The sequence below is a fragment of the Scardinius erythrophthalmus genome, assembly GCF_964197995.2.
Source record: "Scardinius erythrophthalmus genome assembly, chromosome: 6".
Taxonomy (NCBI): Eukaryota; Metazoa; Chordata; class Actinopteri; order Cypriniformes; family Leuciscidae; genus Scardinius; species Scardinius erythrophthalmus.
Genome location: NC_138226.1, coordinates 7,488,418 through 7,625,876, shown reverse-complemented (window position 1 = coordinate 7,625,876; position 137,459 = coordinate 7,488,418). Strand labels below are relative to the sequence as shown.

General features: G+C 36.8%; 7 protein-coding genes across 15 annotated transcripts; 3 read left to right on the top strand and 4 right to left on the bottom strand.

Annotated features, from left to right (window-relative positions):
- Positions 1 to 29,018: 29,018 nt before the first annotated feature.
- Positions 29,019 to 31,098, bottom strand: dusp19a (dual specificity phosphatase 19a; the record flags this gene model as incomplete). Its single annotated transcript, XM_081367691.1, has 4 exons — positions 29,019 to 29,237; positions 30,023 to 30,175; positions 30,291 to 30,337; positions 30,876 to 31,098. The coding sequence occupies 4 exons, from the start codon at positions 31,096 to 31,098 to the stop codon at positions 29,019 to 29,021; spliced, it is 642 nt and encodes a 213-aa protein (XP_081223817.1).
- A 2,797-nt stretch (positions 31,099 to 33,895) lies between these two features.
- On the top strand, positions 33,896 to 88,029 carry nckap1 (NCK-associated protein 1). 8 transcript variants are annotated; one of them, XM_081369355.1, is made up of 30 exons: positions 33,896 to 34,235; positions 46,389 to 46,499; positions 52,951 to 53,037; positions 53,613 to 53,669; positions 53,775 to 53,917; positions 54,040 to 54,130; positions 54,261 to 54,398; positions 55,964 to 56,012; positions 56,614 to 56,770; positions 56,952 to 57,008; positions 57,169 to 57,372; positions 57,799 to 57,931; positions 58,286 to 58,367; positions 58,883 to 58,941; positions 62,456 to 62,601; positions 63,225 to 63,357; positions 67,784 to 67,903; positions 71,119 to 71,258; positions 71,699 to 71,830; positions 73,372 to 73,590; positions 75,237 to 75,367; positions 75,517 to 75,614; positions 78,214 to 78,307; positions 79,085 to 79,167; positions 80,375 to 80,455; positions 80,527 to 80,620; positions 85,013 to 85,129; positions 85,280 to 85,389; positions 85,534 to 85,623; positions 87,076 to 88,029. In XM_081369355.1, exons 1-30 carry the CDS (start codon positions 34,128 to 34,130, stop codon positions 87,190 to 87,192), a joined length of 3,381 nt encoding a protein of 1,126 aa, XP_081225481.1. In that variant the 5' UTR covers positions 33,896 to 34,127; the 3' UTR covers positions 87,193 to 88,029. The 8 variants fall into 8 exon arrangements, with proteins under 8 accessions (XP_081225481.1, XP_081225477.1, XP_081225479.1 ...); XM_081369351.1 differs by having other exon boundaries at positions 63,225 to 63,429; XM_081369353.1 differs by having other exon boundaries at positions 62,456 to 62,625.
- A 1,635-nt stretch (positions 88,030 to 89,664) lies between these two features.
- frzb (frizzled related protein) lies at positions 89,665 to 93,964 on the top strand. The gene is made up of 7 exons (XM_081367760.1): positions 89,665 to 90,484; positions 90,995 to 91,033; positions 91,187 to 91,243; positions 91,404 to 91,469; positions 91,657 to 91,861; positions 91,939 to 92,002; positions 92,958 to 93,964. Exons 1-7 carry the CDS (start codon positions 90,028 to 90,030, stop codon positions 93,030 to 93,032), a joined length of 963 nt encoding a protein of 320 aa, XP_081223886.1. The 5' UTR covers positions 89,665 to 90,027; the 3' UTR covers positions 93,033 to 93,964.
- Positions 93,965 to 105,227: 11,263 nt separating this feature from the next.
- On the bottom strand, positions 105,228 to 119,486 carry dnajc10 (DnaJ (Hsp40) homolog, subfamily C, member 10). The gene is made up of 23 exons (XM_081368796.1): positions 119,342 to 119,486; positions 118,340 to 118,627; positions 118,092 to 118,257; positions 117,913 to 117,963; positions 117,192 to 117,274; positions 116,951 to 117,082; positions 116,778 to 116,871; positions 115,243 to 115,320; positions 115,111 to 115,154; positions 114,853 to 114,984; positions 114,227 to 114,316; positions 113,855 to 113,965; positions 113,222 to 113,336; positions 111,962 to 112,089; positions 111,615 to 111,731; positions 110,827 to 110,928; positions 110,568 to 110,723; positions 108,782 to 108,915; positions 108,645 to 108,698; positions 108,130 to 108,277; positions 107,448 to 107,570; positions 107,237 to 107,347; positions 105,228 to 106,481 (listed from the first exon to the last, which is right to left on the bottom strand). The coding sequence occupies exons 2-23, from the start codon at positions 118,535 to 118,537 to the stop codon at positions 106,470 to 106,472; spliced, it is 2,379 nt and encodes a 792-aa protein (XP_081224922.1). The 5' UTR covers positions 118,538 to 118,627; positions 119,342 to 119,486; the 3' UTR covers positions 105,228 to 106,469.
- A 1,330-nt stretch (positions 119,487 to 120,816) lies between these two features.
- On the bottom strand, positions 120,817 to 124,558 carry LOC308692627 (spermine oxidase-like). Of its 2 annotated transcripts, none has more exons than XM_081368798.1 (4): positions 124,528 to 124,558; positions 122,392 to 123,599; positions 122,111 to 122,294; positions 120,817 to 121,479 (listed from the first exon to the last, which is right to left on the bottom strand). In XM_081368798.1, exons 2-4 carry the CDS (start codon positions 123,579 to 123,581, stop codon positions 121,360 to 121,362), a joined length of 1,494 nt encoding a protein of 497 aa, XP_081224924.1. In that variant the 5' UTR covers positions 123,582 to 123,599; positions 124,528 to 124,558; the 3' UTR covers positions 120,817 to 121,359. The 2 variants fall into 2 exon arrangements, with proteins under 2 accessions (XP_081224924.1, XP_081224923.1); XM_081368797.1 differs by lacking the exon at positions 124,528 to 124,558 and adding an exon at positions 124,097 to 124,131.
- A 3,624-nt stretch (positions 124,559 to 128,182) lies between these two features.
- On the top strand, positions 128,183 to 132,369 carry LOC308692975 (inactive all-trans-retinol 13,14-reductase-like). Its single transcript, XM_081369646.1, has 11 exons — positions 128,183 to 128,553; positions 128,649 to 128,831; positions 128,932 to 129,173; positions 129,253 to 129,448; positions 129,878 to 130,075; positions 130,233 to 130,352; positions 130,476 to 130,614; positions 130,690 to 130,799; positions 130,884 to 131,047; positions 131,135 to 131,291; positions 131,419 to 132,369. The coding sequence occupies exons 1-11, from the start codon at positions 128,394 to 128,396 to the stop codon at positions 131,562 to 131,564; spliced, it is 1,815 nt and encodes a 604-aa protein (XP_081225772.1). The 5' UTR covers positions 128,183 to 128,393; the 3' UTR covers positions 131,565 to 132,369.
- A 1,782-nt stretch (positions 132,370 to 134,151) lies between these two features.
- LOC308692267 (spermine oxidase-like) lies at positions 134,152 to 136,079 on the bottom strand (the record flags this gene model as incomplete). The annotated part of the gene is made up of 3 exons (XM_081368108.1): positions 134,152 to 134,271; positions 134,618 to 134,801; positions 134,899 to 136,079. 3 exons carry the CDS (start codon positions 136,077 to 136,079, stop codon positions 134,152 to 134,154), a joined length of 1,485 nt encoding a protein of 494 aa, XP_081224234.1.
- Positions 136,080 to 137,459: the final 1,380 nt, after the last annotated feature.

Here is a 137,459-nt window from a genome sequence, read left to right as displayed (position 1 = left end):
AATTAGTTTTTAGCTCATCATAACTCACACAGCTTGTGTGAGAAGTTAAAATTAAAGGCAATAATTCAAACCGTGATCAGAAGGTATTTAAAAGCTCTCCAACAAGACTTCTGCTCATTTCCTCGTTGCCGGTGGAGAAATATGACGATTTGCCGTTCTATTAGAATTAGAATGTATAATTGTCATGCTGAAGTTTCTAATTATTACCCTCCATTGGCATTTAGATGTGGACTTCATCAATCTCCCAGAAAATTATTTCAGACACACTCTCAAGGTTCAGTGTGCCTAAAGCTCCAGATAAGAGAAATTAATTCTACTAAACTTTGTATCACTGTGGAGTACCTTTCCTTTTCTCCATTTAGTAATTGTACAAAAACAGCTAAAGGACAAATTCACTAAACCATTGCAGCCCGTGGTATTGTGACAAACACACACACACACACGTTTGGCTTTTCCATAGACATAATGATTTTTATATTGTAAAAACTGTATATTCTATTCCCTACCCCTAAACCTACCCATCACAGACAAATGTAAGCATTTTTACATTTGCAAAAAATATATCACTTAGTATGATTTATAAGCTGTTTTCATCACGGGGACCAAAAATGTCCATCTTTGTGGGGATAGTGTAGGGCAGGGATGCCCAACCCTGCTCCTGCCGATCGACTGTCCTTTACAGTTCATCTCCAACCCTAATCAAACACACCTGCCTTTAATTTTAATGTGATCCTGAAGACCTTAATTGGTTGCTTCAGGTGTGTTTGATTAGGGTTGGAGATAAACTTTGCAGGACAGTCGATCGGCAGGAGCAGGGTTGGGCACCCCTGGTGTAGGGTTTACCAGCCCACGCATGCGCGCGCACACACACACACACACACACACACACACACACACACACACACACACACACACAAATGTAGGGTTTCATGTTTTATGGGGACTTTCCATAGACATAATGATTTCTTTATTGTACAAACTGTATATTATATCCCCTAACCCCAAAAATACCACTTAACAAAACCCACACAGAAAACGTTCTGCCTTTTTACATTTTCAAAAAAACATCACTTGATATAATTTAGAAGCTCTTTTCCTTAATGGGGAAAAAAATTAATCAAAATTTCAGAATCAAAATTTCTGGTATTACTATCTTTGTGGTGACATTTTGTCCCCATAACATAGGGAAAACCTGACTACACACACTGTTTTTTAAATCACAAACCAGCCATAATCCAGTTTAACCAGATGCTAAATTAAAGGGGACTTATTATGCAAAATTAAATTTTACATGGTGTTTGAACATAAATGTGTGTCGGCAGTGTGTTCACAACCATCCTTGGCCTTATAATGGTAAAAATCCACCCACTCCTGTTTGCAGTTCCCGATCAGTGGCTCACGTTCAACGTTATGTTGACGTGACGACTTAACTGGGATCACTTCAGGGAGCCCTATCATCTTCGAGTGTCTACAGAATGAGCCAATGAATGTTAGCGTGCCCCGCAGCGCGGGTATAAACACGGAAGTGGGCGCACGTACCTTTGTTTCTCACTGAGGAGCCGAGTGGTTTCACTTGATTTCACGAGTGCTGCAATAGAGACTCTGCAAGGTTGGAAATCAAGAACTCTGTTCCAGAGTTGGCGCGACGGTGCGATCAGTGGTGGCCGCGAGCATTACAGCTCACAAACTGCTGTTTTCACAGCATCACATTTCTGTGTGTATCAGTTTCGGTGGGAGTTCCATTGAGTGTGTAACACCTCGTTACACCTTGGCTATCCCTGGGTGCCTCAGCACTGATAGAGTTTTTCTTTTTTCTTTCTTATTTTCTACTAAAAGAGCATCACAGACGTGACACTGTGTCCTTTTTTAGGATGTCAGTCCGCCTGGCGTTTCTGCATGCGGTCGTTCCCTGGCGCCAGCAGACGGCCACAATAGCTGCCGCTCATGTTTGGGCATTCAGCACGCTGAGGCTGCTTTTGTGAATAGTTCATGTTCTCATTGCGGGAACATGACTATGGCTGCGTTAAGATCAAGACTCGCTTACCTCAAGGGAGGTGCAGTCCCCTCGCCTATGCACCGTTCTAGTGTCTATTCTGGTCCCCAGAATAGAGTTACTTTGGTGTGTAGTAAGGTTGATCTGAAGATTACGGTGAGGGCTTCCCCGCCGAGCCAGTCTCCGTGGGCCCCTCTCGCCTCTCAAACACAGCATCCGGTGGAGCCTCCAAAGGAGCGCTCGTTCCTTTGTCGTCTCCTTTCGGGCTCCAGCTGATGACCAGATGTCAGTCGCAGCATCGGAGGGGGGGCTTCAGTCCTCTGGAGATGAAGATATCGGCTGCGTTACCCCCTTCTGGGAGTGCAACATCGCCCAAGTCTGATCCAGAATGGGCGGCTATGCTTTCCCGGGCCTCTGAGAAGGTCAGGCTTGTGTGGAACCCTCCACCACGTCCCGAACCCTCCCGGTTGGACGATTGGTTTCTCGGTGCCATTCTTCCTGGAGGTGCATGAGGAGCTCACTAGGACGTGGACTGCGCCGTATAGTGCCAGAAGCCGTCCTAGTGGGTCCTCCCTCCTCACCACCCTTGATGGCGGAGCAGCTAAGGAGTATGAGGATATCCCGCCAGTGGAGCGTGCCATCGCGATGCAACTGTGTCTGGCATCCAGTGCCTCTTGGTGGGGTAATCCTCGCCTCCCGTCCAGGGCCTGTAAGTTTTCGTCCGGTCAAATGGCAAAGCCTTACAGAGCCTGGGCTGCTTCCGCTCTCCATGCCATGGCGCTCCTGCAGGTCCACCAGGCCCAGGCGCTCATGGACATACACTAGGGTGGTTCTGACCCAAAGCTACTCCGGGAGTTCCGTGCAGCAACCGACCTCGCCCTCCAGGCAATGAAGAAAACTGCCGGTTCACCCGTCGCGCAAGCTCTTAACAGTCAAAGTAGGTCTCGGGTAGATGGCCAGCTCACTGCGTGTGCGACAGGCAAACATCTGAAAAGCTATTTCTCTTTTTACAATCTAGATAATAAAACACCGCATTCTGTTGACAGCGATACAACACAGCTGTAACGTATAGTAACTTGGACTTGGAACTATACTCTAATTACCATTTTGAAAATTATAACGCATTACATTACTCCGTTTCAAAAAAGAAATCAAATTACAGTAACGCGTTACTAAGTAATGCATTACTGCCCAACACTGCTGCTCTTAAATAACTTTTGTAGCTTTAATAAGAATACATTTCTTACTTGAATGCTGCTGTTAAATGCTCTGGCGAGGAGATATACATGGCGGACTGTGTACAGCTCACTCAGGGCGGGGTCTATGCTAATAAGGCGGAGTCCATCAGCAGTCGAAGGCGGGGCCAAAGCAATGTGACATCACATTGCTGGAAACTGCAAACAGATTATTCTGAGTCACTGCTTATGTTTTATGGGGATTAAAAAAAGGAGTGGGTGGATTTTTACCATTATAGGGTGATTGAGTACACACACTGCTGACACATTTATGTTCAAACAACATGTAAATGTTTTGCATAATAGGTCTCCTTTACAGTACAGCATACTGCGACAGTCTACTGCATCCCCCACAATTGTGCGCTTAGGACTGCGAGACTGGGAATTTGCACGCAAATTGTGTTTAGTATAGATTTTAAGGGTCTATTACCTTATGTGCATATTTCCTTTACTGAAACAGGCGCTAAAACTATGCAGACATTGCTTTCAAATAAATGTTGCTATCAGCAAGAACTTTTTATTAATGAATTCCCCTCTAATTACGCTTGAAGCGTTTTTTTTTTTTTTTGGCAGTTTTTTTTTAAGGAAGAACAAACAAAAAAAACAGGAAAGTGAAAGAGAGAAGACAAAGACAAGCGTGAGAATGTGGTAGCATGTGTGACTAAATATGGTGAGAGAGAGCAGTTGGGTGGACACGACAATTACGGCCTAATTTATGATTCAGTGTCAGTGAAATTGGGTTTTACAGGTTGCCATAGAGATACATTCTGAAAAATCCCTGCAAAGCTATTCATCCATAATATCAAATGTTATTGCCCACAATTTCTCTTCAGTGGAGGCTGATGCACACCACTGATCAGAAGAGCGGAAGATTTGCATATGTAAACAATAACATGGGTCCATCCTAAATAGCCTACATGCACAAGTGTTGTCGATGTGTGTGTTTGGGCATTTTTTGAGGGGTATATGTGGCAGCATACGAGCGGCAGGTGTGACCGTGATCGCCTCGATTAAAATTTCACTTCTCGTTTGCAGAAACAACTGTGTCCAAGTAAGCTTTTGCAGCTGAGGTCAATGGCTTGACATCTCACAGGAAAACTGTACTGAAGCCTGCAGGTGATAAAAACATACTGCAAAACCTCATTTATAAAATGGATAGTTTCTCTAAACTGTCACTGATGTTCAAAGTAGAGATGTGACGGTGATAATATTCTCCCACCGGTTAATCGACTTGTGACAACACCGGTATTACCGGTTTCATCGTGGGGGTGGGGGGTGTTAGAGTGATGTCATTTTTTTTTTTTTTTTTTTTTTTTACATGGCGTCAATTCATAATTCGTATTGAGTTTGATTGACATGCGATCTAACCAATCAAATTCCACCATTTTTGTGCGATAAAGCAGTCAGAAGAGTTATTGATTAACTTCGGTGGATTTGAACTTGGCTTTAACTGAGGCAATCTGTCACGACACATTAAAGAGCCAAAAAACGGTAGGCCTATTTTATATTTGTTTGACTGACCAAATTTGAAAGTTGAGACTTTGTTTCATATTATTACCTGCTCGGTCCTGTCTTTCAGCGCGTTGTCCGTGTCCTCTATTTTTCACTGCTTGAGATCATGTTGAGAACAATAACGCCCTATTTGAGGGTATAGGGCGTGATTTCGGATTCAACCACAGTGTTTGAATGGTGGGTTCGTTATTATTCTTGAAAAACGCATGTTATTATTTCAGCACTTCGCGAATGGACAGCGACTCTTAAGTATCACGAACGCGTTCTCGCGCATTCATGTTAAGTGTATTTTTGGGAAACGCGCGTAGAATTGCGGCGTGTGATGAGCGTAACCTTGCACATAGAGAACGCTCTTAAGATCAAAGATACATCGTTATCGGGAAACCCGGCCCTGGTCTCCGCACTAGCCTAACTGAAAACTATGAAAGCCGTGTGACCGGCCAACCGGTAAAAATAAAAAAAAATAAAAAAATACATTAAAGAAACTATTCCCTCTGATTTTGTTTCATTAATAAAGTTTGACTAATCGTAGCAGTCTCACATTCGTTTAGAGCTCGTGTGAATTGCACGTATAAAATGAAGTTAACGAACAACCTCGTTCCATCAGGAAACGCCACATGAATTTCACTGCGCTTTATGAAGAGTTTTTATTTTGCGTGAAGAAGCCGTTCGCCGGAGATGTGTTAAAAGATTAATTCATGCACACAAGAGAGTGTATTCATGATTATTAGGCTACCGTTATACTAATCCTCCTGGCGCGGGGTCTGAGTGAGTAATTTACCTTTGTTCTTTGATTAACATTAATGACACTCCATCTGACACCGTCCCATTTTCTCACAAATTTCTACATTCATTTATGATATTATTTAAATCATTTGCTCTTATGAGGACACTCGACGAAACGGACATTTTGGCATAATTTGTGTGTGTTATGTTTTGTTCAAGGCCGAAAAGAGAACTCGATACTGACGCGCGTCTTTGTGTGTGTGTGTGTGTGTGTGTGTGTGTGTGTGTGCGCGCGCGCGTGTGTGTGTAATAGGGAGGACTTACAGCGCGGTCTCTTGTTTTGTCGCGCTTGAATGGTTGAGCGTGATCATACAACGCTAGTCAACTGGTGACAGAAAATACGGATACTGCGTAATTGCTTTAAAAAATTTTTTTTTTTGCGGTGCTGCGGTGGGCAAGTGATGAAACCGGTGTTGCGACTGAACACCGTGTAACACCGGTAACACCGACTATCGCGCCAAGCCTAGTTCAAAGCCATTTTAAAAATACACATGTGGCCACATATTCTGTCAATAGAATGGCAACTTTAAACAGCCTAATGGTAGGCTAATTAAATGTATTACTTGGTGGGAAAATTTTTATTATTATTATTAAATGTAAATATGTATTAAAGACTTGTATTATGCTGTTTACTAAAAAGCAACAAGGGCCATTTTTTCAGTGACTCTTCCTGCAGGTTACATTGTTATGCCAGTGGGTAGCAACAAATGATTACCTTAATAAGTGTGTCATTCAATCATTCATTCAACCGATTTGTTAAAAAAAAAGGCTAGTTCAGGAAACGAACTAAGTGAGTGGCTTAATCAAAATCACACACTTCTAGTTCTAGTTCACAAACTCACTTCGATTCAATTTCAATTCACAATCTTGTGATTTGATTCAATATGGATTAATTTGGATATATATCAGGTACAGTACATGGCAAATTTTCTCAAGGAAAAAAAATCTAACTAATGCACACTGTAAACCCTAATGTTGTCTTTACTTAAACAATCAAGTGTACTTGACTAAACATTACTTAAAATTTTGCATTTTGGTCCTGTCACTCAAAAATATAAGTTCAAATAACTTGTTTACCTTCAAAATACATAAACTTAAGATTTCAAGTGCTGTGAGCTCAAAATCATGATTAATCCTTACAAAAGGTCATTTTCACAAATGTTGTTTTCTTGACATGATAATACATTCATACATGCTTTCTTCAAGGAGTGCAATGAGTCGTTCTTATTTTGACAGAAAACATTTCATTATTTTACAATTATTGATCGTAATGGAAATTGATTTTTATAAAAAAAAAACTAAACTAAAAAAAACCCTGATACTTTAAACTTGATAAATAAACTTTAATACCCAAATACAAGTGTTTTTGTAATACTGGGGGTTGCAGTTTTCACTCAGTAGCCTTTTAATACAAGCTCATACATTTGTAACAGGCACGTGCACATATGCCACATGCCAAAATGCATGAAAAAGTTCCTCACAGCCACCGTCCAAGTCTCATTAAAAATATACAAAATAAGAGAAATACAGAGCGACGACACATTATGTTTAACGTTAAATCAAATTAATTTCAAATCGGTCTAATTAAAATGTCCCTCTCTGGTCTTCCTTTGATGCGATTGGCCACGCAAGCAGTTCTGCCTGGCAACAAGATAACTAATGCACTGATTGGTGGATTACAAAATTGGGGATTTTCGCATCTGTTGCTTACTGACACCAGTGCAAATTTTCAAGACGGTTACGGGAGTTTTTCTTTGTGCACCATTCTCGGTAAGTACAATTATTAAGCTATAAAGTTATTTTGTGTGACTTTTTAAAAATGAAATATGTTTATTTAAATCCTTGCACGGTTCTATAATAAAAGAGAACGCAGCCATAACTTTTATTACAATATATCTGGTCAAACTTTGCCAACATAGCTGCTAACGTTTACGCGTTAACGATAACTGCGATATTATGCTCTTTATTTTATTAGTAATAATTAGTTAAATATAAACTTAATCTTTGTGTAATCGTGTATTTCTCGGCAAAAGAACATGGCAGCTAAGTTCCTTGAGACCAGTTAACGTTAGTGATGTTTTTTTCTGGTCAAACTTTGACAACCTCGACATTAATTAACGATATTTTCTTCATGATTTTGTGATGGTATGATTATTGAAATGTCAACAGCTTATTTCTTTACCTGTGAGATACATATTTGATTATCTTTTTTTCTGTGCAAGAAAGAACATGGCAGCTAGGCTACTGCTTAGACCATATGGGTTATTTTTCCCGGGCAAACTTTGTTAGTTTCACCAGTAATTGATAATATTTTCATGATACATTTCTGATTGATTAATTTGTGAGCAAGTGATGTGATGCTACAGTTCTCCAAATCTTTTCAGATGAAAAAAAAAAAAAAAAAAAACTGCCCAAGTCTTCAAAATTAATAAACTTCATGTATACTGCATAATTACAAAAAAAGTATTGTCTTTGCTGGAAACATTTATATTTTCATAAAGTCAAATGCATACTTGTCCATTTAATTTGGGATTAGGGTTAGTGATTTGTGTTTTTAATAAATCTAGTGCACGTTCTGATAAACATGCATTGATAAACATTTGATTCCTGATAGCAATAATCTATTTATGCCTGTTTTTTCACTAGGTGTCTGATCATCGCAATTCCATCCTTGATGTGCCAGTGGGCATCTTATTTGAGGACACTGAACTACAGCCCCCCAATTCCTTGCATTTAACTACTACGATTGGGATAATACTTGAAGGTCAAGTGTTGATGGAAAAAATGCAGGACCTCCCACAGGCTATGTGTCTCCTCTTCGGTTCTGATCTACGCACTAGACCTGAATTACCCAAAATCACTTGGCAACATGTTTGATTTCATCCAGCGTACGTGCTAATGTCAATGGGACAGAATTCTCCCAAGCCTAAATTGCAGTCTCTGGCAAACCAGCTTTTTGTTTAAAAAAGCATCACTGTGAGACTTTAACACCACTGTGAGAATGTTCTTCAAATGATTTGTAAGAAATAATATGGTATATCGTTACCATTGTTACTACCTCTTCAGTTTGTGACCCAGAAAATGTTTAAAAAAAGCCACTGTGAGACTTTAATATCGCTGACAATGTTTTGTTTTTTCCCCTCAATTTACTCCATTATCCATTTATGAAGGAAAAAATGGTTTAAATTGTTAAATGCTCAAAATTCTATAATTAATGTGCAGTAGTTAATTTAGTATTTTTTCACCATTGTTGCTACCTCTAGAGTGTGTCTGACAATATGTCAATTACAGTATAGTTTGTACTGTATAATAATTTTGTGCAAATTTGGTCATTACATTAACACAAATGTGAGACTTAAGTGTAATGTTTAAGTGATCAGAGTTGTACAATTGATGTAAGTTCACTACTTAATGTTGCACATTGTTGCCATCTTTAGAGTTATGCACAGGGTGTGACTCATTTCCATCTGACATTTTGGTCAATAAAGACTCAAAGGTTCAATATGTTGTTCATTGTTTTATTTAAGTGTAGTGTGCACAAAGCTTACAGTCAAAAATAATAACTTTAATTATTATTAATTAAATAACTAAATTTAATTTTCAGTTAAATTTTCTTGTTGAGTTTACTTAAATATACAAGTACACTTGAAATTAACACTAAGTTAAGTGAACTTTATTGTTTAAGTACATTAAATAATCGTCAAGTTTGGTGAACTAAACAATTCAAGTCAAGTCTACATAAGCACCAAGTTAAGTAAACTTAAATATGCACGTTTTGGGAGAGCCCATTACTCAATTAAATTGAGGGAACGAGTTTACTCAAATCAATTGAGTTCAATCAACTTATTAGGGTTTTCAGTGCAGTAAACTATATAGGGAGTCCATTGGTACTACATTTCTATAATATTGAAGGTTAAAATTAACTGATTTGTATGCACTTCTACAAGGAACTTTTTATAATAATAAAGTTATAATACTAACTTTAAAATAGATAATTATGCTTTTACTCTAATTAGCTTTTTGAAATATAAACATGTAAATGGTAAATGCCTGCATTAAATATTGAAGAGACGTAAAAAATATATATAATGAATATGGATATAATAACAGTATTTAGCTAAATGCTTCTCTCTAGAAGTTTTCTGGGTGACTAACAAGTTTTTTCTGACGTAAATGTCTTTATTTTGTTGACATAATTGTGGGGAGGTTAAAAAAATTAAAAAGTAGTTTTTAATTTTAGATGCATCCAAAAACTCTGACTTTTATAAAGTTTATAAAGAGACTGGTAATAATCTAATATAAACTATTTCTATCTTCCTCTTCCTTTCTAATAAGTCTTTACGGCTTACATTCATACTACACACATTCATACTATATACTGTCGAACGTACTTTTAGCACGCAAAGTAAGTAATTATTCAAAATAAGTACCTACTCAATAGAGTATGCGATTTTGGACACAGCCTTTCACTTTAAACACGTTATCATTCCATGAGGCCATGGGAGAGGATTTGTGAATGGCAGTAAAACGCCACAACTGATGCTGGTAGGTCACATTGTAACATATCATCTTGAATTCCAAAAGATAGATCGAAATCATTGTAAAGAGGTAGGGTACCATCCGTTCAGTTTTTGCAGTGATTATATTTAAGTGCCAAACAAGTAACATCAAAAGTATTCACCCTCCACGCAAACACATACCATATTTACATATCAGTTCATTCATTTGTATGACAGAAAAACCTGCGTTTCCAACACAGCTTGTCACAAGTCCAGCTTTCTCAAAGCCAATGATGTCACAATGATTTCAGTCAATAAACATCCACAGGAAGTTCCACAGGTTTAAGCAATTCGAAGACGACAAACTCAGTCAATTATCCATTGATAATTCCCATGCGCATTAAGCAGTCGAACTTAGCATAAAACAGTCCAATAGAGAAACTTGTCTCAAGACTTATTTAGCATGTGCTCAATTAGAACATAAGGGCTAACCCTAACCTAACCCTAACCCTAACCCTAACCCTGAGCTACAGCTCACATCCATTTTTTTTGTCACCTCTCCCTTAACTTCACTTCTTCTCTGCTCATATCCGCATCCTCCCCCCTCAGAACTGTGGACATCGCCCCCTAGAGTAGCGGAAAAGCACTAGTAACAGTGAATGCAAACTTGAACTGTTACACTCCCACCCCTTTAGGAGAAGGCTGGACAGTCCCATAAAAGGGTTTCAACTTTTCAACATGATATGTGTCAATATTACCAGGATCGTTGAGCAATTTTACCTTATATTTCACCCTGTTAACCTGTGCCACGATTTCAGCAGGGCCTTGACATTTGGCCCTATCCAACACCAGATACACGGATGTCCCCCACCTTGTGAAGATGTCTTTGATTAAGATGTTGGCTATAAAAGGGGTCTTTGCCGATCTCATCGAGAACACTTCTACCCACTGCAGAAAGTCAACTACCACCAATAAGTACTCATTCAATCGGGTGCTTTTGGGGAATGGCCCCATCAAGTCGATCCCTAGTATGTAACCTGGTTCAACCACTGGTGTAGACTGTAGTCGACCTGCAAGCTTGGTAATGCAAGGTTTATACTGTTGGCATACTTGAAATTCCTTACATATCCTCCAGACATCTTTACAAATCTCAGTCCAGTATGTTACTTCCAATAGCCTCCTCAATCTCTTCATACGTCCAAGATGACCACTTAATGGGTTGGCGTGTGCGTATTGCAAACCCTGTTCACGAAACTTGGTTGGCATGACAACCTGCAAATTCTGGCCTCCGTTCATGTCCATAGTACTTCTGAAAAGGTAGGCATTTAGGTTAACATAATTTACTCGGCTAGGAGATTTCGCATCACCCCACAGTGGCTGGAGAGTAGCATCTTTCTTTTGTTCACAGCCAATATCTTCCCAGCTCACCAGTAAGTCATAGGGTACACTGTTTGCATGAGATAAAGCTATAGTGCCTTGACTTTCTTCCTCCACTCCCCTTGACAACGTATCTGGAACCAGATTACATTGGCCTTTTCGATACTTTACAATAAACTCAAAGCTCTGCAGTCTGATCGCCCATCTTGTGAGACGGGAAGAAGGTTGGGGGGGGATTAAAAACCCAGGTCAGGGCAGAATGGTCACTACCTCAAAACGACAACCCTCTAGGTACTCACGGCACGCCATTTCTCCATTGCCCACACGACTGCCATGCACTCTTTCTCTGCTGCAGAATAATGCTCTTCAGCCCCTTGCAAAAGCCTCGAAGCATATGCAACTACATTCTCCCCTTGCTTCGTCTCTTGAGTAAGCACAACTCTAAGTCCTACATTACTAGCATCAGTCTGCAGCTTCTTTAAGGGTTTTAAAGGCGTGCTGACATTCGGCCATCCATTCCCACCTAGCACCTTTTTTCTTCAGAGCGTGAAGAGATGCAGCTTGCTCAGAATAATGTGAAATAAAGCGATGATACCATCCTGTTAGTCCTAGAAAGCGCTGGACTTCTTTCGCTGACTTAGGAACAGGGAAGTTTTTTATGGCTTCAACCTTCATAGGTTCTGTCCTCACTCCTCCTTCTGATACAACATGCCCAAGGAAAGTCAAGGATTTTTGCAGAAGATTACACTTCTATAAATTCAGTGTCAGACCTGCAGTCTCCAGCTCAGCAAGCAATCGACGAAGATGCCCAAAATGTTCCTGAACACTGGAGGAATAGACCACAATATTGTCGATATAGACAAAGCAAAACTTGCCAATGAAGTCTCGCAGAATAGAATTCATCAGTCGTTGAAAAGTGGCTGTGGCATGTTTCAAACTGAAAGGTAGACGTAAAAATTCATATTGGGTCACAAAAAAAAAAAAAAATTTGGTCACAAAAGCAGTTTTAGCAATGCTGGCCTCATCCATACCTACTTGCCAATAGCCACTTCTTAAATCCAACGTACTGAAAGCGGTAGCCCCATACAGAGAAGTGAGAATATCATGTACTTGTGGCATAGGAAAGCCATCAAGGGACGTCTTTGTAGAACCTAAAACGGTTACAACATGATAATGACAACATAGCAAGTTTTGTACGTCTGGATCACATTCATGCTATATACATTCATACTCTACAAAAGTGGTTGCTAAGTAATTACTTATTCAAAATAAGTACCTACTCATGAGAGTATGTTATTTCAGACATAGCCAGTGCTTTTATGAGTGAGTCATTGAATCATTCACTCAAACGATCTGTTCAGAAACGCTTCATTCAGGAATGAAACAACCTATTGTGTGTTGTTTACAGAGACAAACTATTTTCAAACTATTTACGTTAAAGCTAACTGGCAAGAATGTAAAGAAATGTAATGTCAATATTAGTTTATAATATTCCTTAACTAACTTTACATCTCTTTACATCTTAGTGCTGCACCAGGCATATTTCTGTCTGTACAAATTAACCATGTGCTGCTAATTTTTTTTAAAGATAATTATTATTAAATTATATTGTAATAAAGCAAGGTATGTGAGTGTGAGGTGTGAATTTGATATTATTACTATTTCATTCTGTTTTCTAAAGACTGGCCAATTACAGCATTTTAAATAAAATGTTTTTCATGTTTATATGTACATTTTAAACACTTATTTTAGCTTTAATTTAATGACTATTAAAACAACATGCTGTCTTTATAATATCATGTTATATATATTTTGCACAGTAGAATGACATATATAGCTAGAAAGGAGATCCTTCACATGGGGATAATCATATCTGAAGTTCCTTGGCATCAAAAATTCTGAAAACACCCATAAATGAAAATTCACTAGAAATCCTGCCCTTCATCGTAACTCTCAAATCTCATTTGTGTACACTATAAAAAAACACTGGGTTAAAACAACACAATATGGGTTGTTTTCAACCCAAGGGCTGGGTAAATATAGGACAGAACACATGTTGGGTTAATTTTACCCAGCAAATTGGGTTGTTTCAATCATATTTTACAGTATAGTATATTTTATATCATTTTTAATACATATTGCCAACATTTAAGCTAGTTTACCAAATATTAGAAGTAAAAATTAAACATTTAGAAGTAATTCAAGTGTAATCGACCAGTCTCTGTTGTCCCGTTCAGATATTCACAATTTTGACGGAGCTGCACTGCTCTATCCTAAAGAGGTCGCAAAAAGCCCACGGAAAAATAACTCAATCCCTGGGTTGTAATGTCTGACCCAAGATCTGGTTAACACAAAAACTACCCAAATACTGAAAAAATAACCCCCAAAAATGACCTTAATAAAGGCTCAACAGACAATGTGCTCCTAAGCAGAGAAATCTATAAGGGGCTTGTGCTTAAAAAGACACTGTATAAAAGTAAATGACGTACACATTCCAGAAAAAGTGTCTCCTTATCATTCTCTGAAAGAGAACATTCAATAATTCATTGATGGAATGAAAGGAATTCAGAAATGTTCATGCACTTTTTCATGAAACGTCAGCCATCAGTCGGACTGCGAGCTCATTTCCTGCAGTTCCCAGCCTGGGTGATTTGAGGTGTGTGAGTCTCTCTGCTACGGCCAGATGGTTACACTTCAGTGGATTAGATAGAAACATCACGCCTGTTACTCACAGTATGACTCCATTCAGTACAGATGCTATAGAGAAATTTCTTAACTAAAATTTCTGGGTGAATTCATGGATTGATGTATGTTTTTCAACATTGATAATAATAAGAACTATTAATAATTGAGAACCAATACTATTGGTCATAATTGAGCAGTAAATCAGCATATTAGAATGATTTCTGAATGATCATGTGCCTCACATTAATAAATAAAATTTTCAAATAGAAAGTATATTAAAATTCTTGAAAGGACTGCCTGTGAAGTGTATCTTTTTGCTACCCACTAATAGAGTAATGTTAGGTAAAATGTATAAACCTGAAAATAATCATTTTCAATTCAGTTCTACATGTGTTTGTATAGTACAGAGCACCGCACATGACATGCAGGGGAAATAATTTTTATATCACGGTTACGAATTAACAATTTGTTCCCACAACTTAAAAATACATCAGCCCATTTTATTAATTTGTTCCCTCGTTTTAAGTAAATTGTGCTCGATATAATAATAAATTCCCTCGGTTTACTACATCGTGGCCATGTTGTATCCAGACAACAATAATAATCGTTCCGTTGTTTAAGTTAGATCAACACGAGGGAACGAATTAGTTTAACATGGCCACGATTTACTAAAACGAGGGAACAAATTTTTATTTCAATAAAAAAGCATGATTCTTAAATCATGCAACATTTCAATGTGGTGGTCGCATTTTCTTTTCGAAAATATGTACAGATCTAGTTATCTTTATTAAAAAAAATAACTAAATAAATCTTTCCTCTATTTCCTCAGGGTCAAAATTCTTCCAAAGACATTGTAAAACACCCTCAGGAGTAGATTACACTATTCTCTGTAGATGTCATGTCCAATGCCCTGTCAGTAATACAAAGGTCATTCTTATAAGTTCTTATATAAATCCTTTCTGTAGGCCTTTGTGTGTTTGAGTGTGTGTGTGTGTGTGTGTGTGTGTGTGTGTGTGTGTGTGTGTGTGTGTGTGTGTGTGTGTGTGTACGTGTGTGTGTGTGTGTGTGTGTGTGTGTGTGTGTGTGTGTGTGTGTGTGTGTGTGTGTGTGTGTGTGTCTAGCTGCTGTGGCATGTGTTAATGGCCATCATTAGCACCACATAGTGAAGCTACAGGGAACAGGACAGTCGCAACAGGACTGTAATCTGTAAACACAGAAAGACATGACACAGACTCAGACCAAAAATGCTGTTAAACACTGAAGACCTCAAAGGACCCTTGATTGATGGAGACCAGGTTCTCTTTGTTAATAGAACAGGACTGGAATATAATTGTCTAAATATACTACACCTTGTCAAATGTCTGATTAATAGCATCCGCTCTCAAATTGAAGCTAAACTACATTTCTGCTGAAAGTATCTATCAGAGAAGTTATAGGTCTTGAATAAAATATGACACATTAGGGATGTAATACCTCACTTCTGCCAGTGCAAAAATAGAGCTCTAATTGGAAAGCTCATCTATTGTCATTATAATCATGGGCCTCATTGCTCACTGACACAGACTCAAAGTCATGTGACAAACTCTGGCACTAGACATCTATGCATCCGCCTGGCCTGACGGACAATGCTCAGCCAGCTTAGTTTGTGTGGTTGCTGGAGTGTTTCAAGGAGGTTGCTAAGGTGTTGCTATGCTGTTGCATAGAGAAGGTATGCTTGAATGGTTTATAAGTTGCTAAAATGTTCAGGGTTACTATTAGGACACGGATGGGTGGATGGATGGATGGATGGATGGATGGATGGATAGATGTTGATTTGTTAGTTGCTCTTACTAAAAATAAATAAATAATAAATAAATAAAACATGCAAACTGATTGTCTTAAAAAAAAACCGAAATAAACATGTTTACTTGGATCAATTAATGTAGAAACTCCATTCTCCTTTAACTATTTCTTGTTTATTACCACTTATTTTAGTCTAATGATACAAACTTTCACTTCATGGCCAAATAAAAATCATTACAATCACTGGATATTCATGTTGCTTAATTTTATATTGACAGCAAAGTTATTCTGAATATTTTGAATATATACTATAGTTAATTGTAATTATTCAATATATAGACTAGTCCTAATTAGCACATTCATATAAGTCACTCTGGCAAGAAAGCTTAACAGAAATATTAAACAGAAATCTATTTATCATGAAAGAGAAATATGACAACAGTTTCAAATTGTTTTAGAAGAAAAAAATGCACGAGCCTGGACCAAGTGTGTCTGAATTACATAAAAATTAAGCATTGCATAACCATTACATAACTATTTTTAAATGCTGGCAAGACTTATTGCGACAAAAGGCATGAATCATGCTTACACACCTGTGATTAAACATTGAAAGCTGCATGCAAGTGCTGCACTCAAAAGAAAATGCTGTTTTTTAACTTTGAATATCTGAGACTGACACCTGGCATTTGGAGGCAGATATTAATCAACTCACAGAGTGTTTCATTATACCTCAGCGGTTCATTGAGGAAATAAATCCGGATTTACACACGCTACAATGAGCCCAATTTCCTCTTCCTGAAAGGATAAATCATCCTCATATGGATAGGCAGCCTGTATGTTGTTGATTGGGCTTCACCTTGTGCTATCATTCCTGTCTGTCTATTTTTCTATTGTTGGACGGATGGACCTTAGCCTTAATCCATTTCTATGTTTAAAAAAATCTTTGATCTTACATCACACATCCTTCAAGGAAAACATTACAACAAAAGTCTGGAAAAGGGAGGAAAAACAATAAGATCAATTTAATGAATGCATTATCACGGATCATCTCAAGGTGAGTAGATGCTCCTCTCTTGATTTAATAGGCTCAAATGTCAAATGCTATATCTAGCATGATTCGTGAGTAACAATCACACTCCCATCTTTAGAGCAATGACAGACTATACACTGATGAAAGGGGGATGGATCTGACCTGGCCCAAAGCCTAGAGCTGCTCTCATGGTGGCCAGTAAGTTGTTTGACAGATAAATATAGGGTTAGCTCAGCCATTTAATCATTTCTGTATTTCTTTCCGTTTCCAAAACACTTAAGAGTTCACAACAACTGTAACAATGACGATAAAGATATAATTCTAAATATCATTAAATAAAAAAGAAAAGCTGTCCACACCACACCACACCACAACTATAACGATAACAACACAGTCGAATGATATTGGCCAAATCACTGTCAGGACGATTTTTTCCAGCTGATGAATTATAAAAACATTGACAGCCAATCAGAATCCATCACGCTTTAAAAAGGTGGAGAATTTAAACCAGCAGACAACAAAAATAATAATGCACACTAATAATAAACAGAATAATGGTATGCTCTGTGGATGCTAGTAGTTATCATTATAGTTACCTTTCTTGGTGAAAAATGAAAAATGCTGAAATAAAATAAACTTTAACTTATATAAAAAATATAAAAATATAAAAACTTAAAGTTTATTTTATTTCAGGTAACAAAAGATTTTTGGGGTTTAAGTTTTAGTTAAAGGGTTAGTTCACCCAAAAAATGAAAATTCTGTTATTAATTACTCACCCTCACGTCGTTCCAAACCCGTATGACTTTCGTTCATATTCAGAACACAAATGAGAGCTTTCTGTCCCTCCATTGACAGCTAAGCAACTACCACTTTGACGCTTAAAAATGTTCATAAAGAGATCATAAAACTAATCCATATGAATTAGCGGTTTAGTCTAAATTTTCTGAAGAGACTCGGTCGCTTTTTATGATGAACAGATTTAATTTAGGCTTTTATTCACATATAAACATTCATCAACACACACATCAGTTGTGGTAAACGGAAGCTCAAGCATGTTCGCTTGACGTGCGAGAACCAATGAGGTTAATTCTGTTGTTACACAGCACGTTTCAGCTTCTTTAAGAACCAATGAGGTTCATTCTCGTGTTAAGCAGCACGTTTCAGCTTTTGCAAGAACCAATGAGGTTCATCATTCTCGTGAGGGTGAGTTATTAATTACAGTATTTTCATTTTTGGGTGAACTAACCCTTTGACTATAAAAAAAACTGCAAATAATATGCATTCTGTGTGAATTGTGCTCACTGAATTGGATGCGCTGCAGGCGCTATTTTAGCACACCTAACTGACTAAAAGATGTAGCGTATGTCTCTGTGACAGCTTTAGACTCTGTAAACGGCAAATAATAACCACTTAACCTTTTAAGACAATCAGAAATGCTCTCTTGCTCACTGACTTTTACATGTTCCGATTTGCTGACATGGCATCATGTCTCTGGAGGGCAGGGTTTTGTTAATAGGGCATGTAATTGAAGCAATTTGAGTGGTATAATAAATGGGTAAATTAGTGCTGGAAGTTAGCAAAACGGCTGAAAATGTCCACTATAGTGGCAACAAATTTGACTGTTTTCAGATATGCCATCTTTGTCCTATTGTATGGTCAAACATGTAGTCCCACCCTAATCTTACATTGTTGGTTGAGCCAACCGTTGCTGTTGTGTCCATCCAAGTTGGGTAAACACATACTATATGCAAAGAAAATTGCAGGGTTTTCTAGATCCTTCTTCTATTATTCATTATATGTTTTTCAAACAATAATTTTCCAACACTTTGAGTTTTTCAGCAGACTCGGCACTGCATCATCATTACCCTTACATTTATGTGGGAACATTCTTCAAACAAAGCATCACTCTTCACATAAGCCTTACTGATAATACTGCTAATACTTTTCAGATGCATCGCATTTTTCAAAACACTAAGATGGCCTTTTATTTCTTGCACTCTCTCAGGAATTGTATGGGTAAAGGGAGCCCTCTAGTGACAACAATCTCATCTTGTAATGTAAATATGCCATTGTGAGATTTTTATTTAAATGTAGTTCAAGTGCTAGGCCTATTGTTTTTAAACTATGGGAGTAACTGTAATTATGTGCAATGGGTAAATAATTATATGGTAGATTAAACAGAAAAAAGAGGCAACAAGTAATTGCTAAATATTCATTATTTAAATGGAATTTTATGTATGACACCTTTTTTCTAGTGACTGAAAAAAAATATTATATCATAGTATATTATTAAAATATATTATATTAAATATATTAAGTTATATTATATTATACTATATTGTGAGGTTTTATCTGTGCCTATATTTCTGGAAGCAGGTCACATCCTTTCAGGGGGTCATTCCAGGATCTGAGCGTCTGAATGCACTCAATGGCAGGCAGGCAAAAAGCTGGTTAAGATGTAGAGACCTTGTGATTTCTTAGGACACATATTTCAGTGATATCTGTCAGGTTGTTTGGATAGTTCATGCGTGCTATTCCAAATAATTCACTCGCAACCCCTTTAAAGTGTCCCATTTAGCTATTTTAAAAGTTCCTAATTTAGTTTTTGGAGGTCTCCTACAATAGGTTTATATGCATGCATCCTAGGTCAAAAAACACTTAAAAAAATAAAAAAATTCTCATACTATATACACTCACCTAAAGGATAATTAGGAACACCTGTTCAATTTCTCATTAATGCAATTATCTAATCAACCAATCACATGGCAGTTGCTTCAATGCATTTAGGGGTGTGGTCCTGGTCAAGACAATCTCCTGAACTCCAAACTGAATGTCAGAATGGGAAAGAAAGGTGATTTAAGCAATTTTTAGCGTGGCATGGTTGTTGGTGCCAGATGGGCCGGTCTGAGTATTTCACAATCTGCTCAGTTACTGGGATTTTTACACACAACCATTTCTAGGGTTTACAAAGAATGGTGTGAAAAGGGAAAAGCATCCAGTATGCGGCAGTCCTGTGGGCGAAAATGCCTTGTTGATGCTAGAGGTCAGAGGAGAATGGGCCGACTGATTCAAGCTGATAGAAGAGCAACTTTGACAGAAATAACCACTCGTTACAACCGAGGTATGCAGCAAAGCATTTGTGAAGCCACAACACGCACAACCTTGAGGCGGATGGGCTACAACAACAGCAGAAGACCCCACCGGGTACCACTCATCTCCACTACAAATAGGAAAAAGAGGCTACAATTTGCACGAGCTCACCAAAATTGGACAGTTGAAGACTGGAAAAATGTTGCCTGGTCTGATGAGTCTCGATTTCTGTTGAGACATTCAGATGGTAGAGTCAGAATTTGGCGTAAACAGAATGAGAACATGGATCCATCATGCCTTGTTACCACTGTGCAGGCTGGTGGTGGTGGTGTAATGGTGTGGGGGATGTTTTCTTGGCACACTTTAGGCCCCTTAGTGCCAATTGGGCATTGTTTAAATGCCACGGCCTACCTGAGCATTGTTTCTGACCATGTCCATCCCTTTATGACCACCATGTACCCATCCTCTGATGGCCACTTCCAGCAGGATAATGCACCATGTCACAAAGCTCGAATCATTTCAAGTTGGTTTCTTGAACATGAAAATGAGTTCACTGTACTAAAATGGCCCCCACAGTCACCAGATCTCAACCCAATAGAGCATCTTTGGGACGTTGTGGAACGGGAGCTTCGTGCCCTGGATGTGCATCCCACAAATCTCCATCAACTGCAAGATGCTATCCTATCAATATGGGCCAACATTTCTAAAGAATGCTTTCAGCACCTTGTTGAATCAATGCCACGTAGAATTAAGGCAGTTCTGAAGGCGAAAGGGGGTCAAACACAGTATTAGTATGGTGTTCCTAATAATCCTTTAGGTGAGTGTATATTGCACCTCTTTTCTCACAGTGTCTGAAACTGTTCGATAAAGGATCCGCACCCTCTAAACCCCTCTTCTGTGAGCCTATACTCTGCTCTGATTGGTCAGACGGCCCAGTCTGTTGTGACTGGCCTAATACAGTGTGTGTCAGAAACTAAATGCCCATTACCATATCTGAATTTTAGCTCTGGAGGCTTCCTCTGCACTTGTATACATGGTAAAACAGTAACGATTGCATCGGTTTTACCACATCAATTCAAGCACGAGACCTCCTCCTTTGGAAGAGCATGAAAAGTGGATTTGCTTTCGCAGTGCAGAAAACAGCATCTTCTCGAAATGTCGACAACACAAACCAAACACTTCCAGGCCTCTACTACAACTGCACTGTTTGAGGGTGAGTCAGAATAGACATTGAACGTGTGTAGCCAATGAAGACCATAGGCAACCATTATGCAAAATTGCTACAAACCTACGTAGGTTCGAGCAGGATGTAAAGCTAGCTAGAGAAGTCTCACAATAAACAAATCTAGCATCCATTTATGTATTACTGTAAGGCTAAACAACATGGTGGCGATTCTGGCGAATCACAATTACACTGACTATTTTGCAAGGACACTTTTTATCATAACAAGTGACGCCGTGTCTACACCGGATACGACTTATACACGGTGTGAGGCGGTAGATGATTCTCAGTATATGTCTGTCACTTTCCACAGCTCAGTTTGTTTCTTAAAGTGGCCTTTTCACAAAGTCTTGATTTTGTTTTTGGGGTGTACTAGAATATGTTTTCATGCTTTATTTTTCAAAAAACACATTTTATACATTATTACAGCACCTCTCTCCCCAGTCTGGCTCAAACACGCCGATATCGATGAAGATACGAATCCTTCCGAAATATGAAATGTGCTGTGATTGGTTTACAGGCCCATTGAGCTGTGATTGGCAGAGCTTAGCGCATGTTTGGGAAATGTCCCACCCCTATGTAACTGCAAGCTCTTCTCTAGTGTAAATATTGAGGATTGCATCAATTTCAAACCAATTCAAACCAGTGAAGAACGGATTTCATCACAGACTTTTCAAGCACGTTTCAGAGTGGTATGTTTTTTTGTAATTATCTTATACATTATAGATACAATGTTATCCACCATTTAATCGTGATATTTGTTGAAAAACTAAGGTAATACAAACAAAATCACAAAACCATGGTTAATTTTCCTAAGGAGCAGTGAGCAGTCTTACAAAAGCAAGAACTAACAAAACAAGCTGTTCTCAATAAAATGTGCAGTGCACAGATAGTGCAAAGTTGGGGTTATAATGTTCAGGAACAGTGTTTAAGTTTTAACCACTCTAAGTTCGTCAGCCTTAGGAAGGTCAAACAAATGAGTTTTTGGAAATGTTGTGGAAAAAGACAGTGTCTCTTTTAACATAGCGACAACAGTTTTTATCATTCAAATGAGTATCATTGTGATTTAATAAGATCCGGAAAAATCGCGTTGTAGTCCAAACAAGCCATTCGTTGTAGTTCTTGAAAAGGGGATTATGTTGAATAAAATATCTCCCTTTGGGGTGGAGCTCCCTTTGAGCTTTGTAACCTTGCAGACCTTTTTTATGCTCAAACAGCAACATTACACACTAACTAAAGCTGAAAAAGTGGGAAAGCATAATAGGGCCCCTTTAATATAATGTGCATGTTTATCAGACATGAACATGCAAATTCGTCTAATGAAACTGCCCTGGCCATGCTCAAGGTCATCTAATTATCAGCAACAATGAATTGAACAGGAAATAGTCTTTGCATTTCCACTAAATCAACACTCCTATTCTCCCAGGTTGACAGTGCAAGCACGTCACAGGAAATTTCTTTAGCTGGTCCAGCGACAGAGTATTAAATCTTAACTGATATGCAACAGCAAGCCTGAGTCTCAAATGGACGGAAGGCATTTGGAAACCTTCTTCATTACATAGGAACACTCGTCTTCAGACACATTTGACAAGGCAAGGGCGAGTCATTACTACAGGAACTCAAAGACTTAATTATGGGCTTTAAAATATAGATCACTACACCAATTAACACAACCAGTGGCGTAACTTAACCTCATTTCTTCTTATGCAGTTGCGGAGGGAAAACTTGTTTTGGCTGGTGGCGCCATATGACCTGAGATAAATGCTCTGCAGATCATAAATTAAAGATATAGTTAAGGGGCTATATGTAAGAATTTTCATGTATTAATCGCTTTTTTGTTGCCAATGTGTGAACAGCTTGTAAAGAAACATGAAAAACGAGACCTTCTCCAACTTCCTAGGTCCTGTCTACGAAAGCGTGTAGACTTATTTTTAAGTGAAGGACTCGGGACATTTCTGCCAGAAAAAAATCAAAAGGATGTGATGTTTACGTTCGCTCCTGAGAGCCTCTTTTCCGTTCAAAGACACATGAAATGAATGCTTATACAATGTTTAGGATAACTCCGAAAGAGTCATGCACAGAAAAGGGATTAATTCAAACTATAGTCTTGCATAGCCAGATCTATATAGTCCGTAGTCTCAAATATACTCCGGTGAAGAGTTGGTGATGATTTCTTAACTGCTGCTTTCTCACCGCTGTCTTTTTTGTTGTGTGTTTATTTTGTTATTGAGATATTTATTTACATATTCTTCTATACATCACTTTCAGCAGCGCTTTCTATAAACTTCTTTTTACTTCTAAGCAAAGAATGAGAAATACATTTGCCATGAGTATATCGATGCATTAAATCACGTTCCGTCTCTTGTACGGTATGTGTGCACGAGTGCGAGAACGAGCAGTAAGTTGCTGGCTGCAGTTCACCTAATGGCCACTGGTGTCGCTAATAACAAGGGTTTCTGAATTCTACATATAGCCCCTAAAATGTGCAATATTGAATTTGAAAATACTTTTTGTGAGCTCCACTTATATGGATAACAGTAGATTTGTGTGCAAGTTACTAGGGGTCAAAAAAACACTGGGAACAAAGAACGCTGCCAGCACTTATGCTAATCTAACCACCAACAGCTCTTCAGTGTGATTGTGAAATAAAGAGGCTGAATTCATTCCTCTTAATTGCTCTTCATTTGGCCATAAGACAAAATCTTTAATTGCTTTCCTCACAGCCATCCAGCACGGTTGGCAACCAAAACAACGGCGAGCAAATTAGCCCCCAATCGCAGCATCCCAATCGACGCAGCAGAGAGGCCTCGTAATGAATTCCACCGGCTTTGTTCTGCCCACTCAACCCCTTTACGTCCAAGAGGCTTGAAATAAAATAGTAAGATTCAAATCATTATAATGCATTCTCTAAAGAAACAAGACCTCCGATGACACTCTATTTAATACTGTACAGGGGTTGCCATGACAAAGACAGCAGTGAAATACTGGCCATGTCATGTCATTCTTGGAAGTGCATTAATATTCATATTGCTCACCTAGTGTTTTGCGTGAGTGGCCCATGTGGCCACATCACATGTATATATTATGAAACCTGTTCAACATAAAGTTTGAGTACATGTACTGTATGTTACACATTATAAATAAAATTAACTTGTTGAACAAGAACAATAAATTGGTCAAAAATGTATCTCTGCTGGAACACTAGTCTATAATATCTTATATCAACCATTTTTACATTTTCTAATAAAGTGACCAACTGTACCTTTTAAAGGCTAATTTGAAACTGAACTAATATTGGTTCCCAAGCCAACAGGTCATTTTGAGGATGCATGCAAAACTATGACACATTCTGCCATAAATTTCCACCAAAACAACTGTATCTGTATGTTTTCCACTTTTACTATTTTGGTAATTTTGTCTAAAAATGTGCTTGGAACAGATAACATTGTAAATATTGAATTCGGCTTTTACTGAAGAAATCCCTGGTGATAGATGAGGTCTAAAGGAAAGCCCTCATATCTGGCAAAATATCACACATGATGCTTATTCAGTGAATTTCAGAGGGGTCAAATTTTAAAAGGAATTCCTGTAAGTAATTTTCCTGTCAGTTAGCTAACTCAATCTGAGGTTTTAAAGTCGACATGAAACAGAAGTTGTGATAGTGTTTTCTTCCCTATTGTGACTTATATCTGAGTGAAACAACAGCTGCAACCGCAATCGCATACTTCCCTACTATATAGCAGGCGAAAAACATTTCGTGACAAAAGAAGTATGTCAACTCAGTACTCATAAAAGAAGGCAAAAAGTACCCAGATGACCTACTTCTTCAGGCGAGATTCTGTAGTGTGCATAAAATGGACACTTCGCAATCCCAATGGAGAGGATTTGTGAATGACAGTAAAGCAACCTAACTGACACTGGTTGGTCACATGATAATGACAACATGGCGAATGTAGTATGTCTGGATTACACACACTCGTACTATACAGAACGTACTTTTTTAGCGGTCGTGTAAGTAAGTAGGCCTACTTATTCAAAATAAGTACCTACTCAAGAGAGTATGCGATTTTGGATGCTGCCAGCTTCTTGAACAGGAAAAAAAAACAGGGCGGGACTTGATTTTGTCCATTGGGAATCGATTGGATTGTTGGATGGTTGTTGTTTGCTATTGGTTGATCTCATGTGAGTGACAGGTTGTCCCGCCCTAGAGCCAGTAAACACATCATCAGAGTAGAGTTGGTAAAGTTATTATGATAAAAGATTATGAGGGCACGTGGCACATGCTCATGAATAAATAATTTATAATAAATAGGCTACTGCAATATTCCATTAAAAAAAATAGGAATTGTCAAATTTGACTTCATTGTGACTTAATGTTTCTTAATGAGTAAACTAATGATTTCTGTTATATTTTTGTGTTGTGTACATCTATAATAACAATATGAATTATTACTACTTAAGATATTTTGTCGATGTTTTGTTGCAACTAACGTTGCCATACTTTAGTACTCCCTTGAGGGAATTAAAACTCGAACCTCATAAGTGACAAATCCCCTGTAATTAATTGTGAATTAATTATTGTCTGATGTAAAAACATAGCTTTGATATAACTGTCACTAAAAATTAAGCTGTAACCAAATGCCTGACATCATTTTACCCGCCTTGAAAGTTAACAAACAAAACCGTCATTGGACCATGTTGAACTTTTCCTCAGCACGGACAGAGTTGAAAACAGCAATGAAACTCTCATCACTTGCCTCCCTCAGTGATGACAGACTCCCTCTGAACTTCCCGGCTGACCTTCTGAACTGAATTTTTAATGACCCGAGTCTGGCTCTTGCTCGGGTCCCGGTTCGCTCTGCCGTCATCGGACTCTATGGGCTTCACGGTCACAATGTTTCTCCTGGAGAGCTTGGATGAGAAAGTGCCCATGTGGAAAAGCAAATCCCCGAGTTTATCAACAACATAGGAGATAGAGCTGAAGTGACGACAACTGCACAAAGAGTTTCCCTATGTTTTCGAGATAAGTCATCTCAGTTCACTCGTAATATTCTCATGTAGGCAGGCAGCAAGCACGCCCTCACCCTGCCAAAATATGTATTTCTATCACTAACACAGAGGGCGCTACAACCCCGCCTGTTCTGAGTGGAGACCTTTTATAAACAAAACCGTTTCAAACACTATTTCGAGCAGAAGCAGATTCATTTGAAGCAAGTTAGTCTCTTTATCTATTATAATTTTTTTTTTTTACAAATATCTAAATAACACTTACCTTTGATAAGTTAAAAAGCAATTCCAAACATGTTTCCATTCAATAGGCTATGTTATGTTTATGAGGCCAGTGTAGTTTATAGATTGAATTACATTTAATTTGACTGAAATGTAAATCTAGTTAAAGGCACTGACAAAAACATAGTTTGTAAAAAAATAAATATACAGAAATGTAAAGTATCTTAATATACATATTTTATTCAGTATAATCCATTCCACATATTCATACTTTAACGTCAAAAACAGACTTGGTCTACACCACAAAATCCAAGAAGTTCTAAAAAAAAAATATATATATATATATATATATATATATATATATATATATGATGACAAATTACTATCTTCAGAAAATCACAACAGGTTTAAACAAGTATTTTAAGATAAAAAAAACTATATTACTATGTAATCTATGGACAAAAACATCAAAATATATAGGCCTAATGAAAATTACAAAATTACAAAAGAAAACTGAACTTAGATTTGATGTAACAGGAATACTTCTTCAACTCGTCCCTTTCTTCTGGTTGATATTTAAGTTACTTTATTGCACAAATATAGCTTAACATCCCAGACGCAATCCAAGGAAGTTAAATGCCTAGTACTATCAAAGACAAAGTTAATGAGTATAAGAAGCTGGTTTAAGAGCAGAATGTTATTCTTTATTTTATTTTTTTAACTGAATTGGATCTAGCCATTTTACTAAACAGATGAAAAGGCTAAATGTGAGCTGTGACCACAAGATGTCACTATCAGATTCTAAACACCTGATGAATTTAGCGGAACAGGATGATAACTGCATTGAAATGATACACTCTGTTTTGCTGATTTATTATAATAAGAAATGTATACCCCATAGAAGCTACTAAAATGGGTGTATGGGTGTGAATGGCCTTTAAATGTGAATTCCTGAAATTGAACTGTAAATGAATTTAAAGAATGACAAATAATACAGTGTATTGGAAATGGGAACTAATGCAATCTCATCTGTTATTGTAGTGAATTTCTTTTTACTGCAGTTCAGTAAATTCCTCTTCCTGTCATTTAATTCAAATTCCAACTCATGACCTAAAAGCCAATGATGTACTCTAAAAACTGTCTGTAATAGGACACAATGTATATACTGTATTAATATGAAGGAGTGTTTTATCTGTATGCTGAATTATGCACTGCATTGCATTATGTTTTAGGGTTAACATACATGTCTGTAAAATGAATGGATAATGTCCTGACAGAAAATTTAGAGTGTGTTGCTGTAATGCCTGTGGCTGTAGCCTACTCACTTGTCCATTTAGTCATATTCCCAGCTAACAATAAAATGTTCTAAGAATGTATTGCTAATGTTCCCATAAAGTTATGACAACATTATTTCTGACTGTTCTCTGAACATTTGTATGTTGATTTTTAAAAAATAATAATAAAAAAAAATGTGGTTATGCGAACATCAAGGGAACATTCCATTTTGCAAACATTATGGGATTGTTACAATTGAATGTTCTCTGAACATTCTGAAACAAGTAGTAACAGTTAAAAATGTAAGACAAATGTCCAACTAACATTTTAGAAAAAAAAAAAAATGTGTTTCATGAATGATTTATAGATAATGTTTTTGTGCTAACATTTTAAGAACATTATTAAAGACCAGATAACTCTGAATGAATGTTCTATTAATGTTACTGGAAGAACATTTGTTCATAACTTTGAGAGAACTTTGCCAGAACACTCTGAGAATGTTCCCTGTTAGCTGGTTTAGCACCTATAAGACAATTCCAAAGTGTTAAATCAAAGTCATATATAAGACTGCAATGGAAGCACTGGTGGCTTTAAAAGAGCAGTTCACCCAAAAATCTATATTCTGCCTTTATTTACTCACCCTCATATCATATATTAGGGTTTTTTTTGGGGGGGGGGGTTAACAAAAAAGACAACAACAAAAAACTCGAAGTAATGCATATTACTCATGTGCTATATTCTAAGCTTTGTGTGAGGAACAGACTGAAATTTAAGTTATTTACCAAACTTGCCTTGAAAATCTTACTTGACAGCCATGGGCCCTATTCACTTTGAGGAAAAGAGCAGCTTAGACATTTCTATATATATATGTTCTACAGAAGAAAGAAAGTGGTCACACTTTATATTAGGTGTCTTTAACTACTATTATACTTCCATCAAAAAAATAATTCCAATCTACCTATTGTGTTTATGTTGTATTGCAAAAACGATACGGGCAAGGTAAGGGACAGGTTTGGTGGTATGGGTAGGTTTGAGGTAGAGGAAGGGTCAACATTGTAATTGTTGATGTAATTATATGCAGGTTTTTATAAAATGCAAGTACAATGTAAAAACATGTATGCACTTAATAAGTGCATTGTATATAATGTTAGTACATAGTAGTTAAAGACACCTAATATAAAGTGGGACCAAGAAAGTCCTAAAGCTTAAAAAAAGATGTGAGGATGAGAAAATGAGGGCAGAATTTTAATTATGAGGTGAATTATCCCTTTAACATTGAGTGGATGCAGCCATAGTATAATGTTCAATCATGACCCAAACCATTTGCTTGTGTAGCGTCTTGTGGTCTGAAGTTTTTCAGCTGTTCCATGAAACCTGGATTTGGACAAGAGGCCGGTCGAGCAGATTTCACCAGTGCAAACGTGTCACCAAATGCCTGATTTTCCTTCAACATCAGATATCCAATGACAACTGAGACAGAACGTGAAACTCCGGAATTGCAGTGGACAAGTACAACTCCTTTCTGGAGAGAGAAAACAACTGTTCAGTCAAACAGAAGGAAAATAAATGGTTTCCAGAAGCTACTAGAATCCCTCTATGGAGGCATTTAATTTCACATCATTACATACTCCATTATAAAGCATGTAATTAATCCTATGCTAATTGCAAGGAATTACAAAATTGCAAGTTACGGGTGAGAGAACCACATTCCGTCGAGTTGAGAAGAACATCAATTGATTAACTGAGCCGTTGTTTCCCTTTGCATCATAGACGACATAGTAAATTAGGTGGCGGGAGGTGCTACGCTCATTTTACAAAGGAATGGAAACTTATTTCCAGCAGCCATTGTAATCATAAACCTTAGTGAATTTGAATCATGAGGCAGTGTCAGGTTAAGGGTGACTGGCGACACTATTTAGTAAAGAGGTTGTATGACAAACAATGGCCCGTTAGTGATATGATCTTTCTACAACTTGCTGAATAATGCATTGTGAAAACTCAGCATCCATTATTCAGCACTCCGCATGGTCACCTAGAATAAGAGAGTTAGCCATTGGATGACCGATGCAGTATCACATAGGCCAGGCGCTAAAGCCCAACACTCAGGAAATTACACTGAGAGAATGAAATATCCATATTTTAATGTTGCCAGACCTCCATACATTGGTGTTACATAATGCAAAATGCAAGGATTTGAGCAAAAACTAATGATTTTGTGCAAAAGCATTCTTGGAAATATTAACCAAATGTATATTTTATATGTGTATAGAATTATGACTATGCAAAGAAACAAAAGGCAAATGTTACCTCAGCTTTAGCCTGGTCTATAAACTGTGCACACTCCTTGATATATGATATGATATTAGTGTCAGGCAGATCCATTATGCTCAGTGTCTTATAGATGAACAAGTCAGGGAAGGCATTTTCCACACCATACGCAACATTTAATATATGTGTGACCTGAAATCAATGGAAACACATTATACGTCATCAAGTAAAGTTACATTATAAATTATAATAAAATGCAGTAATAACAATAAACTCAAGTAAATAAGAAATCAGTCAAGCACATTACCTTATATTTCCTCAAAGTGCCAAAGTCATGAGCGGCATCTTGTGACCCTGTGAAATAAACGTAATTAAAAATCATTCATTACTATTAGGATATATCAAAATTGCTAATACTTTAGTCATTATAAGTGTCCTTGTTACATATGTTACATGTATTTACCATAGTAATAACAGTAAATCAATTACATGCAACTAACCCTCAACCAAACCCTAATCCTACCCTAACCCTAGTAAGTACATGTTGTTAATTAATATTACTCAGTACTTAAATATATAATTACACTGTATGACACCTTAAAATAAAGTGTAACCTAAAAATCTAGAATATATTACATTATTAGAATAATTTGTAATAACGTTTTTTTATCATTTATAGGCTTTTATCATTTTACTTTATATATAACCTGAAATATTTACATTTAATGCATTCATTACGTACACAATGTACAACATTAAAATGATACAATACAAAGTTTTTAATCATATAATTATATTCATAACATTTTATAATGACTAAAACAAGCCGTCACGTGAGGTTTTACGTATTTTTGTTACAGTGTCAAATGAAAAGATCGACTCGCCTACTCACCAAGCAACATATATGGTTTAATATATCCAACCTGAAGATCCCAGTTATTATCCTGAACGTAACCACATGCCGTTTCAGGCTGTGCTGTTTCCTCAACCACCTGTACAGTGGAACCTCTCCATGTCTCAATAATCCGCCTGCCGCTCAAAGTCGTTACTCTGGTGCATTGTTTTCGCAATTTAGTTTTGGAGAAGGATTTTATTTCTTGTGCAAGCGACTGCATCACATTTGCGGCGAGGATGTCCCAAGCAGAAATGTAAAGGCTCCTAATCTTAGTTTGTGCTGCGAGACTGTGCTTTGCTCCCTCCCTAGTTAATGAATGCCCGTCTAAATTTCTGTGACCTTGATACTACCTGAAAACTGAGAAGATTCATTAGCGCGCCTCAGCATAATTACCTGGGGAAGATCAAAACAACAGTGACACCTAAAGGAGAGAAATATAACTGCGTATGTTTGCCTGTTCCCAATGCGCAAATGATTCACGTATTTTCAGGGCAGGCAACTTTCTAAAATAATTTATAATGTCAGCAATTTTCTGGTGGTTTACGTTCGTCTCGCGCGAACGTATTTGTAACGTACACTGCAATTATTAGGATATCTAATAATCCTATCTAATAATCCTAAAGAGTTCTATGTATATATATACGATTTTTGCCATATATTTGTGAAAATTTAAAGTGATGTTAAATAACAACAGTAGCCTACGTGTGTTTTGTCAATAACCACTCGATTTGTCAGTGACCCATGTAGCCATTCATGTAGCTGTAGCAAATTACAAACAATTTAGGCTACTTTTTTTGTTTAGTGAAAACTGGTTTGAAAACGCTGTTGAAGCTATAGGCCTAGGCTACCTATGTAAAAAAAAAAAAAAAAAAAAAAAAAAAAAATTGGCTAGGCTATATATATTTTAATACAAATCGTTAGCCTCGTAGCATAATTGCCTATTTTTTATATATATATATAACTTAGGCAATTATGCTACGAGGCTAACGAAATGAATAAATTAGGCTAATGAATGAATGAATGACAGATTGATGCGGGCGCTTTCAAATCACTGCTTCATGAAGCTTCGAAACCTTTGTGAATAATTTGTTTCGAATCATTGGTTCGGAGCGCGTATTGATCAAATTCAAGTGGTTACTCACTGCAGACTGCAGTGCAGAGTCAAACGACGACCAGCTCCTCCTCTCTCCAATGGGGTGGGATTAGTCCAGCTCCTCCTCTCTGGAGCTCTAAGGGAGTGGAGGGATAGAGTTGTGGGTAGGGTTAGGGTGTGGTTGGATATTCTAGCTCCACCCATTAGGCCCAAATTACAATCACTCCTCCTCGCTGGAGCTAGTAATGCTTCATTGTTTAAAAAAAATAGTGCATTTTAATAAACATGCGTAGGCCATATAATGAAAATTGAGAGTGATAGCGTAATTGTTTCTAATTGGCCTAAAACCCAAAACCTGCCCAAAACATATGGCTACAGGTAAAACGGACACTACAAAATTAGGCTACAAGAACAAATTATGCAGAGACTTCATATTAAAGGCTATTCAATTATTTGTAATTACATTTAGTAGATTACACTTAGCCTACTCAAAAAGTTTATATATAAGTAAGTATATATAATATTTATGGCTTCAGATGATTTGCACAACTTTGACCCGCATATTTCTCCACAGTGCGATGTTTCGAGCACTTTGAATTTAAATCTTTAGCGGAACTGGTTCAGTTTATTCAGAGTCTCACATCACTAATAACAGCATTTCTGAATCTTCAGTTATTCAACTCTAGGCCTGGTTTCACAGAGAGGGTTTTTTCCCACATTAATTTCCCACATGTCTGGTACAATTATGTGGTTTTGTTTTATTAATAGCCTACAGTATATACTTTTTTCTGGATATACCCCGAAAGAATGGAAGTGAAATGTGACAACATGCCCCATAGGTGGGGTACATTGTAACATGTGAGGGGCACATTGTAACATGACATATGGCAGCTTAAAATGTTATCTGATCTAATAAAAAAAATATACAAAACAAACTAAAATATTTTCTAAATAAAATACAATTAAAAAACTTTTTCATATAAAATAATGGCAATTTTTAATAATTAAATATAAACTCATTTTTGAGTTTTGACTACGAACACAGGAAAACGCAGCTATACAACATAATTCAAAACAAAGAAATAATTAGTAATTTCTGAACATTGACTCTCAGTCTTAATTCACTATTTTCTCACGTTTTCTCAATAAAATTAATAAAACTATAGAATATAATAGCATATTTATAGGGGCACATTGTAACACAGTGTTACAACATGCACCCACCTGCACAGCTGGGATTTAAACCCAGTGTCTTCTGCTAGTTAGCAAAGCATTAAAGAGCTATCTCAACTGTTAAATAACATATTGGAGATTAAAATAATATCAGATTTGTCTAATTTTAAATAAACACAAAAAATAGAGATGAAAAATTAACTTAAGTAAGAAATGTACTTTTGCTATGGTTTAATAAATGTCTATGGATATCTTCCAAAAAAAAAAAAAAATTTGGTGCAATTTTTTCTCTATATAGTGTTGATATGGCAACTAGTAAATACACCAAGTTTCGTCATCCTAGCATGTGTGGAAGTATTTAAAACAAGTGTGCTACAACTAGCCCCGTGTTACGTTGTGCCCCGCGCTCCACTAGCTTTTATATAAATGTGTCTTAGAAAAAAAAAACATTACTGGTGTGCATCTTGAGACAAAGCAATGGCACTGACATGTGTCAGTGCAAGTTGCTTTCAGTTAAAACAGCTCAAAAATGCATTTGGGGGGGGGGGGGGGTATTTTATCTTGGTTTATTATCTAAAAAATGTATGATGCGTTAAATTATGTTTTTTATTTTTTTTCTTGAAAATATTGGAAAACTGCTTGTATGTGCATATGTGTATATACATTTTAAGCTTAAAACTACAAAACCCACAGAAAATAATTCAGACAAAAACATTTTTGCAACAACTATCATCAGCATGATGGGGGCGGCGGTCCTGCGGAGTGCTCCGGTCACGTGACGCAGTGACGTTGCCGGAAGCAGCCTCGTTCTGGCCGTCAGGGCAACACCTAGAAAAAAAATACATCCCGACGACGCGCCTGAAGCCCGTAATATGGGCGAATTTTAACACTAAAAACCAACTCGTTTTGGCACTTTACCCTTTAACACTACAAGAGGAATCCGTTCGGTTGAGATTTAGCTCGTTTTAACGGTCGTTTGAGCCATGTCTCGGAGCGCGCTGCAGCCGAGCCAGCAGAAGCTGGCGGAGAAACTGACGATCCTCAACGACCGCGGCATCGGGATGCTCACGCGCATCTACAACATAAAGAAGGTGAGAATAAGCGCTTCATGCATGTGTGTAGCAGAGGACTGCAGTAAACCCATACAAATACACAACCACATACACACACACGGGGTTGATGTGGCCAGGCCCTGATTGAGTGAGTGAGTGAGTAAGTGTGTGCGTGCGTGTGTATGCGCGCGACACAGCCATAAATCAGTGTTTACGTTGTATAGTGCATCCATGTCTCATTTGATTGAGATTTAGTACAGGTTAGTGAATTTCTAGGGGGTCGATCTAACCTATAAAAATAACGATGATTATAATGTTGAGATTAGGATCATGAGGGTGGCTAATGTCCTAGTTTTACACCCCCTTCCATCTTAAAGCAGATATCATGCTCGCATATCTATACTGGCACTGTATACTCAGGGTTAAGGGCACAAAGCTGTGATTGAGAGGGCCTGTGAACATTGTGTGTCCAGACTAGAACCTCATCGTGACCCAGCTTTTAAAGCACTGATAATGACCCATCTATAGAAGAGGATAATCCAATCCTGGCATCACAGCCCTGAAAGCTGTAGTTTCTACAAAGATCTAATTGTGGGTAGTTGGTAGCAGCTTGGCAGTCCTGGTCAATTTGAATCTTCCAGTCTGATATCTCACTGGGTGTGTTGAAATTATCTCATCCAAGCCCTCTCAGTCGTTCATCTGTCATACCTAAAGTCCAGAGCATGTTTGACAGATGTCAGATCTGGAGGATTCTGAAGTGGTGGTTTGACAGTTGTGTCTTGCAGTATTGATCTTTCATAATTTCCCTTTATCAAAAGGTGGATTTAATTGTAAAAGTAGTTGTTTGATTTTGCTGAGCTGTAATTAGAAATAATTGATCTGTGATTTAAAAATCAGAGGCACAAACTGGTTATGCCTAGTATCTTGGGATTTGAGCTGCACGATTGTGGATAAATTGAGAATCTTTTTTGTTGTTGTTTTTTTAAATAGAGATCAAGATTCTGAATAGACATCTAAACAAAATAACATGTTATTTACCAGAGGTTCTGACAAAATGACATATTTGGGTAAATATCACAGAACCACTCAAGAACATGTCTGGGTCACATTTCACCCTAAAATCAAAAGGATATTTTGCTTAAAAATCTTTTGCATTGTGACATTTATTTTCATGGCAATTAAGCAGTAAATGCGTATATAAATGGGTCAAAAGTGGTTGAATAAAAATATTCCACTTTTGACTAGTGATGCTCCGATCAGGATTATTTACAGTAATGATGTAGATTGTTGTTTTAATTGAGAATCAAATAAATAATCAGATTAAGCACAACAAATATTAATTTTACAATGAGCCTTTTAATAGGCCTTTAAAAACAGGGCTTATGCAAAACATTATCCATATTAGGATTCTCTGGCTTATTAAAGACAGAGCCTACAAGACTTAATGTCAAACTGAACATAATTACAACTGAACATGTTTCTTGATACCGCGTAATATCTCCACACTGACATGACTGCGGCACTGAAGTCTGGCGTCATCAATCTGAGATCGTTTGGTGAGATCTGCCTATTTTAGTGACTCCTCGTCAAGTAATAGAATGTGATTATCGGCTGATACCGATCTGCGGCAAATCAATCGGAGCATCCCTACTTTTGACCGACAATTAGGTCTCGGCTTGTTATTAATATGTTACCAACAAGCCAACCCATTTATATGTATAATTTAAATGATTCATACATAATGAAAGCATTGTTTAAATTATTTAATTCTGATTTAAAATATATATTACAGTGTCTTTAATTGTAACATTGTTTCATAACTAGGTTAGATTTTAGTGACAAGCAATTTGTGATTTTGTGAAAAAATTTGATTGTGCTTATTTAAAGTCCTCCTGTAGTCAATAATTTAACTCATCTTTGGTCACCAAAATGACATATTTAAATGTTTTTTTCCTGTGAACATTTTTTATTCATGCCTTAAAATAGCTTGAATGTAACCACACCCTTACTTCATTTAGTATACGCGGACCATTAATATGCAAATTAGCCCCGCCTCCATTCAATCACATCAGCTCAGAAATCTACTCGGTCATCTCAAGTCGATGTATCAGAATGGTAATGCGTTTTATTATGTATCGCTCTCTACAACGTCGGACACATAACGGTAGTTAATATGATTAGCCTTTTGCTTGACTATGTTGTCAAACAGCTAATAATGTTGATAATGTTACACAAACCATGTTTTCATTCACCATCTCAGAGTCAAATCAGCAACCTTAAAACGCTTTGAACAACTTAGAAAGCCAGTGGAGAAGGGCATAGGCTATAGTTCATCGTAATATACATCATGTACATAATTCACCCGCTATATTGTTAAATGCTTGATTTTTCATATCAACAGTTAAACATATACCGGGATAACCTGGCTTCTCCTGAGACTCCCCTGCTTCACAGCATAGTTAATTTGCTAAAGCCAGCCGGCACGTTGACGTGATTGGTTACGAGGTAGTTTGTGACGTCAGAAACACCAGCGATTTCAAACCGTCTTTTTTCACTGCAGTTTTAGGGAGAAAATACTCAGGACTTGTGACTTTGCACATGGTTTGTCTTAAAGCATATTAAAAACACCATAAACAACATTTAAAAACTTGTTTTTTACCACAGGGGGACTTTAACATAATATTCACTGGGGGGAAAAATCTATGAAAAAAAACACAGACAATAGATTTTGACAGATAACATGTCTGCTAAACAAACAAACTGATGCTGATAATCTGAATAAGGCCAAATTATTCATTTGTCTGGCTGGTATATTGGCCTATCACAAAAAAAAAATCCTTCCAGGAACTAAACCTTACAGGGAAGTGCTTAAATGTCATGAAATAATGTTCTTTATTTTTAGGTATACAACATATTTTTTCTCTTATTGTTGGTTTGAAATGTGAGCTGGACATGTTTTCATGAGATCCTCCCATATTACACTTTCAGCAATCAGGGCTTGAAATATCTTGAATCGTGCTAGCATCACACACAAAGTAAAGCCTGTCAATTCTAGTCGGTTCTTTCAAAATAAATGATTTCTTACCCTTTGCCAATAAAGCCACTTCTAAGGTTTTTGAGAAAGGCTTGGCATTGATGCTAGCCGTAATGGCAGCAGTCCAGATCACAGCAGAAAGTGGGCTAGTGGAGGACCATCGGCGTTAGCATTTTTTCCTCCCTCTGGCTGTGAACTCGCTCAGATATGTGATGTGAATTCATCAGTGTGTGTGATGCCCGTTTAGAGCGCAAGAAGGTCTCTGGAGTGCCGCCTGTCTCTCCATGCCCACTGATGTCACTCTTGTGTATGTCTGACCTCGCTCATTCAGACAAGTCGGGGGTCAACCCAATATTAGTCATATTCTGTCATATTCTTGTGTACCCCCATACACCATATCCATTCGGAATACAACACAGTTGAGTGCACTGTGGGAAACGTGACTGTACCAGTTCAGTGTTATTGCCCATTATTTCATATAGCATTTTTTTTCCGTCAAATTTAGTTGAGGGATTGCTTTTCCACAGGACTAGAAATTGGAATACATGCTTTTGGTAGTCCTGTTGCCTAGCAACTGGCAGGCATTGCATTGAGTGCTGTAAGATCTATGTTGCGTTCTGGTGGGTACAGAGAGGGAGTTAAGATTTTAGATGGCATTTGATGCTGGTTTGATTCTGAATTCCTGAAACTGACATTCAGTTGTTCTTTTCTGCTTGTAATGTTTACTATCTAAGCGAATAGGATTTGATGCTTGTTTTTCATATAAGTTTAAACCTTAAGTAGACATCTTTCCTGTGCTTGTGCAATTTAAGCATAGAATGATAACTGACACTGACTTTGTTTTAAACACAAGTTGTGCTAAATGCAGTTTGGAATTTGTTGGATTTAGCTGCCAGTAGCGTATAGGTTGGTAGCAAAACTGTGTCACAGGAAATGACTTCCATGGAAACAGCCTCAGGAAGTGCGCTCTTATCTCACAGTGTTTAGCTCGACATGAAATCCTCAGAGACCCCTTTTTCACCAAAATAGTGCTGGTGCCAAAGCCATTACCCAAACCAGTAGCAATTCTGTGCACTTCCACCGAAAGCAGGACAAATGGGTTCCACTGCAGGAATATAACCTACATAGTTTTCAAAATGTTAACCACTAGCTCAACCAGACTTAAATCCAACAACCAGCTAGTCGATTAGTGAGGTTGACTTGTTAATCTAGATTTTTTTTTTTTTTCATCTGTAGATATTATACACACAAAAGATAAATATCTTTTGCATCCTACCAAAAGTTTTACATGTTTTATTTGGCATGTGAATTTAAAAATAATAATAATTCTTAAGACCCCATGCTTTCTTTTCCTTTAGGCTACATAAGGGCTGGGCATTGACACAAATTCAGTTTTGGTTCACAAACATGTGATTTAATTCTGATTTTGAATCCATTCACTTCAATATCGATTCATTTGGATATAAATCAGGTACACTACATGTCAATTAAATCTCTGAACTAATGCAGTAAATATACAGGAAACCCTGTCAATTGGTACTTTACTATAATATTGAAGGTTTAAATTAGCTAATTATTTATATATCAGATTTAAATTACACAGTTTTTATTATTATAATTATGATATAATAATAACTTTTTAATGACATAAATGTTTTTTTAATACATTTTCATGGCTAATTCCAAATCTGGTTGCTGATTTTTCTTTTTTTCTTTAAGTAAATTTATTTGTTGTTTATTTGCTCTATTAAAGGCCAAACTGGCCTTTCACAAAAACATCTATAACCATTTGAAATTAAAGGCAACCAATGCATTCATGATCCAAACTAAAGCACTATTCAGACAGGACTAGTTTTTCGACAGTAGGTGGCGCTTATGGAACAGCAGAGATATAGCGTTGTCTTGGTTCCCGCTGTAACCAAAGCAGCGCTGCACTTATAGAGGTAAGAGGAAAAGCACGACTCTGTTCTCCTCTTTGGGTCCGTCTTTGGTGTGTCTCGTCTCTGTTATCTGCCAAAATAAAACTAAAAACCAGTTCAGATTTATTGCCAGTCGACCGGTGCATCTTTAAAATATAGCCTAAACATTTAAATTGAGGCTGCATAACTTGTTTTCATGATGGATTTATTCAAAAGTTCAAGAAAAATTTAACAACAGGTAAAGTAAAAATATAAACGAGTAAGTATATTTATCAAAATGCACCTTTCGAGTTTTTCTAGCTGAATTTGAATGCTGAAACTTAGCTCATATCAAAAGTATCAAAGCACAAAGCTTATTGCAAGTTAGGTAATGGATGGATGGCGCGCTTCAAATAAGATTTTTAAGAATCAGTATTGTTTAATCAAAATGAGAATCGATTAAAATCAAGAAATCAGTATTTTCAACCCTTTCCTACTTAATGTTGTATTCTGTGTAGCTGTATTGGCACCAACATCATTTTAGTGGAAAAGGGGTAAGAAACAATATAAAGTTACACCCTCTTTAAAGCTACTTCTCTTGAAATAACAGTTTAACTGAGTTCAAATGATCAAGCACATTTATGCCTTGTTTCCACCAAGTGGTACAGTACAGTACAGTACACAATGTTTGCCATTTCCATTGTCAAAAGTTGTGAATGTTACCCTAATTCCGAACCGTACCACTTTTTTGGGACCCTTCCGTTGGGGTACCAAGCACAGTAGTCCGGTAGTAAAAGGTGGAGCTAGACTCACTGCTGAACGTTGATTGGTTGACAGAGAATCGTCACTTGCGCGTGCCACAAGGGGAATGACACATGCCGACAAGCAAGAACAAGATTTCTTCTTCACGCAAGAATTACATTGATCGCTACTTTCCGGCATACACCACGCCTATCATGGGTGCTGTTGGTGGTGGAAACTCAAGCCGTATCAGGGTGTACCTTCCCGAATTGTACTGAACTGTACTGTACTTTCCTGTACTGCTCTGTGGAAACGAGGCATTAGTGCACTATTCGATGAAGTGCTATTAGGGCTGGGTAAAAAATCTCGTTTTTACGAACCGATATCGATTAGTAAATCCCAAGAATCGATTAGGCTAGTCATCCTGTTTTCAGCTGATGTATGAATGGGACATTGTAGTGCGCATCCCATCTAATAAATCACATTATTACATGGCTTGGTTGAATTCTAATGTAGAATGCGGCCTGTTATTTCTTGATAAAAGTATAACACACCGTTGCAATAAAAAACAGAGCGTTGCTATGGGCGCAGGATTCTAACCGTAGAGATGGAATGGACTATTTTCTTTAGCGGAAGCAATACAATAGTTTTTAAATCAATAAACTCCTTTTTAAATCAATATTTTGTGTCAAATTATTGATTTATTTGGTAGGTAGCCATGTAATAAGCGGGATAATGTAGAGCGAGGTGGTTGTTATAGCGAATACAACCCCGACAGGCTGATTCAAGACCCCTCCGCGAGCCTGTCGGGGTTGTATTCGCTATAACAACTGCCTCGCTCTACATTATCCCTTACATAATCCTTGTGTTTTGTTACTATTGATATAAAACAAACTCTCAGATTTCAAATTGCGTCCATTTACTTATGAAATTCAAAAACATAAATACCGTTTGGCGCTGTGGCGTGAGATCGCTCTGGCGCAGCTCAGCTCATGAGAAGCAGCAGCGCGGAGCGCACATGATCTTCTCTTCCGCCTTAATACCAGTTACCGCGCGAAATAAACATGAATGTGCATCGGAAAGTGTGTTAAAAGATAGAGTACAACTTATCGAGATCTGTATCGTCACATGGAATCGCTCAATCAGTGTTTCAACCGTGGAAAGACGTCAGTAAAACAGCTTGTAATTAATGTCATGTAGCGTCACATTTATCTCAGAAAAACCATATCCAGTGACCATAAACTCGTTAGTCAGCTAGAAAAATTAACTCTAGAGAGGAGCATTTTGCTATGCACCATATTACATATTCATTATAATTTTTAATGTTCTTCAATATTTAATGCATGTTTGAATAAATCAGTTTTTTTGACAGCCACCATTTAAATGTTTATATTTCATATTACTGTATTTTTATAAAAATATATAAGTGTAATTTAAGTGTTTGTATACAAATCAGTTAATTTTTACCTTCAATATCATAGGCTAATGAAGCCTAGTAGGCTACAACTGACTCCCATAGTTTACAGCATTAGTTAAGAGATTTGTTTTCCTTGAGAAAATTTGCCATGTATTGTACCTGATATCCAAAGTAATCAATATTGAATTGAAATCGAATCGAATTGCAAGCTTGTGAATCAAAGTCAAATCGAATTGTGAAATTTGTGTCAATACCCAGCCTTAAGTGCTATACCATCTCGTATTCTTACCTGATATTACTTCTGATTGAAATGACATGAATAGTCAAAGTTCAGTCTGAGATCAGTGGTCAGCTCTTTGCTTTTATAATTCTGTGCATGAGATGATTTGATGCAAGTGAGCAGATAATAATGACCTTTTTGTTTGTTTGTTTGTCTGTTTTGTTTGTTTGCGCGCTCTATGTTTGCAGTGTGATTCTGTTCGTCATTCTTTAAGTTCAGATCTGTTTTCAGTCATTTTGTGAACATGTTGACCTTGGTTCCCTTTTACTTGCATGGATTATGTTTCTTTGACTAATCACAAACTTCCTAGTCTTTTCTTGAACATGGACGTGAATTCTGAACTCAGCCCACAGTGTTCCTGCTCCCGGAGGAGTGAATTCTGCATGGTGTCAATGTTAGCTCTGGGAACGACTGCACTGTGTGACCCAACTGACCCCTTGCGTCCCTCCTTAGGACCCGAAACAACACACTAACTGGAACGACTTACATTTAGTTCCCAAAGCTAATTTGTTTTGAAGTGAACATGCATGGTAGACATTGGAACCTGTGTTTATGTGTAATTTTCTCTCTTTCTGTTACAATGCTTCCCCCAGCAAGGACAAGTTTGGAAGGTTTGCACAGCTTTTCACCTTCCTAAAATCTCAGTTTCCCCCCCTTCCCCCTGCTCTCAGTCTCATGTCCCATGATCTTTCTGTACGCAACTCACAAAAAAAGGCCCTTCCCAAACTGTAGCACCAGCAGGACTCTTCTGTTTAAGCTTTCTTTAAACAGATTTATTTCTGTTTCTTCAGCGGAGTGATTTTGATTTGTTGTTTTGCGAACCTAAATTTATGGCAGTCTTACAGATGTTGAGTGGTTAGAGCTGGGCGGTAAACAAAAATCTAATAATTCTCAATTAGATCTTAATATTTTTAGCTGCATTTTGACACGTCTATATTTATGGATGTGTTCTGAAATGGCTTAAAAAGTTTTGTGAGCAGAGGAGCCATCATTTTGACAGCCATTCACTTCATAGATTCAACATTTTATTGCAATTAGTAAAATACATATTTAAAATTTTTTTGTTCTATACTGGAGACTAAAATCAATAGTATTTGTAAATGTCAAGTCAGTTAATGTTTATTCATATTTGTACTTTACATTTTTATGTTATGATCAGTGTTGGGTAAGTAATTAACTACTAGCTGATTATGTTTTCAACCGTGTAATTAGATTACTGTACTAATTACTCTCTCTAAAATGTATTGCATTACTAAATCTCATTTCAACCTCAACCAGTTGAACAATACAAGGATAGACATGAAACTGCTCTTTTAATTCTTTCAAATAAAAAAATATAAAATTGCATAAATTATTTTTGAAATGACCAAAGTATTTAAAAATGAGGTTACATTTAAAACATACATTTTGACTTTAGACTTTAAATTTTTATGTTAAATCCACTATTGTTTTACATAGAATTGTTATATAGCCTATGCGGTATTTAATGCAATTACATCAGAAGAAACTGTAATTAAAAATTAAGAGTAATCCCTTAGTTTATTTTCTCAAGGGGAAAGTTACACCCAGCACTGTTTATGATGCACAAATTTCTTTAGGCATCATAATATACAATATAAAATATTGATACATTGTGCTTTAGATGATTGGTAAACGAAAAGTTTGAATAGATAGTCGGTCGCTCTTTAAGAAACTGTGCTCTAAAAAGTAGTAAATCTTTGCTGTTTTCTAGCACTATCCATTCAATTTAGCATATTTGACAGCAAAAGTAATGTGCCGAATCCAATCAAATCAAATAAAAAAAATCACTAATATAGGCCGATTCACGAATATCGCCCAGCCAAGTATGTTACAATCCTTTGCTTACATTTGTTAGGGTAATAAATATTATTAATGCATGAGGCTTATTTTAATTTTCCATTTTTTCCCTTATTTGTTTGTTTTATTTTTACCATCCTCTTTATTTTCAGCAAGTTTGCTTTTAACTGCAAAGCACAAGTTGGATGTCAGTAGTCTGATAAACAAAGAAGAACAAAACCAGCCACAGCCAGCCATTTTTGAAGCATAGTATAGATTCTCTGTGGGTTTATTTATTTACTCCTCTGTGATTGGCTGTGTTAAATTATCAGTGGGCACAGGAGTAATTTAGCTAATGTAAATTTAATGTTAGTGTGCTTCGAGCTGATTGCCGGTTTGCATCATTTCCAGGGCCTGCGTGTAACTCCCGTCAGTTTGCTAGCCATGCGGTGTCTTTTTTTTGGGAACGACCTAATGGGCTTTGTATAAAAACACATGTTGTCTTACAGCACCCAGAGCCTCTGTGTGTTGCCGTGCACACTGGAATGGTCTTGAGGTTTGATGCTGTGTTAGCTGTAGGTGCATGTAAAGCATCATGTAACGTGTCATGTGACCATATACACTGCCCTGCCTCAGCTGCACGTCCACTGACGCGTTCCAGCTCCTTCACTCTGTAAGACACTCACCTCTTACAGAACAGCCAGCCAATCAGACTCACTGTCCAGCAAACCCACCATCTCTCTCTCTCTCTCTCTCTCTCTCTCTCTCTCTCTCTCTCTCTCTCTCTCTCTCTCTCTCTCTCTCTCTCTCTCTCTCTCTCTCTCTCTCTCTCTCTCTCTCTCTCTCTCTCTCTCTCTCTCTCTCTCTCTCTCTCTCTCTCTCTCTCTCTCTCTCTCTCTCTCTCTCTCTCTCTCTCTCTCTCTCTCTCTCTCTCTCTTTCTCTCTCTCTCTAGGACTGTTTCTGATCATACACTGCTGTCTGTGTTCCACTAACTGCTCTCCAACTTCTCACGCAGCACCTTGTCCATTTGAAGAGCATTTTCAATTCTGTCCTCTCTCTTTTCCCCTTTTCCCTTTTTTGTTGATTAGGGTTGGGAATCCAGAACCGGTATAAATAAAAAGTATTTGTTTAAATTTTTTAAAACAAAACTGGAACAATGTACTAAAGTACAGTGCCATGAAAAAAAAAAAAATATATATATATATATATATATATATATATTATTGACCTAATTTTTTATTTTTTTTTTGGTCTTTATTGAATGTGATGAGAGAGACTATGCTCAATGAAATAATACGATACAAAAAAAAATTGCTGTTTGAGCTGTGCGCGCTGAAGCTGAATGAACACCGGTAAACTGAAGCACTTTGCTAGCGGGTTATTTAACTCAACGAAAACGCATCCTATATGAGATTAAGTAAGGGATAATGTACATCCAGCTGGTGGTTCTCTCAAAATAACCCCTGACAGGATGATGAGGACCCCGACGCGAAGCCGTGTAATAAGCCAAATCTCGCTTATTACTCGGCTACTTGCCACATGAGTAAATAATTAGACACGAAATATTTGATCTGAGTTGAAATATTTTATTAGGTCTTTAAACGCAAAGCTGCAAAACAGTTGCAGCATGGCAAGTTCAAACTAAACGGACATTTAAAAGATACGGTATACAGTCATTCATATCACTTATTACACAGCATTTCACCACATAAATAATTATGGGGATAAGATATGTATTGATTTCAGATTAAACAGATCGTACCTGTTTGTATCTCATAATCCAACAGTGTACAAAACAATAGTCAAAAAAATAGCAGCAGCTGCGTTTTTATGAAACTAGAGAGCGAGTCCACGATACTGGATAGCATAATTCAATAACTGTACACAAAATATTGATTCGACTGAGTTTTAATATTTTATTAGCTCACCAAACGCAAAACTTCCACGAAGAAAACCCGTTCCTAGCAGGCGTATAGCACTGCTGACTTTAGTGACCCGGATGAGCCTGCGTTATCTGTTTTGAGCGGATGTTAGCTGGGAATAATTTACCGCTGGATGGCGCTATATTGACCAATCAGAATCAAGTATTCCACAGAGCCGTGTAATAATCAGATATATACAAAATAAACATTAATATTACAAATTATCTGCACAAAATGACACAAATGTACAAGTGAACTTGAACTAAGTTACGGCTATTCAGAATGTGTGACTCGTGTTGTGGACACGCTCTTCCTGGAGCAACATGCATAAACAAGGCAACTAAGCTCAAATAATTCATGTTTTATTACTATATTTTTCTCTTTATAATGTTATGTAATATGACAGTTCCAGTCACAGTTAATATTAGTCATGCATTGCAGTTTGAGCTGACCATCGGCGCATTTTAATACTTCATCAATTCTTAACCAAATGCATTCTATATAAGATAATCATAGGCCTACAGAAAATAAACACAATATTACAGCTTACATTTGCACATAACAACAAGGCTGCGAATGCACATGCAAACGTGTAGTCATGAAGGTGTAACTTTAGCCTTTTAACGTAAAATGGTCTCTGACGATCGGTAAGTTTTATCAATGAAATTACTATCGACAATTAATCGATCGTCGATTAAGCAAGATTAGCATCCCTAATAGTAAGTAAATATAATATAGTGAATCAATTATTTTGTGCTTCCTAAAAGGTTCTAAGAATCATTATAAAACTGAAATAACGAAGTTCCTTACGATTCCCATTCCAACCTTCCATTCTTTCTGTCCTTTATTCTCTTTCAGTCTCTTCAACATTCTGGCCTTTTCTCTTTTCTTTTTCTTTTTTCCATCCACTGCATTTTCTAACTGTGATCAAATCCCTGCACTTTACCTCACTGTTCTTCCTCTCTGATCTGTCTCAAACGGTTTGAATCTTTGTTTCATGATCAGTGGATCATCAGTTAGTTTTCTGCACATGTTCACAGTGGTGCTGTTCAAGCTGTTGCACTTTTAGCAGTGATGTTTTTTTTTTCCCTGTTCATTGTAGGCCTGTGGAGATCCCAAGGCAAAGCCTTCCTACCTAATTGACAAAAACCTGGAGTCAGCCGTGAAATTCATCGTAAGAAAATTCCCAGCCGTTGAGACGCGTAACAACAACGTAAGTTTCACATTATGAATTGTAATGACTGAGTGAATGTTATGATGTTGATGCTGATATAATGTTTTACTCATCTAATGGACTATAATTCCAATGTTTGATGTATTAAAAGTGCTGCAAGTGGTTTTGCTTTTTGTTGTTGTTGTGGTGTTTTTTTTGCCCAAACCATTTACAACAGCTTTAATCAGGCAAGATATTTGTCGAGAGATAATACTGCATGTTTTCTCCTGTTTCCAGTGGTGCATCAGTAAATGAGGTTTTGATAACCATGTTTACCAAGGAACATCCCAGTGTTTCAGCTATCAGCGAAAAGTTTTTTTCCCCCTCCATAATTTCTGTCATTATATCAGAATATACCCCTCTATTTAAATCTGGTGCCATGGCCCGGATCACATCAGCTATTGTGCAGGACCCTGTAAGGGGTTCTTTAATGGCATTAAACTCTGATTTTTGATTATAGAAGTACATATTTACTGTATCTGATGTTAGTGTTTGTTCAACAGCAAACTAGTTCCTTTCTATTAATGGTTCTCAACTCACCATGTGTTTATTTTTTAACATTTAATGTAAATTAGAGCTGGATTATTTTAATATATCATATTTGTAAAATATATAAATGTAATTAATAGTAATTCGATTTCCTAGTATTTATGTATGTATTTATGTGTATATATATATAACTTTAATGCTCTGCCATGACGCTTTAAGCTTGATGTCGACTAGTCGCTGATCATGGCCTACAGAGGGTGCAACAGGATAAGAAATCTTTGAAGTCCACTTTTACGCTCTGTTTCCAACAGTTAAAATGATAAATAAATGCATACTCAGAGATCTGGATGCGCAAAATTTATCGGGTGAATTCATGTTTTACACAGCTTATTGTACAGGTAAGTTAATCACATTCTAAACTAATGCACTCCTGCATTGTTACACACACATACAGACAGTAGCTCACATATAACAAGCAGATTACGTGCACATAGAAACATTCAGTAGCGCAGAAACGTATTGTCAACACTGTTCTGTGATTTACGAATTAAATAGCTTAGAAACTGAAAAGTACTATTAGTAGAGAGATGCTGCATAGACAGGTAGAATTAATTCACATACATTCGCTCTCTCACTAATGCATTTATATAAATGTAATCTTTACTGTGCTACTTTATCTGTATCTGATTTAGAACGAGCAGAAATTTGTGAGAAATATAACGACAAAAGACAAAAGAAGTGATAAAAATAAGCTGTTATGTAGGAGCGATAGCCTTGTGGGCAGCGCTGTGTCATATGCCATAGCTGTGCACAAGGCAACCTTGAGGTTCTGGCTTATTTGTACATTAATGACGTCATCAGCGACTAGTCAACGTTGACTCAACTGTAATCACATAAATGCCGATTTAAATAAAATCCCTAATAAATATATAATTAAATTACTTCTAAATCATCCTGCTCTCCCCTGAGGCTGCCAAGTGAGCCCCGGCCCCCTGGTTGAGAACTGCTGTTGTATATATTGACTATTGATCTTTTAGCAAATATACAGCTTTGAAAACATTTTCTGAGCTGATATTAAGTGGAGATGGTGCTGTAGTAGTGAAATAAATGCTCAATATTTTGTTTTCTGTGTTACCATCATATCCCCTCCAACACCACAGTCACCAAGCCCAGTCCTTTCTTTAATGCCTTGTTGCCATTGCCACAACCCTGAACATCTCTGAAGCATGTTTACCATGCTTGATTGATGGGTTCCCTTCATTCCTCAACCATCAGAGAGTGATTCAAACATTACTCCTTATGGTCGTGGAATATGGAGGTTTAGTTTGAGGTCATTGTAAAAACACTATGTTTTGTCATGCAGCCCAATTTTTTTTTTTTTTTTCAAAGGCTTGATGTAGTGTCAGCTTTATTAAGTCATCGAACATGAGGTGATGTCCTCATGAGAGGGGCTTTCCCAGATCTGTCTTTCTTTCCAGGAACCTTTGGCCACCCTTAACTTGACCACAACACCACAAATATGATTTATTCTTACTGTTGAATCATTTTTGTGTGGATCAATCCATATAACCCAGAGAGGAGATACACTCACCAGTTCTGTGTTGGTGTTTATCAGATCAGGAAATGACATCCGTTCAGCCCGTGTTGCTTTAGGAATGTAGGTGTGTCGTAGTTTCACACCTCTACTGGTTTTGGTCCTGCATTTCTGCTATTACAATCTCTGATCTCTGTGCACAGCTCTAATGACCACTTTGGGGTGTAAAATAAAATACATTTTTACCCTTGGTTATTTGTCTCAAATACCCCTTTTCCACCAACAAGATCCTGGTGTCAGAGCCAGTGTGTATTCTGACACCGTTCTGCTCATTGGAAAATTTGCTACTTTAACCCTGATGATCTTGACCACTAATGTTAGAACATAGGGAGTGGGATAATAATAGGTACTATTTTTAAAGCACGAAACAAAACTAGACCACTCGTATTATAATCCACAAAGTTGCCAACATTGAAATCACCCAATTGTTGCTTCTTGATGCACATTCAGTTGAAAAATGTAAACTTTAATTCAAAAATCATTTGTGTGAATTGAGTGCTAATAAATAGCCTATGTTTTATATTTACATAACTTCTGATGCTAAATCAAAGCATGTGATGGTAAAGACCGATCAGATACATTATAGATTGACACTCAAGTAAATGGAAATTAGTGCTTGTCCTGAGTGCAAGCTCTTTACAGCCAGCACAATTTTGGAGGAAAAGAGGTAAAGATGACATTTAGCCTGGATTTTTGTTTATAAGCCGGAAGGTAAAGATGTTTTGGGGAAAACAGGAAAATCATCAGCATCATGACATCGATAATTTAATTTATTTAATGGGATTGTCTCATAACAAATTAACCAAACTCTTTTTCATGTGTGTTATTAAATATTTTTTTTAGATATATGCATTTCATGTCAAATGTGTTTTGTGTTCATTTTCTTCATTTTGGTCCCACTGTTAATAACCAACCACCATGTCCTTTTGAAGTGTTGTATATTTCAGATGCTTCTTTGCCTTCTACTTTGTGTTAAAGATGTTTAACTGCTTCTCGCAATGATGTGGAGCTGTGTCATGTTTAACTGTGTTTGAGTTGCCTTTTAGTGTTGTTTTATATTTCCTTTTTTGTTTTTTGCATTTTTTGCATGCTTAACATGGCTATTTTCTGGATTATTCTTTTGGTAAGTTTGGACTCCATGTGGAGTCCTATTTGCTTTATTTAGTTCCTGCTCTTATGTATATGTAGTTTAACATTTCAGTTGTACTCACATGTATATGTCAGTATTTCAGTAACCTACATGGACAAAAGGAATCTCAGATGTGCCCTTCAAATAACTCTTAAAATTCAAAGCCTGTGAATGTTCAATTGGAGTAGCTGTGATGTAATATTTGACTACTAATTGGGATGTGCTCTGAGCTTCCTTTCAGTCTGTTACTGCATGGTTACATGCTTTCTTCAGTATATTTATCCACTCTATTAAAAAATATATGTATAATGAGGTTGAGCCCATTGTGCACAGCATCACATTTGCCCCAACACACTTTCATTTGAAAAGAGCGGAGATGGTGATCAGGAAATGTTTTGAACTTCAAACTATGCCATTTTTTAAAAAGATGTATCTTTGATATACAGTTCACTTGGTTTTGTGAAAGAATCTCATGAAACCTGCAAGAACATGTCCTGGTTGTAGTACCCCAGAATAAAAATAAATAAATACATAATAATAATAATATATTGGATTAAAGGAAATAAAGCCTATTTTTGTTTTGTAATATTATTTTCATGACAAGGACTTTTTCCACCAATCCTCATGAATGTAATCCAATAATATTGTCTGTGGGAGGGAGAGACGGGTACACAATGGTACACTAATTAAATTATATTATTTGTTCTACTGGGTTTATTTGAATTGATAAAGAGTTATTAAGCATTATAACAAATAATTGAATTGAAATGTTTTATAGGTAATACAAATAATCTACTTAATAATGGGAAGTCTTTAATATAGAAGTCTAAGTAAAAAAGTGAAAGAAAATACCCATTTCTGATCAAGTAAAAATATTGTGTAGTCCTAAAAATAGGCTTCATTTTCTTTATGCAGATTCAAATTTCCTCTCTTTTTTTATCTTTTGATTTTGAAGTAAAATGTGGCCTAAACATGTTTTTGTAAGATCCTACATTTTATCACAGTTTAATCTCCCTCTCTGCTGTTTTTCATGACATCATGTCTACCTCATATAGGTCTACAGTATTAAATATCAGACAAATTTTTTGATCTTGTGGAATTATATACTTTAGTAGGATATGAGGGGAATATAAAGTATGTAAGGTGGGGATGGTGTGGTTTGATGGAATTTGTGTTTTCTGCCTATACGTAGTTTCTCTGATAATGGGCTTTATGGGTATCTTCAGTGCATCATTAACTCTGTTAGCTCTAACCTGGTTTTCTGGAAATCCTGATAGATAATAAGGATTTTGTCACTAACTTGATTCTAGAGCACATTTGCACTACCCGTCGCTCTAGGTAAAACTGCTGAAGTGACAAAAGTCTTCTCAAAGCATGCAGTTTTTCCATTAAGTCGTATTTTAATTGAATTTTTGCTCTTTTGAACAAGTATGCAATATTATCCAGACTTAACTAAAAGACAATTATATTAGCGGCACATCATGAATGAACTCTAATATAGGTGTGCATGCCTGAAATGAGGTCAGAATACTTCCCAGGTGCAGTGGTAATGCATTTTTGCTCTAGAGTTGCAAATACTGTAAAGACAACCAAAGGGTAAAGGCCTGTGCGTGTCAGGACTTGATGCAGGGTTCATTCACTAGTTTGACTGTCAAAAATAAAAACTGAGAAATGCTCTCTTTGACCGTGCTCAACAATAAGGATTCTTTTCTGCGACACTGGTTGGTTTTACTTGTCCTGTCAACATTTCACTGGCTCTGCAACGTAAATGATAAATAGCTATTTTTAGGAACCTATTTTGTTTGTTCTGAATTGATATCCTAATTTATATATTCATATATTTTTTATACATGATGTAGCTCCATGACAGAAATATATTCATAAACACAAGTTTGCTGGAAAACAGTGGCATATGCAGCAAACATTACTGATTTTATTCAACCCATAGTATTATTTACACGATTAGGTCATTATCTTTCAACATTATACTTTCAACATTTCAACAAATTCTCATTGATATACAATCAACTTAGGTAATTGACACAATTGACAGCAGCAATGCATCATTGAAATTCAGATGTAGATGTACATGATCAGTGAACATAAGTGACCGTGCAGAACTAGCTTGATAGAGCAAGAAAATTCAGTCAAATGTTATGAGATCTCTCACATCCTTATTGTTGATCCCTGCTCCGAGACATTTTTATTTTGTATTTGGTGGTTATTTTGACCAATTTTAGCCAGTTTCTGAATTTTATTTTGTTACACTTAGAGGTCTGCTCCCACAACTGCTAAAAATAAGTTATTTTTCTTCCCATTCCTGCCCAAAAAATCCTGCAAGTAGTTAGAGTAAGATTCTGTCTCACTCTGGTGTTTAGGGGGGCGTTTAGACAGCACCGTTTGGCCATTTATTTACACGACAATGGCGTTTTGGGGGCCTGAAAAGGCAAACTTTTGAAAATGGGAAAATGGGTTACTGTTATTGACTTCGTGTAAACTACAAAAACAAGAAAGAATTTGTGAAAACAGTGACGTCATGCGCATATGTATTACGTTTTCAGTTTATAGATGCGTAGTGTTTCTTTACAAAGTGACATCGCCAACTACTGGGCTGGCAAGGATAATACAGTGTTTTTTTAATCATTTTCGCAGAACTATGTGAACGGGTATCGTTTTCATGTAAACATTCCCTAAGGCTAATTAAATGTACCCCAAAAACAAGTTTTGCATTACCTGAGAAACTTTGCGTTCCCTCGCAAAACCCTTTGAGCTCTTTGCGAGCAAACGCAAAGTTTCTCGGCGGAACACAAACGTTTTTGCGATGGAAGGCAAAGTTTCTCGGCAGAACACAAAACATTTGCGAGGTAACGCGAAATCATTGACAAATATTTTTCTTGAATTGGCCTTAATTTGAGTAACTTTTAGATATATAAATTTGAGTGATTTCTTACTTCCACACCCGCACTTGATAATTCAAAAGGTTTCGTCGGGTCAGACCTCTACCCTAAGATTCTGTTTTAGTCAAGCTTACAGAGTTTAGGGCACAAACTGAATTCATAACTCCTTTACATGCCTGTTACTGAGGTTATTAGAATTAATATAATAGTACAGTTCTCAGCCATAAATTATCTAACGTGAACCCTGCTGATAAGTTTCCTGGTCAGATATCACAATTATGTGACCTTGCTTAATGTGATAGTGTTTAATTTATGCACTTGTCTTTTACATTACAGCAACAGCTTGCACAACTACAAAAAGAAAAGTCAGAAATACTGAAGAATTTAGCTCTATATTACTTCACCTTTGTGGACGTTATGGAATTTAAGGTATGAGAGCAGTCCCACTCTATATGGGCCTCAGTCATGAAACACCAACATAATGATTGAATGTAAATTGTTCATAAAAACATTCTTATGTAAATTGTTTTATTTACTTATTGTAGTATTTTATTATTTTTGATGTACTGTTGATGTACTGATGTACAGGTATTTTAACTTATTTTAAATTTTCTTGTTTTTTAACCATTTCTATTTAGGTTATTATAATATATATAATTTTTAGTCATTTTATGTAGAACATTTTATTTCAGTTCAGTAATTTTAGTACTTCAAGGTTATCTGAACTAAACTAACATTTCAGTTGCCAAATAAATTTTTTTTATTATCTTATATTCTAATGTCTAATATTTATATTTATACTTTTTCAATTAACATAAATTATTTTAATAGTTTGTTTTAATTAACAATAATAACTCTGATTTGTGATTTCATAATATTATTTAATATTAAGCATACTGTAAAATAATACATAATATAAAATAAAATCTTTTTTTTTTTTTTTTTTTTTTTTCATTGATGGTCTTTTTAAAAAGCCATATGTTTGTGATTTTCTGTTCTTCCAGGACCATGTCTGTGAACTGCTGAACACTATTGACGTCTGTCAAGTTTTCTTTGACATTGTGAGTTGAAATAATGGCAATCAACAGAATATGTGTTTGAATTATTGATTTTTGTTCAATGAAATGGCAGATGTATAACAAAGTGTCTTTTTTTCCACAATGCAGACTGTAAATTTTGACCTCACAAAGAACTACTTGGATTTGGTGGTGACGTACACTACTCTGATGATGCTGCTTTCTCGAATTGAGGAGCGCAAAGCCATAATCGGCCTCTACAACTATGCCCACGAAATGACACACGGTTCAAGGTAATGCATATATGAGGTAATCTATATCTTACCTAGAGCCACACACTGTAAGGTTTCATTCTACTATAGTGTGGATATTACCAATGACAAAGATGTATCTGGGGTCATGATTGTGTGTTCAGTGATCGAGAATACCCCAGGCTTGGACAGATGATTGTGGACTATGAGAACCCGTTGAAAAAGATGATGGAGGAGTTTGTCCCTCATGGAAAAGTAAAATCTGCATGCTACATATAGATCAGAAATCATATTACTCTGTTTCTCATCTCATAAGGAGAACATGGTTTAATTTGAGCTCTCTGCCATTTGTTTTTCTCTTCTCTTTCTCTCTCTGCTATGATAGTCGCTGTCAGATGCACTGGTCTCCCTGCAGATGGTCTACCCACGCCGGAATCTGTCTGCAGATCAGTGGAGGAACGCTCAGCTGCTCAGTTTGATTAGTGCTCCTAGTACCATGCTCAACCCGGCTCAATCTGACACGGTCAGGCTTTGCTATAGTCTTTAATTAGTTTTGTGAACTCTGTCATCATACAGTGTTACCTTTTAAGGCAGCACACTAACCGTCTTGGCACCTTATAAAAGACTGATTTGAAACTCTCTTTTTAGCAGTAGCAAGTCTGCTAACAGTCACTCATGCACACCACACAAATGGCGCTCCTCACATGAAGCACACAAGTTTAAATTATGCTCTCCATTGACTCCAGTAGATTGATGTTAGCATGTTGCTGAGCTCACAACCCAGTTAGCAAATAAGTGTACAGCAGTAGCAGTGTTGCCTTTTATTTTGGCCAAAACTAGCCCTGCATCCCAATTCACCTACTTATACTATGCCCTAAAAGTATTTTAAAGAAAAAGTATGTACTTTTGAGTGTGTAGCTGAAGAATAGGGAAGCTGTGGGACATACTACTTCGTCATAACTGTGTCTTCCAGTCTGTCGCTTAGTTACGTTCATCATGACAGTTTAAACTGCCCTGTCAATCATCTTGTCACAGTCATCATCCTCCACATTTAATTTGATTGATTTTCCTACCATATTAGAGAGAATTTAGAAACCTTTCATGTGGAGAACTCTCCTCATGTGTTTGCATAATGATGCATTTAATAGTTAATGACCAAATGTATCTTTATAATAGTTCACAATGTTGTTATAGATGAAATACAGTGTGGATAACACTTAGTAAATATTTTTCATCAGGTTAGATGCTGATTATTAATCAGTCAAATCCATTTTTCTAAACTGCTCTACTTAACCGTCAGTCTCGCACAGCTGTTTTTTAACATTTTTATGGATGTTTATAGTTCTAATTGAATCCTAGTCAGATGTGCAATGGGTTATGGGCAATATTAGCCGTTAGAGTGTGCATGGATCTGCACTTCGGATCCTAACCGGAAATAGTAGATCATCCAGGTATCTTTGGAATACGCATTTTAACATACTACCATTTGGTACACACTAATTCTGTTAGTCATAGGTTGCATCATAGGTATCCTCAAACTGTTTAAAAGAGCCTCCACATTGTCTTATGCCTAAAATTAAGTGTTACAAGTTTTCCAACCATAAAAAAATTAAATAATTATTATTACTATTAAAAATAATTTTCAGTAATTGAAAAATAGTTTAAATAAAATGTAAATATTAGATGAAAAACTTGAAAATATTGCCTTTGCATCTAACAGAAATAAGTTGAAGTGCTAAAATTACTAAAAATATAACTCAAATAAAATAAAGCTAAATATAAAAATGCTTATTCAAAATTGTTTTAAATATTCTTATAATAGATAAATAATACTAAAATCACTAGGTGTAAGAACAAAGTGTAAACAAACATTGCTCATAGTAGATTATTGATTGCTCAACTATAGGCATTAACACATGGTCATTTAATATATTAGCATTCCAGCAAAACATCTTGGATACAACTATTTATATCAAATGTCTCATACTGTGATATAGGATTTTTATCATAGTGTATATTCCTCATAGGCAGGAGCATGTGAACATTGAGCATTTGACCAAATATAATTTGTTGACCTGTATTTTTCAGATGCCCTGTGAATATCTATCCTTGGACGCCATGGAGAAATGGATCGTCTGTAAGTGTGTTATTAAAGACAACATGAAATTTATAATGTACACTTTTTTCCTTTCTTAATAAATGTACCTATTCGTACTGTGTATGAATATTTATTGCACTTTATTTTAAAAATATTTTTCTTAAATTTACATCAAAACTCTGAAATTACTTTTTTTCTGGATAATACATCGTTACGTTAAATTTCTTGTGAATGCTGTTTCATGATCGTTATGCCTCAGATTGAGAGAGGCAATACTGGTAATTGTTTGAACATTTTGTTTTATTATTTTCTAGTCTTTTTATATAGTAGTATACCATTTACATGGTGTGGTTTAATATTTAGCAGGTCCAGATGGAGTGCTTTTTTCACACACTTTCTGTGCTTATTTTGAGGAATCTGCATAATGTATTTAAATTTGGTGAAAGGTGTTAAATCTGAGAACACTACATTCTCTGTGGAAAGGATCATCAAATAAACCACAATATTTCATGATTTATATAAACGACACTCTTTACAGTTGTCGAAATCGGTGAACACAGATCCTGTATGGGCCTGGGTTTTTACAAATGTAAATGTAAATGTATGTGGTTTGTAACAGTCTCTCTGTTCTGTCCCCTAGTTGGGTTCATCTTGTGTCATGCAGCTCTGAACAGTGATCCTGCGGCTCTCAGTTTGTGGAAGTTGGCTCTTCAGAGCAGTTCCTGTCTCTGTCTGTTCAGGGACGAGGTCTTCCACATTCACAAAGCTGCCGAGGATCTCTTTGTAAACATTCGCGGGTCAGCAATTTCTACTGGCACACACATTCTCAAGTTTTCTGTAATTAATTAGCATATTGTGTGTAGCTTTTGTATAAAATATTTAAATTATCATAATGTGGTTCATGCATATATAGCGTGTCTTTGTGTTGTGTAGATATATATTATGTTGTTGATTATTTGTTTTCTCTATCTTCTACAGTTACAACAAACGTGTCAATGACATCCGTGAATGCAAAGAGTCTGCTCTGTCGCATGCGTAAGTGGCCTCTTGGTATTTCTGAAGATGCTCTCTATTGACTCCAGTAGATTGATGTTAGCATATTGCTAAGCTCACAACCCAGTTAGCAAATAAGTGTACAGCAGCAGCAGTGTTGCCTGTTATTTGCAATATCTATATTTTTTATCATTTGGTCCAGGGGCTCCATGCACAGAGAGCGTCGCAAGTTCTTGAGATCTGCCTTAAAAGAGCTCGCCACAGTTCTAGCGGATCAGCCAGGTTTACTGGGTCCCAAGGCTTTGTTTGTTTTCATGGCTCTCTCCTTCGCCCGTGATGAGATCATTTGGCTGCTCAGACATGCCGACAACATCCAAAAGAAAAGCACAGATGACTTCATTGACAAGTAAATCCAATTCTTACACCTCAACGCTCAATTTTGATATGTTTTTTAATTTATGCTTTAATGAGGCCCTATGCTACGCTTTTGTATTTTTAAATTTAACCCGAAAATTCCATGATTCAGAGTTATCTTTTGTTTGTGTGATTCACTGCAATTTGCTCCCATATTGCATTACACATGTTATTTCAGTATTATGTATTTTACTGTTATAGTAATTATTAATATTTTGAACTAGTTTCTATTTTCATTATTTTTTAGTTTTGTTCTTGTCATTTTTATTAGCTTTTTTTATATATATATTTCTATTCAGCAATTTTTATTTTGTAATTTAATTTCAGTTTTAGTAATTTTAGTACTTTAAACATTTCAGTTGCCAAAGTTTTTCCATCTAATATTTATATTTTAATTCATTCCTCCTTGTTTTCTCAGGCACATTGCAGAGCTGATCTTTTACATGGAAGAGTTGAGGGCACACGTACGGAAGTACGGCCCGGTGATGCAGAGATACTACGTGCAGTACCTGTCTGGCTTTGACGCTGTGGTGCTCAATGAGCTTGTGCAGGTGAGACTATCTGCTCTGTGGATTCTCTAGTTCTCCTTTCTACAGCACGAAAAGGACATAGATCAGTTACAGAGTCTTTAGAGAGCAATTGCTATTTGTAGTGCTCTCATGAGATGAGGAACAGTCATGTGCAGCTGGGTAGTTCAGACATGAACATTAGTCACATTATGAATCATTCACAGGATCTTACATAGGGTGTCTAGAAGAAATACATGAACTTCACCACTAGATGGAGAACTAGTATTGTCATTCAGTTCTGAGACTGCAATCAGCAGAGAGACTTGCTCGTCATGGTGTTTTAATTTTAAAATGCACACACAATTGGTAAAATAATCATGTCTTCTTCTCTTGTAGAACCTGTCCGTCTGCCCAGAGGACGAGTCCATTATTATGTCATCTTTCGTGAACACTATGACCTCTCTCAGTGTTAAACAAGGTAGAGAACATCTCTTCTTATTTAAACATTTGTAATGTGCTAAAAAGACATCATGAATGTCCAAATGTCCCTGGTCTTATTTATCAGATTCATTGCTTTGTTTTATAAACTGTAATATATGTGGATCATGTAATTTTATTCATGGTAAGAGCATGGATCACAATCTTTGCTGAAAATTCAACAAAAATTGTTTATATATTGAAGAATCATTGCATAATCCAGCAAAATAAAATGCAGTACTACACAAATGAAAAGTAATGCAGAAGTAATGCATACTTTAACGATATGGACGCAAATTAAAAGATAAAATAATAAAAGTAAGTCTGACTGGCATCATGCAAAAACAGCTTCTCGTCATTTAATTATATTTTATATATTCAAAGTTTCCTGTAGACACTGACTGACACTGGGACTGATGTACTTATTATTTATCTTTTATTTTGTGATATAATATTGTCTCTTGTTGTTTGTACTCAGTCTCAAAATAACTAACTTTGTATGGGTGTGTGTTGCAGTCGAAGATGGTGAAGTGTTTGATTTCAGAGGGATGAGGCTAGACTGGTTTAGACTGCAGGTAAGATGATCTCAGTCGTCTGAGCCGGGTCAATACATGGTGTTTGTTTCCTATGATCCTAATCAGGCATAATTTACAGCTCTTATCTTTGCTTCCCCCTTACTAATTAGCAGATGCTGGTTAACGTAACGCAACTAATGCTCTCACAGTTTGATACAGCACAACAAAAAGTTTCATGCTGACAAATGTTTCTTGCAGAAATTTGCTTATCCTTTGTCTTTTCGAATGAAAGCAATATTTTGTACATGCTGTATGAAAAATGACTTAATTTTGAATTACTTAGAAATGAACCACAATGCATGCTGTTCTTTTGAAGCTCTGATTATTCAAGAAGAGCCTGCGCCTTTCATCCAGGCTCAAATAAATCAGACTTCGTCCCTGTGGAATACAGCACATTTTTTTCATCAAGTAACAGTACATGTGGGTGGGTGGAAATGGAAGCAGAGATGGAGAGACAAGCTTGTACATGTGTTTTTGAGGCTCTGTGTGAGTGTGCGTGGACCTCAAAAGCCCATGGATCTAGATTGCAGTCTTTGGGATTGTCCAGTCTGCTCTCAAATGCGTTTCCTGTGTTTTGGCCTGCCCAGTCCCACAAGAGAGAAGCCATTTGACCTCTTCCCTAAAAGAATGTTCTGGGTTCAAAAACTTTATCAACAGAATTTGAGGCATGATTTTGATATAATACCATGATACCACAGAACTTTTTTCCCCTTTGTCCCTTGTATGTACTGTAACAGGGTTGTAGTTATAGCACTTATATTCAGGGTCTTCATGATCATGGAAAACCTGAAACTATCTATATATAATAATATATTTCAAAATTATGATTTGCATGTCTGGAACAATAATGGAAATGAATATGCATACAGTATACTGAATTAACATACAGTATACTCACATAGGGTAATATATACTATATATCATATCTCAACTGGTTGATTGTATCGTCGCAAAATGTAAACTATATTATCATCCTGCTCTAATCTGCTAAATGCAACTAAGGCATGAAGATATTAAGATGTTATAAACATTAACATGATTTCCAGTAAAGCTGCTTTGAAACAATTTATTGGGAAAATGCTATATAAATAAGTCTATGAGATTTGTTGGAAATCTTGGCATTTTTATAGAAGTGAATATATATTTTTCTTTTTAAATTGCTGTCTTTGAGTGCTGTCTCTATACTTAGGAATGACTAAAGTATTGGAAATTTATTTTTCCAACATTGTGAGAACCTTTTACATTTAAATATTCAAATTGGATGATTTTGTTGTGAATTACTGATGTAATTTCCTGATGTTCCTTTCTGATAACATTGTCATGTTAAAGTTACCTGGTTTAGCGACATTATGTGGTCATGAAAAAATGGAATAACTAAAAAAAAAATGTTTGAAACTAAAATTGCAAATAACTTAACACAGACATGGTCAGCAAATGATTTTGTCTCACTCCATCTCATATGATTGAATCAGTGTGTTTACTGTTCTTCCATTATGCAGTTACCACAATTTTTGCTTTATCGGACAGACTATTTTCTGTGGTAATGCCACAAATTCCACAAAAAGTACTTATTTGCATTGAACCCAGAACATACCTTCAAGAGCAGGCCTCAACCTCTTCACATAGGAGGGTTTCAGTTCACCTCTTCAGCAGGAGAAGCTGCTATCAGTGGAATGCGAACATTTCTCACAGCTGAACAACTGTTTTCTGTGTTTGGACCTTTTCCCACTCTTCATCACTCTTTTCGCAGCCAGAGTCCTCTCTTTCACATGGCAACAAAAACAAATCGTTCCCAATAACAGCAGCGTTTATTCACTGCGCAGCCTTGAGCTCTGACTGCTCTCAGTTTGCCAGGACAAAGCAAATTCAAGGATTTAAACCGTCAGCTATAGAGCAGCGGAGTGTGTTTGAGGCTGTTGACAGTTGTGGGTGTGTGGATGTGTATGTTCAGCTATGTAGGTGAATTGCATGAAAATATGTCCAGGTCGCCTTACCCCAAAACCGGAAGAAAGAAAAAATTATATAATGAAATTATAAAAAAAAAAAAAAAAATGTAAATCAGAAATATATTTTTAATTACAATTTTTATTTTTATTTTTAATTATTTAATTTTATTCTCATTATTCTTTTATTATTGGTGGTTATTTTTAGATTTCTTATTTTTTATTGTATTACTGTAATACATTTTTTCTGAATGAGATTTTCCATCTGTCTTCCATTGTTTTTCAAAACAGGTGGTCCACCCCAAGCTTTAATTAAAAAAATAATACTTTTATTCAGAGAGTACGCATTCAATTGATCCATAGTGCCAGTAAAGACATTTATAAAAAAGATGCAATGTTATTTTAAATTGTAATAATATTTCACAATAATGTTGTTTTTACTGTATTTCTGATCAAATTAATGCAGCCTTGGTAAGCATGAGACGGCAGAGACATTGAACGGCAGTGTTATAAATGTATAGTAGCAAGAAAAAAAGAGATGGGTAACTGGTCTTGAAAACTTAACTATGACTGTTTTGGTGAATGAAACCAAGCTGACTAAAATGTCACAGATGTGTAGAAAAAGTCTCTGTAGGCACTAGAATCAGTCACTACTCCAAGTTTGACAGCAGTGAGTTACTCTAAAGAGCTGCCCTGACTCTGCTCTCTAAGCAGGGATGCCCCGTTCTCTCCTTAAATTTAGCATGCTTTCTTCTTGTTTAATGGACCTGTTGTTGAGCTAACATTGGCCAGTATATAACAACTAACGGTTCACTCAGTTCATGTCTGCTCGTCTGCATTTGGCCTCTTCGTTTCCAAAGGTGCGGTCCTATTTATCGCTATGGCCGATTAAACTACCAGCAGCAGTCTGCAAATGTTCATCTAAAAATAAGCCCTGTTTTTCAATACTTTTTCTGCTCCACAGTGGACTTCAGTGCGGTACGATATGTTTATTGTCGTTCCCCGGACTCCATAACCACAAGCTTTGTGAGTTTAGCACCTGCTGAATGTCATGTGGCATCATCCTGGCATGCCGCGCTCTTTGAATTGGCCGATCTTTAGATGATGAAAGCCAGTGCAGGGCGTGTGCAATCCGTGTTTTGGTTGAGTTTTCTCACACTTCTTATGTTCGAGTTGATCGCACTGGCTGGCACAGCTGTTTCGCTGGGGGAAAGAGAGGGGTTTTGACTTAAACACCAAAGAGAATCTGTTTTGCATACAGTCTTCATTTGTATGCTAGAGAGGAAATTGTGTTGGTTGGACATTGTCTGGTTCAAAAGTATCAAGTTTACAAAAATATTTCCCAGAAAGCCTTCTCAGAAGTTAATGATATGGTAAAACATCAAACCACACTTTTCTTCAGACTCTGCCCTGGTCCAGTTTCCAATCTGATTCGTTGCTCTTCATTTGCCTGAGGATTTGCTCATGGAAATCAAGCCCACCAAGCTTAGCCTTTGAGTTGTCAGAATAATTAATGCACTTTCATTTGATTCCAGATTAACTCTAATGATGATGTTTTTCTCTATGCTTAGGCTTACACCAGCGTGTCCAAGGCCTCACTAGGACTGGCAGATCACAGGGAGTTGGGAAAGATGATGAACACCATCATCTTCCACACCAAGATGGTGGACTCTCTGGTGGAGATGCTTGTGGAGACTTCTGACCTTTCCATTTTCTGGTATGACCTCACATCAAAGAAAAGGTCATTCAAAAAAATTACATTAATGTGTAGAGTAGAACACTGAATAGACAAAAAAAGTGGCTTTAGAAATGAAAAATTCAGAAAATGAAAAAAAATGTTGACTTGCAATTCTTTATGCGAGTCAGTATTCTGCAGCTGCTCTGACAGGTTCATTGAATGAGCTGTTATTTGCATTTAAACTTGAGTTTGAATTTTTTTACCAATATATTTTAATTTATTTGTGTATTTTATTCATTTATTGTCTATTGTAGCCAGCAAAGACAATCCAAAATTGCTTTATTTTGCGGTGCCCTGCCTTTTTTATAAACTATGTTTTAAGTCACTGCAAGCTCACAACTTGGGCAAAATATGATTCCTTTTTGCCGTGACTCTGTTGATTCAACAGTGGCACAGGAAACACTGCTTAACGCCAGCTCCACAATTGGCAGAAGCCATATCTGTTCTCAGAATCCCATAGCAACTGTCTGTTGTGCCTCTTGTTTTTAGATATTTCTTTTTCATGCTTGGTGGAAAGCGGACAGGGGCGTTTCAACTGATTAGATATGACTGTACCAGACGGTGAAGTGAACTGGCAACTCATTTTCTTCTCTCTTTGATAGCTTTTACAGCCGCGCCTTTGAAAAGATGTTCCAGCAGTGTCTCGAACTGCCGTCCCAGTCTCGATACTCCATCTCCTTCCCTCTGCTCTGCACCCACTTTATGAGCTGCACCCATGAGCTCTGCCCTGAAGAGGTGAGTCGCACTGACCTGGAATCAGTCCAACAGGCCCCAAGAGGAGCACAAATGTCAGATTCACTTCACAGGGTTCGTACAGAGTTTTGAAAGTTTGAAAAATGCTTGATTTTAACCGTTATGTTTGCAAGGTTTGAAATGTGCTTGAATTTTGATTATTATCCTTAAAAATGCTTGATATTTTTTCTTAGAACATCTCGATAAAAAAGAAAGAAAACTAAACCAGAACAAATAACCTTTAAAGATCGAGTCGTGGATCATTTGCGCATCATTGCGTTTGTCACGCGAGCATGCGTTCCCGAATACTGTTCTCTTTAGCGGCATATAGGTCTATGTCACGGAAAAATTGAAGCCCGGAAGTACGTCTTTTAGTAGGGATACGGCTCTTCCGGTTAGCTTTTTACAATGGCGGAGTCCGATAGATACTGCTGGACCAAATCTCTCCGCAACCTGCCTGAAGTCACATATGACGATGTGGTTCGGATGGTACATGAAAACTCTCAAGTGGAAAAGCGTGAAAGCTGAGGTATGGCTGTCCACGTCCTAACGCAGGGCAACCCGGTGCGATACAACAACAGCGGCGGGCCATTCGCCAGTAAGGTAAACGTTTCTATGGTAACAGCCAGTTGGACCAATCAGCAGATGTTGCTGCTACACTTAGGATTGTGGGTAGTGTATTTTTTTTTTCATAAGATTGCGGATAAAACATGTTTTTCTTAAAACAAGGTTGATTTCATATGAACTTGCTTCTACAGGAGCAAAAACCTTCGTTTCACAAACTCATAGCTCGTGGTCAGTCTACCTCGGATGGTTTAGACATTATGGCTGATAATCTAAATCCTTTTGACCGGAATTTGACAAGAAATACTGTTGACCGGAAGTTCTGAATCCCTACTCCGCGTTCCGGAAGCAGGAAGTGTGACATAGGCCTATTGCACTTGAACTGTCAGATTCTTTATATGAGTAGATACGAGATACAAGTATTCTCGTAAACGCAGTCGGTTATGTCTTAAGTGAATGAAAACATTTGGGGGGGAAATCTGATTCGTAGCATTATGTTAGACCTGTGCATTAGGTCTTAAAGGCACACTATGCAGTTTCTGTTTTTCTCAAACAGCGACCCCTAGAGTCGCTGGGTAGTACTTGTATTTAACGTTACTGTCGTAAATACCACTCACGCAGAGCCGTCTCTGCACTCTTCCGACCGCGTTTTCTTCGTCGACTCTGCCATGATTCACGTCTGAAATGCGTGCTAGTGTCTTCCATAGAGGCTGCTTCATATGTTGTTGATGTATGTGTCAGTTTTAATATCCGGATTGGCAGCGCAGCTGAAGGTTGCGTTCATGTTGCGCCCTCTACTGTACAGCTCTGAATTTGTGTCGTTCAGATTCAGAATGGTTACACTTTATTTTAAGGTGTCGTTGTTATACTGTAATTATTTATTTAAGAAGCGAGTAATAATAATTAAAAACATGTATAGGGTTAGGGTAAGATTAGGATTTGGTTGAGGGTTAGTTGCATGTAATTATACATAATTTATAGTTATTACTATGGTAACTATATGTAATGTAACAAGGACACTGTAAAATACAGTGTTACCTTCAGAATTTGTTTCATATTCGTTTTGATCTTCGTGTAACAATGTTTTGCAATTGATTATTGTATATTTGTATATTGTATATTTTCTTCTTTTGGAAATGGAAAGCAATTGGATATGTAAAATGGATTTTTTTTCCTATTGCTGTTGGAGCAAAACTTATATTTCCTATAGTCTCCCATTTATATAGCAGTTCCTACTGTAGTTTACTTCTCAGCTGTTTAGCATATAATGTACATCCCACTATATTTACTGAACCCTTGATAATTCACCAGTACCCACCCTTGTAAAGCACTGCTTCCACTGCTTAAAATTGCTTGAAAAGTGCTTGAATTTCACTCTTAAAAATCTGTACGAACCCTGACTTCAGTAACCTTATCTGAAAACAGTGCTTTATGACATTTTTTGTAAGTATCACTGAGAGTAGTATTGTGAATTTGTATTTGTGAAATGATTACATGATTGTTATCTCTAAATTTATTTATTTTTCTCTGAAATGGCCATTTGTAGATTCAAAATGTTTAATGCAAGTAAAATACAGTAAAACAAAAGTTTTCCACAGTTTTTAAGTAAGCTAACACAATAAATAAATAATTATATATTATATATATAAGAACAATATTTACCTACATGTATTTTTACTGAAGTATTTCAACTTATAAAAAATGCCATATGTGATTCTGCAAACATTTTTGCACTTAAGTGAATCGTTTCAAAGAATTCATTCAAATAAATTAAACTTAACAGGTATAACAGTTTTTTATATTGAAGTATAAATCAGATGTTCTTAACTTCTGTCATTGTGATATTCATGATGTTAATTTAAACAATCAGTAATATCATCACAAATATTTTGTGAATTTTTTAGTATATCATCCAGCCCTAGTCTGTAATGAAATTATAATTTTAGCCTCATGTACTTGCTTTCTTTGACTATTGTAAATCAGTTGACACCTAATTTATTTAATTTGGTCAGATTATATATTCCATTTGACTTGTCCTGAAATCTCTGGTTTAGCCTAAATGCAGACTCTGTGTTTTTGGGGAAAAAACTGTTTTATGTGTCTGTGAATGTCCCCTAGTGAATATGGCCAGTGTTACTTTTGAGAAAAGGAGTTTGGAAAAGATCTTTCTTTTCTCTGTCGGGTCTCGCCACGGCTTAGCCGCGACCCATGCGAGGGTTCAGGATGGAGTCGTACTGTGAATCCGGAAAGCTCCATGAGTTAACTAGAGCTGGAATGTCCCAACACGCAGCATTGAGCACTGTGGTCCATGTATCAGGATGTGTACAGAAAACCAAATGCTGAAAAGCATGATTTATTAAATCTGTAATTGAACCATACACCAGTGCAGCTACCCAGGCTCCCCGGGGGCATATGGAAGCCCCTCCGCACACACGAGGAGCACAACAGATTCCTGTTCCCCCCCGCTGATATATGGCCAGCACATTCACCAAGTGTTTGTTCCTGCCAAACATCGTGCCCTCCAATATCCAATTTAATTTGGTAAATAAACCCACATTTTCACTCCTAATTGGTGGACAAACGGCACCCAAACAAACAGCACAATGAGAGTTCTCATGTCATTGCAGGGCCTGAACATTGAGCTGTCTGAGAGCACTTAGAGGAATAAAAGAGATTTATTGAGCCATAGAAGGCTTGGGTTTCCCTTATTTAAACATGAAACTCCCTCTCTCAGCATGTCTCTGAAATGGTCTTCCTCCTATGTCCACTCCACACAGCTTTGGACAGCTGCAAGCTTTATTTATGTTGGAAAAGCACTAAAAGTTTCCAAGAATATTTCCATCCTCGCACAGAAAACTTTTTACAGCGGTTTAGAGAAACAACAAAAGATCACGGCGCTTCAGCAGAGGTTAGCCTCTGCATCACGTCGGATAGATGTGTTATTTCCAACCTGCACCGTCTCAGACTCTGCCCTCAGATGCCCATGAGGAGCGAGGCAGAATTTTTGGTCCTTGTCAAATCGGAGTTGAACCAACGAAGCTTTATCTGACACTCTGTTTGTCATGGAGAATGACCGGCCTCCTCCATCTTGTATGGGTTTCGTCAAAACGCACAGGGGCAAAAGTTGTTTTGCATTAGTAATTTAGAGAGTATGCGCTGTTTGCTCTAGGGAGGAAGTTGAGGCGACAAGACCAGCTGGGCTATAACAAAAAGCCTCACTTACACATGGACAGGTCACAAATAGCACCTCACTGTTAGCCAAATCCACCTGAGCAGCTTATGTTGGAGTAGTTTCAACCTCTAACAGGACCATTTTCAGATAAATTCATGCCATTTAATGGCATGGTGAGAAATAAGGTGTTTTTCCACCCTGGTCCAATTAATTCTAGTTAATTATTTTATTAAAATGAATATATGGGTAAACGTTTGGGATCAATTTTCTTTTTAAGGTCTCTTATACTCACCCAGGCTGCATTTATTTGATTAAAATGTCACTAAACGCCACTTAAAAAAACTGTGGCTGGTCCCTTTATACATCCATTGGTTGGCCCCGTCCTGTATTATTGGGCGGTTCTTGGCTAGTATTAGGCCCTGTTCACAGATATTTTTTCCAGGTGACCAGCTGAGCCTAATTATTTACTGTTGATAATAAAGGTTAAGGATGTATTTCCTGTGCCTATAGCAGAACCAGATAGAATTGCAATTCCATTTGGTGCAAAAATGACACTTTACACCTGTATTAAGCACTAAATGAATGCTACAGAGTGGAACGTACTTTATGCTGAAAATCAAATGTCTCGCTTAACATTCGGGTTGTGCTAAGGGAAGTCTCCACTAATGTCTCCATGTCTGTCCCTCCCTGCAGAGGCACCACATCGGAGACCGCAGCCTGTCCCTTTGCAACATGTTCCTGGACGAGATGGCCAAGCAAGCCCGCAACCTCATCACAGACATATGCACAGAGCAGTGCACCCTGAGCGACCAGGTCAGTGACGCACACATGCTTTCAGCACTGCCAAAACACAGAGGGACTTTTGGGAGTTCTGGAATTTTCCATGTCATATCTGGGATTTTAAGAAACTTAACTGGGTTTACAAAGAGTTCTGCAAATTCACCAGGAATGTTCCATTCCGTTGCAATATGATCGCAATGAAATTAAGCAGTGATTGATTCGCTGGACACAGTTGGCAGCACTGATTCGAACACATACAGTCAGCTTTAATGAATAAACTTATTCTCACCCCCCTCTGGTGAATGTAACTGTCATGTTGTACGCAAACAGGACAGCAGCTCACAAGTAACTGCCCACTTTGCTCATGTCTGGGCTGCGGAAGGCACATTTGTCTTAAGGAATTACAGTCTTAAGGTCAACATGAAACCTATTTTACTTCTCTAATCTGACATATCTCCAAGTGAAACAAGGATATTTATTTGGCAAAGACTTGGGGTAGGACTTGATTTTGTTCATCAGGAATTGATTGGATGGTGAAAAGTGGATGTTACAGGTGGTTGGAGGAGGGGTGTTGAAAAGTAAGAGGAATTTGGATTTGTGTCAATTAAAAAGAACAATAAATTCAATAACCTGTTGTGCCTCTGACATAATTTTCAAGTTATTGTTCGTTATATATATTTACAATATACAAAACTGTTTGATATATCAAACAAATATGTACATATCACAGAAATGGTTCTCAGTTAATTTCAAGACAAGTGGTTCAGTAAGTCAGTTAAAAACATCGGTGACAAATTAATTGATTCTGAAAATCCCATGATTTTGAGACTTAAATGATAAAGTCTTTTTGAGTTATTCACTAAAATAAACTCTTAAGAGTAATTTGTGCATGAGGTGGACTATACTGGCCATGGTGCATGTTATTGCGTGCAACCAGTGAGGATAATGCAACAGATATATATCTATTAATTGCCTATATTTTATTACACATAATCTTTCATTACATCCAGTTCAGGCTGCAAGCTCACAACTCAAGCTCAAAATTTCTTTAGCCATGGTGCTGTACTTTATTATGTCATAAATCATTTGGTTCTGGTATTTTAAGAAAAATGTAACAATTCCCAAGTCTATACACACTTATTTTTTATTATTTGAAATAACCTGCACTGATGAATTGTGCACAATATGACCAGGAACTTGTATTGGGAAAGAAAGTAGGGTCAATTTTGATTTCATGTTGACTTTAACCCTCTGGGGTCTGGGCTGTTTTTGGGGCCCTTGAGATGTTCTGACATGCCCTGACATTTGTGCTTTTTTCAGTTGCTTATAAACATATTAATGGCAAAGGTGTAAATTCACTCTATAAAGCACAAACAGGGCTACCATAATATGTGAGCCATGTGTATGTACATGTTTTCATTTTTGAGAGAATAATGTTTATGCGTGGTTATTGAAAAAAATAAAAAATAAAAATTCTGAAATAAGGCCACAAAACACATAGTAAATATGTGTCAATAAGACTTTTGACAAATGGATGTCCTCGCCTAGTGTTTTTTCTTCAAAATTATGTGAAAATAGTCTTGCTTTATCGTTCACATAAAACCATACATTGATTTAAATTGATGTAAAACAGGTTTTGCTTGGAAAGCCAATATGCGAGGGGGAGGAGTAGTTTACACCTTAGATTACAGTGTCCCACCCACTTTGCATAATGATGAGCCATTCACTCAGGTGTGAAACTGACTGAGCCACAATACAAGAACAACAGATATATTTAGAAGACTTATATTGACCATTTAAGATTTTGCTTACATCTATCTTGTAAATATGTTTTGCTATTTTATTAAAAAGGTTACAATTACAACAATAATTACAATTTCAACAATATTTCAAGTGTACTCTTTCTTTGTAAAAAAAAAAAAAAAGATTATAGGCCTACATTTTATCTATGTATTCATATTTCAGTCGATTTTTACTCATCTCAGTAGCAATTCAGTTTGCTAAAACATCATCATTCATTCACACACGCGATTTAAATTTAACTTCTGGCAAAGATGAAGTTGACGATAGGCTATTGACTCGCGATCTTCGCAGTAGGCTAGTGTTTTGGATGGTTTGTTTAGAACCAGCTTTCTGTAAATATATTTCACATTTTTTAGACATGTGAGGCGAGAATAGGCTACGGTCTGGTTCATGATGATCTCCAGTTCAAGCACCTTATGTTGTGATTGCTAGCCTATATTTACTTTAAATCCAGGAAATTTGTTAATGAAAAAATTATTAAAATTAAGATACAATTGATACAAAACGAAATTCGTTTTAAAGAAAGGATTTGTACTTTCTGTTTTGAGGTCTCTGTGAAAGTTTGAAAGTCTTTTAGTGCTTTTTTTAGAGCGCTCGCGTCCATAATGGAGAACTGTCACGTAATATTGTTTTTTCCTCATAAATGCGAACACGAAAAATAAAAGACAAAAGACTTTTAAGTAAAACTTACTCTGAAATTGTGTTCGCGGCGGAATTCGCTCTTCAAAATGCTGCCGTTCGTCCTCTGAGGAAAAGGTGCATTCTTCCTCGCTGTCCAGAATCATCTGAAGGGAGTCTTTATTACCGGAGAAGCGTGTCATACTCAAAACGCGATGAACTATCAGTCTGAAGTCTGATGAACAAACTGTGTTTTTATGGCATTGATCGGGGGGCGTATGCGATGCATACTAGATCAGGTAAACTATTTACATGTGAATCGCGCCGGGGGCGGGGCGGCTGCAGCTCATTTAGAGATAATGAAGGGAGAAGGAAAAACGGTACCTCTCCTTGCTTTCAAAGGGATTACATGAGTTAAAAACATTTGTTTTTTATATAAATTACTTCATTTAAAAGAGGAGATTTCAAGCTTCATAAAGACATATCTCACGTGCCTGTGTGAGAAGTATTCGCTGAGTTATGATTCATTTTCGGACGCGTTTCAGAATGGACTACACGGACAGAGAGAAGGCAGAACTCGCTTCGTGATTATTTTTCTTTATTTGGCAAAAAGCACAACATTTTGTTTTTATTGTGAGTATACACAAAAATAATACACATTTAACAGAATCGATTGATGTATGAAACTTGTTTTATAAAATCAAAGTCAAAAGAGTATTTGGGGTCTCAATTCAACTCATAAGGAAAAAAGCGAGCAGATCACGCCGGCGTGATCTCCGACCTCTGAGGGTTAAAAAGGGGCTTATTCCTGTTGTTCTTCTGTGCAGCTACTGCCAAAACATTGTGCCAAAACCATCAGTCAGGCCGTGAACAAGAAGTCGAAAAAGCAGACAGGGAAGAAAGGTGAACCGGAAAGAGAGAAACCTGGTGTTGAGAGCATGAGGAAGAACAGACTCCTGGTCACCAAGTAAGGATGAAACTTACTCTTCTTCTATATCTAGTCAGCACAAACTGAGTCAATCCTTGTTGCTAATACTGTATTTAATGTAGTCTGGGTCATTTTGTCTTTTACTTTGTTCTAGTTTATGTAATTGATGGTTTTTGTCGATGAGGGCATGTCTGCGTACCTATTAGAACTCACCAGTAGAGAATCACTGTGTTGAACAAAACCCAGCTGGAGGCTTTTACCTATTATCCTCCCATACGGCAGACATTCAAACAGATCCTCCATATAATATAAAATGGATTTATCCTAAAGCCTGATATGGACACACATGAGCAGTAGTAACAGTATGGGAGCGGTGCGGCCCCATGGTGAGCAGTACTGTTGTGCTGGTTAAGCTTTAGCTGATTGACTGTATAATCTGAAGGAAATTAGTTTTTAAGGCTGTCGTCTGGTTTTTACAGTCTGGACAAACTGCACACTGCTCTCTCAGAGCTCTGCTTCTCCATTAACTACGTCCCTAACATGATGGTCTGGGAGCACACCTTCACCCCACGCGAGTACCTGACCTCCCACCTGGAGATCCGCTTCACCAAGTAAGTCAGACTTTCATCTTGATGGTTCAGACAACACACCACTTTTGATCAATTGAATGCATCCCTGCAGAATAGAACTTATTCAATTCTTTAGAAATAAAAAACCTCACTTACCCCAAACTGAATGGTTTGAATGGTTATGTATCACAGTTTCCATAAAATTATTCATATTAAAATCAACTGAGGAATTAATTATATTTTAAAATATATCAAATTAGATGCATGCATGCATGTATGTATGTATGTATGTATGTATGTATGTATCTATATGTATGTGTATGTGTATGTGTAATTTTTTTATTATTTAAGTACTTTACTTACATTTTCTCTTGCAATATTAAATTATATAATGCTGATTGCTGATCAATCTTTTTTCTGAATCATGTGGGTTGAAAGATCACAACAGCCTGAACTGAATTTGGCTGCTACCTACATAAACACATCACTGCTCATTTTATCTATTACGTTACCCACAGTCAACCCTTCGCGATGAGGTCTGTCCGCACTCGTTCCGTACTAGCATCAATCATATTGATTTGCCTCATAGGGGAGAGTTACTGTTGCGTTTTATGTGAGGGAAAATTGTCTTCCAACTCTCCCTTATTAATTAAGCTGAGAACTCAACGGCTTAAAGAGCCTCTTGGGTTTATTGTTCGATTTCTGTAATTTATTGGACTAGCGTTGAGAGTTTGGGTTAGCATGATATTTGACACTGTTCCAGAATAGAGCTTGTCCAACTAAATAAACATTGGGCAGAGGAATAACAGGTATTTTCCACTGTTGGACTCAAAACTCTGACGCGGATGCATTGGCTGGCCCCTCTCTCCCGGGCTGTGAACCCCTCATGTGGCCGTGCTTCTCAGCAATGAGAGGCCCTGTTAGCAGATCTCACCACCCAACCATGTGCTGTTATTACCCATTTCCATCTGATCGGGTAAATAGCCTTGATTCAGGTCAAAGCATTAAAAGAATATGATGTTGTTATGGATCTGTTTATGGTGGCCACCATTACTCTCCAAACAACACCACATAACCAAGTCCAAATTGACCCCGTTTACTTTCTTAACATACAGTATATTCCAGGTCTTACTGCGCATGATTAATTGAGACCAATTGTGCATGTTATTCCAAAGAAACCAGCTGCCACAGACTTCTTTGTTCTTTTTATTTTCTCTACATTTCTTCTAATATAATATCCTATTTTGTTTGGAAATATTCTTCTAATGTTGTATTATTTTTTTATTATTTATAACTGCATATTTAGTAGGAAATTTTGTAAGGCAGGATTTTATCCATTGGGTTTTTTTATTATTTGATTGTTCATTCGATTGTATTGGTTATTGTTTTTAAATGATTATTATTAGGCTATTATTTAGTTTTCTTCCTGCTTGGTCTTGTATACATCAGCAATAATTTTGTTTCTGATGCAAGATACGTTTTGATAAAACATTAAGAGAACAAACACTTTGTTCCTTTAGAATTATATGCACAATAAAACCAGATTTTTTTACTTTCGTTCTGTGTCTGTAACTGTCACTCAGGTCCATAGTTGGGATGACCATGTACAACCAGGCCACACAGGAGATCGCCAAACCATCAGAGCTGCTCACCAGCGTGCGGGCCTACATGACAGTGTTGCAGTCCATTGAGAATTATGTGCAGATTGACATCACCAGAGTATTCAACAATGTGCTGTTGCAGCAGACTCAACACCTGGACAGCCATGGAGAACCAACCATCACCAGCCTCTACACCAACTGGTGAGACTCTATGTCAATGCTAGAATGGCCAAAGTTATTTCAGAGCTTAAAGGGGTGGTTGATTATGATTTCACTTTTTTAACTTTATTTAGTGTGTAATGTTGCTGTTTGAGCATAAACAACATCTGCAAAGTTACAATGCTCAAAGTTCAAAGCAAAGGGCAATATTTGCTTTTAAAGAAATCACTTTTTAAGGACTACAACAAACGCCTGGTCGGAACTACACGACATTAGTGGGTTAGTGACATCACCAACCTTAAAATTTACATAAACCCCGCCCCCAGAACACGATTTATAGATTATCAAGACAGAATATGCTAATCAATGACTAGAAGATAACTACACATAAGCTACATAAATTCATCAACTAACCATTCAGAAACGTCCTGTTGCTTCTACATGTCACTTCTTCTTAAATCTCTCCATCATTGTCTGAATCCGGTTTGAACATAAAAGGCTAAAAGTTTTAGACATTTTCAGTGTATGTCTGTGTAAGTGCAAGCTGTTGAAGCTCCGCCCCCTGTGCTGGGAGCAGCAGCTCATTTGCATTTAAAGGAACAGACACATATATTAGAGCACTCGACATAGGCAGCAACAAATTGCACCCCTAACTCAGTGCTTGGACTTAATTTGAATAGAAATTTGGCATTAGCATGTTGTCAAGCTAACAACATGATGCTTGAAAGGCCCCAATATACTTCAAGTGAAAATTAATTGGTGTGGTGTCATTTCGAACAAAATTAGGCCGAAGTTTGTTTCGGGTGTTTGAAATGACTTGCCAAATCGAAATTTCTGGAGAAGTCCACTCTTGCTGGTAAATACTATTGGTCCGTGGCGATTAAGTAATAAATAGGTGTGCTCTGGGGCTCCTCCTCATTCAATTCGTCGAGGTCAGACACAAGGCCCCGATATACCCCGATATAAGCGAAGTCAAAGAGTGAACTGGTGTGACGTAATTTAGAACAAAATCAGGCCAAAACTAAGTTTGTTTTGAGTTCGTTTCGGGAGTTCGAAACGGCTTGCCAAAGCAATCTTTCTGGAAAAGATTGCTCCAATGGTAAACTCCTTTGAACTACCATTGGTCCGTGGGGATGCGTAATTGGTAGATGCGCTTTAGGGCTCCGCCTTCTTTGACATGATTGACTCTTTTCCAGTTCATTTAATGTTTTTCATGTTTAAAACTGTAAAGCTGTTTGGTTTATGCAATCTATTGTATTAGGTGCCATATAAATACACATGACTTTACTTGACTGGAGTGCCAAATTACAGAGCTTGTGCAGGCATCTATGATCAGATGTTTTCTTAACTGCTGTTTTCTCACTGCTGTCATTTTTGTTGTGTGTTTATTTGGTTATTGTGACAAAAGCGCACTGCACTTATTTACAAATTCATCTAAACGCCGCTCTCAGCAGCGTGGGCAGCGTTGGGATGTTCACTAACAGTATACCACTGCAAAGGTATTTTGAACTTCTTTTTACTCTTAAACGAAGAACAAAAAAGAACTTCGCTGTGAGTATATTGGGGCCTTTCAGCTGTGTTTAATTAGCATTGGAGCTAAACTCTACAGGACAGTGGTCCTCTCAAGAGCTGAGTGTGAGACCACTACCTTAAAGTGAAACATTGGTTTGGTCTTAATCTGTGCACAGGTATCTGGAGACTCTACTGCGGCAGGTTAGCAACGGTCACATCGCTTACTTTCCTGCCATGAAGGCCTTCGTCAACTTGCCCACAGAGAATGAGCTCACCTTCAATGCAGAGGAGTATTCCGACATATCTGGTGAGGGGGAAAAACATGCCACAAAGACACATTGAATAAAAGATTTCCTTGTTTAGAAACATTCCACAATGTTTTCTTCAGATGGATGTGATTATTTTCACACTCAAACTGCCATAGCACATCTAAACGTTCTTGACTTTGTCTCTCAGAAATGCGCTCACTGTCTGAGCTGCTGGGTCCATACGGGATGAAGTTTCTCAGCGAGAGCCTCATGTGGCACATCTCTTCCCAGGTGGCCGAACTCAAGGTGAGCGATAGGGGTCTCTGAGGTGAAAGGTCACATCATTAGGCTTGTCACTGTTCCAACTTGTTTGCCTTCCTCTGAAAGTGTTCAGAAGCACAGTTCTCTGTTGAAGACTGCCTGATCCTCTTTTCAACAACATGTTAAACAGTGATTCCCACAGTCACTTTGACTCACCGGCAAGTCCAGACTGAATTTGTGGAATTTTATTAATTTATTTACTTAATTAAGGGTTGGCATCCTTTTTTTCATGAAGTGCCATTTTCAAGTTTCTGAGTTGATCACTGTGCCCACAACCCCCCACCCCACATAAACATATTTTAAATATTCATAATGGCTTACATAGAAACAGAGCTGAACCTTAAATATTTCTGAAGCAATTTTTCATAAAATTTGTTTTACTTTTTTCAAAATTCTATAGTTTGTTTGTTTTCAGGTTTAAATTAGACTTTGAAGAACAGATTTCCAATGGGCCTATTTACACCTGGTCATTCATGTGTTTTTCCATTTACATTAGGCAGCGTAACTTGTGTGTCCTCAAAACTAATATAAATCTAATCTTCAATTCCCACGCTATATGCTAATTTAACAGAGTTCATGTCAAATAAAGCAAGAAATGAGCTTAATTTTATTTATCATCAGCTAATTTTAAGATCAAAGACCGCAATTAGAGAGAGAGAGAGAGAGAAAGAGAGAGAGAGGCATCAGCACTGGTAAGATTTAGTGTGCTACTTTTAATGAAGACGACTGTGTGTTGAGCGTCAGGATGTAACACTGAACTTTCAGTTTCATTTGCAGCAGTTTGCACGCCGGCTTGCTGAAGAGATGCTCGGCTACTCCTCTACACCAATGTGTGCTGCAGTAGCGCTGTCATATCTGGGTACCGGGAGCCGTTATAACACGCTCTCGCATGTCTAGCTTTTACCATTTTAGGAGGAATAAAATTTACATTTGTGGCTTCAACAACCAGATGCATTTTGTCCAATTTCATCTGGGAATGTGAAAAAATGCCCTCTCTTTCTGTCTTTTCATGATTGGATAGTTATCCAATCAGAGAAAACCAGGTACACATGAACGGTGTTTCCACATGCATCACAGTCATTTCGATGTGTGTGGAATATATAAAAGGACTCAGTATACTTGGTTGAATATCTCCGAAATTTACAGCATTGACTATGTACCATGGAACAAGCTGTAAGCTGTCAGTCAGTAACTTGTGTGCATGTGATGCGCAGTCACACTAATGGTGTGTCAGAGCTGCGCGCTTTCATTGACTTGTGCAGTTTAATTCTCATACTTTAATAGTGTGTATAACTCCTACTTTAATATAACAAGCTGTGTTACTATGAGGAATGATTACCTCAAAATGTAGATCTGTATGTAGGTATGAGGTACTTTATCTGAATGAAATACAAACACCTCTCTTGCTTTTGCTCACGTGCCAGCGATAGGTTGCCGACCCCATCTCTAATGTGTTGAAGCTGCAAAAATAATGGTTTTATTGGTCGTACAAAAAGATAGTTCCTCACATGAGTAAGATGGCAGCATCACATGACCTTAGAACAGGGCTGAGAGTAGTACACTTGGGGATGATGACACACATGTGTTGATTTTTGTGATTGATGGACGTTCCAATATTATATAAATCTGAAGAGCTTTCTATGGATTTCTGCAGCCACAGATTCCATGTGGGCCTGCTTACCGGGAACAGTGTTTAAGTAGCACTTCCCCTCAGTTATTGGATACTATTTAGACAACAACAACTAAGAACTGTCAGCAATGATAGATTAACTGCAACTATGATCAAACCTGAATCAAATCCTACGTTGATTACATTGAAGGCAAAGCCTTCCTCATGAAGTATGAATGGTGTATTGTTTGCACTCCCTGACATAACGATGTAGGAATGAACTTTTTTTTTTCTCTCTTAGCCAGAGCATCTGCATGTAAAGCCCTGGGTTTTTTAACTTTCTTTATTTTTCAATATATTTTCTTCAGTAATGGTAGCAGGTTTGCAAATGCATGATGTATGTAATTGAAACAGCCTTCTGCATTTATAAAAGTTTCTTGAGAAACAAGAGCCAACCAAAGTGTGTGAACACAGGCTTTTAACTTGCAAACTTCTCTCCCTCAGCTGAAAGTAATTTGGAGGAAAAAGAACCAAGTTTCCTATCTGACTCACAATCAGCTGGGGAGTGAAATGGTTTATTTTGCATTTCTATTCTGCGCCATGTTCACCAAAGGACTTTAACGTGAAATATGTTTTCTCTTAAAAGCTCAAATTACGCAAATCGTTTGTTGACATGCAAACTCGTGCTCTTGCATTTCTTCACAGTTCCCATCTCAGGTGATTTCATGCGGCTACTGTTCAAAATTGTTCGGCTTTGGTGTTAAAAGTAATGTTCTGGGTTCAAAGTTAAGTTAAATCGACAGTTTGTGCCAACTATCACATTGAAAATATTTTCTGGTAATCAACATTGTCATAAATGCTGTTGTTAGATTGTAATGCCTTTAAAGATGCATGTAGATTATTATGTCCTCCCGTGTAAGGATGTACAGACTTTTTTCCTGCTTATTCATCATACGTCTTTTGTTGCCATTACAGAAACTTGTGGTGGACAATGTGGAGGTTCTGACCCAGATGAGGACCAGTTTCGACAAGCCGGACCATATGGCAGCACTCTTTAAGCGGCTCTCATGTGAGTATCCATTGTGGGACTTTTAAGTATATACACTAACTTCAAAAGCTTTGGGTCAGTAAGAATATATATATTTTATTCAGCAAGGATGCAATAAATTGGTCAAAAGTGAAAATAAAAGCATCCTGAAAAAAAAGCATCACATTACTTTTATTTATTTTTTTATAAATAATTTCAACACTAAATGCAATAGGAAACTAAATTCCTTTTTTTTCCCCTTTGATCCAGTTCAAGTGAATCTGCCCATGAACAGCATGTAAAAACAAAACAAACTGTGTTTGGTCACTTTGTATGTCACTTTTCTTTCTGTCAAAGTGGCAGTTTTTGGCCAGAATTAACTTAAATGAGAGAAGACTTACATTTTGACATAGTTTTAGAGTCATAATATTGTGAGGCAAGGTCAGAAAAAAAGGGCATGTTTATTAGAATATTTAAAAAATTGGACATTTCCAGTCATGTCCACTGACCACAGATTGAGAAGCACTGTATTAGACAATAGCTGTTTGGAATTTCATGGTATGATTTGTAATAACACCCACCCAGCACTCCCCATGGCAGACAGGACCCTCTACAGAGAGCTATTTATGGTATTTGTTATGGCTTGTCCTCATACAATCATGTATTACTAAGCTCAAATGTGAGCAGGAATTTAAAAATCCCGTCTGAGGAATGTGGCCCATATACACACCACCTGCAGACCTATTTTTAGTGGTTCTAAAGGACGAAAATGTCCTATTTTTGGAAGTTATTAATAAGACTTGTCTTCTATTTCTGTAGCGGTTGACAGCGTGCTGAAACGGATGACCATCATCGGTGTGATTTTGTCGTTCCGCTCGCTGGCTCAGGAAGCTCTCAGAGATGTGAGTTGTAATGCAGATGTCTCGTCTCGTTTCTCTCACACTCACATGGGCAGCGCTTCAATTCAACGGAGGGATGGTGTACATCTCAGAGCTGAGATCTTGCTAATTCCAAAGCTGTATTACTTTTTTCTACCATGAAACACATAAGGAGATGTTGGGTAAAATGTTCAAGCTGCTATTTTTCCATAATGCAGGCAGTGATTTGTACAACCAAGCTCCAAAAAGGACAAAAAAGCAGCATATAAGGGTGTGCTCACAAAGTCTGGTTCGTTCGCTCCTGGTCTGATCACACACAAGGCAACCGTGCCTAGTGTGAGTACAGTAGTAGTATGACATAAGTAGTCCATATGACTAAATTCAAAGTCTTTTGATGTCATGTGATGTCTTTGTGTGATGAACAGAACTTTTTGTAGTTCTAAAATCTCATTTGCATTCTTATATATTCAAATCAGTGTAACTTAAACTAACACTATTAAAAATCATTTTTGTTAATACAAATAAAGCTGAAATAAAATGAAATGTATTATTAATTGAAAACCTTAAATGAAAATTAGAAATGTTGCCTTTGCAGCTAACTAAAATAAACATTAAAGTCAAAGTACTACAATTAAACAAACTAAAACTGAAAGAAAATAAATTAAAGCAAAATAGCCATTTTATTCGTTTTAAAAATATATATTTCTAGAGCCCATAATATAATTATAAAAAAAAAAAAAATTAAATGAAAATGAAAATATAAAAATGAACGCTAATTTATAATATTATTAAATACTATAATAGTGTATGAGTAAATTATGCTAAAATTACACTGATTCAAATATGTCACCTGAAGATGCACACATGTCACATGACAAGTTTGAATATGAAGTTTGAAATAATGAGATGTTAATGAATGATAATTGAATTTTTTTTGCCTATTTGCAATCATATGTTCATTTATATAATTTGGTTTTAGAAGACTTTTTGGAATATAGTAATATAGACTATAATGTTTTTGTGTGCTTTTGGAGCTTGGCGGCATAAATCAGTGTCAACTTTTATTGTAAGGAAACAAGCAGCTCAGACATTCTTCTGACTTTCGTGTTTGAGGGAAGACAGAAAATAATATGGCATTGGAATGAGGTTGAGGATGACAGTTAGCTATTCCTTTGTTTGGAAATGTTGTTGCACAAATGAGCTCTAATCACAGATGTGTCCTTTTCTCCAGGTGCTGTCCTGCCACATTCCCTTCCTGGTGAGCTCCGTGGAAGACTTCAAAGACCACATTCCTCGTGAAACTGACATGAAGGTAGGTGACTTTGAGGCTTGCTGTTGGCAGTAACAATGGGCCGCTGGACCTGAAATTCTCCTTTTTCTCAGGTTGCCATGAACGTGTATGAGCTGTCTTCTGCCGCAGGCCTGCCCTGTGAGATCGACCCTGCTCTTGTAGTGGCTCTGTCTTCACAGAAGTCTGGTAAGTTGTTTAAGATCATTTGAAATGGCAATGCACATCAGGCCATTTTGATCCCAGATGGAATCTTTTTTTTTTTTTTTTTTGTGCATCAAAATTAAAAAACGCTTTCAAAAGTTTGGGGTCAGTAAGAATTTTTATGTGAAAGATTATTCTCAGTGAATGATAATTGAAATTTCAACCCATTTACTCACACAATCATATGTTCATGTATATCATACGGCTTTAAAAGGCTGGGAATTAGTGTTAATTTTGTCAGCTATTTTCAATTTAGTCTTAGTCATGTGTCACTTTTTTTTAGTTTTTATCATATTTAGTCAACATTGTCCTGTTTTTGTTTAGTCTAGTTTTAGTTGACTAAATGTCTGAGCATCTAGTCACTATAATCTTAGTCACCTTTTCGTCAAGATGCATAATGTTTAAATTAATAATCCCAATAATTTTGCTCAACATTGTAATCTATTATAATTAATAGAAATGTATTTTTTAGTGGTGGGCCGTTATCGGCGTTAACGCAGCAATCTGCAACGCATCATATTCGTCGTCATCTTAAGTAAACACGGCTGAAAGTGAAAGCCATCTATGGTGAAAGCTGGTGTAAAAGATCGGTGCAACATCCATTATTTGGACTTGGTTCGGATTTAAGCCGTCCGACGTAGACTGTGTGGTGTAAGTTCGGTAAGTTAACACACGACTAATCCGTTCTACCACCTCAAATTCAAACCGAAACATATCACTGAATACCAGCGCGCGCGTATTATTCCCAATAGATCTTAGTGAGTGGTGTAGCACATAATCTCTTTTTATTAAAAGCGCCCGATTTTAACAATCGTTGTTGTGTTTCTTTTTAACTGAAAAGACATCAGTTAGACAATATTCTAATTTTAAATTTGGGGTTTCATAAGCTCTAAGACATAATAAACATCAGACCTACTTAAGTCTCTGCAGCTAGTGTACTTAAATTTTATTTATCTGCAAAATTATGTTGTATACTTACAGTTTTGCACAATATATGTTCTCAAAACTACATACACCCTTTAAAAAAAAAAAAAAAAAAAAAATACATTTAGCAGTTGTTTAGCAGGGTCTGTGTAACCTGTTCTGAAATGGTTTTATTATAATACCGTTATCGCAAGAGGCTGCAATGTATATCACAATATGGAGTTTAGGCCATATCGCCCATCCCTAATTGATAGCCTATAGTAGTTGATAATAACATAGGCCTACCTAATGTTGCCTACGGACGGTAACAGTACAGTAGTAACCTTTTACAGTCTATGAGTAGAACAGCTTTCTCAAGCAGTTTGTGATGCATTTTGGAAACAGGAGATGAGCCCCTGGTCTAATGCGCCACCTGGCTTGAGAAACCCGTTCTCAAAGACTTACTTTTATAGTCATTATTTGGGTAGCACACATATTCTGAATGCCTTCGACAGAATTCAAATGAGCCATTTTAATCTAGATTAATCTAGATTAATTTCAAAATTAATCTAGATTAATCTAGATTAAAAAAAATAATCTATGCCCACCTCTAGTATTTTTACATTTTATTAGGATTATTGCACTCTCACCTATAAGCACAAATCAAGAGAATGTCAACCCATACGCCTCGTTTCTTTTACCTCATCTAGTTTCCTGATTTATTATAGGCTTTTTTCATAGGCTATAGGCCTACTGGTAAAATAAGAAACTTCTCTCAAAAATTAAAACAGTGAAATTCCTAGTTAGTCCAATAATTCAAAATTATGTTCATGTTCTTCTATTAAAACAAGAGCAAAAAAGACTTTGTATTGTCACACAGAGATTTCATTTAAGCAGGAAATATTAATTGGAGCTCGCTAAAAGCAGCTAACTGCTCTGTGTTTTCAGATCATCCATGCTTCTTCAATGTAGAAAGAGAGCGTGTGCATGGTTGCCAGATTGCAAATATTAATTAAAACAATGGGTAGAAAACGTGTTCTTTTAATAAAAAAGCTCTGATTGGGGGATTTAAATTCTTGAAATCTGGCAATCGTTAGCATGAAAGCTCGTAGTGGCTTGTTAAAAACAGTCTGTGATGTTTTGTCATCTCTTTTGTTTGACAAAAACAAAGTGATTTTGATCAAGTTTTTATTTTTTATCTACATTTTAGTCAAGTCTTTTTTCGACAACGATATTGCATGTTGATATTGTCACAGTTTTCGTTTAATGACGTTGATGTCTTCTCGTCTTAGTCATAGAAAAAAAGGTCTTCAACTAAATTTTTTTATAATTTTCATAATTATTATTATTCACTACTTTGAATATAGCGCACAAAACATTTATTTCAGACCATTCAAAATGGCAATGCACATCAGGCCATTTTGATCCCAGATGCATCTGTTAAATCCCTTTACCAAGGGAAATTCTTTGGTTTTGGCCTCCTAAGAAAGTGCAGATATGCATCAGGTGTTTTTGCTCTAGATTTGTTAGAACAGTGAACGTCCACTTTTGGATTGCTCCTTTCATCAGCATTTGCCACAAAATACGTAGTTACCAAAGTGTGACGTCGGTGTGCACACACTTGAAAGAAAAGTTGAACAGGAATTCTTTTTCCAAAGTGCACTTTGGTGCTCACATCTAAAGACCATTTTATGCCAAATGATTTACCAGAAATCCCTGTATTAAGACCTTGGATGCAAGCTAGTTGGCTGTAAAAAAAAAAAAAAATGTTTGGTTTGTGCTGAAACGTTAAGTGGTATCACATGCTTTATCAATCTGGTCAAGTACTTCAGCGTTAGGATGCTCGCTTGCACTGTGATTACGGTGTAACCTCACACTATAATACACACTCAAAAACATGCATTACATCCACACCCATGTTCACGTTGGTCACAGTATCAGTTCACCATGTCTTATTATTTCTGTGGTGAATGAATTTCACAAGAAAGTTTAAAACCTCACATGGCCAGGCCTATCTTAACCACAACCTCAAGAGTTAAAAATAATAAAAAATATATGTGCATAGCAGATCTGCCCTTTAGTGTCTCATGAGAGCTGTTTTCAGTGTTGAGGAGTAGCTAACTAAAAGTGACGTGACAGTACTCGGCTCTTTTCGAAACAGCGTCACTTTACCAGTAACGCTACTTTTTTGTGTAAATATGTACTTGCGTTTTTTGGTTTACTAATGCAGCTTTACAGCCAAGCAAACTGAGGCGATAATTTAACATTTTTACATTTTTAATCGGTTCTTTCAGTAGACTGATTCAAAAAAAAATATTGATTCGTTGTTTAATGGGAAATATTTAGGTAAATGCTGCTGTTTGTCACTATTGTTTTTGACTCAGTTCTATGAATTTTATTTAGCAAGGATGCATTAAATTGAACAAAAGTGACACTTAAGTCATTTATAATTTCAAAAAAAGATTTGTATCTCAAATAAATTCTTTTGAACTTTCTATTCATCAAAGTTGGGAAAAAAACACTGTTTTATGGTTTACACAAAAATATCAAGCAGCACAAGCCATCATTAATGATGATAATAATAATATATCAGCATATTAGAATGATTTCTGAAGCATCACGTGACACTGAAGACTGGAGTTACGATGCTGCAAATTCAGCTTTGCATCACAGGAATAGATATGTTTTCTATTTTAATATATTTCAAAATTTAGTTTTAATATTGCATTTTTTTTACTGTATTTTTGATCAAATAACAATAAAATATTTTTTTTTAAATTAATATTATAAAATCTTACCAAGCCCAAACTTTTGAATAAGAGCAAATGTAAAATTATAATTGCACTAAATTGCACTAAAGTTATCATTAAACTCATATATTAAACTTATTATATATTATGTTATACTTAAATTTATCTATTCATATTGTCAAGTAGCTTCCGTCACACTACTGTCTTCAGATGCATTTGTCCAGCATTGCTTATCAAACCTTCATCAGGCATTAGAGCCAGTTCAAGGAATCCGCTTCCTGAGAAGGGCCTTGTGCACTTTAAACACCTCATACCGCACAGCAGTTCTCTCCAATTGAGCAAAGCTCTCCGGTGAACAGCTTTCATTTTCTCAGAGCAGCCCAGAGCCTCCAGGGCCTCTTGGCCAGCTCCAATGTTGTTGTTCTATTCCCCTGATGGTTAAATCCAAACGTCTTCTGTTTACTATCTAAATAGCGAGTCAACTAAAACTAGACTTAATTGAATCACACCCAAATGCTGTTGCGCTAATAACATAAATAAGAGTTCACTTTTTGGACATTAGTGCCGTTTGTCTTGGCTCTTCACGGAGATTTTCAGACACTGTCCAAAGAGAGAAATGTAATCGCTGCAATTTCCCTGCTGTCTCACAATGGCAGCACATCAGTACTTCTCCCGAGTTACCTTAAGGAAAATTCATGAACTCAATTCTTCTTGTTTGTAACAGAAAATATTAGCCCAGAGGAAGAGTACAAGATCGCCTGCCTGTTGATGGTCTTCGTGGCCGTTTCCATGCCGACCCTGGCCAGCAACGTGATGTCGCAGTACAGTCCCGCAATAGAAGGTACCAATTTTTGCATTTCAGACTCGCGCTGAACCGCTGCGAATGAAATCAGATTATATCTGTGCTGTTTGAACTGCGGTCCGCTGGAACGACGCGTTTTAATGTGCATGACATTTATCGTGTGTGTTAACTCTCTATAAATCTTTTAAGGTCACTGCAACAACATTCACTGTCTGGCTAAAGCGATAAACCAGATTGCCGCTGCTCTGTTCACTATCCACAAGGGCAGCATAGAGGATCGCCTAAAAGAGTTCCTTGCCGTAAGTAACAGTATTAGCTGCAATTGTCCTAAATCCTGGCTTAAAGGCGTTTCTGTTCAATACTTTTACTCTACAACATGCAATTTACATTAACGTGTCAACAATAAACACTCCATTTATGCAAATCCTGTCATTCTTCCCCAGCTCGCCTCCTCCAGCCTGCTGAAGATTGGACAGGAGACGGATAAAACCACTACACGGAACAGGGAGTCTGTTTACCTGCTTCTGGACATGGTGAGTGAATCCTAAAGAGAGAGCGCTTCATGATGGTGTGCAACAGTGGAGTTGCAGAAGTGAAAATCATTTTCTCCATAGACAGAAACATCAATTTTTAATTGACTTTCTGAGGTTTTCAATGATATATACTTCTGTAATTGTGCAGTGTAATTAAAAAAAGAATAATTAATTGCCAAATTCATGGTGAAGAATTACACTGGCCATAATCCTAAAGAGAATTCCACTCTCCGACGTGACTCGCTGATTAACCACCATAGTACGATGCATAGATGTTGAAGAGGCATCTAGTCACAACTGTTTCCCGAAACTGTAGTAACACGGTTTGGGAATGTTCGTTGGAACTATGGTTTTGAGAAAATGTTTGTAACGACAGAACATAGTTGGCTAATGATGCTTTCTGGAAACGCACCCATTTATGTTACCAACTAAACAGAAATCACTGCCTGACAAATGATGGGATTAAGTCGGTTTTCTCTACACTTCAAACTGCATTCATTTGGGGAAAAATAATCTATTTCAAATAAATGCTGTTGTTTCTATTCATCAAAGAATCCTGGAAAAATGTATCACAGTTTCCAGGAAAAATAGGATGTTAGAATGATTTCTGGAGGATCATGTGACACTGAAGATTGGAGTAATGATGCTGAGAATTCAGCTTTGCTTCACAGGAATCAATTACATTTTAAAATGTATTCGAATAAAAAAATACGATTTTAATAATATTTAACAATATTATTATTTTTAATCAAATAAATGCAGCATTGGTGAGCATTAGAAGCTTTTTTTATGCATGTATATAAATATAAACATTTCAAATGGAAAAAAAATCCTGTAAATTTAAATAGTTTTTATGCTTATCAGTGACTGAAGTCGATAGTTTTATATCGTAAGGTTGCAGTGCTTTATGGGATAAGTAGTTCATTCCCTCAGAAATGATATAAAGAACAGTCTTGTCTTTCTTGTTTTCATACACTTTGTTGGTTTGAACCAAATGCTGTAATACTATGATTGATCTCACAGCGAATTGGTTTGGTTCAAGGCTTAGAACTAAAGATTGTTTTGAAATCCCGATGGAAAAAATTAATGGGGAAAAATACTTCAGAGAACCAAGCCAACTGAAAAAGTGGGCGGCGACTTTGTTGCGCTCCATATTTCCATCTTTAGTCCATAAGCATCTGATGACTGGGAAAATGTGCTAAGGGCTGTTTCTGTTGTTTGTATGTGAGAGTCACGCAGCTCTTTTGATCTGTAAGGCTTGTGTGGGATTTGTCCGTGGGATTCTTCACTCTTTGAAGCGTAATCTGCAGGATGCACTGAATTAGGCTGTAATGGAAAGCTAGGAGTTTTTTTTTTTGTTTTTTTTTATCAGACTGAGCCCACATGTGTCAGTTTCAGCAGAACATCCCAATCACCCTGAGATCTGTTCTGAAAGTGATTGTTTTTCTCTAGATCGTTCAAGAATCACCATTCCTCACCATGGACCTCTTGGAATCCTGCTTCCCGTACGTCCTGCTCCGGAACGCCTACCATGCCGTATACAAGCAGTCTGTGTCTTCTTCCGCATAAGAGTTCCTGTGCGAAGAGCACTCGAGGGGCGGATACTTCAACCCTCATTCCATATTCCTCCGTAGGATTCTCCAATGTTATAGTCTTACCAGTTCAAGACTTTTAATGGGATCAAATCTTTTCTAACACTGAATTAAGAGGGGGAAAAAAGGAAAAAATTATTTGATTATTGTCCACTTACAATAATCGAATTTGATCCCAGGGACTAGTGACACTAATTACCTTTTTGCGTTTTTTTTTTCTTCTTTTTTTTTTTTTTTTGGTTTGTGTTTTAATTTGCAATGGTTAAACATGGAAACAAACACATTAAATAGTGAATTGTGTGTGGTGGGATGTGGGGGGAGGGCAGGGGTGAATTGTTAAAAACTCATACATCATGCTAAATGCTTGTTACGATGACAGATGCCTCTATGAAACAGTGATTCTTTTTTTGATGTTGTTCTAGATCTAATCTGTGTGGGTTACTGCGTGCTTTCTCTCTCTCCCTCCCTGTGAATTTGCATTGATTTTCATTACACTTTGTGTTCCTTTGACATACTTGCCAAATTAATAGATATAACATCTCATTTGGATTGAAAAGGCAGAATTGTGCATAACTACATGGTATAAAAGCAACCTAGTGTTGTTTGTACAAAGCATAGTATAATTTTTTAACTAACTTTCATTGACACTCCATTGTACCTGTCTGTGAGCTATAATAAACATTCTTACATATTTATTGAATGTTTATCAGTTGTTTCCCCTTCCTCTCCCTTAACTGGTTTTATATGTTTTGGATTTTTTGGAAATGACAATGTATCTTCCATAACATGAATAAACATCAGGTCATATGCCGTTTGACTGGTCCACTTTAATGCTGTTTAGTGATATAAATGTATATTTTTTTTTAGATCATAATTACAGCCAGCAGGTTTCTGATGAAATATCAGGAAAATTGTTCTTTTGAGTCGATACTTTTTATAATAATTAGGTCAAACCAATTCACATATCTTTCTAAGTTATTTAACAGATTCTTCTTGATGTGTGAACAGAGTGGAAACCCTGAAACCGGTAGCATCTGTGATTGTTGACGTATTATGCAGGAAAATGAAAAATGGCTTCTAAAACCAGCATTTTACTATTCTGTTTTTGTCTAAGCTGTAAGAACATTGCTGAAATTTTTTGATCACAGGCTGCTCATCTAAATCTTCTCACATAAACTGAGCCAAAGGGCACAGGGTTTGTGCAGATGTTTTAAAAGGCTGTATATTTACTTTTAAGGACTTGTTTCCACCTTTTGTTTAGGCATTTTAGCTTCACATTTAAATTGAATGTGACCCTTTTTGGCGTAGAGATGAAACCAAATTATGATGTTGCTGCTGAGAGGGAAAAAACATATTTCCTCGGGTGTGATGACAGTACATTTTTAATTAAGCGCTGTGCATGCATAACGATTTGCTAAAGCTTTTCTAGATTGTCTCCCTCTCATAACATATTGATATATTTGGTGCACAGCGACACTATGTCAGGGGTTATATCTTCTGGTGGATAGATATCACTTCGTTAATTTGCTTAATAGAGCTCTTTACAACCCTAAAAACTAGAAGAGAATTAGCAGGGTACTTTCGCGCGATGAGTTCCCTCAGGAGATAATTGTTGTTTTTTAGCATAGCAGTTTTTCGATTTTAGTAAATTAACTTTTTTTTTTTTAGATTCTTTCTCATTTTGTTGTCAGTCATATACAGAGATGCTGCTAAAAAAGACTAAACGGCTGTCTGATCATGTACTCACATCCTTGGTAGTTTTTCTGTAGTAGCCTTGCTAGCAACTACGATTTTTCAAATATCATGTCTGAGGTATGAATGTGTACTTTATGTTATAAAACGCGAAATGAATGTTAAAACAATCACAACACATTAGCAACACACTCATTGTACTCAGAAATCAAACACTGCTTTGCTAAAAACATTCCTTGGCAAATTAGCCTTCAGGTAGCCAACGAGTTGATTAAACGGATGTATACGATTTTAATGAAAATTTGTGCCCTTAATATTTGTATCATGATGCAATTTTATTAGCAATAAAGCGTTTTAGAAATGTCTCCATATTTTATTGTCAGTAAAACCATCAGTTATTGTCAGTAAAACCATCAGTTCATTAAGCCTAAAGTTATCAGCACGTGCTTTTGTAAATGGACTACAAGAACATAAAGCGTGAGTTCTAATTGCTTTTACCTTATTGTAGTTCCCTAATAAACACAGCCCGATGTTTATTAGAAGTCTGCCTTTAAATTAACACCACCTTATGTCCACAACTCTATTTGTGTACTATTTTACTTGTTCAAATAGCGCTTTTATCTTGGCTAAAGTAATTTACGGCAGCAGTAAGTCAACAGTCGTATGTTTGATGGCGCAACAGGAGACTGAAGTGATGGAGAAGGAGGTGCTTCTTCTTGTCCCCAGCCCACCTCCTCTCCTCTTATTCCTCCTCCTCCAGTCGCTTTCTGTCAGCAGGAGCTGGAGGAGAGATCAGTTCACCAGCGCGCGCTCCTGAAGCGAGGAACCCAACGACTCATCTCGCGCGTCACCATTTCCACGAGAGAATTTTAATTTTTTTTTTTTTCACCTCCATTTCAGCGAGAGTTTAAAACGATGAGATTCCCTTATCCGTGTTTTTGATGCAATACTTCAGTATGGTGAAGTTAGTTTGAGAAACTTTGTTTTGGGGAGCTTTTACGCGCAAGAGTCTCCAGCTCTCCAGAAGATCTCCGCATGTCCTTGGTGAATCATAACTAGCTTCTTCTCTCAATTGTGGTTTTTTTTGTTTGTTTGTTTTATCACACACACATACAAAAATATGTTTTCCTACGAGATGTTCATCTGCGTCCTGGCCATCGCCTGTCTTCTGGAGATCCCCCGAGGCACCTCGGCCGCGTCCTGCGAGCCCATCCGCATCCCCATGTGCAGGTCCATGCCGTGGAACATGACCAAGATGCCCAACCACCTTCATCACAGCACGCAGGCCAACGCCGTGCTCGCCATCGAGCAGTTTGAAGGGCTCCTGGGCACCCAGTGCAGCCCGGACCTGCTGTTCTTCCTATGCGCCATGTACGCGCCCATATGCACCATCGATTTCCAGCACGACCCCATCAAGCCCTGCAAGTCCGTGTGCGAGCGGGCCAAGTGCGGCTGCGAGCCGGTCATGAAGAAGTACAACCATACGTGGCCGGAGAGTCTGGCCTGCGAGGAGCTGCCCGTGTACGACCGAGGAGTCTGCATCTCACCTGAGGCCATAGTCAAGGCAGAGGGGCCAGGTCATTTATGATTTATGCTATTTATTTATTCTATGTATTATTATTTTTATATACGGAAAATTCTTTTGACAGTCATCTCAGTGGCAAAATGTACACAAATGTATCCTTTATAAATGTACTTATATAATGTAGATACAGATTTTATTGTATGCAAAGTATGTAATGTGTAAATATTATGATAATTGTTATTATTATTAATATATAGGATGAGCTCAGGTAAATTGGAGAACATTTGTTTGTAGTTTCAATGTCAAAACGTGGACCAGTTTATATTTATATACTTTATTATATTATATTATATATTGAAAGGTGAATTCAGCACTTTTGACAGTCATTTCAGTCTCCAGAGTGGCTCAATTTACATGGATTCACCCTATATTCAAATAATTGGTTGATTATTAATTGTATGTATAGTTTATAATATTTACTGTATTATTGTTTCTAATATCTGTAATCATTACCATCAGTGAAATTCCGTGAAAATAATCCTTGAACATTTCTTCCCTAAAGATAATCCTTACTATCAAGACCCTTCAAAATGTAATCCTGGTAAGAATTATTTTGATATTTTGTTTTGAAAATGTGTTTAATATTGCAGATTTAAAGAGGTTTATTTTAGAATAAATATCTAGAAACTTGATAGTTTAGATCAAGAAAAGAATGAAATGCAAGTTGAACACTAAACTTCTGGTTCTTGTACAGAGGGAAACCCAGACTTCCCGATGGATTCACACAATGCCAACTGCAAAGGAGCTAATGGTATACTATTTAAGCATCATTACTGTTTACAGTATTTATATGCATATTTTTTGTTTTAGTGCATAATTCAGAATGAATATTGTATAGCATATAAGTGTTGTATAGTCTATTTTGCTCTTTAGATATAAAATAAATAAATATAATACCTTTACTTTTACAGATCGGTGCAAATGCAAGTCTGTGAGACTTGGTCAAAAGACATATTCAAAGAACAATTACAATTATGGTAAGGCCTGGGTGGTATTTTTGCAATTGTTCCTCGTGTAAAGTTCTCGAAAGTCTCAAACTACTTTGTTTTTTTTTTGCTTTGTATTTCTTACACAATCTCTTTCTTTCCTTAACAGCAAGTTAAAACTGAAAGTGCTTTTTGTAATGCTAAAAACTGGACACGCTTTCACTGTTTCTCTTTGCAGTCATCCGGGCAAGAGTGAAAGAAATAAAGACTAGAAACCATGACCTGAGCGCCATCGTGGAGGTCAAAGACGTTCTGAAGTCTTCTCTGGTCAACATCCCTCGAGACATCGTCACTCTTTATTACAACTCTGGGTGTCTGTGTCCTCCACTAGCAGCCAATGAGGAATACATCATCATGGGTTATGAAAACGAGGAAAGGTCCAGGTAAAGCTTGATTGATGTGATTGATCGGATATTGTGGATTATATTCCTGATGTCATAATCAATCGTTTCTCCAACAGACTGCTGCTCATTGATGGATCCATTGCACAGAAGTGGAAAGACAAAATGGGACGGAAAGTGAAGGTACATGATATGAACGCATGGAAATAACATACGCCGCCCAAAACACAGAGCGGCCCAAAAACTATTTAGATACTTAAGTTTGAAATATCTAAATGTCATTGCATGACATGCAAAATATCAAATCAAGTAGGGTCTGCAATCAAATGATGCTTGATGATACTTTTAGAAACCAGTTTTGCTCAATACATTTTAATCAACCGACCTGAAGGTGATTTTTAGTGGATGAGTGAAGTCAGTTCACCTCAAGTTCACTCAAGTATCCTAAGAAAGTAACCACAGGTATAGAGATTTCACAACCAGAAAATATATGAATTTTATTCGTATATTTATTGATATTGAAAATAAATAAATCAAAGATTGCAGAAGAAAAACATTTCCTTTCTAGATTTTGTGGCCATATATATAAACTTTGACTTATTTTTGAAAATTATAAAAGTTCTTTTTTTTTTCAATAATAAAAAAACAAACTTCTTTTATGTGAATCTAATATAACAAAATTTATATATTTTAAGTATCCAAATATATATATATAAATTATATAGAGTCAAGAAATATGTATGTATATATATATATATGTGTGTGTGTGTGTGTGTGTGTGTGTGTGTATATAGCCTATATAAAAAATGTATATATTTTAAGTGTCCAAATATATATATATATATATATATATATATACACACATACATAAAAATCCATTCCTACATACAAAAAAGTATTACATATATGCAGTTAAATCATTATTATTATTTTTTTTGGCCATAATGTCTATAGGAAGGACATATGTTTTTATTTTGCAAACTTTGGCATGGAATAAAGTATTGTTAATTTCTGTGTTCTATGCCTCTGACCAGCTGACATAAAATCTAACACTGTAGAGCCTTTGAATGAGCGTATGGAAAGAGGCCCCTGATGCGGAGGGCAATGGGAAGTGACTAATGTTTTATGTGTTTGCCAGCGCTGGGACCAGCTTTTGCGAGAGCAGAGCCGAGCAAACTCAGGCAAGAGCAACACGAGACGGAGCCGCCACTAACTGTCCTCGGAAAAACCACACGGACAAGCCCGAGGAGGAGAAGAGGGTCATGAATCTGAAAAATTGCACTATTGTACTTTTTTTTTTTTTTTTTTTCATTTTTGGCTGAGACTGTTTGTTTTTTTTAGTTAATTGTTGCTTTAAGTTTTATTGTTGTTCTACTTTCATAAACAAAATGTTGCCTTTGCACAAACAAAATGTTGGTTTTACATTGCTTTGTATACTTGTTGGGAAAGGGTTGGCGAGTGTCGGGCAGCGTTTGCCCATCAAAGTGGGAAGGGATGAACGGGAGGGAGGCCGTTGAGGTGGAGAGCCACGGAGATGCCAGTGTGCTTTGACATGACGCAGCGCTACGTTGAGCTCTCTGCGTACAAAGGCAACAAACACACTCTCATCACGAACAGCAGCTCCGCTGAATTTCCCCCTCAGGAGGTTTAAACGTTCTTCGGAAGAACAATGAACAGTGTGGTCGGAGAGAGAGAGAAAGAAAGAGAGAGAGAATCCTTTTGGCAGAAGCACAAAGACATCAAGATGATCCAAGACTAGGAGTGTAACATTATCGTGGACGACGAAAACAAGCTGTTGGGCTTTCTGAATGATGTTCATTTAAAAAAAAAGATAAAGCATTTTACGTGATACTTCCTGTAGTTCTGTTCTCTCTTAGATATGCTTGATCTTTAATGTCATTCTTGGGAAGACGTTGCATTTAAAGTGTCATGCAATGGAAACTGCTACAAACTGTACATACTGCTTCAGAGTCCATTATTCAGTCTATAACTCTGTTGTTACACACATCTGGCTGATGACATGTCCATGTTATATTTGTACGCATTGTTAATGTCATTAGATCTGTAAACAGACATTCTGTCTTCCAAGACAAACGAGAACAATTCTTCACTGTGTTTCGGTTCAAGTAAAGATGTTTAATCTTATTCGAGTGTGACATGTATTTATTTTTATTTACACGTAAGTGTCATAGCATCCTTATTAAGAGGTTGAGGACTGCTCTGAAATCAAAACCGACCATTTTTACTTATTTAAGGTTAAAATGTGTAATTTCTACAGCACATTTGGGAATTACAAAAAGACAATGACTGTTTTCAAGCGGGTTTCCTGACCTGAAAACTCCCCTCGTCTTCCTTTGGCCATTGGTCCCTGGATAGAGAGCAGTCCTGGAGCCAGTCCAAACTAGATTTGTGAAGCATTCCTGCTGTCAGGGAAAGAGAGAGAGTCTCTGTTTATGCTTCTCGATGCTGCGGGTCAGTACAGGGCCCGTGATCTACAGTAATAGAGTCCTACAGACTCGCTCCTGAGAGCTGCTGCTGACCCCACGTCCACCAGCACAGGTACAGACTACGACAGAGAGCATGTTTAGTGCCCACAAATACCACAAAACATACTGTAAGAGAGTTTTAAAGGAACATGAAATGTATTTGACACTGTTTACTTTTTGTAATGCATGTTCCTGCTCTTATTGTGCATGATTCATCAGTGCCCGTTATTCTATATAAAACGTAACTTTGTAGTCTTTACCATTTTCAAGTTTAAAGTTGGCATCAAGGGATTTATTATTAACTAAAACCATAACAATTCTTTTTTTACTTGAAACAAAATGTTGACTGAATTAAAATAGAACCAAAAAAAGGTTCTATTATTTATATTATTATCTATTATTATAGGTTTTTATTATTTTTATTTTATTTCAGCTATAGCTGCTAAAGCAAAATTTCTCATTTTCCTTTAGTTTAACTTGAAGTACTAGTGTTGACAAATTGATTAATCGCATCTAACATAAAAGTTTGTAATTTATATATATATACACATATATACATATGTGTATGTATATATATACAGTATATATATATGTATATATATATATATACACACAAACATATATATATATATACATACATACATACATACATACATATATATGTATGATGATGATTAATTGTGATACTTCAACTAAATAAACTAAAACTGACTCTTTTTTAAAAAAAAATGTAAAAATGACACAAACAACAAAATCAGTAAAACTAACTAGAATTCAAGTGAAAATATAAAAGTAAATTGTATTTTAACATATTAACAAAAATCAACAGTATCAATCATATATGACAATGAAAAGATATAAATCAATGAAATAACATTGGTCAGCATTAAATGAAATTCCACCCTCTAAATGCATGTTATTGATTTTACAGTGAACAAATCGTCCATGCAAATGTTTCAGCATTTATTTATTCATTTATTTATTGACCTCGTAATGTTTAATCAAAATATAAAATAGTTCTCTCTTGTGACTTATGCAGGACTTCTCCAATCATTTAGTCTCTGCAAGCTCATGTTCATCTCCCCCATATTTCAACATCCAATCAATAACTGACGCATAAAACCAAGTCCCCGCCCTACTTTTTTATAATAAACTGTAACACTCACATAACAATATGGAAGAAAAGACCTCTGTCTGTTATGATTATATTTTGTTAATATAAAATAATATATATTTTAAAATATATTATACATAAATAATATTAATTAATTATGAATTATATGGCTTGTTAATGGCTTTTGTGGTTGAGGGCTTCACACCTGTCCACGTTAGCTTTGATTGGATGCATCGTTGGTGTCAACAATATCAATCCTATGCATGATTAGATGTATTATTCTCAAATAGAAAGTTTTTTTCCTTTTCCCTGCTGTCCTTGACTTTCTCAGAACAGACCTGCGACCCATGGTTTAAGAGTCACTGCTATAGGCAATCTATCCACTGAGTGCTGACCCATGTTATGTCATGCTGTCGGATGCTGCTGGCCAAAGAAAAATTACTCTGCAACAAATTTATGTACGTGAAGGGTCGTCGTAATCACAGGCAGGGGGTTTATGGGAGAATTAACATGAAATGGATTATTTATTGTGACATAAATTGACCAGCCTGTCTTGGCTTGCGGATCTTATGGTAAGAGCCACTGTAACCGAGGCTAATGAAATGCTCCCACAATCAGTCTGTCCTGCTGCCCTCATATTTTAACTTGTTGAAATTATGCGACATGTGGGAGCCATCAAACAACATAGCGGCAATGTAAATCTCCTGTTTCCGTTTCTCTAGAGCTGCTGGGAGGGGGGTTGGGGGGGGGGGGGGACGTCTCTGCTCATTCAGCATCTGGCCCTGCGTCAAACCGATGGCCAGTTTCCCCAAAACATATCACTGACTTCACAAAACAGGCCTGTAATGACTACCAGAGGAGCACTTCAGTGAGGCCTGACTACAGTTTCTCCATTTAAAATCAGCTTACGCACCATTACTGAGCAGTTTGACATCCATTATTCATGAGAAGGGAAAGAATGGCTGATATATTCATTTTATGACGATGAGCAAAAGTGATCCCTCTAAGTTGATGATCTGATGTTGCTTCCATATAGACCAAAAGAAAATCTGCACAGCAAGGAGACAATTTTTTTTTTTTGTAAAATCTAGTTCTGAATGGATAGACAGGATTTAAATTCACTATAAACCCTGATGTTCAAAATAATTATTTGGTTTGGGAAGGGTAAACTTAAATTACACAAATTAGTTTAGTCAAATTAACTTTTATGAGTACTTTGAATTTTCTTCTTCTTTTGAGTTCACAAAACTGACACATTTTAGGTGATCTGAATTGTTTTATTGTTTTGAGTTTTATGAACTTGTTTATTTTAATTTAGACAAACTTAAACTGAACTGAAACTAGGCTTGGGTTTCTACAGTATTTCCCAGCATGCTTTGCCATGACACATTAAAGGGAGAGTAAATGCTAAAATTAAGTGTTATATAATGTTTTTTTTGTGCAAGATTAATGTTAAGTTGGGAGATTTAGTAGTGTTTAATGTTTTGCTATGCTCATTGTTTTTGGGGGGGTTACCATCATGTGACAAGTGGAGCATGAGTTTGGTTTGAGAACAGATATATATATATATATATATATATATATATATATATATATATATATATATATATATATATATATATATATATATATATATACATTCTATACTGAAGTACTCATTCAGCAATTGCTATGCTATGCTAATGCTATCAAAGCACTGTCACCAATTAACAAGTTAGCATTTACTGAACTGATATATACAAAATATTTAAATTGAGATTACATCATAATTCTAGGTTAAATGTATGAATTTGCTTACTCTATACTCAAGTTAAGAGCAAGTTAAGTTTTTTTAACTTAAAAAATTTGATGTAACTGATTACCTCAATTTGTTTTGTTGAGTTTTGTCAACTTATTCGAGTTTACAGTGTTCCATATTACATTTTTATTTATTCTGAGTATAGAATTTAAGCTGTGAGAAATCTTATGTGGAGACACACAACACTTGTGGCCCAAAACATACTCTACAAAACATACTCGACTCTATGCTTCTGGTTTTAACATGTTACTCGAGGGGGCGATAGAGCTACAATTTATACAAATATAAATAAAATACACAAATATTAAATACATAACATTTTCATATAATTACTTGTTAAATAATACACATCTACACAATAATACACAAGTATATATATATATATATATATATATATATATATATATATATATTGAGATCTTGTTACAAAAGTTATTGCTATGAAACTCTCCAAAAGTCTTTAGTTGGCACAGCACACACTGCTTGGGTCTGGTACTTAGAAGAGTACCAATAAAAATATGATTTGCTCAGCAAGAAAAAAAATAAAAATTAGGGAACATTGCTGAGCAGACCAACTCTTAAAATTGATCTAGGCCTATTTGATGTGGGCAGTCTGTCCAGAACCGCTGACAATGAGAACTGTCCCTGGACCCTTCGACGGGACCTCCCTGCACTTCTGAATGGTGAGAAAGTATCAAAGACTTACTGACCTCCATATATCACACCATAAAGAACTGCTGACAAGAGAAACTGGCCTTTTGGGTCTCTTTTTCCCTTTTTAGACATTTCCTGTCACACCTTAGGGTCTGCGTTCATGAACATGAACTGTGATCAGAAACACGTGTGTGAAAAATCTGGGAAATGTTTCAAATTTGAGTTTGCAGTGCAGTCCAAGTCGCAATTACGTGCTGATAATATTTCAAGGTCACGGTCATTCACATATAATGATAATTCTGTCCATTTAATGTGGAAATGAGTTACTGCCATACTAACTTAATATTTGTTATTCTACATTAAACCAAATTAACTGATTAACAAACATACCTTTTCATTCATTTTGTCATTCTTTAAATCTGAAGTGTGTAATTTTTGGGATGTTAAATATTTTAATTGAAGCCAACGTCTGCATCATTCATATCTCATATGAGTGAACGTCATTATAATGGTATTAATCAAAAGTATTATTCATGCACTTATGTGTAAAACATTTTTAATGAGGAAAAAAAGTACTGAGTGCACCTTTAAACTGCTCCTTGATACTTTCTTCTGGTTTCTGTTTCTTCAGTGTTAACAGGGTAAAAGATATTCCAATGCTAATTAAGTTTTGCACGCAAAGGGAATGAAATGGGCACAGCAAAGCCAAGAGTCACTTAGCAATAACCTTTCTCAAACAAGGCAACAGTTATGCTTATACATAATTTGGGCTTTTACAGCAGAGGAAACCCTTATTTTATATTTAACACATTTTGGGACTCAGTATCCCCTCTACATAATATATATTTCAGACATTGACGGCACAAAGTAGTTTTGAAAATATTAACATTTCTACTTTGAGATGATCCCTAGATTCTAATGTCTTCAGGCCTCTCAGTTCTTCATATAGATTTAAGAAAAAGAAAAAAACACTTTAAAAGAAAAATTACTATGGTGCCCTGACAGAAGGGAGAGGTTAATTTTATAAATGTAAAAAAGATTTCACACGTTCCTACTTCTGCCAGAAATTTCTAACATTTTAAAAATCAGGCAAAAGACAAAGTCAGCTGTCACTGAAGGTCCTCTTTGCTATTATTTCCGTTTATATAGGCCTACTCAGGGCCGGCTCTAGCCCTTTGGTTGCCCTAGGCAAGATTGAGTTTTTGCGCCCCCCCATCCCCCCATCCCCCCCGCTCTTTATAAGAAAATAAGAAATAAGAAAATTGATAAGTGTCAAGCCTTTATTTGTTATAATTTTGATGATTATGGCTTACAGCTTATGAAAACCCCAAATTCAAAATCACAGAAAATTAGAATTGATATGAATTGATATGTCATAAGCTGTAAGCCATAACAAAGTCTTGAAATATCTCACTTTGCATGTAATGAGTCTATATAATATATTAGTTTCACCTTATAAGTTGAATAATTGAAATAAATGAACTTTTGCAATATTCTAATTTTTCGAGTTTCACCTGTAGTCACTCCAACACTTCAACAAGCAAAATATTACTTAATGATACACTCTAATAAATTGCACATACAAAAATGCTACAAAGAATGTTCATTGATGAACAAACAAAAATGCTCTAATAGTCACTCCAACACTTCAACAAGCAAATTATGACTTGAAGAATCAACTGTAAATTGTTTACACAAATTCTACAAAGAATGTTCAAGGATATTTACCAAATTGGATTAATTTAAGCAAATTATGACCATTAAACTGGTTTAACTATACCTTCTACAAACAAATGTGCTATTATGGATCATGTATGTACCACTACAAAATGTAAATATTTAAGTTATTTTAGTTCTATCTCAAATAATAAAATATTAACAGTTGTTTCTGCCATTTCTATTCACCTTCAAAGTAACTATAGCTAGCAAACTATAGCTTAGTGACAGCAATGAAACGTCCAATATTAGGTGATGTAGGCTACAATACTAAGTAATTTTTTTTCATTGGTAATCTTAATAGCTAAGATGAGAAGACTTACTCTATACTGAGCTTTATTTTTTATCTTCTTCCTTTCTCCGTTTTCGTCCCTGTGCACCAGAGGTTTAGACCGCTTCATTTTCGATCAACGCGCCAGCAGCTGAGCACTTCCCTAACGTAACCATAGACTGGAACGTAACGCAACCCTCCCGCCCCCCGCCAATCCAGAAATGGTCGACAAAAATCATAAATTCAATCTAATAATCAGGTTGACAAGTAATTAAACGTGTGGTTGAGGGGGCGCCCTTTGATCATGTTTAATAAAAATGTTTTATTTCGCGTTTCGTTCTAATTTTATGATTAATATGGGAAGTAGAAAGGGCGACACTAGAGTGCGTCCGCGCCCCCAACACATTTGTCGCCCTAGGCAACCGCATAGTTCGCCTATATAGCAATCGCCGGCCCTGGGCCTACTATGATTATTTCACCTGCTGTGAGAGAGTTTAACAACAGAACACAGACTTTGGTAAGTTTTGTTAAGTTTTTAATAGTAATTTTATAGTAATTTGCTTCCCATATTAAAATTTTACCTCATTTGAAAGATAGGATGTAGCTAGGATGCTAAAAGCTGAGAGCTTTTTTCCTATCTATCTATCTATCTATCTATCTATCTATCTATCTATCTATCTATCTATCTATCTATCTATCTATCTATCTATCTATCTATCTATCTATCTATCTATCTATCTATCTTCATGAACTCAAAGCTAGTGGCTATTAGCTATTTTTTTTTCAACGATATGTCTCATTCAGAGTTCTTTTTTCAATAGGAAATACATCAACACCACACTCTGGTTTGCTTGGCTCAATTAACGTTATTCCCTGCTAGTCGAGGCTTGAACTTCACTGAGGTAAAAATCATAAAATATTCATAATTATTAAATAATTGCAAATATTTTGTATCAGATGGCCTCTTGCAGACGAATGGTAATTATATCATGGGAAAGAAAACTGGGCTCGTCAAGTCATTTCATGGGATATATTTAAATATGGTAAATGTTATACAGAGCTGAGAGGACTACGCTCTATTTGGTTTAGCTTAAAGCATGATAAAATTAGCCAGACTCTTTAATAAACAAACACACAAAGAAATGGGTATGTGCAGAATTTTGCCAGGAATTCCAAATCTTTGGAAATCTGTGGAACTTTCTTTGGAGTTCTTATTCCATGTGGCCGTATAGATAACTGACTCAAAGCACTTTCATATGTGCCTGGAGCTCAGCTGTGTAATCGGCCTCGTTCTGATCACCCTTCTTTCGGGAACATGAATAGGCCTATTGCACAATGCTGCACTATTTTGTTGAAATCAAGCCTGTTGTTTCCAATTAAGCATCAAAAGAAATCCGTGACACAGAATCAGTAACACTTAATGTATGTTATCATTTATATTATGCACCCACACAGGTCTGTGTATATGTGCGTGAGTCTCCTTCACAGGTGCTAAGCGGTGGATGATGAAGGGTTGTCTGAAGGCTAGAGATCCAGCTCAAATGCATTGCAGATGTCTGATTTAGTCTGCCTCAATGTTGCTGTTGCAGAACGTTAAAACATCTGTACAGCTCACATTTACGGCTTATTTTCTTTGCCCTCTGCCACAGAAAAACAACTCTGCCCTTTAATGAGGCCAAAGACAAGTGGAGGCTTCCTGAGCCCCGTGTGGGCACTTACAGGAGAAAGTCAAAATGTGAACAGCACCGATCTGGTGTGCGGACAGACTGCTAGTTAGTCTTAAACGGTTAGTTCACAAACAGATGAACATTTTTGGTATCATTTACTCACCTTTGTGTTGTTCCAAACCTCTAGAACTTTATTGCTTCTGTGAAAACCAAAAGGAGAAATTTTGCTTTTTCATACAAATGCAATGAATGGAGAATTTTTATTCTTTTGTGGTATAGAAGAAAAAAGTCATCAGGATTGGACAGCATGAAGATAAGTTAATCAAAGTAAATAAAATAAATAATTATACAATTTTATAAAGATGAGTTAATACATTGAAGTTTTTAACATGACTGTGGTATGAAGCAGGGCACGATTGCTAATGAGAGACAGATATCAGCGCCACACGCGAGTCCCACGGATATAAAGGAATAAGGACATTTCATTCTACCCGCAACTGCTGAATAATACTCACACAGGTCAGGGTTTTTTTTTGCGCGTCTCTGTCAAGTCGAAGTTTGTCGCGGACGTGGAGCTCTCGACATCTCGAAAACGCCACGCCAATATTGATCCTCGTTTTAGTTCTCCTTTTGTCCCAAAGTCTGCTTGCCATGGTCCATAATGTTTGAACGAAACAACAACAGTGTCAGCGTAGCGCAGTTGTCCACATCTGTCTCCATGGTTACTATGGCAGTATGAGCGGAAACCAGGGATAACGCGGATATTACGTCATTGACAGGCGACAAGTGGGATAGGGCGAAAGGGACGAGCCATTATTTAAAATTGGAATTTCTCTGAAATTAAAAATCTTTGGGAACTTTTGGGATGTTGTAAGTACACAACTGCACGAAATATATCACACTGTGCAAGTGATTTTTGGATATTTTATTACAAAAATCTTACATATTATGCTATATATATAAGTCTCGTGAGCCTTAAAGCCTTGTGAAGTCATGTGACATATTTGTGTGTAAAACAGACTGAAATTTAAATCATTATTCACTGATAACCATCCTCTAGTAAAGGGGTCTAACTCCCATGTCGAAAGGACTTTGTTATGGTTCCTCCAGCAGTGATTCTCGTCACACTAGATTCCCTCAGAGCACCACATTCTCCGAAACTTCCACAATTCCATTCTTCAGAGCTATTATGCTTTGTCTTGTGAACTTTGTGTACTAATTGATTCATTACTTGAAAAGATGCTTTTTTCCTCTCAAGGGAGAAGTCCATGCTAATTGCTCAAATACAACCTGCCGTGAGGTTTTGAGGACTGCATACGCTTACAGACGAATCCGTTATGATAAGATCTCTGCAATAAGCAGCCGCATGCTGTTTTTGGATGTTCTGTAAAGCCAATCAGACGCACTGTAGAGCTGTTCACAAAGCCCCAATTATCACGTTTACATTGTCTGGGCAAATAGTTGCTTTACATGTTGGGCATTTTATTTACCTTACGATTAGCACCAAAGACTTCTTCACATCAAACAGAAGACACACACACACACAAAATTATTGGGTACATACCTGGTATATATTATTAGGTGTAATACCTGGTTTCACAGACACGATTGAAGCCTAGTCCCAGGCTAAAATGCATGTTTGAACTGTCTTTTATTCTATTGTTTTGTCACAAGATGCAATCTAGTAATGTTTTTTTTCTAATGCACGTTTAAAAAAGCTATACTTAAATGTCAGAATTTAACTAAAGCCAACCCCTGGCTTAATGTAAGCCCTGCTGTTAAACCAGGCCTTAGAATTCTTGTTTATTTCCCAAAGTGGAACATTTAGCTTTTAAAATGTTTTATTAATTTGGGCAAAAATGTAGCTTGTGGATCAGTGACAAATAAGAATGTCAAAGATAAAAAAAAAAGGTAGTTTAAAACATGCATATACTCTACTTTAAAGTAGTTTAACAGTCAAGTAATATATTAAATATTAATGATAAAATATTTTCCTTGCACTTTGAATAAATATTACTTCACATCTTAACTACAAAGCATTTTAAGGTAAAAAAAAAACATTTCATATTGAATTCTGAATATATTATGAGAACCTGAACTAAATCATTTTTAAATAATAATAATAATACGTTTTAAAATATTTAAAATCGCTTTAGGAAATAACATCAAACTATTGTAAAAATTTTGACTATTTTTTTTAAATCTTTGTGAAGTTACACCCCCTAGACATTTTTACTTTAAAATATCACAAATATTCAAATGACTTTTAATTTGAGCATATTTACCATAAAAGTGGTGCATTCATGTCCTTGTCTGTGAATTTTCGGAATACTATAACTTAATAGATGCAATAAATAAATAAAAATACGTATGTAAATCAAGTCATCAACATCTACAAGACTTTCCCCTTGTCAGTATCTGCATCTGAATTTATAGTCATCAGGGAGCTTTATGGTGGTTTTAGTTGAGTTGTGCACCTGATGGAGAAAAACCATTACACTTGCCACTTGGGCTTCATAAAGCCTTTACGTCGATGTGTGCGAACGTTAACTGCAGCAAAATAAAAGACTACATGAACCTGAAAGTCAATTTTTAAAAAAAGAAAAAGAAAAAGTATTATTTTGGTGTGATATTTTAATTAAAAAAAAGTATAAAATTATAATCAGGTTATAAATTTCACAACACATTTTTATGATTGTCCAAAATGACGTTGGTTTTTAAAAGCATATAGTGTGTGTTTTCCGTGAACTCTAGTGTTCCTCTCGTTAAAAACCACATTGTGGTTACAAGGTGCTACAACGCGCTGACGCCAGAACTGGGAAAAGCGCTGCCAGCTGAGAGAGCCTGTCCAGCGGCCCCAGGTGGGATTTTTCCACCTCAGAATGAAAGAAAATAAACACGTAGCGATCCCGCAGGGTCGCCCAGTTCCCCGGGAATCACCAGGGCAACCGCAGCTCTGGGAACACTGCCTCACCTGGGCAGGACGTTCACACGCTTCCCATGATTCCTTTCCAATGTTCTCTAATGGTCAAAATGACCTTGAACAATTATTACTGAACCTTGCTTTAATTTGGGGTGTGCTGCTTTTTTATGGGCTTCTCCCCACCCTGCGTGTTCCCCATGATTTCATAAGCGCTGGATGGGACCCGTCGGTTAGGGGGGTACGGTGGGGTCACGCCGCCGAGGGATTTTCTTCCAGCGCCCGCATGCGAGAGGCCCGTGCGAGCTTTCATCCAAGGTAAGCAGCGTGTCCTTGGTGTCCGCGCGGGGGTGAGCCCTGTTCCAGCGCCCATGCCAGGACACACACTGCGCACTATGATGGGAGCTCCTCACACTGACAAGGGGAAGAAAAGAGTTTGATGTGTTGCCACAGTAGAGATTGTCTGCTTAATATCTGCTAACACTTTATTTTGATGGTCCCCATCTTATAGTTATTCTGTTTGTGAATACTACTGACTAGAAGTAACTTTGCAACTACATGTCAACTATCATCAGTCATTATGATTAGAGTATTAGTAGACTGTCTGCTGAATATCTGCCAACACTTTATTTTGATGGTTCCCAAACAGACATTATACTGACTATAAGTAACTTGGCAAGTAAATGTCCACTAACCATAACCCAACAGTCTCTACTAATACTCTAATGTTGACATGTAGTTGCAGTTACTTATAGTTAGTAGAATGTCTAAAGTGGACCATTGAAATAAAGTTAAACCATGAAAAAACTAGATTTATGGCCCTATTATGCTGTAGATGCAACATGTACCAGCAGACCATGCTAACCAGCCAAACCTTGAACCTGGTGCTCATTCATATCTTAATAAACCATTTACATAAATCTTAATGGAATATGTGCAAATAGAAGGGGGATAAAGCCTGTATAATTCAAAGAGTTGGGACTTAAAACAATGGTTATAAAAACATTACATTACTGATAACATAAAGGGACCAACTTCACATTCAACTTAAAGTAATTTTTAGAAATTTGGGACAATATTTAGCCATTTCTCAGCGAATATTAGAAATATAGTTAATATGTGCTATACAGAACTTGTTTAATTAAACCTCTATATTGAAAAACAACAGTGTAACTCAGTCAAAACAGCCAGTAACAAAATATCAGAAATAACTATTTAGCATAAACAGGGCATTGTGTCATGTTCATATAAGATGTTGTTTCTACAAAACAATAGTGAATATCCCTCAATTCAATTCAATTCAATTTAACAGGCCTTTGAAAACTTGATGTTTAATCACTGCCTCCTAGTGGCCACCTGAAGAACATTCACACACCTTTAATAGAGAAATATCAGTAAACAAAGTAAAAAAAAAAAAAAAAAAGGGGGAGGTGTATTCTACAAAGAATCTCTTCAAACAAATATAGCTGCTAGTAACTAAAATGGTTAAAAGAAGAACAAATAAAACAGAACATATCTATCGCCAGTGTAGTGTTATGCTTAACAACAAACTCCATGATAGTTCTAGAAGCACGTTATAAGTAGTCTTCAAAAAAAAAAAAAAATAGAAATACCAAGTAAAATACAACTCTCTTAAAATTCTTTACATTTTACCAGACCGTTTAATCACAGAAATCCAATTGAAAATGGAGAAGCTGTGAGAAAATACATCTATTGATACAGACTCTGTAAGGAAATGAAGACACTTTATGACAGTACATTCATAGATTACAGAGGATCATAAATAATTGCACTGTGGTGACCTGTCCTTGAATCAGTAACACATTCAGAGGTGCATTTTGAATTCTGATTCCCTCCTCAAACCCTTCTCTGAAGCAGTCGAGGTGAGGTCCTTTCTACAGTTCATTTGGCAGTCAAAAACCTCAAACAAATCTCTCGCGCTCATCAAAGTGAGTTCATGAGTGTGCGTTTTCTTCCATCACTATCACCACATTCAACAGCTTCTGTGGATCGCAAGATGTGTCCTATAGTTCATCCTGTAGGGAAGGAAATGAAAAAGATGCTATGAATAAAAACGCTGACTTTTTTAAAAAAGGGCTGCGCGATTAATTGTACGTCTTTTGAAATATGATTCTGGCTTTCAACGATTATGAAAACAGGATAATCAAGATAAAATTAGCTACATTTGAGCTACATTTGTGCTGGGAAAAATCTGCTTATTCATTGGACATTGGACTTTTAATCACTTTACTTCCTGCCTAGAGGCTTGCTTCTCTGAATGGCGATTGGTCGAGCTCTCAAATGGGTGGGATTTTGTAACAAATGGCCAGTGATTGAAGGGGCAATACATATATCAGTCAGTTAGTAGAAATGTGTTGTGATTTGGCATTTCAGTTGAACTCAATCAATATATTAATTTATTTTCTCACCTTTTACATTTTTTTTAATTGTTTGTCAGATTAAAGTTCAAGGAAATCCACTGTTAAAGTTTCTTTAAAAATCTTTTTTAATCAATGAATAATCATGTTCATTGTGATCTCAACACTAACCAAAATAATCGTGATTATGATTTGCTGTAATTCAGCATCCCTATTTTAAATAATAATAATAATAATAAATTGGATTGTCACAGCAAAATTTTTCAGATTCAACATGAGATTAATTTTAATTTAAGAGTTTCATTTTAACCTTGCGTTTTGTGTTTTTCCATGTCAAACTATTCAGTTCGGATCATAGCAAAATTATTCCTAAAACAAAAGTAGTGAGAGCCAATAGGCAGCGAGTATCTTACTTTAAGTTTGGAGGACTTTCCCTGTAACGCTAGTTGCTTGAGTCTCTGTCGGAGAACGTCCGCGATGACGGTGGCATCTTTGCTGTTAATATGCTCTCCTCCATGATCTCGCTACAAGAGGTTGGGACACAAAGATAGAGAGGTTTGAGTAGGTACAGAAATAACCCAGAGAGCACCTGAAACAATACGATGGCCAGCGCTTGTGCCGTACCCGTGTGGTGCCCAGGTGGGGGTAGAAGCGGACAGTGGGGTAAGCCTTGATCCCAGCGCTCTGGCAGGTCTGGTAGTGTGCCTGACAGTCCACTTTACCAGCTCGCACAGTTCCCTTCATCATCTGCAGACGGGAGGAATAGATGACTGATGCTTTGAATTATTCACGATCAGAGCACCTGCACTGATTGAAGCTAGTCAAGAGCCTGTGAAAATGTTCCTGTGCTGCATTTTTTTAAATTACAATTGCACTTTTTACAGCATTTTTAATTTTCTATTTGAGTGAAAAGTCTAAACTGAATCAGCCTTTTGCTTTAATGACTGCAGCACTAGAGCTGACATGAACAAAACCTGATGATCACGTTCTCCAGCATGATTTGAGAACGACCCAAAGACAATCTTGAGATTACACAGATACACAAAACTACAAAATAAGCAAGTGCAAACTTGGTTCAAAGACAAAGGTACAAGACGTGTACTTCAATCACATGAAGCGCTGCAAATGACAGTTTCAAATTAAAAATGGAGAAATAAAATGTGTGTATATATAAACTTTAATCTTTCTTTAAAAACACAAGTATGAAGTTACAGTTTGTATGTTAAGTTTTTAGAGTTTAATTGTGAAAAGACTTTGCGAGGAGGGTAAATGTTCTATGTCAGATGTCTTCACAAATTAGTCTTACCCTGGCAAGAACTTCAAACTCAGGGGCAAATTGCTGGCATGGGCCACACCATGGGGCGTAGAAATCCAACACCCAGTGATCCTTCCCTCCCAAAACCTTTCTCTTAAAGTCCTCAGGTGACAGATCCACTGAGGCACGAGGCAGCGAGCTACGGACAGAAGACACCATGGGTTAGAGGTTATGTAATATAGCTCTGCCTACATAGACAGCTTTCTGACAGAAATGGAACCAAAAGTGACTAGTTTGTAACTCTGTAGTTAGGCAGCAACTTTAATTCAGTTGAGTTTTACGTTAGCATGTTGCTAAGGTAATGACACAATGCACTGCGTACAACAATAGCTAGGCTAATTAAAAAAAATTGGCTTAGTTGTTATAAAAGCTACAAGCTAAAGTTGTATTGAAATTATTGAATCAAGTATCTTGCATGCTTACCGAAAACTATTAAATCAAATAGTATAAGCTGATTAAAACGCTGGCGAATTTATGGATATTTTGTGAAAATTAATCCAGCTCACCTCAAGGCCCAAGACTTGAGTGAAAAGGCATCCCGGTGCCATCCATTGTAGCTCCTGTTAACAATGGGAGAGAAACGCAAAACCTGTTGAACTGAGGTGTAATTGTATATGAGGTAGGGAATGTAGAGTACACTCACTGGTACTGGTCTCTGCGGTTGCTGTTCTGAGGGAACAGGCGGATCTCTGGGTAAGCTCGGACACTCTCGCTCTGGCAGAACGCGTGGTCTCTCTGGCAGTCGACTGTTCCCACGTTTACAATCCCACTCAGCATCTAGAGCAGACACAGCAATAGGGTAGTTATGATCATGACTTTTGCAAACAATTACTTGTCAAATGACTGCAATAAATTGTCTTTTTTTATTCACGTGAAGTGTAAGCTTAAAATGGATACATACACCTTAAGAAAAAGTCACATGGAACTTGGAAATATTTAAAATTACTACCTTTGAGGCTTTGCAAAACAAATATTGCACGGGTTAAAGGAGAACTTGGTAACTTTTTTAACTTAATAAAACTGTCTAGAAATCATTTGGATGGTTAAACAACCTGTTCTGGTGATTCTGGTGACTTTCCCCGCTCCCCCCAGCGTTCCCAGGCGGAAAACCAACCTTGCAACTTGGGGACTAGCGTCCCGGCAAAATAGAAATTGGAAGTCTCGTGAGAAGCGGGAACAAGAACGAGAACGAGCGCGAAACACGAATCGCTTTACGGCAATTCAACATAAACACACACGCATGTATGATGTATTACCAGATTACCCACCTCGGTAGACAAAGCTCCACACGATTCAGTTGGCTTGCTCCGACCAAAACAAACGCACATGAGCAGCGGTAGAGAGGGGGAGGAGGCCGCCGCAAGTGAGTTTTTTACGACCGTGTTGTGACATATACGCCCCCCCACAGCTGTAGGGGGAGCTCGTGGGGAAAACATGCGACAACAAAAGGGAAAATCAGCGAAGAAGTGACTAGAGTTCGCTAGAGTTGCCGAGTTCTCCTTTAAAATGATATGAGTAATATTACAAATACTAAATATTATATACAATTAAATATAAATGCTTAAATCTAAATATTTAAAATATTTAAAAATATTTAAAACATTAAATAATAAAGAAAACAAAATATTTTAGGCAAATTTGACTTCTCAGATTTTTTAATCTAGTACAATTACAATTATTATTATTGGTTATACTGAACTTGAGAATAGTATTAAGCCAAGCTGATCTACTATTCAAACAGATGGAGTGCAGTAATAAAATCAAAGGGCACTTCAACTATAATAACTAATAATGTATTAGTTCAGGGGTGTGCATACTTATCCAGTTAGGTTATTATAAGTTTTTAGTTATTTGTTTCATATTTTTACATAGCAAAAACCAGCTATTTAACAGTGGTATGAAGACTAAATCATGTGCTTGATCAATATAAAATATATAACTATAATAAAACAAAAATATTACAATATAATAATAATATTAATGATTATGTTTTAATTGGTATAATAGTTAATAATAGTAAACTAGATTTCATATGAACATTCAGGATCTTAAGACTGCTTTTAAACTTAAGATGAAGGAAGACCTTTTAGTTTTTGTTTGTATTTTGATTTTTTTTTTTTTATTACCTTTTGGACAAAATCTCCGTGTCCTTTACACAGATCTTTACACAAATGAGTGAAAGTGCACCCAAAATGCTTAATTACTTTCATGGCATTTCTAGTATTTGCATGAAATTTTGTGAAAATGTCAAAAATAAATGGCAAGTGCACAATGATTGTGGTTATCGCAAATCACGATTAAAATCATGGACAGTTAAATTTGTGGACAAGTGCTTTAAAAGGGCTTTCACGTCAAGATCATATACAGCTGCAAAAAAACGTAAAAAGTAAAAAAGTGTAACAGCCAGTATGATATTTGAGGGCAGATACCCGTGCCATTCTCCTCCACTCAGGCAGCAGGGCCTGGCAAGGGCCACACCACGGCGCGTAGAAATCCACCATCCATGTCTCTGAGGACTTGCGTCTCTTCACCAGCTCTTGGAATGACTCAGGGGTCAAAGTCACCACTACAGGGTTCACAAGGTCCTGCAATAGACACAATCTATTTCATCTAAACATATGCGTGTATGAATTATGAATGAGAGTATGAAGAAGTGTAACCGTAATCTGTGCCTCAGCCCTTTCTCACCTCTATGAACTCCAGGATGCCGTCTGCAGAGTGATGGCCCTCGTACTCATGAATGCTGGACTTGTTGAAGATTACAGTTGTTGGATATGCATGAATGTTGTACTGAAGAAGGGAAAGATGCAAGAGATGAGAACCGGCTGTCACCTTCATACTCAGGTAAAATAAACGTATTTATATACAATGAAAAATCTAAAATAATCATAAATGAAAAATAAACAATGTCAAAGGCAATGCGAGGCAGGAATATCTCAGGAAGTGCAGGAAGATAGGGAGTGTTTGAAACTGGTTAAAAAAATATAACAAGAACAACAATTATAATAAAATTTTAATAAGTTATTATTACTAATTATTATTGATTATAATATATATTAATAATTACTAATATAATCAATAACAATAATGATAATAATACTAAATTATTATAAGTTAAATATTTTTGCAATTTTGCAATTTTACCATATAAGAAACATGCTTCATTTTTATAAAGTGTTTTACGATTTAGTTGCTAGTGGCACAGAAATGGCACCCTTCACTTGTAAGCAATTTGAAGGGAAAGTAACACATAAGTCAAATGCTGTGGTTTCCTGTTGCAAAGATTCAGCAGGTTTTACGATGATTCTATAAATAGATCTGTTAAATAAGACAGGAAGCCAATGAGAATCTCAATCCCTCAAACATGCTCTGCAAGAAACCACATTATTATGCTAGAAATACTGAGCACATAAGCCATCATGCCCAATCTACTGTCAAATTCTGCAATGTTTGAGCAAAGGAGAGCATCTCAGTACCATGTTGCAGAGCCCCTCGTGCACGGTGCAGTCTAGAGTCCCAAACTTCAGCTGTCCAAAGAGCTGGACGGAGGCTTTTCTCAACTCAGGGAGAAGAGCTCGACATGGCGGACACCACTGTAGGACAGAATAATTAATTACGTATAATAAAGAAGCTACATTTCAAACACAAATCCAAATTATGCTTTTAATGTATGAATTTCACACTGTGTCAGTAATGTTCACTGTGCTCGCCTCCGCAAAATCATTTCTCACCCTACTGAGTTTGATGTATCAAGGAAGTTACCATGGTAATGTAAGTATGTGCTTAGCAGAAAATCATTAGTGTTCAAATGGAGGCAACTCACAGGAGCGAAGAAATCAACCAGCCAGGGCTCCTTCTCATGGCTGGGGAAGTTCTCAGGCCTGAGGGTGGTGACGTGGGCATTCACGCTCTCTTTTGCAAAGGCCACAACGTTGTAAAGGGCATCCTTACCTGAAGATTTAACACAAAGTACAAATCACAAACATTTTAGACCAATACCAAACTAAATTTGACCAATTTGGATGAATGTTTACAGGTTTTAATGTCTTTTAACCCTCGGATACAGGACATCTTTAAAATAAATTTTTAGCCATTCAGGGAGTGTAGTTACATCCAAACCACTTTTGACATTTACTAACTACATTACCGTTTACGTTTGGGGGTTAGAATTTTTTTTTAAAGAAATTAATACTTTTATTCAGCAAGGATCAAAACTGTCAGTAAAGAAATGTATGTTTCAAAAAAGTATATTTCAAATAAATGCTGATCTTTTGAACTTTCTATTCATCAAAGAATAAAAAAAATGTATCACTGTTTCCACAAAAATATTAAGAATCACATCGGTTTTCAACACTGATGATAAATGTTTCTTAAGCAGCAAATCATTATATTAGAATGATTTCTGAAGGATCATGTGACACTGAAGACTGGAGTAATGAGGCTGAAAATTCAGCTTTGATCACAGGAATAAATTGCATTTTAAATGTATATTAAGGTAGAAAACAGTTCTTTTAAATTGGAATAATATTTCACAATGTGAGTGAACATATAGAGATGTCTTTCAAAAATATAAAAAAAAAATCTTATCTCAAAATTTTGAAAGGAAAGTGTATATGATCGTCCTCTTCATGTGCCATTGTATATTTATGACAACAAATTCAACATGACTGCTCTCTTTCTCGTGTGTGTGTGTGTGTGTGTGTGTGTGTGTGTGTGTGTGTGTGTGTGTGTGTGTAACTCAAAATACAAATAAAGAGATTTGGAGTGATTATATTTTTGTTTTAATGTATAAGCAAGCATTGAAATATTTGGTAACACTTTATTTTAAGGTGTTCTTGATGTACTTACTATAGTAAATTATGTATAATTACAAGTAACTAAACCAAACCCTAACCATAACTCTATGGTAAGTACATGTAGTTAAGTAATATTACTTAGTACTTATTTGAGTAAGTGCAATGTAACTACAGTATGTCACCTTAAAATAACCCAATATTTACTTGAATAATTAATGCATCAGAGGGCTAAAACACACTTGTTTTTGTTATTTAGAACCAGAATATTAAGTCTTACTAAAACTCACCATGGTAAATTTCAAAATCATGAATTCCAACCCCTTTAAAAACAGCCACACAGGGCTTCTGTATATACAGAGAAGCACACAGCTCTAAATCTGAGACGCAGTCCACCTTCCCCACCTGTGCAAACAGATGAACGCAATGAATCCAACACAACAGCACCATATACCAGAACTCATGTGACCTATGTACTGCATAAAACAACAGTAAAAACAGCAAATGTTCGGTCACCATTTACTCGCTCATGTTGTTCTAAACCTGTACGATTTTCTGCCTCAAAAAATAGGTGAAAGCACCATGAAAGTACTATATAGTAGTCCATACGACTTACCTAAAGTTGTTCAAAGCCATACGATAGCTTTATGTGAGAAACAGACTGAATTTCAGCTTCAAAACACTAGGATTATATTGCGCACAAGTCATACAAACGACTTTTATGGTGCTTTTGGGGTCCTTTTTGCAGCTTGATATGGTAACAAGCAGCATGACCACTCTTCAAAATTACTACTTTAGTGTTTCATGGACAAAGGTCAGTCATACGGGTTTGGAACAACATGAGCAGAAGTAATCATTACTTTTTTAAGTTAACTCTAAATAAAATCAGGAAAGTCAAGAAAAAAAGAAAAGAAATCAAGAACCTGTATGTTAGAGTCCTTTAGAAGAGCTTTTAGTTTTTTATACTCATGTGTTGCCAAATTGTTGTGTCCAAAGGAGAAACTGATGAGCCATCGATGATGAGCCAATTTATGCTGAAATTACAAAATCAGAAAAAAAAAAAAACAACAACCCTGATCATTAGTAGGGCATCTTTCATGACATTCCCAAACAGATGCACATAATTATGCCACGCAATCCTATTTCATCCAGCGCGTCAGTTACTGTGTAAACAGTGATACTGCAGGTAGTTCAGGGTGCGGTACAGGACTACGTTCAGTTCAGTGCAAACAACTCTTCTTGTACAGCTTTTCCTTGTTCTTATGATCTTCATTAAAAGTCACTTGCATGCTTACCTCAAAGCTGCTCTTTGTAAGAATCTCCAGGTCAGGCAGATGCTGCAACACTTGTGCATATATATCTCGAGTATCCAAACTCTGGATAAACTGCAAAGTTAATAAAATCAAAATGAAAACCAGGAACTACTACAACTGGATAGGATGCAATATTTAGGGTATGTTTACACAACAACAATGCAGTAAAAACAGAAATATGTTTAAAGTTTAGCGTACAGACGACAACGTTGTCAAAATGATCTCCGTCCACACGGATCCACAAAAACGACTAAAAACGCTGTATTGTGCATGCCAGGTCAGTAGTTGGTGATTACACTTTGTAAAGAAACACTACACGCCTGCGCACGGATGCATTCTTCTACTGTATACAAACAGTAAAACTACGCTTTGCTGGAGAAGCGTTAATAAACCTCACTGAACACGTAATACACATGCGCGCATGACGTGACCGTTTTCACAAATTCGCGTTTTTGTAGTTTACACAGAGACAATAATGGTATTGTTTTCAAAAACATGCACTTTGGAACCCGTTTTTATTTTCAGATCCCCAAAACTGTTGTCGTATTAATGAATGGCCAAAAAGCATAAAGTGTAATGTAAACACCCCCTTAGAAGAAGTTCCCTACCAATACGCTGCCTTTCTGAGCAAGGGAACTGCCAGGGGGAAAGAGGGCCGTTGTGCTAGTGGTGATCTCAAAGCTCTCACACAAATCTGCTTGTTTGGAGCAATCCATCCATCCTACATTGACCAGACCGTCCTGTAGAGAGAAACATGTTCATTCATGCTCACGAGACAATAGAAACATGTTCATTCATGCTCACGAGACAATAGTTGATTGATACTTGAATTGAATCTGGTTAAACATGATCAGCTCAACGCTTACCAGCATTCCAGCTAGCTTCCGTCTTGTCTGAGGTTCCAGACAATCTATGAACATTTGTTTTTTTTTTCATTTTAGTGATATTTTAAGAAAACATTGTGCATTTTTAACCTTAAGGTTCAGTAGCTGTCTCACCCCCAGTGTCTGCACAGAAACTTATCAACCAGCCGATTCTTTCAGCAAATGCCCGATCAATCTCGTTGGAAATGTTCCCTGAAAATGAACATTTTCAGCATAAATCAGTACAGGCAGTACAACATAAAAGACTAAACAAACGTAATGTTATATTAATACTTTATATAAATACATTACAACAATATATTTCACATTACTTTAATGAATATAAGAGTTTTTTTTTTACATTACTGTAATAGGAATTGGGAGCAAACATGCCTACATTTTCATAAAAATAATTGCAATGGAAAAAAAATTCTTTATACACAGTATAATTTCTTATTTTTTTCGTTTGAATTTAAGGATAAACAGTAGTAAATGGAGTGAAAAGGTATCTAAACACACCAAATTGCACAAAAAGGAAAAGTATTCATTTAGGGGTCACGACATGGATTTTTAATAAATTATTTTAATGTGTTCCATGAGGTTCACTTATAATGTTACGTTTTTTGCACAAAAAAAACAAATATATAAAAGTGGGAAAACTATTATTTTCAACCCTCATTCTGACCCTGTTTGAAAGATCCATTTTTTAAAGGAATAGTTTTACTCACATAATTCCATAATTTCCCATAATTTACTCACCCTCAAACCACCCCATCTGACTTTCTTCTTTCAGCCGAATACAATCAGAATTATATTAAATAATATCCTGACTCTTCCCAGCTTTGTAATTGCATTTAAAAGTATTTGAAGCTCCAAAAAGCTCATCCATCCATCATAAAAGTAATCCATACCACTCCAGTGGGTAACAAATGCCTTCTGAAGCAAAGCGATGGGTTATTGTAAGAAAAATATCCATATTTAAAACTTGGTTTTCACAGGAGGCATCTATTCTAACCTAAGCTTAAGCTATGCCTACGTCATACGTCGGGTCAAAGGTCACCCTTCCGTCGGGATTCGACTTTCTACTGAATGCGCGTACGGCCATTGCCAGAAGCCAGTGATTATAGTTTATAAAGTTTCATATATGGATATTTTTCTCGCAAAAACCCATCACTTCACTTCAGAAGGCCTTTATTAACCCACTGAAGAATTACTTTTTTTGCATTACTGTAACCAGAATTGGAAGGAAACTTGCTTACATTTTCATAAAAATAATAATTTTCCACATAATTGGATACAGTGTATCCATTGTCATTGATTATAATGGGTTCTATTTACTTTTAACACATCCAGTGTAGGCAAATGTCAGTGACTGAATGCCAGTGGGCGGGGCCTATGGTGCGATGATGTATAACTATTCATCGATGTCTTGCTCTGGAGGCAGGCACACGCAAATGTATTTGCCCATGTGACGCTACAAATTCCACAATATCCAAATGAGTCATTTTTGGAGACTGATTAAATAAATGCTTTGTTTATAATGAGGAGGATGCTTTAAAATTGCAGGATGTTTTAATGGAACAAAGACCTCTTATTTGTCAAAAGATCAAGGCAAATGTCATGACCCCTTTAACATACATTTATAATAATAAAAAATAAAAATAAAAGACCTTGCCATAGTTCCGTCACTTTGCTCTTCACAAACTGCATTGCAAATTTGGTGAGGCTTGATTTTGTTCTGTCGCCATAGTATTTCTCTGGATTCTGTTGGCATGATTACATTTATATTTTAGATTATACACATCTTATGTATCACAAGCTGATAGAGACAGAATGTCCTCACCATTCCCGTTCTGAACACATAGAGGCTTGGGTAGCTGCTGATACCTTTGCTACGACACAACATGCCATTATCACCGCAGTTCACGGCAGCGATCCGAATCACACCGTCCATTTCCTTAGCGAACTCCCGCCACTGTGGGGTGCGTTCACTTGTCAGTCAAATCAACTACAGTACCCAGAACAATTCTGAATTGTGTGCTCTGAGGAGGAAGTGACTAAGAGGAGAAAATAAAGTTACGCACCGTGGGGGCAAGCTCGTGACAGTGCGAGCAGCGTGGGAAATAGAAATTCACAAACCAGACCTCTCCAGAATTTACAGCTGCATCTGTGGAAAAAGACAAAACCGGTGTCACAACACTCTGCCATTTGCAAAACAGGTTAGGCCTCTATTTGAATATCCCAAGATCAGCTGAAAAGAGATGAAGGGAAATTCTCAGGTCATATCTCTCCCCAAATTCAAAATAAAAAACAAATTTTGTATAAAGAAAATATAGTCTTTTAGCCTTTTATGTATTATTATTTTAAACATAATACCTTTCCAATTCTTCAAGTAATAAAAGAAAACTCATTGATACAATGTGAAATATAAATTTTAGCAGCATTTAATATGTGCTAAATTAAATACCTTTTCTGTAATATAGTAAAAGATTATTAGTGACCTCTAGAGACTAATGACAATCACCATTAACAATATTGAAAATTGCACAAATGAAAATATAAAGTAAACGTCTGGATGCATAATTTGAAAAACTGGGAAATGTCATGGAAATGTTGTCACACTGCAGAAATTCTTAATTATCTTTAAAAATATAATGCATTTTTTATCTTTTGATTTTGGGGTGAAATATGGATAACCTGGACATTTTTTTCATGAGATTCAGTCCAGCACACAGACGCCATTTTCCATTTGCTTAGAAATACAATATAACCGCATAATCAGCGTGATTTAAGATGATAACTTACCAAAGTCCCCTCTGTCTAGCGTAGTAATTTCTGGATCATCATCATAAATTCCTGAAAAACACAACTTTGTGGTTTTTCTCCAATGTAGAGACTTGTACGGCATATCTACACATTTCCTTTTGTATTATTACACTATGAAATAACATCCACATAGAACATAACGTAGAGAACTAAATTACCAAAATCATATCTGTAATAGTTCCAGCTTTCATATCTTCCTCCTTGCTGTTCATCTTGCAGGCCCTTCTCTCCATACTTGTCGTATTTCTTCCTCAAGTCCTCGTCCTTCAACACCTCATAGGCACGATTGATCTTCAAGAAATTGTCGTGGGCCGTTTCATCGTTCTAAAAAGACAATAGCAGCGTTCTCAGAGTGTCACAAGAAAGGAGGACAGTCTTGTTGGCATGCCATAATAAAGCTACTCACAGGGTTTTTATCTGGATGCATTGTGAGAGCAAGCTTTTTGAAAGCCTGCCGAATCTCACGCGTACTGGCCTCTCTCGAGATACCTAACAACTTGTAGTAATCTTCATCGGAGGAAATGGAAACGAAAAGCCATACTGCGATGAAGGCAAACAGCAATGACTTCCTCGAAAGTCTCAAATGATTTTGGAATGACTCCATTGTTGAAAGTTGTTGTTGATGCAGATCTTCAGTGTTTCAAGGTTGGAGAACTGCTTACAGGAGTGTGATGATCATCCTGAATTGATAAGCCTTGAAAGTGAGAGTGAAGAAGAAAGAGAAAGAGAAGAGATCTCAAATAAACATGTAGCCTAGGTGTTTACAGAGGGCGGAGCAACTTTCTCATGCCATCTGAAATAATTCACATCACTCTAACCATTCTTTATACATATATATATATATATATATATATATACCATTACTACATTATTAAATAAAATAATATCTCAATCTCAATTATCATTACTGTAATACAAAACATAATACAGTAAATACATAATAATTAAAGGCAGTTCAACGAATACTACAATGATTTATACTTGTTTACAACTTAATACATACATATATACTTACAGTAGTCATGACACATATACATAAATATATAAAACGTACATTACAAACATAATATTTTAATCGCCGTTGCCTGAAACTCATTTACAATCAGTAAATGAAAGCTTTAGGAGTGTGTGGTGATCAGCTCTGGTTAGGTGTGCAAAGCTAAAGCTGCAAACTAGCATGAGACTAGTCGGTATAGTATAACAGTTCACATTTAGATCCATACTTAAACGGTTTTAATTCATTTTTGTGTGTTAGTGAATGAGTTGATGTGAGATTACAGAATATGTTAGATTATCAGCAGGCTAATCACCGCATTCCGGTCCTAAACTTTTGATCAAAAGCCACAAGTGACTCCTCGAGATAAATGTAAGTAACATTAGCACCTGTATTCAGATACGATAGTCTCACCTGTTCTTAAATTCTCTTTATTACTCCACCAGTTCTGCCCTAATGCATGATCTTATTCGCCGAATCACCGGTGTGACTGCAACAGTGTGAAGCAAGCGGCCGAAAGAGAACAACAATCCCCCGGAAGTACGTAATTTTTCAAAATAAAAGAAGTTCAGAATCAGAAAGAGCTTTATTGCCTAGTGTGCTTGCACACACAAGGGATTTTTATTGGGACTGAAGCTTCCAGTGCACACATACAAATACAACAACAAGAAACATAGTAATAAAAAAAATAAGAATGCAATCTAAAAGTATAAAGACACAATCAGGTTTAGTCATAATAAGATTATGAACATTACAATAATATGAATAAATATCAACTGGGTTTACAAAGATATTGCTCTAAGCAGCAGGGTATAGCACAGGGTTTAAACTGTTTAAGAGGGAAATGGCCTGTAGGAAGAAGCTGTTTCTGTTGCACCAATAATCCTCTCAGCAGTCCGGACTGTCTGTTGTAGTCTCCGCATGTCTGATTTTGGTAGCTGAACCAAACCAGACAGTTATAGAAGTGCATAGAACAGACTCAATGACGGTTGAGCTGAGAAGAACCGTGTCAGCAGCTCCTGTGGCAGGTTGAACTTCCTCAGCTGGCGAAGGAAGTACAACCTCTGCTGGGCCTTTTCACAATGGATCCAAAATCACCCCCCTAAATCCTCAACGTTAGTCCACTAATACAGTTCACTTGAAGGAGTGGATAACAAAACGAGTGAGTGAATTCGGACAGCCGTTGAGTGTGCATCGGCTGTACACACACTCGTTATTGTAGTGCAATGTGGGATAGAATGAGTGCATTCGATAACGTCCACTATAGTTTCGGACACCACTACAATTGGCTGTCCCCTAAAATAATACCCTATTTGAGGGTAAAGGGGGTGATTTCGGATTTAGCCAATGTGATTGTCTCACTTCAGGTCCTGAGAGATGGTGGTGCCCAGGAACCCGAATGACTCCACTACTTCCACAGTGCTGCTCATGATGGTGAGTGGGGGTAATGCTGAGCACAGTTTTGAGCATGTTCAGCTCTAGGTTATTATGACTGCACCAGACAGCCAGTTGTTGATCTAAAGGGTTTTATGCTAAAATACATGAAATTAGTTTTGAAGACAACTATAAACTGTGCCTATGTGTACATTTTACAATAACTAAAATCAGAATGGGTCATTTGGAGTGGATAGTTTAGGAAAAAATAAAAATATCCCAGGATGCACCTCATGAAATTGGTTAACACAATTTAAACACAGAGCTGGAATCTAGACAAAGAAGCTCAAATATAAGGCAATTTTTTTTAAAGAAACTTTGTTGATCACAGCATATTCCCTAATCATCATATTCATCACATTTCATAGTTTTGATGACTTTACTATTATTCTAAACAATAATAAATAAAACGGTAGATATTAATAATAAGGAATAAGTATGAATGTGCAAACGTTTGACTAACAATGGTTTATTATTTTAAATGACCACACATAGATATTCTCGGTGAAATAATTCATCTAAGGCACTGTGGCATTGCAAAAGTCCCTCATATTGTATATTGATCTTTTTTTTTTTTTTTTGAGGCAATTTTAAAGCAATTCAAGTGTAAATTTCCAGGATCAGGCTGCATATCACTCGAGGGCACTGTATTTGTGCTGCAGTATGTGAAGTATTTTTTAAATATTACAGTATTTACATTAATTAAATTTTAGAAAATATTATTTAACATTGTTTGGCATGTGGGAAATAATATTTCTCCATCAAACTACACGTACAACATGTTGGAGTTTAACAATTAACCAGACAGAGATATGCTTGGTTCAGTGATCACTTGGATGTAGGATTCGCTGTTTATCAGGCAGCCTTTGGGTTGTTTGAACACAAGACTTGTGCAAGTCTATAGGGTGTGAGAGCAAGTCTATAAAATGTTAAGCACTGATAAAATGTAATCTTCATGAAATGCTAATGTATGTTGCCCTCTCTTTGGTACTGTATGTTCAATCGGTGTAATAGCTTATGAGTCTTTCTGCTTCTCTAAAGCCTGTGAGGTACGCTCCATGGGTCGTGGTGTAGAAGTTCACATGTGTAGCTTCACCAGCAAACAACACCTGAAGGTGCTTCAAAAACAGAGAGAAATAAAATCATTTTGTTCTTCTTCAACTTCATCACTGCTTAATTTTGGAAAATGCAATCTGCTTCCTATCTTTTACACTATTACAATTGCCAGCAGAATATGTGGATATGAGTATTATTATTGTTGACTGAAACTAAAGCTATAAAATTAATTTCACTTGTTTACTTATTTTATTAACTGAAATAAAATTGAAATAAAATAAAATATATATGTTAAATGAAAAACTTTGCCTTGGCAACTAACTGATGTAAAATAAGTTGTTTAAGTTACTAAATAAGTACTAAAATTGCTCAAACTTAAACTAAAAATAAATGTATTACCAAAACTAATAAAATTGCTAAAAACAACAAAATTATTACTACTATTAAAATGAAAACTGAAAATATAAATATAAAAGCTAATTCAAAATATTAATAAATACAATAGTGATATACAAAAAAATACTAAAATAACACTGGCAGATACATAACAGTTTGTTTGTAATAATAATGGTTATGAAAAACTTATGAGATATCAAACTCTACTTAAGGTTTTGTTCTATATAGATAACAATTAAATATATGTATATACATAACCTAAATAATCAAACACTTATACAAGATATTAAGAGTTACCTTCCTGCCTCTGCATTTATTTTTAGGGGGAAGAGGTGACGCTAATGCCTTGTGTGCTTCCACTCCATTGACACCATCAGGAATAAATGTATAGGAGCCACGGACGTGGGAATCAGATCCCCATCTGGTGATCAGTGTCTTTGAGACTTCTGGCACTGACCAGCCTGTGAAAGACCTGAGCAACCTTTAAAGACGAAACAGAGTTTGTTATATATGACAGAGATATTTGACCATGGTAAAATGATCATACATCATATATTCCATCATTTATGTCACCATACCTCACACAGATAGCTCCGATTTCACTGTCCTGAAGATTCTCCATATACAGAGCTTCTCTACCTGTGATCCAGCCACACAGAGCCGTGGGATGACGAGCCACTGTATCAAAACCAGTGATCTTCTTGAACCACGTCTTTTTCCAGGTTTCTCCTTCAGACAGAGACTCATAAACATCTTTATCTTCAGGCCCTTCTTTCCACACGAGCTGAACCCCGGAGCAGTCGTCTGGCCAGAAACGTTCCTCAAAAAACAGGAAAATTTTGTCCACTATCCCAAAGCCAAGATTCTCAATTGCAGACAGCTTTTTTTCCGGTAAGGACGGTTCGAACATGGTTGTCGCTTTGTCTTTGAGAACCCCCAGAGATACGGTGACAATCACATGATCTGCCTCAAAGCTCTGTCCATTTTCACAGACGACCTTAACAGGATACCTTTGATCTTCACCACTACCTTTTTTGACCAAGTCCCATTGGATGCTCTTGACCGGTGCACTACACTGGACAGTTCCCGAAGGCAGATCTTTCAGGAGAACATCCAAGATTGCTTGATAACCACCAGGTCCCAATGTATTAAAAAATCCTCCCTCTAGAGCAGTGTAATAGCTAATCTGAGATGCAGAAAACTCATAGAGGCTAGAGCAAGCCTCATCTGTGCATTCCATTCTCTTGCACCATTCAAAAACTTGCCGGCCGTCTTCTGTCGCCGCTAAAGGAGCTTCACCAAAGGCATCATCCAGATAAGCACCTAGAGTTAGTTTCCTGTGCCTGCTCTTGAGTTCATCATCAAAAGCTTTGTCAATGAGCTTGCTGAAGCACGAAGTCACCTGATCTACAACTTTTGTGGAGACCTGATTCCCATCTTCTTTGAAAAAGTAATCTTGAGGAGTTACAGAACGAGGCTGGCACATGTTTTTGCGTGCAGAAGGTCCCTCAGATAGCAGGTTCTCTTCTTTCGCAATCTTGAACAGGGGGTTTCCTTTCTGCCCGTGGATCCAGTTAGCTCCAACTTCAATGATATTCTCGCTGAACGGTTTAGTGGTGTGAACTCGACCTCCAACTCTTTCCTTTGCCTCAAGAACCAGGACATTTTCAAATCCTGCCTCCACTAACTTGGCGGCAGCAGCCAAACCTGCAAAACCTGAACCTACCACTACAACTTTGGCTTTTTTTGGTCCCGAACAAGTACTCATTCTTGCTGCTTTGTTGAGCTGTTTAGAGAGAGAAAAGCAGAAAATTTAGTCGTAAGAATTGAAAGCAAATCTTGCTCAGCAGTAAGTAGCAAATAACAGAGAGTATGAGTGTAGTGCACTATGCTCTAAAGTTGTTTCCTTTATGTGTCGGTGCTTAAACACCTATAACACCTGTAAAACCTGACCTTTGTAGTTAACTGAATCTTGAGATAAGGGAGCAAACGTGTCCTACACACAAATGCCCTCTATATGTTAAAAATGAAGAAGTTCATAAAATTTAAAATACTTAAAAGGTTACACCTAAAGGAAATATGTATGCTCAGGGCATTCGTTGCTATTTTTAAATAAATTCCCTTAATTATCTCTCAAGAATCAGCGAGTCCATAGAAATCTTTGTAGATCAGGCAGTCATGGGATATCAGTTAAAGATGCAGCATGACCTATCATCTCGTTTGCACTAAAACGACATGATACTTAAACAAGATTTGTTTCCCAGTAAAACTACATGAACTAACATTCTTGTTTTCATATGCTTCCTTGGTAATGACAGTGTGAAGACGGCGACATTAACGAAGATGTTTTTTCAAAACGAATTTCAAATTAAATGTCTTTGTAGAAAAATAAAACATTAAACTAAATATATATATTTAAAGGGACACTTGGTCCTACCCCCCAAAAAATAAAAATAAATTACTAAAATATTCTTGACACATTTCCTTCTACAACATCTTTGCTCATGCAGAAGATGGCGCTAGTAAACTATTCTTTTTGGCCACTTGTGCGTCCTGGGGTAAAGTGGCTTCACCCAAACTTAACAAAAACCTCCAAACAACGAATGCATATAGGCAATAACTCAAGCAGATAAATGAACAAAAACGAGAAATAATCGAAGAAAAATATCCTTCACCAAATAATAATAATGACAGGGTATATCGCTTATACACACCTCACTCACATCGCCCTCTACAGTTTACTGCAGCTATTGCAATATCATCTCATTTATTCATAATCATTATGCTGTACCACGAGGTGTCTGAGGTAACCTGTAGGCCTATTGACTGACTATGTTTTTCAAAGGCTTTTCAAGTTTGTTTAACGTGTCCCTGATTACATTTTTGTGATAACTATAATCCTAGAAAAACTTAAACCAGGCTAAGATCGTTTGCTGGTCTAGTTTGCTGGTATGATTTGCTGGCATGAGGTTGTTTTGGAGACCAGCAAACTATAGCATGCACCTTTTCTACCAGTTAGGATGATTAGCTTGAACATCTTTCCTGAGAAGATGCCATAATTTGACTACCAATATCAAGTTTTTTTTATCTCTATGAACTGTGATGGATGCATACACGTATGCATATTTCAGTTTGGAATGGATGCTTCCATTGTGATTATACTGTCTGGGTTTACAAAAGTTTATCAAATTAACAGCATTTGGAAACAAAGTTTGACTGTGATTGCAAGGCAAAGCAAGTTTATTTACATAGCATATTTCATACACAATGGTAATTTAAAGTGTTTTACATAGAAAATGATTTAAAATAATGATCACAACAGATGCATGAGAAATAAAAATATCATATGATAATATATAGCCTATTTATAGCCTATATGATCCATACTATGGTCAATCCAAAGTGGTTTGGGTATGGAACATCAAATGAGACTAAAAGAGGTAAAGAATATGAAAAATATAAGATGAGATTTGCTAATCACCTTTTTGACTAGGCTTATGTCCACTTCCCCAATCTGAAAGAGAAGGCAAATTTTGTCCTGTGTCATATTTGAGTCAGTCCCATCAACACAGCACAGGCTGGGTGCCACATATGGATCTATGCTGTCTGCAGAACACAATCTGGAGAGATACCAACCTCTGAACATTGCCAAGATCTTTATCACACCCATCAAGAACCTCTACCTGTCAGGTAATATTCCAAGTTTGAGTGTTTAGACATTAGATGAGCACAGCTATGTAGGAAATCAGCTGTCATTATTCAGAAATATTGGACTGCTTAATGCGGTGATAGACCAGTTATTCAGAGAACCTTACAATAATATTGCATATTTATCAGACAGTCCCATGTTCTGTGTAATGTATTTATACATGTCTTTTCTTGTGTTTCATCTCAGGGCAATGTTTTTTCTGCTGGTTACCCTGGTGTTTACATGGTGGTCTTCTCTGTGCTTCAAGTGTTGTACATTGTCTGTCCACTGACCTTCTGCTCCTCTAAAAGAATCTGAAGAAGGCGGTCAAGACATTAGAGTGAGAAACTGTGAAGTGAGTGGTTACTCAGATTAATGTATCAATTGTAAATCTATTTAATTCCCATTTTATTTTTTTAATAAAGCTGTGAATGATATACCATTCAAAAGGTGTTGTAAAATAATTTCATATTTGAGTTTCTCTGTTGCCCCCTCCTTTAAAAATGTACAAATGACCAGACAGCCAGTGTTTGCCATTCTGTGTGCAATATGTGATCAGTAAATGGACTGTGGGCCTGCAATCTAAGACTGAGACTACTACATAAATGACTTTGTCAGCTGCAAACACATTATTATAAACACATTTATTTAAATTAAATGTACTTAAACCTTCCGAGACTAATTAATTATCTGCTATTTCATATCACCAGAACACAAAAGGAAGTCTACATATGCATAGGCCTGTAAAAATCTTGGAAGGGAGAGATGTTTGGCGAAATAGGGTACAACAGGGCTAAAGGAGGCTAAAGGCACACCCTATGAAAAATTGGCTTTGTTTTTATTGAACATTGATGTAGCAACAGATTTTATGTGAAAATAAATTATAAAAGTGGTTTATTTTGTTTAAAAATCTTATAAGTGTATGAGGTGGCGAGGTGGGCCTTTTAGCCCGCACACGGGGTAAAACCAGCATGGGGCAAAGGGCAAAGTATTGATACAAATACTTTAACGACGTTTTATATTAAAAAATATATGTTTTTAATAATGTCTAAGCTAATGCTTGTTCAAAATAATCACTTTAGCAAAGTTTGTACTATTTTTGGTTTATTTTGATAAATAAAATAATTCATTTTTGTTCAATAATTATACTGTCATTAAAATGTCTGAAAGCATTGAATGAAATCCACAAATAATTTAATAAATATTTACAGTAGTAACAAATATATTTTATTAAATAATATGATTTATATATTTTTTATATATGGTGGTTTCATTATAAATATGGTGATTCTTTTTAAGGTGGATACCCAATTTGATATATTTACCACCTGAATCTAACCATGTCATGTCAACAAATGGAAAAGTCAGCCAGCTATTTATTATCATGTTAATTATTGTGCCTTTCACCCCAACAGCAGGGGTGCATTTTACCCCAAATACCATCATTTTACATATTCTTCCATTATTGAAAAACTTTTGCTTTAATTACCTTGAGCAAAACTGAAAATCATTAACAAGACCTGTGTCTCAAAATATAGACAATGATTTTATAGATTCTTGTTTGCTATATGAATCTACAACATTTAAAAAACAAAAAAACAAAAACCATCAAATATTACATCAAATTAGTGCAGAATCAACTTTGCATTGCTGTCCGTGATCGCGTCAAGGATCAGCAAAATTTCCACGGGCATCATCAAAAACGTTTTTTTTTTTAAGAAAGTGCCGAGTTGAATTTTTGTGCCTATTGTTTAAAAGAGAATAATGTTAAATGCCTATTTTACCCTAAGCCTTACCTTATATTTTTGAGTGCCTAGTCAGGTCATAATGTGTTTTGATACCACTCACTGTGAACAACTCTCAAATGTTTAGTGACTGATTCAAAAACTCCATCATTATGCAAATGCCATGAACTGATATAATTATGTAACCTAATATGAAAGCCACATTGCACGTTATGGTGCTTTGGTAGCCTGAACCACACACACACACACACACATAGACAACTGCCATTGACTGACTGGACTGCAAGGCAATTCCTTTGCTGTCAAATGCAGCCAGTGTATGTAGTTAGATCATTAGATCAGCCATTTAATTTGAATGTCTGTATTTACACACGCATATTTGCATGATGAAATGTAATGCACAAAATAAATATATGCCCATCTCAGAGTTGATTATCAGTATGTGGAAGAGTCCGCTTTATAAGCATGATACTTGTCTTGCACAATCATCTCGGCCTCATTTTCCAAACAATTCAATGGTACCAGTTTATCTCTACAAACAATCAGGTCTTAAAATATGTTGAGTAAATCTAAGTAAATCAATGAACTGTTTGATCACCTATACAACTTACAAAAATTGATCTAAGTAAAGATGAAGTAACATTAAAGAGACTGCATTAGAGTAAGCTTATAAGGAGGAAAACATTTCTCCATATCAATACAAAAGGTCAAGCTGATTTATTTAATTCACCAGATTATAAAAATACTAACATTCCCACATTGGTTCAAATTTTATGCAAAACAGCAGTTAATTGTCATAAGCAACTAACTCAAAGCAATCAATCTGCAAGTCTGATTGAATTAAGTTTCTTGTGGTGGCAAACAATTTTCTATTACTGGATAAGAGACAAACATGTAGCAATTGTCTTTAAATAGTATTTATTCCCTTGCAAGGAAAGGTCAGCAACTAACTCAAAGTAATCAATCTGCAAGTCTGATTGAATCAAGTGTCTCCACCCACAATTTGGACTAATAAATAGGGCCCTAACTCAATCATCAGTACTAAACTGATGTCTGCAGAGTCTGGAAAGAGCTGCTGCTTCAGATTTTTTTCCAGTGATCTTTCAAGAAACTGAGAACACCAGCTCCTCTTTTTCAGGATTTGAAGATGTGGTGGTTTCTGCTGTTTTTAGAATGGCTTGTGGATTGGGGTCGTGGCACATTCTGGTATCTGTTTGGCAGGAGAAGTGGACTGTGCAAGGGGACTATCAGTCCTCCTGGTCCACTAGTTGTAGAGCAGAAGAAAAAGGACAGAGTGCTCCGGAAAGGTATGTAAACTTTAGAGGTGTTGCAAGCTAGTGAAACAAGCTGACAGCAAATGGCAGGTGTCCATTGGTAACTAATGTTACTTCTTGACCGACAGAATTTGATGAATTTGAAGTGCCCAGGAACTTGGACGTCATTGTGATTGGTAGTGGTATCGGTGGTTTGACTGCAGCGGCAACTTTAGCCAAACTAGGAAAGAAAGTCCTGGTGTTGGAGCAAGACAAGCAGGCAGGAGGCCTGTGTAAGACCTTCACTGAGAAAGGCTTTGAGTTTGACACTGGTAAGAACCTAAATGATGTTGATGTTCATGGAGTAGTATGAGTTATCAAATGCTGAATACTTCAACTTCTATCACTTACACAATGTGCATTTTGTCAAAGGCTTCCATTATCTTGGACAACTTCATGAGAACAGCTTCTTGAAAATTGCATTGGATCTGATCACTGATGGCCAGGTGCATTTTGCTGAGCAAGGTTCCCATGTGGACACGGTGGTTATTGGTAAAGAAACTCAATGTAAAAAATACACCATTTACAATGGCAAGAAGCAGATGGAGGCTCATCTTAAGAAGCAGTTTCCCAATGACACTAAAGCAGTAGAGGAGCTCTTTAAAATCATGAAGGTATTTGGTTGATGGCTCAACAGCTTATTTATCAGGCATTACGGATTGATTTTGGTGTCAAGTTGTCCTTTCCTTTTAGATCTGTTCCAAGAAGATCCATCTGCTGTGTATGCTGAAGATGGTCCCACTCTGGTTTGCTCGCTTTATATTGTGGAGTGGAATTGCTGACTTGATCTCCCCAATATTCAGATACTCCCGCACCAGTACAACAGACATGGTCAAGTCTTTTACAAGCAACCGTGACCTCCTCACTGTGTTTTCTCAAATATTTTATGGTAAGAGAAAAATCTGGTGTTACCAGTATTTGGCTTTTTAACGCATTTTAGAATAATTCATCGGTCCCACTTTATATTAAGTGGCTTTAAGTACTATGTACCTCCATCAAAAAATAAGTACAATGTACTTATTGTGTTCAGGTTGAATTGTAAAACACTTATGCTGCTATTGAGGTGTGACACCGGTAAGGTTAGAGACGGGTGTGGAGGTATGGGTAGGTTTAAGTGTGGGTTAAGGTGTAAAAGGAAGGGTCAACAGTGTATTTCCAAGTGTAATTACATGTAGGTATTTTCAAAATATAAGTACAATGTAAAAACATGTACACAATACGTCCATTGTATCAAATTAATTTCAATGCAAGTACATAATTCTTAAAGCCACCTAATATAAAGTGGGACCAATTCGTCTTTCTCTCTTGCTATTTCAAGGTGTCCCACCCAAAAACTCCAGCTGCATGATTGATGCCCTTTTCCTGCACCACTCCAAGCGTGGTGTTTACTATCCTAAGGGTGGTGCTAGTGAGATCCCATACCACATCATTCAGGTTTTGGAGAAGCATGGAGGAAAAGTCCTTGTCAATGCTCCTGTGTCCAGCATTCTAGTTGAAGGAAAACAAAATGCATATGGTGAGTTTTGAACTTGGGCCATGTCACATGGCCTTGTCTTGTTCTTATAGCAATAGGTTTCGTACTGAAAAAGGTGTCACAGATGTGGTGGCATCCATTACATATTTGGCTCCAGTAACTTTCAGATGTGTGAAACAAGGGCTGTCTCTTTGCCTAGGAGTGGCTGTGAAGACAGGAGGTAAAGATGTTGAAATTCATGCTCCTGTGATCATCTCAAATGCTGGCATGTTTACCACCTTCAAGAAGCTTCTGACTCCAGAGATTCGGGCAAATCCAAGTAAGTGTCTTACTACAAGTGGTCTAATGCACTAATCTAATCAAGTGATCATATGAAATGCTTGATTATTGGCCAGACTTTTTACTTTTTTTTTTCTTTTTTTTCTTTTTTTCATCTGTACAGAGCTCCAGGATTATCTTCATACTCTAAAGCCAGGCAAAGGATTTTTCCAGGTGTTTGCTGGGTTTAATGCCACTAATGAAGAACTGGGCATCTCCTCAACCAACATGCGACTCTATAAGAGCAACAACATGGATGAAGCGTAGGTGTTCAAGTCAATCACTTTCTTCAATGTTAAGCACATCTATACTCTATAAACTCAATTGACTTTCCTTAGCATGGAAGAGTACTTTGATTCAGACAAGGAGGACGCACCTGACAGCATCCCCATGATGTACATTTCCTTCCCCTCTGCTAAGGATCCCACCTCATGCACTCGTTTCCCAGGTTAACTTCCTCTCTGTATTTCGTACACCCAGAACCATCAAAGTAAATTCAACTAAAGTGTAATTTGTGGGTGGTTTGTTTTAGGGCAGTCACGCATGGTGATCCATACTATGGTCAATCCAAAGTGGTTTGGACAGTGGAACAATGTCAATGAGACTGAAAGAGAAGAATATGAAAAATATAAGATGAGATTTGCTAATCATCTCTTTGACTGGGCTTGTGTCCACTTCCCCAAGCTGAAAGAGAAGGTACATATTCTTCCTGTTTCATATTTGTGCTGCTTGATAATTAAAGTGACAATGTAACTTTAAGTTGTATCTTCCTGCCTTCCATAGGTGGCGCTGTTGCATGCAGTTAGTCCCATCAACATGCACGGGCTGGGTGCCACATATGGATCTATGTTGTCTGCAGAACACAATCTGGAGAGATACCAACCTCTGAACATTGCCAAGATCAGGTGCAACACACCCATCAAGAACCTCTACCTGTCAGGTAATATTCTGTATAACTGTTTAAAAGTAATTACTTTTGGTAGTTATGTTGGCCCATTACAGGCATGTCAGTTGTGTTGGATTTGACTAATTTCCTATATGGATTTTTTTTATTTATTTTTTTTCAGGACAAGATGTGTTTTCTGCTGGTTACTCTGGTGCTCTGCATGGTGGTCTTCTCTGTGCTTCAAGTGTTGTGGATCACTGTCTGTATGTTGACCTTCTACTCCAACAAAAGAAACTTAAGGGCAAGGCGGTCAAGAAACTAGAGTGAGAATGTATTACCTGTATCTATACAGGACAAGTTTGCCTAATGGTAATATAATTTTCATACTGTTGTATCTTGTTTTGCTGCTCATTTGTCCCCTCTGCTGCAACTATGAATAAAGCTGTGACCATTGCACAATGTGTTCCTGGTAGTTTTGCAGAAAAACAATTTGTCCAAAAATAATACTGCTACCTTATACACTTCACTCGAAGTTCTTAATTTACTAATTGGCTGGTAACCGTTCATAGTCTGTCACTAGATGGCAGCATTTTAAACTTTAGTTTGTTGAAAGGAGTTCCAACCAGTCACCAGTTCCTGACGTCATTTGTGAATGGAGGGGTATTTTCATTAGCAAGTGTACACAACATAGATTGCAGCCTTTTACACAGCAGAATGACAATGATTACACACTTTTGGGCTGTTCATCCTTTCATTTTGATTAGTGTGTGAACTAATCTAGATTTAATTTTTGTATTTCAAGGAACGTCCTTTATCATATCTAAATGGAAATGGTGAGATTTTACATGAAAAAGCACTTTTTAATATTTAATGCCACTTCCTATGGTTTAAAATACTATATTTTAAAAGTTGCAATACTCTGCAGAAAATGCTTCTGGTGGACCTGGTGACTGAGTCTATAATTTGGAGCTCAAGTCTCATATTAAACAGCACTACAAACATCTAGTCATTCAAGTCTGTCTTGCATAAGGGTATGGCTGTTCATTGAAATGCTAACTTAGCCTACTATTATGCAATTGCTTGTATCTGTGATTGTAATATTGCCTGTGCTCACCATAGATATTCCCAGTTGTAACAATTTATTTTAACCCGTTTAATCCCAAATTTTTCCCAGACACAAAAATATCCAAATCATGTGTCATTAGTATCCCTTTGAATCAATCATAAATTTTAGAAATTTTCATGGAAAAGTGTGTGAAAAAGTTATATGATCGGTCACAATTGTGACCGGTGGGATACGGTGTATCAACCATTGGACAGACTGAATATATGTCTATTTGACCTGTGCAGTGTGTGTGTGTGTGTGTGTTGTATCAACCATTGGACAGACTGAATATATGTCTATTTGACCTGTGCAGTGTGTTTGTGTGTGTTTCTCTCTGTGTGTGTGTTTGTGTATGTTTTATCAACCATCGGACAGACTGAATATAGGTCTATTTGACCTGTGGAGTGTGTGTGTTTTTGTGTGTGTGTCTGTTTGTTTGTTTGTTTGTTTGTGTGTGTGTATTGTATCAACCACTGGACAGAATGAATATAGGTCTATTTGACCTGTGCAGTGTGTGTGTGTGTGTGTGTGTTGTATCAACCATTGGACAGACTGAATAGGCATATTTGACCTGTGTGTGTGTGTGTGTGTGTGTGTGTGTGTGTGTGTCTGTGTCTGTGTGTGTGTGTCTGTGTATGTTGTATCAACAATTGGATAGTCTGAATAGGTCTATTTGACCTGTGCAGTGTGTGTGTGTGTGTGTGTGTGTGTGTGTGTGTGTGTGTGTGTGTCTGTGTGTAAAATTAGGTAGAAAGTTAGGTAGCAGCAGAAAGTAAGGTAGAACAGTTAGCCTATGTGTATTAGCATGTAGATACAATGGGTTATACTACCGGTCACTATTGTGACCGTTGACATGTTTGTGAGTGCTATGACCACATTAAAAAAAGTTGAGTAATTGCAAATGCATATATCAATACTAGACACCTTAAACATGACGTGTACCAAAAATCTATGTCCTATCTTTATGTTAACATACTTTACTAACATATTCTTTGGGAGCTTTCTTGCTGCCATCCTCTTCTCTTGGCGCAAACAGGAAGTAAACAGCTCTGGTCATGTGACAATTTACAGTAAACATGCGACATTGCATATATTTCATTGAGACCCTTTATTATTTCAATATCTGCTGGAAATGCATTGATAGATCATTTAGTAAAATTTTTATAGCCTTAGAAATGAAACATTTTTTTACGGTCACTTTTGTGACCGGTGGGATACAAGGCACAGTCTCATTGCAAAAGTCCTTTTTATATTGAGCAACTAAAAAACATAAATTCAAGGCAATTTTTAGAATGATTTGTGTAAATTTCAGGATCATGCTGCATACCACCCGAGGGTACTCAGTTTGAGAACCACTAATTTACTTCATTTAATTAATATACTTAAAGAGAAATTTTAGAAAATGATTTAACATTGCTTGGTGTGTTGGAAATATTTCTCCATCATATAACACGGTTTAACAAATGACCAGAATTAACAAATGTTGGAGTAATAACATTTAACCAGACAGAGATATACATAGAATGTGATCAGTTGTAATAACATTTAACCAGACAGAGATATACATAGAATGTGATCAGTTGTAATAACATTTAACCAGACAGAGATATACATAGAATGTGATCAGTTGGATGTAAGCATTTGGATTTATGCTTTTTGTCAGGCAGTTATAAACTACCTATGGGTCATTTAAACACAAAATGTGTGGAAGACTATAGGGTGTGAGAAGTCTATAAAATGTTGTATGATCGTAAAATGTTATCTTCATGAAATCAAAGTGTATGTTCTTTTCTTTTTGGTACTGTATGTTCAATCGGTGTAATAGCTTATGAGTCTCTCTGCTTCTCTGACGCCTGTGAGGTACGCTCCATGGGTCGTGGTGTAGAAGTTATCATGTGTAGCTTCACCAGCAAACAACACCTGAAGGTGCTTCAAAAACAGAGAAATAAAATCGTTTTGTTAATCATTTTTAAAAATTAAAAATGATTTATGTTCATTGAAATAAAGTTGTAATAAAATAAAGGGAAATGAAACTAATTGATGTTAGTGATTTTAGAACTTAAAGTTATTTTACATGTAAAATGACAAAAAATATTAAAAAACAAAAACTAATAAAAATGATAAAAACAAAAAAAGACATTAATATAAAAGTTAATTATTACATTTTACAAATACAATGATAGTATATAAATAATACTAAAATAACACTGGCTCATACTGTATATATGCATAACCTAAATAATCGAAATAATTTATACAAGATATTAAGAGTTACCTTCCTGCCTCCGCATTTATTTTTAGGGGGAAGAGGTGACGCTAATGCCTTGTGTGCTTCCACTCCATTGACACCATCAGGAATAAATGTATACGAGCCACGGACGTGGGAATCAGATCCCCATCTGGTGATCAGTGTCTTTGAGACTTCTGGCACTGACCAGCCTGTGAAAGACCTGAGCAACCTTTAAAGACGAAACAGAGTTTGTTATATATGACAGAGATATTTGACCATGGTAAAATGATCATACATCATATATTCCATCATTTATGTCACCATACCTCACACAGATAGCTCCGATTTCACTGTCCTGAAGATTCTCCATATACAGAGCTTCTCTACCTGTGATCCAGCCACACAGAGCCGTGGGATGACGAGCCACTGTATCAAAACCAGTGATTTTCTTGAACCACGTCTTTTTCCAGGTTTCTCCTTCAGACAGAGACTCATAAACATCTTTATCTTCAGGCCCTTCTTTCCACACGAGCTGAACCCCGGAGCAGTCGTCTGGCCAGAAACGTTCCTCAAAAAACAGGAAAATTTTGTCCACTATCCCAAAGCCAAGATTCTCAATTGCAGACAGCTTTTTTTCCGGTAAGGACGGTTCGAACATGGTTGTCGCTTTGTTTTTGAGAACCCCCAGAGATACGGTGACAATCACATGATCTGCCTCAAAGCTCTGTCCATTTTCACAGACGACCTTAACAGGATACCTTTGATCTTCACCACTAACCAAGTCCCATTGGATGCTCTTGACCGGTGCACTACACTGGACAGTTCCCGAAGGCAGATCTTTCAGGAGAACATCCAAAACTGCTCGATAGCCACCAGGTCCCAATGTATTAAAAAACTCTCCCTCTAGAGCAGTGTAATTGCTAATCTGAGATGCAGAAACTTCATAGAGGCTAGAGCAAGCCTCATCTGTGCATTCATTCCTCTTGCACCATTCAAAAACTTGCCGGCCGTCTTCTGTCGCCGCTAAAGGAGCTTCACCAAAGGCATCATCCAGATAAGCACCTAGAGTTAGTTTCCTGTGCCTGCTCTTGAGTTCATCATCAAAAGCTTTGTCGGTGAGCTTGCTGAAGCACGAAGTCACCTGATCTACAACTTTTGTGGAGACCTGCTTCCCATCTTCTTTGAAAAAGTAATCTTGAGGAGTTACAGAACGAGGCTGGAACATGTTTTTGCGTGCAGAAGGTCCCTCAGATAGCAGGTTCTCCTCTTTCGCAATCTTGAACAGCGGGTTTCCTTTCTGCCCGTGGATCCAGTTAGCTCCAACTTCAATGACATTCTCGCTGAACGGTTTAGTGGTGTGCGCTCGACCTCCAACTCTTTCCTTTGCCTCAAGAACCAGGACATTTTCAAATCCTGCCTCCACTAACTTGGCGGCAGCAGCCAAACCTGCAAAACCTGAACCTACCACTACAACTTTGGAATTTTCTGGTCCCGAACAAGAACTCATTCTTGCTGCTTTGTTGAGCTGTTTAGAGAGAGAAAAGCAGAAAATGTAAATGTAGCAGTAAGAACAAAAATCAACTCTTGCTCAGCAATAATAGCAAATAACAGAGAGTACAGATGATATGGGTGTAGTGCACAATGCTCTAAAGGAGTTTCCTTTATATACCGGTGCTTAAACACCTGTCACACCTGTAAAACCTGACCTTTGTAATCCATACAATACATAGTATCATTGTTTACTTAGAGATCAGGCGGTCATGGGACATCCAATGGCACATACAGATTTAAATCCTAAAGCATGCAGCATATGACCTCATCTCGTTTGCACCTTGGAGGCTATATGATACTTAAAAAATGTATTTGCTGCCCAGTAAAACTACATGAATAAACAAATTCTTGTTTTTATACTGCTGCCTTGATGGTAGGCCTTATGACAGTGTGAAAACAGCGACATTTAAGTTTATCAAAGAGAAAATTCTAAAGAAATGTCTGTGTACTGTAGAAAAAGATAATTCATTAAAAAAAAATCTAAAATCTATCTTATCTAAAATAATACTTTTTTATATGTCTTAATAACATTTAAACAATTAAGAATGACACTTCACAATTGCAAAACAGTCATCCCAATAAACAGACAGATTGTTGTAATTATTTATTTAGTGCTAAAGCTTTTATGAATGAGGGAACAATTACTGAGTAGGCCTACACCTTTTAATATGTTTGCGATTTGTCACATGTAAACGTGCTGTGAATGGTAGACTTTTTAATGGAAAACTCCAAACGTAAGCCCTTTAAGAGACATTATGCTAGACTTTTTAACAGGCATGAAATATCTCATTTTTAATGCGATTTATTTATTTATTTTTCTGGATAAAATCACAATCACAATAATTCTGCTCATGCAGAAGATGACGCAGTTAAACTTTTCTTTGGCCACTTGTGCGTCCTGAGTTAAAAGTGGTTTCGCCCAAACTTCACGATCAACTGTTTATGAAATTACCTATAAATACTTGAGAAAAAAAAAAACCCTTCAAACAACGATCCATCACCGAACAGACGAACCAAAAAAAGAGAAATGATTGAACGAAAATAAGCCAAACAATCCACCTTACAAGCGCTACTATTTTACTGCAGCTCTTGCAATCATCTCAAGGTTGGTCTCTGTTTGCACTGTCTCGCGAATATACTCGCCTGTCAACTTTTGAGTTTAGCTTGGTGTGAGAATCATGGAAGGTGGGGGGTGTTATTGGTTGGATTGGGGGGTTTGTAAAAAATACTTGCAGCACAATAAGTGTATTGTGATTGTCAAAACATTTGGTATGGCAGAATTTAGTTAAAAAAGTTATAGTGTCAACATGTTATAAGTTTTACATGATACAATGAT

Bases quoted from the DNA above. Each gene is read 5' to 3' on its own strand.
- frzb (XM_081367760.1), top strand. From the start codon at position 90,028: ATGTTTTCCTACGAGATGTTCATCTGCGTCCTGGCCATCGCCTGTCTT. The intron at 91,034-91,186 runs GTAAGAATTATT...GTTCTTGTACAG, and splicing joins CCCTTCAAAATGTAATCCTG to AGGGAAACCCAGACTTCCCG. The intron at 91,244-91,403 runs GTATACTATTTA...TTACTTTTACAG, and splicing joins CAACTGCAAAGGAGCTAATG to ATCGGTGCAAATGCAAGTCT.
- LOC308692975 (XM_081369646.1), top strand. From the start codon at position 128,394: ATGTGGTGGTTTCTGCTGTTTTTAGAATGGCTTGTGGATTGGGGTCGT. The intron at 130,076-130,232 runs GTGAGTTTTGAA...CTCTTTGCCTAG, and splicing joins AGGAAAACAAAATGCATATG to GAGTGGCTGTGAAGACAGGA. The intron at 130,800-130,883 runs GTTAACTTCCTC...GGTTTGTTTTAG, and splicing joins CTCATGCACTCGTTTCCCAG to GGCAGTCACGCATGGTGATC.
- nckap1 (XM_081369348.1), top strand. From the start codon at position 34,128: ATGTCTCGGAGCGCGCTGCAGCCGAGCCAGCAGAAGCTGGCGGAGAAA. The intron at 53,038-53,612 runs GTATGAGAGCAG...CTGTTCTTCCAG, and splicing joins TGGACGTTATGGAATTTAAG to GACCATGTCTGTGAACTGCT. The intron at 62,626-63,224 runs GTCATTCAAAAA...TCTCTTTGATAG, and splicing joins GACCTCACATCAAAGAAAAG to CTTTTACAGCCGCGCCTTTG.
- dnajc10 (XM_081368796.1), bottom strand. From the start codon at position 118,537: ATGGAGTCATTCCAAAATCATTTGAGACTTTCGAGGAAGTCATTGCTG. The intron at 118,258-118,339 runs GTGAGTAGCTTT...TTGTCTTTTTAG, and splicing joins TGCATCCAGATAAAAACCCT to AACGATGAAACGGCCCACGA. The intron at 110,929-111,614 runs GTACTGAGATGC...TCCCTTCTTCAG, and splicing joins ACGAGGGGCTCTGCAACATG to TACAACATTCATGCATATCC.
- LOC308692627 (XM_081368798.1), bottom strand. From the start codon at position 123,581: ATGAGTACTTGTTCGGGACCAAAAAAAGCCAAAGTTGTAGTGGTAGGT. The intron at 122,295-122,391 runs GTATGGTGACAT...TCGTCTTTAAAG, and splicing joins ATCGGAGCTATCTGTGTGAG to GTTGCTCAGGTCTTTCACAG. The intron at 121,480-122,110 runs GTAACTCTTAAT...CTGTTTTTGAAG, and splicing joins ATAAATGCAGAGGCAGGAAG to CACCTTCAGGTGTTGTTTGC.